This window comes from Copadichromis virginalis, linkage group LG19 (genome assembly GCF_057382275.1).
Source record: "Copadichromis virginalis isolate Kocher_CV1m ecotype Utaka linkage group LG19, C_Virginalis_male_GT1.1, whole genome shotgun sequence".
In the NCBI taxonomy this organism is placed as follows: Eukaryota; Metazoa; Chordata; class Actinopteri; order Cichliformes; family Cichlidae; genus Copadichromis; species Copadichromis virginalis.
The window spans coordinates 7,660,436-7,794,637 of record NC_140636.1 but is presented as its reverse complement, the minus strand read 5'-3'; the positions used below and the strand labels follow the sequence as shown (position 1 = coordinate 7,794,637).

At 39.9% G+C, this 134,202-nt stretch overlaps 3 protein-coding genes across 3 annotated transcripts; 1 reads left to right on the top strand and 2 right to left on the bottom strand.

Annotated features, from left to right (window-relative positions):
- Positions 1-49,300: 49,300 nt before the first annotated feature.
- foxg1a (forkhead box G1a) lies at positions 49,301-52,565 on the bottom strand. Its single transcript, XM_085442216.1, has one exon. The coding sequence runs from the start codon at positions 52,323-52,325 to the stop codon at positions 51,000-51,002; it is 1,326 nt and encodes a 441-aa protein (XP_085298342.1). The 5' UTR covers positions 52,326-52,565; the 3' UTR covers positions 49,301-50,999.
- An 11,768-nt stretch (positions 52,566-64,333) lies between these two features.
- sptbn5 (spectrin, beta, non-erythrocytic 5) lies at positions 64,334-129,743 on the bottom strand. Its single transcript, XM_085441031.1, has 81 exons — positions 129,579-129,743; positions 128,098-128,220; positions 124,157-124,324; positions 123,734-123,850; positions 123,349-123,497; positions 122,974-123,202; positions 121,277-121,363; positions 121,076-121,183; positions 120,916-121,000; positions 120,704-120,837; positions 119,889-120,109; positions 119,630-119,768; positions 119,374-119,508; positions 119,184-119,272; positions 118,845-118,998; positions 116,196-116,399; positions 114,880-115,095; positions 114,436-114,610; positions 113,686-113,822; positions 113,328-113,540; positions 113,030-113,182; positions 112,123-112,253; positions 111,596-111,847; positions 110,917-110,992; positions 110,326-110,537; positions 109,703-109,952; positions 109,388-109,527; positions 108,566-108,665; positions 108,226-108,396; positions 107,898-108,062; positions 107,277-107,366; positions 107,055-107,191; positions 106,468-106,654; positions 106,193-106,302; positions 105,465-105,555; positions 105,145-105,261; positions 104,837-104,994; positions 104,290-104,422; positions 104,044-104,189; positions 103,098-103,212; positions 102,058-102,168; positions 101,496-101,675; positions 101,099-101,302; positions 100,392-100,541; positions 100,202-100,306; positions 99,805-99,993; positions 99,450-99,605; positions 98,644-98,832; positions 98,464-98,559; positions 98,012-98,133; positions 97,579-97,693; positions 96,975-97,088; positions 96,562-96,683; positions 95,419-95,581; positions 95,156-95,344; positions 94,409-94,486; positions 94,157-94,329; positions 93,963-94,053; positions 93,742-93,888; positions 93,380-93,517; positions 93,031-93,198; positions 91,741-91,829; positions 91,351-91,537; positions 90,991-91,059; positions 90,765-90,908; positions 89,747-89,943; positions 89,444-89,648; positions 87,134-87,313; positions 86,891-87,046; positions 86,577-86,794; positions 85,859-86,048; positions 85,602-85,778; positions 85,070-85,177; positions 84,144-84,892; positions 83,871-83,919; positions 83,726-83,794; positions 82,936-83,019; positions 81,864-81,955; positions 80,715-80,831; positions 66,208-66,404; positions 64,334-65,727 (listed from the first exon to the last, which is right to left on the bottom strand). The coding sequence occupies exons 2-81, from the start codon at positions 128,209-128,211 to the stop codon at positions 65,573-65,575; spliced, it is 12,240 nt and encodes a 4,079-aa protein (XP_085297157.1). The 5' UTR covers positions 128,212-128,220; positions 129,579-129,743; the 3' UTR covers positions 64,334-65,572.
- LOC146685493 (transcription factor 7-like 1-C) lies at positions 77,049-78,180 on the top strand. The gene is made up of 6 exons (XM_085442366.1): positions 77,049-77,080; positions 77,178-77,240; positions 77,446-77,602; positions 77,748-77,863; positions 77,972-78,014; positions 78,133-78,180. Exons 1-6 carry the CDS (start codon positions 77,049-77,051, stop codon positions 78,178-78,180), a joined length of 459 nt encoding a protein of 152 aa, XP_085298492.1.
- Positions 129,744-134,202: the final 4,459 nt, after the last annotated feature.

Here is a 134,202-nt window from a genome sequence, read left to right as displayed (position 1 = left end):
GATGAGTGATGGACGATGAGAGAGCAAGAAAAAAAATGAGCTCATGGGGGGAAATGGCAGTCTGTGAAAATTCGCACACATACGAATGACACAAACACACTCACAAATACACAAACACAAACAACAGTGGCAAGATTTAATACGGAGTTGAGGGTATTGAGGGTTTGGAGGTGTGATTTGGGAGGAGTGGGAAACGCCGCGCCTGCCTCCTCTGGTGAATTGGATCATCAACCACATCCCAGGATGCTCACACACACACAGGCGCACACACACACACAGGCGCACACACACACACAGGCGCACACGACACTTATTAGGTGGAGCAGGTACAGCTGGGGCTTGGATTTAAAGACAACACCACCTGGCCTGATGGTAGTCTGACAGTGATTAACACACACGCTCATCACACAAAGACACAGATGCATTTATACACTGCTACTTCACATGCACTAGATGATACACTGAATGCAGATATCACACGTAAAACATACAACATGTTATTTTTCTCCTGTGATGGCACAGATGGTGTTTTATTCTTTGTTTTGACATGTTTTTATGTCCATTTGTGAGTCATAAATGTGACGGACACTAGGATCAGTTCAAAATTGTGTCAGAGCCTCTTGTTCACTGTCACTGTGAAAGCATAGGACATAAAATAGCATGAATTTAAAGAAGCAACAAGCGTGCATACACAAGTAGAAGTATATAGGAATATATATATCCAATTATTGCAGGCCAACACACCAACATCAGGCTTTATGAAAATATAAGTTGTCTCCTAATATTCAGCAGTACTTTTAAACATGATTTGTATGCATGAAATAAAAATTTTCATGTCCAATTTGGTTTACGTATAAATAGCGGCGCTATCCTCAAATGCTGTAAAAAGTTTTTACATTTTCTGTAACATCTCTGATACATAAATGTTGCCCAGAGCCCAAACTGAGCTCATCACATTATTCTCTTTATTTCACCAACAATACAAAACAGACACCGTTTCAGGGGGTGTTGGGTAGTGTTTAGCAGCTCAGTTTAGTATTTTCACATGTTTTTAACCTGGTTTTGTCCATTTCTTTTATTCATGACGCTCACTGTTTCTTTGAATACTGTCACATGGTTTAATATGCTCTGCTGATTCAGCTCCAGTTTGGTCCAGTGTTCACCATTTGAAGGTAGGGGCAGTGGAGTATTTGATTGAAGTGTTTTTGCTAGAAACGCAAGAGCCAACAGAGCTTACAGAACTGATCCATGTCAGTTAAGTAAATGTAAACGTTAAGTTCCCACATGAGTGAAACCTTGCTTGGTTTTGTTGCATTTATACGGAATCACTCATCGCCTTTTACTCAACAGCAAAACTGGAACTCAAACACAGAGTAACGTAATATTACAGCTACAGTCTGCATACTGATGTCTTTGTTCACTAGAGTAACTGGTTAGTGAGGAAGTCATGTCTGTCTTTGGGCCATTCAAAAGCTCTTGTTAAACAGCTTTTCACACTGTTCCGGTAGTTTTACATGGGGGATTGTTTTGACACTTAGACATTCATATTGTTTAACAGTGTAACAAAAGATTTTCAACCAGGTTCATCTTAAGCATGTAACCTCAAAAACCACTCCATTAGTTTGAGCACATTGAGTACATTTTACTAAGACGCACTCCAGGTCTCTGTACTAAAGCTAATGAAAGTTTGTGTTGGGAAAAGTAAATATACACATACACAAAAATGCCAAGTCAATGCTATTTCCTGGGAAAATGCAGAGTCTGGAGCATTAGATACAGGAAAACATGTTGGGTTTGAGCTTGATAAATTGTTATACACCAGAGCATAAATGGCTTATTAATAAGATGCTTAATAAGAAAAAAAAACAGCAGCATCCTTGTTTTATTAATTTTGCTAAATATGTTACCTGTACATGCAGATATATGAAGTTTTTTCTCTGTAGCAGAAACAGCTAAAGTAGGAACCGTAAGTAGGAATAAGTACATTTAGCAGACGTATTCTTTAAGTTGAGGGGAACATTATTATTGGATATTTTAAAGGGAAAGATAGGTGTCAAAGAAAATGATAAAAACGAATGGAGGAAGTCAACAAAGAGACATAGACATAAACAGTGACAGACTGTTGGAGAGTTGCTGAATTCCCCTGATTACCGTCACACAAACACAAAGTTGACACACAAAGAAACAGTGATATGCTGTCTAATGTGAGTAACACACACACACACACACACATACACACACACAGAGAGAGATAAACCCCAGAGACAAGAGAAGCTGAGGGGATTTGTTGCAAAAGTCTTTGTGTCTGTAAACTCAGTGAGGCTGTTGGGAAAACAGAAAGCCCAGAGCTCAGGCTGGCAAACACATACACAGAGTGAGAAAGAGTGTAAAAAAAAAGACTTGGAAAGACAAAATAGAAATACATATGACGAGAATCATAAACCATGCCTTCCAGAACTTTTTTGCTGTTTGTGCTATTTTTTGCCATTATTAGCCTAATTAGCCTATTAGCCAAATTAGCCATTAGCCTAATGCTACATTGCGTTATATTGCAATGGAATGATACAGCATACTGTATTCATACTGCATACAATTAGATCACATGGTACGGTGTCTCAAGTTACTGTACATTTTGTATATTTTGTTTGGTCACATTGTTTTTGTTTGTGTTACATCTTACTAAAAGCAAGTTGCATCACATGATGGAAATATAATGACACACAGTCCATCAAGAAATCAGGCCACTTGACATTCCTTTTGATAATACTTCTGGGCAGTTATTTGGGGCTGATGAGACTAAGCTCCTTTAAATGAATGACAACAAAGCCACAACCTTAATTTTGGTGGTAATAAAAATATCATTTGTCATCAATCAAATCTGATCATCCATGCATTTTCCGAACACTTTATTGATCCTGTGGTCACAGGGGAACTGGAGCAGTTCCCAACTGACACAGCGGAAAAGGAAAGGATTGCTCTGGACAGGTCATCAGGGCCAATACCTGGAAGAAACCCAGGGTGAAAGTTTCCTGCTAACCAGGATGTTCCAACCTAGAACCTTCTTTCTATGCGGCAGCATTCTAAACACTGTGCCTACATATTCTTCCCAGAAATGCACATTAAAAGTTGAGTGAGTTTGTACTAACATAAGGTTTAGAAAGTTGCAAGTTTCAGAACATTTTTCTCCCAACATTTGCCAACAGTTTTTACTACTGCTTTTAAAGCAGGTGATTGGCTCTTTAAAAAGAGAGAGGGGTAGAATAACTCCAAACTGGATTACTGTTTTCCCATAGAGTTTTATTGTCATTGCTTCATATCACAGCGTATTATATTTAAAGTTCCTGCGACCATTTGCTTCGCACTGTGTCACACCACTAGTTGCAATGTTTTTAATGATGAACAGTATTATGTCACTTAATCAAGCCGCAAAATGTTATCAAAGTAGCATGAATTTAACATAATGTCATGCTTTTCTTAACCCATGAAGCATTTTTCTCCCAAACCAAAACCCATAAGAATTTCTCAGTCACAGTGAAAACTTTCTCAATTGACTTTATGATCCATTGGAAGCTCCTTAGCATAAGGCTGGTTCTACGGGCAGTCTCCAAACTAAGCCCAACCTTTATTGGATAAACAAAGGCGGATGAATGAAAACAATAATATTGATTTGAGGAAAGATGTCAGCTCTGAGCGTGATGCTGACAGTGATGCTGCTCTGTTTGTTTCAGCGGAACAAAGCAGAGAGCAGCAGCATCAGCTGGCTGATTAGCATGGAAAACAAAAGCACACACGCTCCAGTCATTCTCTTTATTAACGCACTGTTGTCTTGTTGTAATGACACCTAGATGCAAACAGGAGGACGCTTTCTCACACTGTGACAATGACAGACAGCTACACATACACACACACAGGATTCCACTGATATATGGGGCCAATAACAGGTTTTTGGTTCAGTGAAAGATATCTCAAGAACCTGGCTCACATGAAAGTTAATACCTGAATTCATTTGCTCCAGAGGATGTTTCTTAATGATCTGAACATTTCCATAGTGAGAGAGTGTTGATGCAGGACTTCTTTTGTTTAGTTTTGGTGTGTTTTGGATTTCTAGAACCAACTCTTCAGTCTGGCTTATCCAATGAATCGGGATTTACTCACCCAGGAAGTGACATTTAATGATGTTGTTGTCAGATGCCTCTTACCTAGATAACAGAGAGTCAACATTAGGAGGTTGGTGGGGTGGTAGCGGCAAAAAAAGTTTGTCAGTAAGCTGATGCCTTGATGCACTGGGTTATTGCAAGTGATCTCTAAGTGCACTAAAGGACATGCTGTGGTATAAACGAGCTACTCAAGTTCAAATCTGGAACTTTATGTCATATCTTTTTGTAAAACTCTTTGTTCAGACCAACATGTTAAATTGCATGAAGTACAGCAGGGGCTTTAGATTAAGCTGATGAAGGTTTCTGGTCTTTAAAAAAATTGAGTATATAAAGACAGTTAAAAATGCTTAATGTTCTAGACAGTGAACAAGTGTTTTCTTCTAGTCATCACTTTTCAGAGACTCCCGCTGAGGGCGTGTGTGTGTTTGTGAATGTAGATGACATAGCACCTCCACAACATAAAGACACAACACTTGCACAGACTTTGATTACTGTAGTAAATACACAGCATGGGTGAGGCAATTCACCGCAGTGTGTGTGTGTGTGTGTGTGTGTGTGTGTGTGTGTGTGTGTGTGTGTGTGTGTGTGTGTGTGTGTGTGTGTGTGTGTGTGTGTGTGTGCTTTAACTGAAGGAATGAACAAAGACAAATCTAGCTAAGGGTCTATCAGAGGGATTGTTTGAGTGGATCAGGGCTTTGTGGGTAAACACACTGCTGCTGTTGGAAGTTAAACATATTGTTAAACTCACCATCAGAGCCACTGCTGCAGTCTTCAGTAGCAGACCAGCATAGTCTGTGGTTTTTTTACCCTGCCAACAGCAATTTCATATTACAACCGTGCTGCATTCACTTGCCTTGAAAAGATTGTGCATTTTCCTTTCCGTTCCTTTTCCAGCAAACAATTTCATTGTATTGTCTTTTTAGTGTCTTCTCAGGGCAGCTTCTGTCATTTCCTTTTTTTTTTCTTTTTTTTTTTTTTTGCGAATTCCGTCTGTCATTTCCATTCAGGAACACAAAGTAAGGTTGTAGCAATTTGGAGGTACACAAACTGTTGGATCTATACAACAGATGCTAAAACAATTTAGACATACTGTAATATAGTACAGAGACATTTCAGGGAGTTTTTAAACTGGGGTTTGGGAGTGGAGGTGGGGTTTAAAGGTGAGCTAAAGAAGTTCAAGAAGTTCTTGTTCTTGAAGAACAAACCAGGGAAGAGGCGGGGGTGTGGTTGGGGGAGTGGCTGTAATACGATAATGATAATGATAAAGTAGTGGAAGTTATGTTTTAAATCTGTAAAATAGTAACAGAAGATTACTGGTGACATATGGCTGCAAAGGTTCACTGGTGTAGGTGGGTGCTTCACCATGCAGAGCCCTATGTGAGAAACTTTAACAGAAAAACTGAGATTGTATTTAAATTTAACATTGTTGATAGAAAAAAACGTCACTTATTATGGTTTTGTTTAGCTCTAAGTGTTGTGGGTATATCTGCTCTCTGTCGGCGGGGTCGTGTCGAGGTGTTAATGAATGCAGTTGTAAGAGATAATGTTTCTCTGATTTTTTTTTCTTTTGTGTATTTATGGTTTTATAGGAGCACAGATGTGAAAATGCCATCACATCATAATAATGACTTTATGTTAATATGGTCCTCTGCTGAGATGTGATACATGTAACTAAAACCAGCAGCAGAAGCTGCAGCATGTATTCTTCCCGACATCTTCTCACACCGTTCAAGGACTTCTCTCTCCATTTGATCACAGATGTGAAGAATCTGACGGGACATATTCATCTATATTTCATACATCTGTTTGTTTTTAAGGATATTAAATTGATAATTTCAAAATAATGAAAGCTATTCCTTTCACAGAAGTAAATAAAGATAAATAAAAATATGAAAACATAAGAAATGCTTTACTGATAGCAGGAATGCATTTTTAAGTATTTTTATTTAACAAAAATAAATAAAATGAAAATAGAAGATATAAAACAGTACAAGGTGAATAGCAAAAATGTGATTTTAATAATTTACTAAACATTTGCCTCTCATCAACAATCATGTACTCTTTTGTTAAAATAACCCAATAAAGAGATAGTTTAAATATTTATCAAATATTCTTGTTATTTAAAGGGGGAAAAAATCATGAAAAACAACAATAAAATTAAAACCTGATTTTACCAGAAATATTATAATTAGCGTGCATTTAATAAATTACATCACTTATGCAAAATTACATATTTACATATTAAATTATATGACTTCCTATGTCTTTCTAGTAGCAAGCCTTGCCAGCTGCTTTTGAGCATTTATTTCGGCAGTTATTTGGGGGCACACATTAAAGCTGTATCTATGGAATCGAACGAAATAGAAGGTCCTCTGTACAACTTACAGTATACTACTGCAATTTAAAATGTTTGAGGGCATCTTACAGGACCTACCTTGAAAATCTTTCCTAAATATTTCATCAGAGAAAATGTTTTACAAGTAAAAATACAAATTTTTTCAAGGAATTTGCATTCAAAAGAAAGATGTTTTTGTGTTTTCCGAGTGCTTCTCTGTCCTGTATCTCTTCCTCCCACATGCCCCCCTCCCCGCCTCCTTTCTGTGCTTCTCACCCAGATGAAAAGCTGGAGACAACAACAGCGATGGCAGTACGACACGTTCCCTTGCTGAGCAATAAATCTCTCAGCTGTGTAACACAATTCCTGCAGCGTGATACCTGCTCTGACTAAAATACCTGTTGTTGAGATGAAGACGAAAACAGGAATAATTGGTCCGGACAGCGAAGGGTCATAAGACGGCAAACTGCTGTCGGTGTTTGTGTGAAATTGTTGGCCTGACAAAGCGTTGCTTTAAACGAGGGAGAAAAGTAAGACAAATTATCCGCCACACATTTCACATGAATCAGAGGATAGTTGCAGATTCAGATAATGAAGTCGGTGTTCACTATATCAGGTAGACAAGAACAAGACACAGACAGGAAGCAGATCTGTATTTGGATGCATTGTGTATTTATGGCGGTTTTGTTCCTCTTTGTAGTCATTTTTGTTGCTGTATTGTTTTATTTATATAGTCTTGCCTTTCTTTGAGATACTTTTGAAATCATTGTAGCTGTTTTGGATTTCTTTGTGGATGTTTTGCATCTCATTGTAATCTTTTGCTTCTCTTTCTTTTCCCAATTTCTGCCTCTCTGGTCATTTCAATTTTTTGTAACCAATTTCTATCTCTTTCAAGATCTTTGTGAGGCTGTTTTGCTGTTTGTTGTGTTGTGGGTTTGTCTCTTTGTATTGAATTTGTGTCCCTTTGTACATGTTTTGCATCTCCTTATAGTCTTACAATTCTCCTTGTACTGATTTTGTTAGTTTGTCTTTCATTCTTTGTGCCTTTGTAGTTTTTTGTATCACTTTATTGGTCATTTTGTGTGTCTTTGTATCAGGTTCAGTTCTCTATTTTTCCTTTTTTTTTTAGTTTATACGTCTTTTTAGTTATTTTATCGCGCCAGTAATTTTGCAGTATTTGTCCCCTTTACTGACTGTGATTCTCAGCGGTTGTTTACTTATAAAAAAAACTATTTAAATCACATCCAACAGCGTCTTTCTAATCTATTGGGTTGTATGCTTTGAAGAATGCGACAGAATAGCAGAACAAGTTGTCATAAAATATTTATAATACATTCATAACTGGTTAATAAGACCCTTAAACTGACCTGTTGCCCAATTTTGCATTCTTGATTCTTTGTTTAATGCTTAGTAACTACTCATGTTAATCTCACAGAATAAGAATGTACTGACAAGGTCAGTAATGCCACAGAGGACAACTAAAGCGGATGAATCCTTTCATTGGTTAAGAAATTCAAAGCATACCACATTATCTGTTAAATATGGTGGAGACAATGGTATGGCATGTGTGGTTGCCAATGGAACTGGAGGACTAGTCCCATGGATGATGTGACTGCTGCTAGAATTGGCGGGATGAAATCTGAAGTGTACGGGACTATACTGTGCCATGACTGAAAGGATTGTGCAAAATCAACAAGTTTGTCAAGCTAAAGACAAAGTAGGTGAAGCTAGCAAAGCATGCTTTTAACAGAAACAAAACTAAGAGAGAAGACAAAGGCTCACAAAAAGCATTAACTGAAGACAGCCGCAGTAAAGGCCTGGCAGAGCATCCCATAGGAAGAATCACAGCATTTAGTTTTGGATTGCAAAACTCCAAATATTAAACACAATCTCTTGAGTCTCTGTGGCAGTGTCCACATGCCAAAGCATGCACTGGAGATGTTCACATTAAAAACATCGGTGCATTTGCGTTCTCGGCGATCTGTCAGATAGGGAACAGGACTTGAACTAGTCAAAGAGACATCTTCTTAATCGTGATCTCTTTAGCAGAAAGAGCAGCTAGCTGCTAATGCTAATGCCAGGTGAGTAGGATGGATTTTTAAAAAAGTCTTTCGGAGAACAGAAATGAGAAAAGTAAGAAATGGATTATTTCATTCTTTTCTGTTAACTTCACCACACATAAAACCTGTAACCATGACAACCAAACAAAAACGCATATACTCAACCTCAAAATGTTTATAAGATGTAACAAAAATAAAGCAATCTTTTTTTAAAGGAGAAAACTCGATTAAAGTAACCTACAGGTACCACAGAAATAACAATACTAGTAAAAGGTTAAAGGTACTTGCTAATATTTATGCGTGTGTGTGTGTGTGTGTGTGTGTGTGTGTGTGTGTGTGTGTGTGTGTGTGTGTGTGTGTGTGTGTGAGAGATAATATGTGTGTGGTGTTTGCAGGCTACAGTCATCCAGCAGGGCTAGTTGAAACTAATCTTGATATGTTGAACAAGCAAAGCTGCAACAGCAGCAGCAATCCTCTCTCCACCTCCCTCTCCTTCCTCCTCACCCCTCCCTCACCTACTCTGATAAATAATAAACGACCGTTGAGTGGCTCCAATTTATGAGCCGGTGAGAGCGGGGGCCCGATAATGGACTAATTAGTTGTATCTCACATTAACTGATATCGGACACTCGGCTCCTCAATGCTAACTTTTATGTCTGGGATCTGCCCCAGGGGCCCTGATTTGGGACACCCAAAATGGTGGGGGAGGAGGAGGTGGGAGAAGGGTAAATGGGGTAATTTTCTGTTCCGGTGAGACCAGGGGGTAGGGCGAGGAAGTAAGAGGAGGTATTTGGGAAAAGGATCGCCAACTACTAACAGGTATTTCTGTGTATCAAAGCCTCCACAATCCCCAACGGAAACAAAACCAGAGAGGAAAACGCACAAACTGACAAAGTGGAGGTTTTCAGACTCTGGTCATGCAGCCGCGGCGGTGGAGGTGGTGGTGGTGGAGGAGGAACAAGGTAGGGTGGTGAAAACAGGTGAGGCTTTGTTTGGCTGAGATTCTGAGGTAGATCCATATCAGGAATCCTCTCCCACCTTGCCTTGCACTCTCTCTGAGGTGGATCAGTTTACGGTGTGGAGACTTGCTGTCGCCTCTCTGTCGGTTGACAGACAAGCAGGACGGAAAGGAGGAAGGCATAAAAGAGAAGAGGAAAATAAGGAGAAGAAGATTCTCAGTCATGAAACAACTCCCAAAAAGAAGAAGAATTCAGATGAGATTAGATCAAAGTTTTATGATCCCTCGGGGAAAACTGGGATCACCCAACAGCAGCACCAGAGAACTGGATACTGATAAGACCTAAGAAAAGAGCAAACAGACAGTGGTGAAGATAATACAGTGTGCACAAACAATAATAAACATTATGAAAATAGAGCACGAGCAACAAAAGACCTGCATAAGAATACAAACATGAAACTGGAGATAATGTGGCCCAGAGATTATAAATAAAGCTGCTTCATGACAGAGGAAGATTAATGAATGTCATCAAGGTTTCTGTTCTGCTTTCTGTAATCTGACAACAGTTTAAAGTTCCCATAAGGTCCTGCAAGATTTCCATGAAAAGTTTGCATGAGTTTACTCACACTGGGAATATTTAAAAGCATTTCTTTTTTCCCTTTATTTCAAATAAATGAGGACATAAGAAACCAAACACACTAATCTGAGTTTTTAAGCACACATGAGATCAAAGATGAACAAAAGCAAAAATGTGACCAACGGGGAGCTTTTTAAAATATTTCATTGTTTTCTGCCCTACCAGTCAGAATTCTAGGTCTCACAGTTTGACTGTGAGCCACACTGTAATCAGTCAATTGATCATTCTCTCACCCCAACCGGTTGCAGCAGACGGCCGCCACTTCCTGAGCCTGGTTCTGCCGGAGGTTTCTTCCTGTTAAAAGAGTTTTTCCTTCCCACTGTCGTCAAAGTGCTTGCTCATGGGGGTCGTGTGATTGTTGGGTGTTTCTCTCTATGTATTATTGTAGGGTCTACCTGACAATATAAAGCGCTTTGAGGCAACTGTTGTGGTGATTTGGCGCTATATAAATATATATAAATAAACAGAATCATTCAATTACAGATACTCCTGATTACAACTCATGTGTATAAAGCACACCTGTCCACAGAATCAGATCTTCCACCACAGTCAAGATCAAAGAGCTGTCAAAGGGCATCAGGACCAAGATTTTAGAGCTGCACACGATTGGAGTGAGCTACAAGACCATCAGCAGGAAGCTTGGTAAGAAGGTGACAATTGTTAGTAAAATTATTTAAGTATTATTTACCGCTGTGTTCTGTTTCACCACAGTACTAAGACATGTTTTCCTCAGTGATATTCAAATCATCATCAAAACTTTTATGTAATGTGAGTTTTTTTGTCTCTCTCTATTAAAATTACTACCATAAAAATTAGAGACTGCTCATTTCTTTAGAAGAGAGCAACCAGTCCTATACAAATCAAAGAACTTTAAATGTGACCATCTCTCGTTCCAGCTCATCTCCATCTCAGCAATGTTATGATGACTTTGAACATGACCCAAAATTCATTTAAAGAATCATGCAAGTGATAAGAGCTGGGTCTAAAGCTAGGACTGTGCAATTTTCAGTCAAAGAATCCATGGTTTCCATTCCCAAAGGCAGTGTGTCAGGTAACAAGATTGGGAGCACGCTTGGTCATTCTTACTTTTTAACATTCAAGGGTTCAGCACTATGGATTTTTCCCACAGGGTGAGACTGTAAATGGGTTTTAGGTGTCTGGTGAAAGCACTAAGTTGACACAGTCTAAACTGTCTGTGTATGTTCAAAACACTGACTCCTAGGTGAGGTGTTTCAGGCATGTCCAACTGGGAGGAGACCCCAGAACGCATCCAGGACACGCTGGCGAGATTGTATCTCTGCTGGCTTGGGAAGGCCAGTGTCCTCCCCAATAGAGGTAGTGTCTTTTCTGCTGCCCTGTACCTGGATAAGCAGTAGAAAATGGGTGAATGGATGGACTTTTTTTTAAACTATTTTAATCACATCATTGTGTTCTCTTGTCTACAGACTGGAGAACGGGCAAAGAAGTTAATATTGACTTAACCAGGCTTTAATTTGCATTTTCTTTGAAGAACATCTGCAGAACATTGAATAAAAACACAGGACACACAGAAAAAAGCTGGTATTTGATGTGCAGTTGAACCCCAACATGTTACCTGATTTCTGCCCTGACAGTGAAAGCATGCCACTGCACCATACAAAGAGAGGAGAGAAAAACCGAACAGCAAGTGAGAGGTAAAACAGGTTTGGATAATTAGTCACCTCATTTCCAATTAATTAACACAGAACCACACAGTTCTGTAACCTGGGCTGCAGGTGTGTGTTTTATGTGGCACGTTTTCTCAATTGTTCAGCAAATGACATTTCTGTTCAGACATGTCTCAGCCTCCTCCCCACTGATGGGGAACCCAGCTTCTTCATGAGAATCAATCACATCATTTTACGACACCACACTTAAAAATCACATAACAGTAAAAGCTTAAGGCTTTGACATTTCGAAAATGACATTTACTCTTGTTCATCTTGCTAAGAGTTAAAAAATTCTAATTGAGTCCTCCCGTATATCTTGTTAAGGTTCAAAATATTGGGGATGGAGACAAGAGAAAAACCACAATAACAACACTGGTCCGGTCGGGTTGAGTCAAACGATGATTTAATGATCACACACGTGGGAGATGGACACTGATGCAGACAGCCTCAAATCTCAAAATGGTGGAGCATTGCTCAAACTTTTATAGCCTCTGGTGCCTCCACCTTATCATAAAAAGCCTAAACATTCACATGCTTTCTCTCACACAGCGCCTAAGCTACGACCTTGGCTCCCTGTTTATCTGCTCCTGCTGAAATGGGGCAGAAAACTCCAGCACACTCTGTTCTCTTCTACTCAGACAAATTAGACAATAACCTTCTGCGAACAGTATTTCTTATAACTCAGCAATATAATGCATCATAAAACAATATCATTCATTCACAACAAGTCAGCAGTTTAATGTAATGCAAATCAGTTTAACTAATGTAATAGTTATCAGCTTCTTCTAATTCAGGAGAATAATGCAAACTAAAACTACATAATAATTCACAATCTTTAATTAGGGGTATAACATGGCATAAAATAATATTATAATCTAACAATCTGTACATACAACCCTAAAAAACTCTTAGGAAAGACTCTTGATAAAAATGTCATAATATTTGTTATTTTTCCTGTAACTCTAGACCTACAGATTGTCACATGTTACTAAAATATGATGCAAATTGTATTAGATTAGTTTTTTTTAATGGAGCATCACTAAAAAAATGATTTGCACAATGTTTTGCATTTTCATTTGATATTTTCTATTTAAAATGTTTTGTTTAACCTAAAAGGTACAACACATGCAGCTATATAACAGACACACAACAAGAGAGCTCTCTACACAATACTTTAAGTACTCTGAGCAAATTTGCTTTAATATTCAGTTGAACAAGTATCAACAGCCAACCCATACCTCATATAACTTTGGCTGCTAACTCCTTCAAGGTTGCCTCCTTCTGAAGTGCTGCACAACTCCTGCTCCTTGAAAGGTCAGTTTGGACACTTTCTTTGGTAATACTGGACAAACATTGACCTACATTCCAAATGAAATTATTATCGGTTTGCTCCAATTTATCAAACTTCTTCATTTATGGACAAGGTGACAAGTCTTGCATGTCCTAAATCACATCAATGACAAAGAGACCAGTCACAACCAATCACTAAAAAAAAGACACCAGTAAATGTGGAAAATAACTAGAAATACTGTCTTGTTCATGATTGTTTTGCATGTTCCTGTTGTTGTTTTTTCAACAGCGTTTTAAGGAAATTTTGTTCTTTTTATGGCAGTTTTTGTGATCTGTTCCAGTTTGCCATTATTTTGTCAATCGGTGGTTACATTGCACCTGTTGTCATTTGATTTTCCAACAGTAAATGTCAGCTGTCACTTAAAACTCAATTGCTGGCCTTATCAATGCTAGTTAGGACTGTTTTGTTCTGTACTGCATGTGAAACGTTTTGTCACAATCAATGAAAATGTAAAAAAAAAAGACAAAAAAACAATTGTTCCTACATGATATATTCTAAAATTGCAGCTACTGATGCAGCAAATTAGAGATTTGATCTTAATCGTCATCTTAAAGCTGAGGAAATTATAGGCAGACTGTTAATCAGCAAATGGCCAGCAAACCATTCCTCATGTTTGTTTCATAATCAGCTTTTCTGCTGTTTGAGGACACGTTGGCAGACTACAACTGCACTGATTATCTTTAAAATGACTGATTGAGCTGAAGTGATCTCTTACCTTCCACTGCCAACATCTGAAGTGTCAATAGAAAAGACAACCATGAATCATTCCTTCTCTGTTACTGTACAATAGCACTGCTGTGGAAAGAGACTATCTGAGCTGAGTTTGTCGGTCTTTTCATTTACAACCACATAGAACCATCATTATTCAATATTGTACTAAAATAGATTAGCACTGTCATGAAAGTTAGTCACATTAACCTTATTTTAAATAATTCTGAAGTGAGGTCTATAAACTCTGTTTGTTCCCTCAACTAAAGTCTCACCAACTGTTAGGAAGTAACCTTGTCAGTTTTGGCAAAGGCAGGTGTGCATGCTGAAATCTTCCACCTACTAAAATAAAGCCTATCCTCCGGCGCTGGCTGGCACCCATCCCAGTATGTCAAAGCACAGGGTCCAGACATCAGTCCATTTACCATCAGCTACTTAAGTTCAGTAGTCCAGTTTTATTAGTTTCTGCTATTTTAAATACTCTAGATATGTTCGACCTCTTTGATCCCTTGTAGCTAAGCTTTTGATCATGAACTTTATCCACAATATAAATTCCAGAGGTTCAAGGACAAGAAAAAGAAACAGAAATACACTAATTTTCCCTCAATCTGTGTTTTTCATAAATATCCCCCCTTAAATTTCCAAAATATGCAGCAAAACTCGACGTATTTGGGTACATGTTTAAAGAGTTTATCCAAAGCAAAACAAACAAACAGACAAACAAAAAAACACATTAGATCTTTGTTTATTGACTTTTGTTGTGAGATTAACTTACAGATGCACTGACCCATCCACAGTGTTTCGGACAGGATCTTTGTCTTCTAATGGTTATATTTAATGGACAGAGAAACAGAGAGTGAGAGAGAGAGAGGGATCCCATGATCCCATCTTCTGTGTTAAGTGGAGGTCAAGCAAGGTTCATTTCCAGCTGATCATCTTACAGAGAGAGGGAGGCCCTGGCTGCCCTCAGACTTACCAGTGTGTAAAAGAGCCTTTTGAAGTCAGCACAACAAGCATTTTTAAATTAGTGTGTTATTATTGTTGTCACTGTGACAACACTGTGACAATACTGTAACTGCATCAAGTGAGAAAACAAAGAACAATCTCAAAGAGTGCTGCTTTAAATATAAAGTTAAGATTTTCAGTTCATACTATAACCATTTGCTTATTTTCTGTTTGACTTTGTTAAAACCATAGTTGCTGTTAGGAGCTGTTTTCATAACCAGCAACCAAGTTAGAGCTGATTGATTTTAGAATGAAAATTATAAATTAAATCACGTCAAGGCAAGTGTGATTTTAAAATAGCAGATTCTTTTTTTCCCTTTTAAATCACTCAGCATTCGTGCGAACATGTTGGTGTATTTTATCCGCAGGTTGTGAAACCCAAATCCACCTTCAATAGCACCTGTATGAATTAATGAACGGCGTACATGGCTTTCTTTTCTGCACACGGACGATAGTTAAGTCAATTTTGACAGGCAATTAGGTAAAAGGCCCACAGAAATATTTTTCAAACAAAGGTTTTTGATCGCTTAATGGTTGGTAAATCCAGGCCTCCTGCAGGATTGAGCTGGGTGGGCGGTTCAAGGAGGCAAAACACGGTCATTTGCGGTCATAAACAGACCTCAAGGAGAAGTCAGGACTGGAGATGTAAGCCATACCTGAGCAAACCAAACCAAATGGCTTCACACAGAGAAGGCTTAGGCACAGAACTAATGTCTTAAAATTCTGTTATGGAAAAAAATATTCCTATGCATGTTCAAAAATCACTAACACAAACAGCTGCATTGATAAAAGCTATAACAGGGTATGTATACATAAAGAATGCAAAGAAATAGATTTATTTATTGTGACTATTGTTCCTTTTGCTAGTAGGCTTGACATTCTGTAGATCACACACCTCTCATCAAAACTCTTCATATTTGAACAATTTAGGTATATATTTTAAACTCTTAACATCTACCTGAAGATTACTAACCCATGTAAGGTATAGGGAATAAGGACGAGGCTTGGAGGAGGGATAGCTACCCTTTTTTTATATCATTTTTCCCCGTTTGGAATAGAAACAATTAAAATCTTTTACAGAAAACTATAATGCAAAAATATGAGACTGACATATATGACATATAATATCTTTTAATTTCTGGAAAGTAGGCAAAAATTGCAAAAAATAGGTCATAAGCCTCTCTATTAACAGGTCACCTCATAGTGATGAATTTTATAAATAAGTTTAGTTGTGGAATCGAATGATTCAGAGCTTTATCGATATAAAAGAATCTTTTTAAACTTACCCAGTTGGTGGAAATCCTGGTGCCGCTGTATTCTGAAAGGGATCGTCTCACAAGATAGCAACACAACAGCAGCATTCTTTACTTAGTTTAAAATGCTTTCTCTGTCCACTGTCAGGGTATACACCTGTAGAGGTTAAACTTTCCGTTTGTGTCTTGATCTAAGTTAGAACAGTGCATCTGCAATTCAGTGTATGAAGTTGTTCATGTCCTAAAATCCGTTAAATTGAACTACATCATCTCAATATTTGTCCATCTACTGATATTTTTGTACGCTAACATCCTTTAAAAGTTCCGAACATATCAGTTATTTGCTAATACTGCCCAGAAAGCATTTCCCCAACATTTTGTGCACAGTCCTACAGAAAGGCATTTGTCAGACCACAGATTGCCAGAACAATTTTGGATCATAACTACATGTCCTTAGTGTTCGGAGATGAACCCCAGACATCTCCAAACGACCTTTGGAGAATCTCTCTGCTCCATTCTTTGTATTTTTTGGCTTTTCATCTCGGTTTGACATTTCTGTGTTTGAAATAATTTAAGACAACAAAGAAATACACTGGGAAAAAAAGCCTTTACACTTGTGTGTTTTTTCTTCTTCTTTTCATGTAACATTCTTGTTGATCCCTGAAAATACATTCTCACCTGAAGCCTCCAGAAGCTTTCCAGCAATTGGGAAGGAACATTAAACTGTGACACAACAACCATCATCACTGCAGGGCTGAAATGTGTGCTGTTCGAGTTCAAAAATAGAGTGATGGCAAGTGCATTCAGCCTCAGAAAACTGAAAAAATATGACGCCTCAGACAGCAAGCACCAGCATCAGCTGTTTACGCAAGAAAGAACAGCGAGTCTGTCCTCGGATTTTATCTTTACAATGGAGAGCAAACATCATACAAAAGTCACCAAAGACTTGTTTGGAACCTCTCTGCAAATGCATAGAGAGTCTATGCACAAAAGGCTTCACAGACAGTTAGTTTGATGATAGAAAATGGTTTGTAAAATCTATAATTAAAGGGTAATAATAAAAGACAAACCATGAGCAAAACAACACTACACCAGCCTGTGGTTGGAGCCTGTGTCTTTCCTCAATGTCATTCTTAATCATGTAGGAAAAAACTGCTTTGTTTTGACATCAATATTTTTGAGACTATTTCATGGGGGTTTCAGGCCCAAATAAAGTGAATTGTAGTCCCTATATCTCAATTAGAGAAAAATGGAAGCTCTGTTAAGATGACATGCTTAAAGACACTGCTTTCCTGTTGATATACACCTTTTTGTCGAAGGGGTCCCCTGCACCAGAGAAGCGAAAACATGAAGGAAAGAGACAATGCCACGGGCATCTTAACAAAGTGTCATCCTCTTCCTCCTCACCTCAGATCTCATCTCCTGAATGGTCAGGGCTCTAACACACGAAAAACATCACAAACATGCTTATTTATCCCGATATTGTCACAGCTACTTATTATCACAGATCGTCATGCAACTCTCCCGTCTCTGTACATCTGAAGAGAACACAAGAGCTGGTTATAAGCTAACATTATGCCAGCTATTGTTAGATCGGAGTTTCCTAAAAAGCACACTTTTCCTCTGATAAACAGCTTGATTACATTCTCTCATTTTATCAGAGTTCATTCACTAACTGTCAAAGTCCACCCTTAGATTCACTGCAAAGACTGTTTCACTAACGCTGGCTAACAGCAGCTAGCAGAAGTTTACAGCCTCTGCTAGCTGCCTGTAAACCTTTAGCAAAGGTTTGCAGGCTCTCCTAGAGTAAATTTAGGCGGTGCTTCTCACCTGGGAATGACAGCTAAGATAAAAAGCAGACTGACAGCTGGATTTGGTCTAGAGTCACTTTTCTGTCTGACTACACTCACTACAGATGAGCGGTAGCCAGAGTTTGTGAGGTGACTCTGGAGTAAAAATGTAAAATATTGCAAAAGTTTAAATTGAATTTTAATTGATCATATCAGTTTTTGTTTTCCTGATTTAATGCTGATTAATGTTATTCAAATATCCTAATATGTACTGTGTACAAAAATGTTTTGTTTTATACAGTAGTAGAAACACACCAGCCGGCCATGGCTGTTATGAGGTACAGTCTAATTTTAAAGTTTTTAGCTAATGTTCCAATTTAAATGGATCTGTGGTGTAGTAGTTGACACAATAGTTTTTCTTATTCATCACATATTCATTCACTGTAGTAACCCCTTAGAAAATAGGGGAGCAGCTGAAATTTCTAATCTCAACAAGTTAAGGTTAGGGGTGCAAAGCTTCAGCACTTGCTTTGTTATGCTTATACTGGAGTTTAAATGTTTGCTTAACTTTGGGAAGTTAAAGTTGGTTTAAAAATGAGTTCTGTCTATAAAGTCAAAATTACCATTTCAACTTTAGCTGTAAATGTGGAAAGTTAAAGTTAGAATTTTGAATTTGGCTATGATTGTGCAGTTAATACAAGCACTTAACATTTAGCTTTCACTTTATTATACTTGTGTTAGCATTTAAGAACTTGCTGTAACGTCGGGAAGTTAGAAATTAACCTGTATCTTTGTAGAGTTAGTGGTGCATTTTAACTTTGGCTTTGAAACTTTATAAAGTATTCTGGGGGGAATGACAAGTCTGGACAAGCTACTACTAATCCTGTTTTAAGAAGATTCCCTTTTATTCATATCTGTGCATTAAACTGGTGTGTGCCACAGTGAAGAAACAAACTCCTAGTTTTGTTTTTCAAGTTTTCCTTTCAAAAACAAACAAAATAATCTTGGTTTGAGTCAAATTACAGTGATTTGCACCATTTAAAACACTTTGCAAAGGTAATTATTCCAATAGATGTGTGCAGTGCATTGCTCCTTATCAAGAGAAACTAGTTCACATGGAGAGGAGGCTTTTCTATACATTCAGGGAAAATAAAACTCACATAAAACATAGTATGCCAATACAATATGCTAGTTAGGAAGTGAAGGTCCCGCGAAACTGTAATTATGAGCTCTCATAATTCTTATTAAATAGCCAGAATGATATCCCACTTTTTCTTGTTATTTTGCTCTTTGCATGCCTCAGATTTTCTCATCATCCCAAAAAGCATCGTCTCATCACTCAAGTTTACAGCAACATGATTCTCTCGTGCACACCTTTGTTTCCACCCTGTTAAACTAAATCGGGCACACAAGTTGGAAGAGATTAGCTTTACCCCCTCCAGCAGAGTAAAACGGTTCTTGCAGATACAAAACACATTCTGCCCCAAACAATTCATGTTTAAATCTTATCTAACAACCTTTCCATTATACTTATTTTCCTGGAAATATCCTGGAAACACTTCTGCTTCCACACATGCAATCATTCTGGTCTGTGTATTAACTAGCTAAAAAAAATTATAAAATAAAATTTAAAATTTGTTTTTGCAAGACTTAATACATATAGTAGGTCTATACTAAGTTGGTCAGGGAGTCGATGAGCTCAAATAAAACAAAAGAACTAATCATTTAAACCAATAGTAAGGGTAATAATAAGCAAGCATTGGTCAAAGACAGCTTCATTTAATTGTACCCTTGCTGTGTTGCTGAAATGTTATGTGTAACATTTGGGGGGGGAAACAGTCAACCTTTCAACAGGGTCATGAGTATTTTACTGTTCATTTTGAAACCCACTCTGCTTCCCATCACTTCTGCTGTTTTCATAAATGGAGACTCCTCATCATGTTCTGTCACTTCCATACACTCTGCAGCTTTTCTGGTTCACACTGAGCAGAGAAAGATAAAAATCTGCCCACGACGAACAGAAAGGAGCAGACTTGGGTGTGCTGTCAGCTGCAGTGCGAACAGAGCCCGACTCTGTGGATCCACCGGCAGCCTGATCAGCACTCTAAGCTGTGGAGACGCCTGATGCCAAACAGATCAATGATGGTTCCTGTCTGGCCAGGCGGACACTCCTTCTGGATAACCAAGTCTTCCATCACAACATATTGAGGGCAACAAACCACCACCCATCACCCCTCCTCCTCTCCCACAGAGAGGCAGAAAGACTGCAGACAAAGACTGGCAGAAAAAACATTGCTGCTCATCAGAAAAGACCGGGTTTCAGTTGTGCACAGAGAAGTTAACTGTAACTGGAAAATCCAACCACAAGCAGTTTATCAAGAAAATGACTCAAGTTTCACACAACTAATGCTCAATATAACATTACAGAAGAAGATCCAAAACTAGTTTTATGCTCATGGTACTGAACACCTATACTTTTCATTTGTCAAATCTAGACATTTTAAGGTTCTTTATATTTTATCAGTGAAATGAAAAAAAAATGTCACATTGTTTTTTCATTCATTCTTGAAACCTTAAATGGTAAACAACTGGGAATTAAATTAAATAAAAAATAGGAAAAGGTAGACTTATACATTCTAAAATTATGTTTTTTTCTGTAATTGGATGAAGTGATACAAACTTCTAGCCCCAATAAAGCAGAACAGTCCACATATGTCACCAATCTATTCTATATGGAAGATTTACAAAATATATATATATGCAAAAATATTTTGGAGATATATAAGGGCTATAATGTTGAGATATAGGTGATGTTTATGTTCTGTTTCACTTGAGAGAAGCTTGTTTTATATACGTATTATAAGTGCACCATATGTCAGATTTTGTATGGTATTTTTAAGAAGATCAGAGATGAGTTATTATACATCTCTTTTGCTTTATTTAACTTGTATATCTAAAGTGTTTTTATGTGACGGAAACTGATTTCATTTTGTCTTGATGTCAAAAACTTCATTATATGCAAAGGGCAATAGTTTACACAGAAAACACTCAAAGGGGATTCCAAACTAATATTACACTGTAGGCTACCTACACCCCACTCTGATCTCCAGTGGGCTGAACCAGTGAAATGCAATTTCAACAATACATCTCAGTTTTTCTACATGAGAAAGTAATGCTGCTTGGTGCCTAAATTGTAAGAAACAAATGTGTCAAATTAAAGAAAAGTTAATATTAGGTGATTGTGCAGACCATCCTGCAATTATAAAACTGAAAATCCATTAACAAAAAAATAGTTTTTGTTAACTGACAGAATATCCTCTTTTTGTTTTGTTTTTTAAAGTGAACTCTCGGTTAAAGAAAACGTTTCTATCATTGATAGAAAATAACAGAAATGTCTGTATTTTTTTATCAGTAGGAAAAGCTAAAAACAGAAACACACATACACACACGCACACACACATACATACATATGCAATTATAGTTCAGCTAACCACTCCAACATCTGACTTTCCTCAATCATGACATTCTGTGTTTGTGTCTGGAAAAAAATGTTTTGGGGTTTTTTTTGTTTTTAAACAAGTGTCATTTTTAGCTTTCTCTGCGGTTGTTTTTGTCATTATGCACAGCAGCTGCGACTCACATAGTTTATACTCACTCCATCACTGCTGACACAATATTATTATCTGGTCAGTGTGATGATTTTTCAGCTTCACCACAGAGGAAAAAATTGACTTTTAATTAATTGTTGCTTGACTTTTCATTACAGATTTGGGTTGCATATTAAACAAAAGGATTCTGCAGGAATCAGACCTCAAACTCTGAGATTTTTCAACCACAAAGCAGATTTATTTTCACTCTTCATACCAATATCAGCCACAAATTAAGGTTTAGACTTCAAGTGATGGAGTCTAACTACATTTGTTAATAATTTAGGGCACTACAGTATTTTCTTTATACTTTACATTTAGTTATACAGTTAGTTTTTACATTAGCTAAACATTAACAACTTCAAAATAATCGCTGCTTTACAGATGTATGAATTATTTTTAAAAGTATATATACAGATATAGAGGAAAACATTGACAGATTGTTTTAGAGATTAAAAACATAAATACATTTTCATTATTTGTTTTAAATCCATCTCTCAGTACATTACTACAGTCTCTTAGAAAACACCAAAATATATGTTTTACATTACAGTTGACTGGTTATAGTTAATAGTTGGTTTAGTAATTTGTTTACCAAACACAAATCAACTCACTTGCAAATCTCAGGATTGGTTTGATTTTCTGCATTCTTGGTGGTGTATCCGCAACATTGTTATCAATGCTACCATGCCATAACTGACTGAAGATGACTGAGGCCAGGCTATTAGCATGCTGCATGCTGCCACATATGCCCACACTGTTGCTGCAGCCTTGTCCATGAGAGCAGTTTCTGATCTGATTGTTCCAGGAAAGCTAAACTAGACAGAGGTGCTGAGATGAAGTGTTGCAACCTGTTCTTGCAGGAACGCTCTGGCCTCCCCAACACTGCCAGAGTAGCAGCCTTTGGTTATCAGGACCATGTCCAGACACTTCCTTGGCCACCATTTAGTCCCAAATGTCTCGTACTAAATGGGCCTGAAGACATGCTGCACAACATGTTCATAAGAGGCAGCCACAACCACTGACCACTGCACAGCTGGAAGATCTTCTCATCCAGGAAGAAAGTAATTCTTCAACAACAGATCCAGAAAGTTGTGCAGTCCACACAGAGAGGCTGACTGTTTGCATCATGTCCACAGAACACTATACCTAGTATGAAACATATAGACTGGTATATATTAATGGAAACTCATTTTTGGAAATCTGAATGAAAAAAAAAGTTTTTTATTTGTTGTTTTCAGTTGTTTTTTGTTTTCCTAATACAATCCATTTTTCTGTATTAAGTCCCGTTTTGTCTTGGTGGGTCTGCGTCATGACATAAATAGTCAGTTTGCCCAAGTCAGTAAAATGTTCATGTGAAATGCCCTTCCTCAAAATCTCTGACTGTACAGACTATACACTGTGAGCACAGTAACTGTAAGGGCTTGAGGAAGATATGATGAATCCTTGGTTCAAGGAGAAGATATGACAGGAATTACACCTTTTTAGTTCTGCTGGCCTTTGTAGCTACTTTGATTAGCAAATGCTTCCCATAACCCAAATAAAGATGTAAGTTCAAAATTCTCTAACAAAAATCTATATTAGCTCGGGTATTGGAAATGGGCACAAACAAACTCCACTTGCACGCTATTTTATAGCATCAGGCACACCTCAGGAATAATGGCTGAAGTGGTACTACAGCTCAGTCTGTAACTAGCTGCCTTACCTCCCTGCAAGAACTTGAATTTTTGAGGACCAGTGGGATACATCTGTGGAGCAGAACAATGTCTTCTTTAAAACTTGTAATAAAAATGTGTAGTATGATCCAAAATTAATCTGAATTCTTCCCTCACCAATAGCTACAGTATAGGTCTAACTGTTGATCTGAAAATGACCAAATAACCCAGATGATGCTGACCAAAACATGAAGTCGGTAAAAAAATAATGTGTGCAGCATCCTGATGATTCCCACGTGAATATTGTTCAGTTATAATATTAGTTAAGTACATCTGAAACTGGAATTTATGCTTTTGTAATATGTGAAAATTATACATGCTTATATCACATTAATTCATCACATCCCACAAAATGTTTTACACAGGAAGCTGTTTTATGCATATTAAATTTGAAAAAATATACAAATCCCTGCTGTTTGTTTAAATGCATCAAATCTAACTAATATATTTTATTAATATTATATTAATATAATGCCACAAATTGTGGTTTTGTTTGTTTGTTTGTTTGTTTGTTTGTTTGTTTGTTTGTTTGTTTGTTTGTTTGTTTGTTTGTTTGTTTGTTTGTTTGTTTGTTTGTAGTATACAGTGCTATATCACAGTTGCTTCAAGGCACTTTATATTGTAAGGTAAAGACCCTGCATTAATACAGAGAAAACAGAGAAAATCCCAACAATCAGATGCCCCCTGTGAGCAACCACTTTAGTGACAGTGAGAAGGAAAAACTCCCTTTTAACAGGATCAAACTGGTTTTTGTTGTTATAATTGGCAAAAAAAAAAAAAAAAAAAAAAAAAGGGAAACCTGCATTTACAAAAAAATAGGTACATAGTGTGAAAGCACAGGTTCAGGCTAGCTTAAGGTCATCATGATTGAGGACTTTCTTAGCCTGTAAAGAAAAACTTGACCTTTCCATTTGAGCAAAAAACAATAATATCTAAAGTTGAAGATAATTTTCACAAGGGAGCAAAATACATGTGCAGGAACATTTTGGTTTTAAGACAGGGCCATGCATAAATAACAGCTCAAACATTCTGGAAACTCCTCAAATAAATGCAGTGTGTTGGTATTTGTGTATGTATTTTCTGTACTGCAGTGTGTACTCCCAACATATTGGTCATAGGATACACACTAAGGCCTGTTTAGCTAAAAATACACAGCAGGCCTTGTTTAGCCATACAGTCGGCAAACACAACGTCAACACAGAGACACGGATACAGACCAAACATGCAGTGAGCCAGTATAAAGCAGGCAGAGGCTGCTGGTGTGTGCTGACAGATTTATATTGCACCTCATTATATTTGTGGTTCCTTTCTGTGTCACATTGACCGCCCATTTGCTGCTGATCCTTAGTCTGACTTTTCTGTTTGAAAACTCTCAGCAAGCTTTTGACGCTAATCTAATGAGCCTTTTTTACCAGAGGGGTTTTGATTATTTAACCAACAAAGCTAAACCAGCTTTTCACCTGTTTACCTCCATATGCCTGTCTTCTTTGATCCTTTAATATTGTATTTGCTAATCCTACCATAATTGTGATATTGTCTCTGTTAAGGTGGAGGTTTAGCTGTTTCAGGCAGAATGATTGAATACAAAAGTATTCATTCTGTATTAGCTGCAGTCAATTCTTCTCTTTTTATGTGGCCTAGTAAATCAGTGTGTAACTCTTGTGTCTTGTCTATCAATAATTATATGTACAAATTATGTATGCAGCACACGGTGTTATTCATATCTTTACAGATAGCATGGAGTATAATGAAGGTGCCCCTAAATTATGTCTTGACTCGTTCCTCTATCAGATTGGCATCTAGTGACTAAGAGAGTTGCAAAAGTCGCAACAGAGGATTCAAATCAAATCCTTTTTCTACAGCTGTCTTCTATACAGTGTGCCGTGTGCCATGCAGAAACTATGGCTAAAATGTATTTCATGGTTTTCTGCTACCTTTATTATATTATGGCATTATGGGAATTTAAAAAGATGTTAATTAGATCACTTAAGATAAAAGTAGCCAAATGAAATTTAATTGAAGAAAGTCAAATTTCAGTGTAACCTGACTGAAAGACAAATAAAAGCATTGCATTAAGTTTTTGTAAAAGCATCACCAGACAGTTGTTTTTTCCAGGAGCTTTCAGACAAATCTTACCATCTGGGAGTCAGTATGATTTGTTTATGCATACAGGTTGCACACACACCCACAAATGGAGCTGTGCATTAACCAGTTCTGACTGTTGAAAGTACTGTAGAAATCTATAGTGGACCTCTAACTTTTTATACTAAAAGTGTACTCTTAATTCCAAATTGGTAAATCTATTCTAAGATTATAACAGCCTCAAAATATTTAGAAACTCATTCAGCACATTATAGGTCACAAAAATGGACCTGACCCAAAAACTTTGCTTCCACAAACCACATTTCGCTATACACTGTAAAACTATAACACGTGCAGAGATAAAGATAGCTGTGAGCTGCTGAAAAGAAGAAACGGTGCGGTGAGCAGATAAAAAGGAAGTGCTCGCTGCTGAGCCATCCCTGTTGATGCTCCATTGACAAAGAGCAGCGGAGCGCACCAAGATCAGCGGGCTTTTTAAAACAACAAAACCAAAGATCACACCGGGTTTAAGAAAATATTATTATGTCTTGTAATTGGCATGACTGAACCAGGCAAGGGTGGGGAGGTGGGGGGAGTGGGTCGGCCAAAGGAAGCCAGAAGGAAACGGGGGGGGTGAAACGACACCACTTTTCATTTTGACAATCGGATTTAGAGAGTTTGTTTAACCCGACAGGCCCTCACTGAGCCGCCTGCTTTTACACACTCATTAAAACGATTATTCACGACCCGTCGAGTGTTTTCTTGCTCGCTCACATGAACTACCACCACCGACCACCACCACCCCTCCCAAAACACACCAAAGCACACAGTATTACATTTCAGCTTAGTTAATTCAAACCTGGACAGCTTTTACTGTTATCTTTATTTAAACTGAGGTATATTGTGTGCATACTGTATCACATATGCTTCACTTCTCCTATAACATCAATTTATAATAATGTGAGCTGAAACAATTGGGCGACAAAAGCGTAAAAAGTATATTTGATGATGTTTGGATTGAATGGTGATTTTTTTGTGTTGTTTTGTTTTTTTACCTGTTTTCCAATCAGTTAATTTATCATGATCATTAACTATATTATCATTAACAGCAAGTAATGACAACATCACTGAACACAACTTGGGCATGGGTACACAGCAGAACTGATTAAGAGATGACTTTAACAAGGTGGGAGAGCTGGAAAAAGAAAACATTTGTCACATTTGATTTTTACCTTTAAAGGACTTTTCAGTGCTTGTGTTCTTTACTTTTTAGTTTAATGCTGTTTTACTCTTACAGAAAAGATTTGATTACAATAGTATCTAAAATTGTCATGCTATTTGCCAAAAACACAGACATCAAAATGATCAAGTTTCTGCTGTAATTCCTTATGATTCTTATTCTTTATCATTTCAAAGAAAGTCAGCTGTTTGTTTTTGAGTGTCATACAGCAATGATGCCTAAGCAGGAATCCTGGAAGCCACGTTTTAACTAATAAAGTCTCATAAACGTAATCAGAAGTCTTATAACACTTGAAAAAATATAACATCAATGCCATATGACTGTTGTTGCAATTGGGAAACGCTTTCCCTCAGACGTTTGATTAACATTGTGGAAAAACTATATTTTAGCCCAGCTTATGGTACTTTCTTCAATCTTTTTCCAAACTAAATAGCAAAAATAAATAAATAAATAAAAATGAAACAGTAAAATAAAAGTCTAGCAATAGTCATCAAAGATGGGGTACAAACCTTTCTGTTCTGTTTGAATACATCCTGATATTATTACTATTATATTACTATTATACAATATTATATTATTAATATTATACTTTATTGACGTAAAGTATATACTTTACGTCAATAAAGTATATTGACGTAAAGTATACTTGGTATAAATGGAGATTTACTGAGAAATCTCCATTTTTCAGTAAATGGTTGCATAATGCACCAATCCACTATAATATTATGACCACCTGCCTAACACAGTGTTGGCCCCCCTTTTGCTGGCTAAACAGCACACAAATCCAGTCTTTAAGTGATGACATGATGAACCCTGCTTCAGGGCCCAAACTACCCTGCATTTAATAAGGCTTTTGTGTTTTTAACATGTTTTAATGCTTCATGTCTTGTTCTAATTAATCTCAAAAAGCATCTAAAAAACAGTCAGCGATCACTGTTGGCCTCTCTCGGTTTTTATTACCATTATTCGTTTTAAAGCTCAGTTTTTAAAACCTTACTATGCAACTACAGCCCAGCCCATACAGAAGTATATTAATGACTAACCTCATATTGTGGATGGATTACCTGTTGTTTTCCTCGTTGAAGTTTGGTCTGTTTACAGCATTCCGGAATACAGTTACGTTTGTCCCTGACCATCGGAAACTTTTATCGAGTGGAAAAAAGTTAGCGTTCTTCCTCCAGCGTCACCATTTGTGTTATGCTAACATAGCTGTGTCGCTAGCGATCACGCAGCACATGGTTTTATACCAGCCTTTGTCTGGCAGTAACCCTACAAAACGTCACTGCTGTTTACTTCCCTGTGTTCATTTATGTCGGAAGTGATAGCAGAGCTGTACGTCTTAATTTGTTTCAGAAATCTCTCAGTCAGAACATGATATATTGTATTTAGATGGAAATTAGTGAGCTAACTCCTTGCTAACTTCTAACTCTGTTAGTGATCGTTTGACTTAGCAACCTGCAGCGGAGCTTGGGCCCAGACACAGCTAATGACGTCAGACCGGATATGATGCACAGTGTGTTCTGACACCTTTCTATCAGAACCAACGTTAACTTTTTCAGAAATCTGAGTAGCTCGTCTTTTGGATCAGACCACACAGGCCAGCCTTTGCTCATCACACACATTTCAATTCAATTCAGTTTTTACAATTTCAATTTATACAGCGCCAAATCACAACAACAGTCACCTCAAGGCACTTTATATTGTAAGGTAAAAACCCAACAATCATATGACCCCCTATGAGCAAGCACTTTGGCGACAGTGGGAAGGAAAAAAACCCTTTAACAGGAAGAAACCTCCGGCAGAACCAGGCTCAGGGAGGGGCGGGGCCATCTGCCACAACCGGTTGGGGTGAGAGAAGGAAGACAGAATAAAAAAAAACATGCTGTGGAAGAGAGACAGAGATTAATAACAAGTATGATTCAATGCAGAGAGGTTTATTAACACATAGTGAGTGAGAAAGCGGACTGAAGAAGAAATGCTCAATGCATCATGGGAATCCCCCAGCAGCCTATGCCTATTGCAGAATAACTAAGCGAGGATTCAGGGTCACCAGATCCAGCCCTAACTATATGCTTTAGCAAAAATGAGTTTTAAATCTACTCTTAAAAGTAAAGATAGTGTTTGTCTCCTGAATCCAAACTGGAAGCTGGTTCCACAGAAGAGGGGCCTGAAAACTGAAGGCTCTGCCTCCCATTCTACTTTTAAATACTCTAGGAACAACAAGTAGGCCTGCAGTGTGAGAGCGAAGTGCTCTAATGGGGTGATATGGTACTACAAGGTCATTAAGATAGAATGGGGTCTGATTATTAAAGACCCCAATCACACATCAGTGAGCTTTGAGTGCCCATGACTCTGTCGCTGGTTCACCACTTTCTACCTTGGAGAACTTTTGACAAATATCATTCACAGCAGATCAGAAACACTCTACAAAAGCTGCCTTTATGGAGCTGTTCTGATCATCACTATTTGGCCTTTGTCAAACTTGCTCAAATCCTTTTTTAACTTTACACTTACATGTTTTTCCCACTTCTAGCACATCAACGTTGAGGCGAAAATGTTCGCTTGCTAACCATATAAGGTCATAAGCAGTGTGGAGAAACCAAAATATTTTTACAAAAATGTTTTTTTTTCTTGAAACAATAAAGACAGTATTTTGGTTTGTTATTTGTTTGTGGATTTGCTCAGATGAACTACTTACACCTACACATTGTCCTCATTTAAAAAATGAAATTGTGTTGTTATCTGTTTATAGCGTCACCCTGACTCAATAGTGAATATTGATAAACAATCCTAGATGTATGGTATCTGAAGTCAGAGACATACTGTAGGTGATGTAAGTCTGTCCTGGATTATTGACTGTCTGCTGAGCTTATGCCAGAAAAAAAAACACCAGGCACTTGTTTTGATCTCCGTATATATTTCATGATGTCTCTGCTATGCTTTCTGTTGAACGGTTGCTCACTGTTTACTCTTTTTGAGTTGTCTAATAAAATGCAAACAAAATAGCTCTTGTTCTTCCTTTTAGAAGAGTATAATTGGTTTGTGTGGGGAACACAAACCAGAGACAAATATGGTCGAATTGTCAAGTGCATGAGACATTTAAGCCCTTTACACACACGTTTGAAAGTCCACATCTCTGTAAGCACTGCATAAAGGAATAGGTCATAGCACTAAGGTTAAACACAGTGTTCACTGACTACATTTATATAAAAAAGGGAAAAGGGAATCGAGTTCACAAGTGCCTTTAAACCTAATGGTCTACAGGGGGCGATATCACTGGTTACAAAATAATTTGAATTATATAGAGGGCTATGGGAAAATGAGCTCCCTATAATCCCAGTAAACACTTTCCTGCTGAGGATATGGTCTCAATCACTAGTTTATGATTGAGAAGCCCTGACCTCCTGAACAGAAAGTGTCTCTCAGTATCCGCCCCTCATTCAGCTCAAGCCTTAAAAAGTACACAGACCCCTTATATCCATCCATCCTTCTTCTTCGGCTTACCCAGTTCAAGGTCATGGGGGGCGCTGTAGACTACCCCAGCTGTAATAGTATGAGAGGCAGGGTATGCCCTGGACTGGTTGCCAATTTGTTCCAGTACTAACACATATAGACAGACCCACATTCACAGCTAAAGTCAATTGACAGTCTCCAACTAATCTAAGAGAGAGAATCTATACAGGCAACGTTGGCTGTAACAGGTTATTGTATAATCACATTGCATTTTTCAGTTATGCTGTAATTTAACGCATAACTGTACTAAAGTCAGTGGAGTGATCTACAGCCTTTGCGGAATAGAGAAAAGGGTTGGTGAAATTCAACAACAACATAACGCTGCTAATACTGCTAACACAAGCAAGCATCTGCTAACACAAAGCTAGCCAAGAATGCAGAATAATGTTAAGACTGACCGCATACAGACCCCAGCCCAGCAGCAAGACCATGAACTTCAACAAATAACAAAGGCAGTGATTAGCAGTCGACTTACAGCATTGGTGCAGCCTCCATTTCCACCTGCGCATGTTTCAACAGTAGGATCACTGTGCTAATCAATTTAAAGTCTCTATAGGCGTCTTTGTTTTATGTTATGGCTTTTGTGTACATACACAAAAACTCAAATATGTTACAGTGAGTTTCAGGTCATTTTATGGAGTAACATGAAAGTAATGTAGTGAGTAATGTAACAAATTACTTGCTCTGGTGAGTAATGAAACAATACACCGCATTCGTTTTAAGAAAAGTCATTTGAAATATATTACTTTGAGTAACGACGCCAACACTGGATGCGGGAAGAACATGCAAATTCCACACAGAAAGCCCAGGGCTGGATTTAAACCCAGTAACTTCTTATTGTGAGGCTTTTTTTTTTTTTTTACAGTTTTGAAGCTACTTTTAGAGGCTCTGATTCTCAGACAGTAGAGTTGGAGTGTTGTCTTAGGTTGTGATAATAACAGCTAGTAAGATAGGTTGCCTAAACATGCAAATAGGTCATTCTTTAGAGTGCTTTACAACAAACAAATCACTTGACTCCAGCCTACTATGTGGCGTTGCTGTATTCATATAAGTCTGGACTTTTGTTTTACGAGACTCAAAAAAATGTGTAGTATTTGCAGTGATTTAAGCAACAAGAATGTTAACTGAACATTCTGAGCGCCTGTTGTGTGTGTGTCTGTCTGTGTGTCTGTGTGTCTGTGTGTGTGTGTGTGTGTGTGTGTGTGTGTGTGTCTGTGTGTCTGTGTGTCTGTGTGTCTGTGTGTGTGTGTGTGTGTCTGTGTGTCTGTGTGTCCAGGCCTCATCTGTACCAATCAAATCCAGATTAACCATTTAACGCAGAAAGAAAAACAGCGCATTGACATTCCCAAATCTTAATCGTCGTTGATTGGCAGCCGGCCATATGTGGCTGAAAGAAATAATGGAGTGGGTTCTGAGACACACGCAAACACACACACGCAAACACATATTTCCACTGTATCCACACAAAACCATACTTGGTCTCACTACATGATAATTCTAATTATCGTTTGGTATTTATATCTCTCTTGCCCTCAGATCATCTTTTTTTCTACCCTGAGGTCACATGGCACCTGCAGGCTAACCTGATCACTAAAACCAATAAAAAACCAGTAAGCATGAAAGAGCTAACTGTGACCATGGTTACAGAGACAGAAAAGGTGCCATGTAACCTCCTTGCAAAAGAAAAACTAGCAATAGCAAAAGGAAACAGGAATCGGGAAAAACAAACAATCATTAATGTGTCGTCGATTATGTTTTGGTTTTTTATTCTTTCATGTGCACAGTTTATAGGTCTTTTATTCATCACTTATGTCTGTTTATTGATCCTTTCTCTGTGTTTATGCATCTGTTACCTTGATTATTAAGTTTAAGATTATTATTTTTTCATTTCCCTTCATTCAGTGGTGGTTTTTCTTCAGTTTGTTGTTACAAAGCAGGAAACTATCCATAGAGGCTACAGCTGTTTTGTACCAGGCTCTAAACATGCTTTTAGTGTTGTAGAATTGGACATTTGATCACAGGAGTCTATGGGAACGGACTCCTTTTTGAAGCCAGTCTCAAAGGGCCTCTGCAGTTTTTTGGCACATTTGCCTTGGCTTCATTTTTCAGGTACAATGACTAAAGCTTGATATGTTTATGCAATTACTTTTTTCTTTTTTTTTTTCTAGTGCATGACGCCTTGGTGTCTCTATAGTCACTGGTGTAAACAAAGTGCAAAGTGTAATCTCTAGAAGACAGTTTTGGCTCAATTGGGCCCGTCTATCACAGAAAATTTTCCTTGCAGTGTTTCCTGTTTGTTCAAATTCAAAACAAGAAGAAGAATTTGAGCATAACCTGCTAAACATACAGAAGCATAGACTGCATCTGAACTCGAGGGTACCCTCACAGTTTGACAGATAAATGCTCTCTGGGGAGATCGATCAGTCACACGGTCCGTTCCAAGAAAAAGCTGCAGAACATCTGGAACAAAACACTGCATATCAAAATGTATACATTTGCAGGTTTAAAGTTTTTACAATCACAGCAATATTAATAAACTACTTGTGGTACATAAATATTTCATAGAACAGTATTTTGTATCTAAGCAACATTGCTGTTTCCTTAAAGTGCCAGTAACTTTTTAACTAAAGTTACACTGTGCTGCTTCTAAGTCTACGTACATCTTTAAATAAAATACAACATGCTTTAAGTATTTCATTTGAATCTATGAAAAGGATATTTAACATTAAGCATTTCACTGCAGCTCCTTTTGGAGCTAGAACAGGTGTAAAGACAATTTACACTCACACACAAAAAAAGATTCTTTACACTGAAACAATAATTTTGAGTAAAATAAAACTGAAATATATAAAATTAAGGGTTTATTTAGTCAAATAAATCCTCATTAAGGAAAATGTGATTGATACAAAGTGAATGTACAGCAGTCAAGTACATTTAATTTGTCCAGATTCTGGTACATTTGTGTTTATGCAACAAAATTACATTGAATTAAATGGGTAGATTTTTTTATTTAAACTGAACTGTGGCCAAGAATTTTTTATATATTTTATTTTTGGCTTTTTACTGCCTTTATTAGACAGTGCAGTGAAGACAGACAGGAAAGTTGGGAGGAGAAAGACGGGAACCGGCCGCTCCCCACCATGGTCGCCCGCTCGTCCCAGTGATCCAAACTGTGGCCCTTTTGTCTTTTTAACAAAGGCAAAAAATCAAAAAATCAGCTTGGAAAGAAGGAATGAAAGAAACGAGCCAACAAATAAACAAACAGAAAGCATAAATCCAGACAACAGCTCAGACCATTTCTATGTAATTATTATAAAAAGAATTAGCCATGAATGAAAGACATTAGCTAAGTTTTGGTTTTATCTGGACATGATGAACCCAGATTGCTTGTATGTTCATATGTCACATGTGAACCTATACCTTTTTTTAGAGTCAAACTGGGATGTAGTAGTTTAAACTTTTTTACTGCAGTGCTGTCAATCCTATGAAACTGCTGCTTCACTGAGTGAGTGGGTTAAATGCAGAGAGGAATTTCCCCATGGGGATCAATAAAGTATACTTCATTTATTTATTTATTTATTTATTTAAACAGCTTCAGTTTACAGTAAAAATGTGCAGGTATGTACAGAGCCTGAAAACACTTCTGAATTTAGCCTGCTGTCCCAAATATCTGTAAATTAGATCAAAACAGCTGGAGGAAAGAAGGAAACGCTGAACATTTGATTCCTACAGTTATGGGATGTGGGGGCTCTGTTGTGCTGTGAGATACATTTTCTGCAATGTTTTGTGTCCACTTGTCCCCTTAGAGGAAAGGGTGACTGCAGCTCAACCAAATTCTGATCTGAGTGACCGCCTTTATCATGCGTTGATCATATACAGATGCCACATCCAAGAGGCATGAGTACACTGCCCAGTTGATCACTTATGGAAGGTTTTGGACCAGTGTGCTAAACAACACTCTCTATAATCATCCAATAATCATCCTTAATCATCCTTAGGTTTTTTGTCATTGTTTCCCTTTTAAACCCAGAATTGAATTTAGATCTCACATACAAACTCCAGCTTGATCCTGGCCTCATCGTGTCTCATAGTATCATATACCATATAGACAAACGTACACCTACAGGACCTGCTTTGAACCCATGCCATGAAGCTCATAGTTCTTGTGCTGCTGTTAACACCAGATGAGGCTTGGAAATCCAGCCTTAGCTGACTGGAGTTTAAGCATTAAGCATCCTACCACTTCACTACCTTACCACTTGACTCATTTGCTGTGATTCCTAAACACTTCCACTTTGCAATAATACCTCCTACAGTATTGTAGCGTGTATGTGGAATATATGACCAATGAAATTTCACAAACTGACTTACTTACTTACTTACTTACTTACTTACTTACTTACTTACTTACTTACTTACTTACTTACTTACTTACTATGACAGTACCATTCTATGACCTACTGTAGTTGCAGCTCATGACCCTGAGCCAACTCCTATCCTTCATCATATAATGAAACATACAAACTTGAGTTTTTAAGGTTTTGGGCAGGCAATTTAACATCAAAAAGCCTGTTGTTGTTTTGTGCCTAATGTGTGTTTCATAGCAGTCTCTAGGAGTCTTCATTTATTCAGAAGAAGAGGGGGAGATGTTGTCCAAATGAGTGCATAATTGGCAGGGTTATATGGCTCAAACCTATAAGTGAAGTGCCAAAACTTTCACTCAGTCGTATCCCTCTTTACTCAGGTCTCGCTCATAGTGTTTAGAGCTGAGCTGCACTCATTCCTGCTCAGGGAAAATCCTTGGATTTATTGAAACAGAGCTGAACTCAACTTAACAAAGCTTGGAAGTAAGGAAGCGTTTTCCTTTTAACAGTATTCCAGTGTGTTGTGCTTTAAGCCACTTTTCTACTCTGAGATCACTACAACAATTTCAACATCTCTTCCTGCCTATTCTCAGCAGCGCACACACAGAGTAACCTTCATGTTTCTTTGTTTCTTTTACTTCTCTAAAAAGGTACTGTTACAAATGTCAGTCAAAGTGTAGCTATCAGTGAGACTGTTAGTGTTTCAGCTTAATGTCAGAGTGTTCCAATATATTAGGATTAGCATTAATTAAATTAATATTCGCAATATTCCCAGTCTCAGTCTTTTCTCTTCAGATACTTGCAATCAAATGCAGCAGCACAAACATCTGCCAGAATTAAATCCCTTGTCAACTTCCAACTATTTGACCAGCTGTTCAAGTTAAGTTTAATATTTAATATGAAAAGAATGCCAACATTCTTGTTTTATAGCACCATGGACAGCAAGTTCTAACTAAAATTGGCACAGTGAATAATGGTCAGGTTAGTGTTGATTTTTTCACTCAGGAGTGGGGCTGCTTCTCTTTATCAGCACAGCACTGCGCTGCACCATCAGTTGCAAAGCCAACAAACTGCCCATAACATTTCTTCAGAGACGCCCTCATAGCAAATTCTAACTGCAGGCTGTGTGACAGCAACTCTGTTAAATAACTTCAATTCAGGTTCACACAGCACTAAAAAACACAGAGATTGGTGTATTTATGCACGCAGCACAAGACAGCATCGTCATTAAAACAGGGAAGGCAGTAAATAATGGTTTCTGTTCACTTACACATCATACATATTAGCTGGTATATACAATTTTGGGGTTTATATGGAGGAATCTTTGTAATAAAGCAAAACGCTATAAACCCTGTACTAAATCTCTGTTCTAATTCAGTCTGCAGTCTACATCAATACATCTAAGACAGAGGTCTCAAACTTGCAGCCCATGTCACCCCTACTTTGCAGCCATATATTGACATGAAGAGATATAGCGCAATTTGGCCTTTGAAGTTACTTTTTTGTTAGGGAGGATTTCTATGTTGTTGAGTGCAATGTTAAAATAAGTTATTTTAAAAGCAAAAAATGATTTAGTATCAAGGCAATGTGAGCAGAGAGCACAAACATGTGGAGGGATTGGCTGTGTTAGTTCAGTGAGAAAGTCAAAGCCTAATGTGTACACTTAGGTCTGCATTTTTATTTTGTTAAATGCAAACAAAATGATTGCAGAAGTGCTGCCACGTGTCTGGCCAGAAAGAGAGGATCAATTTGTTTATTTGGTAGTTCAATGAAAGGCTTCAGTTAAGAGTTCTGTTTTGTCTTGTTATAAAATATTTGGAATTTTTAAAAAAAAAACAGGACATTTTCAGACATATTTATGGGTGTTTTCTTGTTTGTTTGTTTCTTTGGGGGTGGGGGGGGGTGTACTACTTGAACACTAAAGTGGCCCTCCAATGAGATGATAGTGTCAGCAGTGGCCCACAGCTCATTTAAGTTTGAGACCCCTGATTTAAGAGAAGAGCTCTATTATAAAGATATTGATTCTTCTTCGTCGCCTCTCATTTGTCTGGACGAAAAATTACCATAAATGTATGAAACTACATGCAACAGATTTACAACACAGTGCAATATATTTGAGAACAAGATTGCACAATTGATTGCGATATTACAAACCAACTCCATGTGAGTGCTGGCTTGACCCAGTTTAATTGAAAACTGAGAGCAGACTGCTTCAGTCTTATAGCAGTTTTATCTGCGTTTTATCACCACCTTGATGCACCTGATCGTCAGTGGTCTCAGACCTGGTTCCAGCCTTTAAAGTAACCACGTCAAGTTGATTGTACGGTTGTAATGTTTGGTTGCGTAGCTTCTCCGTCCACTGCACAGCTAAAGCCTTGCTTACTTACTGCCGTACTGCCATAGGTTTAGGCTGCTGGGAGACTTCCTGTGATGGACAGAGCATTTCTTGTCTTCCCTCTTTTCACTCCCCAGTGCGTTTTACTGCTACATGCCATAAATATTTGTCATCTCTGTCCCATAGTTTGTGTTTGTTCTTGCCTCTCTGCGCTCGCTTTTTTTCTCTTCTCTTTCCAATCACTCCCAGAGCAGATTCCTGTCCCCTCCCGCGTGGGTTCTGCTGCATTAAAAGGGAGCTCTTCCCTCCCGCTGTCGCCAAGTGCTGCTCATATAGCCCCTGATTTATTTATTTATTTTGTTTGTTTGTTGGTTTTGGTTTTTTCTTTTCCTTTTATTTGTTTTTCTTTGCTTGCTTTTGTCTCATATTGTACGACGGTTACTTTACAACACAAAACACCTCTTCTTAAAAGTTTTAGTGAAAATAAAAAGAATTGAATAACTGCAGAAAATTAACTCGTATGTATTTGCATAGCGCTTTACTTAGTCCCTAAGGACCCCAACGCGCTTTACACTACATTCAGTCATTCACACACTGGTGACAGCAAGCTACATTGTAGCCACAGCTGCCCTGGGGCGCACTGACAGAGGCGTAAGTAAATGGAAGTACTCATCGTCTGGTGGTCCTCCTCAGGGAACTTTTCAGGATCAGATATTTTACGCCCGGCATTCACGTGACTTTTATGTTTAATACATATGGGGGTTTTTTTGTTGGTTTTTTGTCTTTATTTGTTAATGTAAACATTGACCGAAAATGTTTCCTCCCCCTAAGTCGTAAGTGTCGTACATCTGATTAATAACTCATAAATTATGAAAAGACTATACAAGAAAATGACAAATGAGCTCGTCCTCTAGCTATGAGTTATGAAGATTACGGGAACCTTTATTGGAAGACAGAAGGCTGTTGAGTAAGTGTGAGACAGAGAATCTTAAAATATGTTTTAAAAAATACATCAGCGAACGAGAGAACAATACAGAAAGCGCTATGGCAAGTTTTATTATGAGCTAGTTGGCTCCATGCAAAGAAAATATTTTATTTTTTATTTGTGTAATCGCTTCATCACCTCCTCGGTAAACATGACTGCAAACACACACAGTGGACTGATTCACGGAGTTTCGGTGGTGCGTATAAAATCGCTCTGAGGATTTGAAAAAAAATGCTGTGAATTTATCTGACGCTCACGTCACACGCCTCCTCTCTGCGTTCAGGTGCAACCGATGAACATATGGTCACGTGGTGGTCGAGTCACCAAAGCAGAATATATATTTGGGTAGAAAATGAGAGAAAGACGAAAACAAGAAAGCAAAGCGTGTAAACAGCTTCACAAATTAAGAAAAAGAAGAAGAGGCTTCATTTTAAACACACACACACGGGGAGAGAGAGAGAGAGAGAGAGAGAGAGAGAGAGAGAGAGAGAGAGAGAGAGAGACCATCGCGTCACCTTCTGAAGCACACACACTCATTAACCTGTTATTTATTTGCCTAAGTGTTTTGGAACACTTTTTGTATTCATTATTGTTTCTGTTTCTGCTCATATGCCATACATTTGATTAAAAAATGCCAATTAGCAAACTATTATTAAAAACGCATATGTTCTGTAAAATGTTGTCAAATGTTACTGGTTTTAAAAACTAAATAGCTGTTACTGAAAATAGTAAAATTCTAATGATTATGTGCGCTGTGGTTTTTATATTTTTCCAAAAAATGTGGAAACAGCAGAAATCAGCCTGGAATATTGGGTGTGTTTTAATAAAAGTCATAATGTCAATAAAACAAGCAACAACAACAAAAACTTTGTTGTTTCATTTATATCAGGTTTTAATACACAGTGTGTTGCTGATGCCATGTTTGGAATATTCGCTAAACTATAGGCCCCAAAGAAATTGAGAATTCCTCTGTTTTCTATATTTACTTTGAATTGACCTTTTTCGTGACTGGTTTCTGTCTACAATTATAAAGTACAGAAATATAATTTATCATCTCCATTAAGCGTCTTGATTAACATCTGCGTGGTACCTCTTAGCTGTTTAAAATGTAGTTCTTTATATTCAAACTACCACAACGAATATCATACCACAGCTGCTGTGTGACCGCGTGTTTTATACACTGTAAAATAAAAAGGGGGGGGGGGGGTGCAGGACGCACTACGATCTGTTTTATTAAGTTAATGCAACTTCAAAATGCCTCGGTGTCTTCACGTATTCCACAGAGGATATGAGAAAGGCTTCTTGTTTTTCTTTATTATTAGATTGTCAAAAGTGTTGGCCATTGATTTCCTTCGTGGATTTGCCTAAACAAAGTCAGTTCTAACACTTCTCCAGTTGGGTCCACTATTTATCTCAGCTCTATATCGGGGTAAAGGCACCATATCCGGCTCTTGGTTTGTTGGGGAGTCAAAAGGAGACATGACACTTGACGCTAATGGTAAGGACAAAGCTGCTCCAGGAAGGAGCTTCTCCCCTGACATACAGAGATGGTGAATGGGCACAGCAGCGTGGGCGTCATGGGCGGGCCTCGGGGGTCCAGGCCATCCTACTGGTATATTTCAACTACAACATACATTAATTCATGTAGTTTGTTCATTAAACAACAACAACAACAACAACAACAATAATAATAATAATAATAATAATAATAATAATAATAATAATAATAATAATAATAATAATAATAAATTCCCCCAAAAACGCACAGATCTCCGATTCCAGTTCACAGTCGAGCTTCTGCAGTAATCGCTCAGATTTTGGGAAGCAGCCCTCATGTCACTATGAAGCTAAAAAAGGGGTCATTCATCAGCCAGTGCAGTTCTGAAGCATGATCCTATCGAAAATGGGAAAACAAATGGAAATGTGTTGACTGCACTCACAGGAAACTGTCCCGGTGTGTGCTGAGTTCATTGATCTCCTTCCGCATGCGCCCAGAGAAAAGGTCTCTCCTGTTCGTTTCCTGCCTGCGCAATCTAAGACACGTGATTCTGCACTTCTCTGACTGTAACCACTTTTATCAGTGAGCCTACTACGCGTAAAGAGTTATTATGTATACCTGTTCATGATTTGTGGTTTCCCTGTGAAGGTGGCCCGATGACTCCCGTAGTATTCTGTAAAATGTATATTAACGGGTATTGCTGCATTTTGGTTTGTAACCTCTGGGCACAGAGTGTGTGAGCGAAAGCACGTTTATTTTATTTTATTTTATTTTATTGTAAATGGCAAAGTGACGTAAGCCAAATGCCTTCTGTCAAAGGTGGCTGGCCATGCACTTCATATGCTCTGGTGCCGACCCTGGGGCACAGTCAGCTGACCTTTTCGCCCTGAGAATTTAATCCTGTGCGCCCTCCAAGAGCCAATCCCTGCAGTCTGAACCATTCAGATCCATGGAGAGGAGGATCACACACACCAGTAAAGTCAGGCTATTTCTAAAATTAAGCTCCTCGTCTTTAGGATCTATTTCAGGATAACTAGAGAAGAATAAACCTAACATTGTTTGCTTATCTATAACAGGTGGTGAGTGTCGGTGAATTTATAGCAGTCGCAGAAACTGGTTTGAACTAATGGGAACTTTTTGGGCGGATACAAAATAAATAAACAGATAGATAAAACATCTCTGCATTTCCACACAAGCGGTCTACTGAACACGAGTAAAAACTGCTGTCATATGGTCTACTGACATACAATCCGTTTTATTTCATTTTATTGTATCCGTTTTACCTTATTATTTGAATTTTCTGTTTGTCGCCAATATTTGCCAGTTATCTGTGGTATCTTTACAAACTGCAGTCAAACGTGTCCCGCTGTGTCTTTACTGTTTTCGTCTGTGATGCCAAATGTTACGTCAGTGTTTTGGGTTTAGTTTCGTTTGTGTATTTCTTTTAAGTTCTTTTAGAGACACCGATAAAAAAATAAGATTAAGCCTAATCTAAAGCAGGGAGGAAAGACTGGAGAGGAAGACAAAAAATACAAGAAGGAAAATGGCAAAATAGGGAGGAAAGGGAAGGAAGGAAGTCGAGTGAAAGGGTGGAAGTAAGGGAAGAGATAAAAAGAGGAAAGAGGATAGGTAGGAAAGACGGGGGAAAGAACAAGGGGAGGAATGAAGAAAATCAAGAGGGGGGTGGAAGGAGAGATAAAAGGGAAAGAGGGTAACCTAGAAAGGAAGGCCGAATGGTGTGAGAAGGAAATAAGGAATAAAATCAAGGAAGGAAAGAAGGAAAATAGGAGAAGATAGAAAGGAAAAGAAGGAAGAGAACGGAATGGAATGGAAGAAAGAGGGAAAGTTTATCTTCACTTCCTCCCCCTCCTCCCCTGTGTCCTTCTGTTGCTTCTTTTGTCTTTTGACTGCTGGTCACCCCATTTAACATGGGACAGATAGCATCAGCCTGACAGATATTGGGTTCCCTGGCAGCTCCATTGTTGGGGGGTGAGGAGGGGTGAGGGGGGACGGGTTAGTTCTTGCGTTACAGTGGGACTCGTTTAACTCGCAGCCCTCTTTTAGGAAACGAACAAATTGCCGCTGAAAGTCCGCCTTTGTTGTTATGGTGGGCTGATCTGAGAGCAGCCGAGGCTCAAACACCAAACAGCCTGCAGAGAACAGCAGCGCTTGGATCAGACCACGACACACCGAGACACCGACCGTCTGCTGCTGCTGCTCCACAAACGTTCACTTTTTTAAAAATTATTATTTTTTTAGATCGTTTGATCAGACATGGGGTTTTTTCAAGGCCAGTGTCTTTCATGTGTCTTTTCGGTTTTCCTATTTGTGATGTTTTGAAGGCCCATGCTGATATTCTGAGGCATGTATTTACCAATAACCTGCTGTTCTTTTTAACATTTTCCAGCAAGTTTACAAGATTGTTTTAATGATTTGGAGGATTATGGGCCATTAAAAATCTCCGCTGACATATTTATTTGGACAATTTTGTTTTTCAATCATAAACTCCGGTGCCAGGAAGATGCTCACGAAATAAGATTTGGAGTGTTATTTTACACTAAAAAGCCTGCTACTGCATCCCAAACATATTTTTGAATAACACTCACCGATAACGTGCAGTTAAATGTTCAAAGATTTCTGGCTTTGAAGAAGCTGTGAATCAAGCTTTCGAGTGTTATGGGACTAAAAAACTCAAACCTTGATTTGAGTTAAAGAGGTTCACACTGGTTTCTTTAAGGTAGTACGGTGCACTTGGTGTGTGTTCTAATCTGCTTCCAAACATCCAGGGTGTTGGTCACATATACACTCAGTCTCTAAATCACCCCCCTCCCATTGGATTTATTTATTTATTTTATTGTATTTTTCAGAAATGTCATAACTTGGTACAAAAGAGCTCCTGAAATGGATTTTAGAGCACAAAAAACTTTTATTCTGTAGTCACCAAGAACACCCAGTTACTTTATTAGTATATCAAACTTGGTGCCTAATATACAAGCTTTTGAGGGGGTAAAAAAAAACTGAATCCAGTTTTGAAGTGATTTGAGTTTCAGATACTGATGTTTGGACCTTAACTATTTCCTAATGTAAGATATCTGCTATGTTTCTATATAATTAACATGGAGCAGAACATTTGAAACCTTGATTTGAGATTTAATGACCCACATTTTACAGAGAACTCCTTAGTATTTAGTTGTTTGAGCAGACCTGTGGTGTGGGTTTTAAAAGTCCTGATCTGTGATAACTCAAGTTATTTCTTTCACAAAGTAGCAAACTCACTTTTTACAATCTAAGCTCTTAAGATTTCTATAAATCAGCCTTTAGAGAGAACAGTGGGAAAATAAAAATCTCAAATAAAACAATCATGTGGGTGCTTTTTTATTTTTTCTAAAAAATAAATATCCTTGGAGATCAGAATTATAGTGTTTCAGTGATTCTGTTTTCTATTTGCTAATTTGGTTCCAGACCATGTCTGTGAGTGTGGATTTACAACATTGTTCTGCATTGTGTTGTTCTGCACCACCATAAAATAGTAATGAAATGTTGGTCCAGGATCGACATTGCAACTAACCAATCATACTGTTGTGATGTCATAGCTTATTTGTGTGGAAATTAATGTGTCGAGTTAGGTTTGCTGGCAGCCAAATTTAGATCATTCATGTTGGTTTACTAATGATCTTTTTAAGCATTAGCTAGCTTCTTGGCTATTGATTCACTGACCAGCTGCAATGGTGATCAGCATTATTATGATGATGCAGGAATAACATCAATACAGCTAAGGGAAAAGGATGGGGGAAAAGGCACGGTCAGGATCCTGTTTCTTGACTTTTCCAGTGCCTTTAATACCATCCGGCCCTGTATGCTTCAAGAAAAACTGAACAGGATGGAGGTGGACCCCTGCCTGGTGGCTTGGATCTCCGACTACCTCACCGACAGACCACAGTACGTCAGGCTGAAGGACATCACGTCTGACACAGTGGTCAGCAGCACAGGAGCACCACAGGGAACTGTGCTGTCCCCTCTTCTCTTCACCCTGTACACCTCTGACTTCTGCTACAACTCTGAATTATGCCACATTCAGAAGTTTGCAGACGACACAGCCATCATGGGGTGTATCTGGGATGATCAGGAAGAGGAGTACAGAAGTCTGGTGAGGAACTTTGTCGCATGGAGTCACACAAACCACCTGCAACTCAACACCTCAAAGACTAAGGAACTGGTTGTGGACTTCGGGAGGTCCAGAGAAGGTCCACTGCCGGTTCAGATAGAGGGGGAGGAGGTGGAGGTGGTCAACAAGTACAAGTACCTCGGGCTGTGGGTGGACAATAAACTGGACTGGTCATGCAACACAGAGCACCTGTATAAAAAAGCCCAAAGCCGACTGTACTTCCTCAGGAGGCTGAGGTCTTTTAACATCTGCAGGAAGCTCCTGAGGATGTTTTACCAGTCGGTGGTTGCTGGAGTACTTTTCTATGCTGTGGTGTGCTGGGGGAGCAGCACAGCAAAGAAGGACTCATCCAGGCTGGAGAAACTGATCAGGAGGGCTAGCTCTGTGGTCGGCATGAAGCTGGACACTCTGGTGACAGTGGCAGAGAAAAGGACATTAAAGAAACTGATGGACATTATGGACAATGCCAGACATCCTCTGCACACGGCCATTAACAACCAGAAGAGTCTGTTCAGTGACAGGTTGCTTCTCCCCAAGACAAGAACTAACAGACTTAAAAACTCCTTTGTCCCACACGCCATCAGACTGTTTAACTCCTCCCTGGAGGGGAGAGGGAGGGGAGACAGGAGGACAAAGGAGGGGGGAACAACTAAGCTGTAGTGCCTCTTCACCTCACTGTGCAATACCTTTTGTGCAATACTTTTGTAAATAGTCAACAGTGCAATAGACTCAATACTTGAAATGTGCAATTCACTTGTATTTTTATTTTTATTCCTATTTATTCTATTTATCCCCTTCGTATATTTTATTTATATTGTCTCTGTATTTATATATATATATGTGTGTGTGTGTGTGTGTGTGTATTATATATATATATATATAATATTCTGTAACTCTGTAACTTCTGTCGGTGCTGTGCTTTTTGGAAATCGAATTTCCCAGAGGAACCCACCCGAGGGATTAATAAAGTTCTATCTCTAATCTAATATCAGATTATGCAAGAAATCTGGGATTTTAAAGCCTGATGGGGGTTTTTTCGGGGGGGGGGGGGGTTGGGGGGGGGGGGGGGTTGGCAAGCTTTGTGTTTTTCTATTTAATGCCAAACTACCAAGATACTCTGAATTTTATTCCTACTTTTCAGACTGTAAAAATCTCCTAACCACCAGATCTAGTTTCTCAAAATATTTCCCATTTTCGTTCATGATAAAGCTAAATCTTACAATTAAATCCTGGATTATGAGATCACATGTTTAATCCTTACAAATTAATGTTGTTATTTTTGCTATTTTGAAGACACCTACTGGGAATGTTCATTTATCCTTTAAATCTCTAATATAAAATAATAAAATATTTCGTTGTCCTCATGGACTTTACTGCCCCTCAGAGTCCACACTGAAATGACTCTTTCTGTTTTTTAATCAGATGTTTTGATGGCAACAGGCCGACACTGTTCAGCGCCTTAACTGCGTTTCATTTCAGTGCCAAAGGAATTAGAGTTTTAAAAACCTACATTTCAAAGTGTTTGATTTTGTTGCGTTTTATCACTGACAATGAGATTCTCGTGAAATGGTCCAATCTGTTTAGTCAAATTCAAACATTTAGGGCTTTCTTCATATGTTATCCTCTTGTTGGTGATGGAAAACTCTGATTTGATGCCCAGATGTAATGTAAATCGTTGTCACAAATTAAACCAAATTCAGAGTAGTGTGTGTGACAGGAATTATTTTTTACTGCAATTTTCTTTCAGAAGCTTTATTCTTCTCATAAAAACATGTAAGCTCTATACCTGTTGACTAAATGTGCTCAGAACTTCACATAATTGAGATTTTTCTGATTAGAAGAAGAGCTACTGTGTAACAAACTTTCTCCATTAAAGGACTGATTTGCGGTTTAGAGGCCAGACTGACTGATTGTCCAATAATCACATTTTTTTTTAAAAATTTCAATTCATTCTCTTTTCTTTTCCTCTTCTTCTCAAGGCAAAAAATCCCTCAAAAGTCATTATTGTGCCTTTAAAATGCCATGCTGAACACTTTAAAGTGAGTCTTTTCTGATCTGAAGAAATAAGTAAATGAATGTCTCCTATAACTTAAATCATAATCATTATCAAGACATAAAAAAATAAGTTGATAAATAAATAGAAAACCCAGGAGCCCTTCTGGATGAAATGTGTTCACCAGGCAGCCGAAACAAGCATGCATAAGGCCTCTGACAGAGTAGCAAAACACCGGCTATCGATCCGCAAAATAAACCCTGAAGCTGTAGAATGAAAGATCACACTTGATCCACTGAGCACTAAAGCCGCAGCAGCAAACAGCACAAACAGCCGAAGGTTTTCAGCGACTCCAAACGACAGATCTGTGCGCGATAAAAAGGCGGAGGAGATCCTGAGCCATCTGCACTCAGACTGAAGCTAGCAGCCACTGCGGTGATGCACAGAAAAAATAAATGATTATCAAATAAAAGCAGAAAGACACAACTATTAGCGTCATTGCATCTTCATTCTTTTGTTCCACTTTCTGCTACTTTGATTGCAGGTTCAACACAAGCACTACACGTCTGCTACACATGGGTCGCACTTGCGTCCTGTGGAAGCTGCAGGCAGTCTGAAGGTTTGACCTTTGACCTCCTGCTTTAGTTACTGCAGGTGCAGCAGTGAAATATTTCATGATCCAAAATCTCTTAATAGGACACGAATTTTGTTTAAAAAGCAAAAACATTCAATAATAATAATGAACTCTGTTTTGTTTCTTTTGGGATTTTTGTTTTTGTTTTTTGGAATAATTTCCACTGAAAGAAATGAAGAGATTTTAAGATGGTTGCTATTTTAACACATATTAAGAAAAGTACAAAAAAGGATGGAGGTTTAACCTTTGACCTGTGGGCAGCAGACAGGCATGAGGGCAATAATCCTTATTCTGTCATTGTCATTATTTGAAATAATTGCACTACCTGTTGTTGTTGTTGTTGTTGTTGTTGTTGTGAGGTTTCTTTATGAGTTTGTTTTAACTAAATAAGATAAATATCACATTTTTCTCACACTGACTCTATTAGAAACTCAGTGTTTGCTTTGCAGGCTTATTGTATGAGCAGAATACTCTCACATCTGCATGGATTATGAATTATCTTTCCACCAAACGACAGGGAAGACGGGAAACAACATTCTGCAACAACACCAAGACCTGTTGTTTCTGAGACAGAAAATTGGAGCTTTAAGATGGATGGAGGGGACCTATAGACCTACTATACTCCACTATAGGACAAATCACGTGATAGCGTTTATCCAAAACCGAACAGAGACTCATTCAGGTTAGAACGTGTTGTCAGGTGAGGAAGGACGATCCTCACATCGAAACAGCTTTTTTTGTTTTGTTTTTTGTTTTGTTTTTTTTCCTTCAATTGAGCAAACATTATTCGAATTTAGCAACAACACTGCAAGAAAACGGGCTTCAGAAAGCATGAGGCACCAACTAAAGTGGACTCTAGAGAATTTAAACTCCTGAAAGTGGAGAAAGAAAAAATGTATATGGGTGTGCAGCCTGTGCTGAAATGTTAAAACACGAAGAATAAGCTGGAAGGCCTGCAGCGCCTCAGACAGAGAGGCTCAGTTTACGGCTTTACGCCACAAACCTGCAGAAAAAAATGTGAGGTGGCGATTGTGCACCAGCATAGAGAGAGAGCGAGAGAGAGAGGAAGAAAAGCTGCAGGCCGCGGATCAAAATCACACCAGCTGCAACAACAAACATCCACGCGATCACAGCGACATCTGAACACACTGTGAGTCTTTAGGCGTTGCTCATAAGCGCTGAGGAGGAGGACGCAAACACATCTCTACATCCAGATCTCACTTTTCTTTTTCAGGGCTGAAAGTAGAATTCTGATTTCAGGTTGAGTTCGGAATCACGACAACTGCACAAAAAGCGATCAGAGCACCTCAAAGAAGACACTGAAGCTGATCCCGGCAGCAGCAGAAAGCACAACACAAACGCACACGCTCAGCTTTGAATCAGACTTCCTGAATGAAACACACAAACACCCCCAAAAAGCGAAAGAACAAAACAGAAAGTGGCACATAAGCTGCAGCCACACAGAATTAAACGCAGAGCATCAGGTAACAAAGAGAGAAAATCTCCAAATGTGAGACTTCACGACCAGCACGTGCATCCCTGCTGGATTTAATTCATGTTTCTTCTCCACAGAAGCGCAAAAATACTGAAAACCGATATGTGAACCTGTTTACTGAAGAACCGAATTAACACAATCTGAAATGTAAGGTGTGTGTGTGTGTGTGTGTGTGTGTGTGTGTGTGTGTGTGTGTGTGTGTGTGTGTGTGTGTGTGTGTGTGTGTGTGTGTGTGTGTGTGTGTGTTTATTTGGAGAGATTTAAAAACCAAACCAAGCATCTGCGACCTATACATGAAGCATACATGTGGATCTCAGACCGATCGTTGCATAGTACAAATATGACACCACAAAAATAAATAATTAACTTCACACAACATTAAATAGTTCCAAACTTAAGAAGTAAATTTTCAACCTTGTTTAAGTTTCAGCTGTAAAATAGCTTCAAGAAGGCGCAAACCCGGCCACCAGCATCTGAAATACTCAAAATCTAAACCACAGTAGCGCCAAGGGGAAGAAGAAAGAAAGTCTCCTGACGGTGGAAATATCAGAAATTGTAGTGGAAAAAACGCGCCATCACCATTTGGCCCCTGACCAAGAAAAAAATGCACAAATCTCTAAATTTAAGGGGGAAAAAATCATCTTTTTCTGATTCTTAAAAAGAAAAAAAATCAGATGAGGCAGAATGATTAAAAAACAGAGAAGAAGAGTCATCTCACCATCAAAGTCATCACCTGTTAACACATAAAAAGCCACAGACAGACGAAAACACTGCACAGCGCCAAAGAAAGAACACCAGTGACCACAATTAGCCTGCAAAAGCTGACTCTTGTTTAGGAAAGATGTCAAATCTGAAAATGCAAAGGGGAAAATATCCAGAAAGTTTCTGCTCTGGGGCTTAAAAAAACAAACAGAACTGAGCAAAGTGAGCAAGAAAAGCCGCATTTAAAACATTAAAACGCATCAGTGACACAGCGCTCAAATCTGCTCTCACATCCTGACTTTTCTTTGGAAAAAAAGACTGAAAAAACTGGAGCTCCTTACAACTAGTGTACGGTGGTTTGAGCTGTGAGCAGTTTAAACCAAACAGACATATGATGATAAAACAGTGCAAAGATGACATTATTAGGGAGGGGGGGTGGAGGGGGCTGCACACAAACCCAGAGGCCACAGCCTCCAGCGCCTCAGATTTCACTGCTCAGAAGGAGAAAATGTCACAACCTGAAACACCAAAGACCCTCACACAGTCAGTCAGGCTTCAGCAGCCTTAACGCGACCTCCGGTTGCATCATTTGACAGTTTTTTCACCGAGACGCGCATAAATCTGCACGTGTAAAAGCTGTAACGCACAGGTTGAATTTTTTTTTAATCCCAGATGTGTGCGTAAACAAGAACAACTAAAACTCCAGGAAAACATAAACGGAAACACTCGTGTGGATGAGGTGGGATATCGACCTTAGCCCACAAATGAATCAAATGATGTTTGCTCTCCATAAAACCATAATTCAGAATCTGATTAAGAAAATCCAAAATTTAAGTTAAAATCTAGAAGAAGAAAAAAGGTGGTTTTGCTGTTAAAAAAAAAAAAAGAACAATAATAATCCTAAATTGATTTTTGTGCTTTTCAGTGAAATCAGTGAAAACACGGACGGCAGGAATAAAAAAAGACAAAAGGATTTTCATTAGTTATGAATGTAACCTATTCTTTTATTTTTATTTTTTATGATTATTTTTTTCTTTTTTTGTTCTTTTTTTAAACTTTTGTAAGCGACAAACACGGGAATAAGAATAAGACCACAATAGTATCACAACCATGAAAATTTTTTTAGAGACGACAATTAAAGGACAATCATTCCAAGTAGTATTAGATAATGAGGCATTTTTTTTCTTGTCAAACAAACGGGTTTTTACATCGTTCCTCCTTTTATAGAAAAACAGAAAAGCAAAGGCCCACATTCAACTTACAAATAGACATTTCTCTCTCGCTCGCTTTTTTTTTTTTACTAATAATACAAAAAGTAAATAAAAGGAAAAGAAGCGTGAACGTCCGTTTTTATCGGCGATCACGTTTACAGTCAAAGAAAGCACATCACAGGTTGCACTGCGGAAAATATCCATCAGCAAAACGAGAAATTTGTGCTCAATATTCAGCCTTGAAATCTGAATTTTCTATAGCACGAGCAGTTAAATTCAAAAGGTTTAAAAAAAAACAGGCAACAGGAGGCAAAAAAAATCTCTCCAGCAGCACTAACAATCCTTCGCTGATGACGCTGAAAAAAATCGGCGCCACCAAACTCCATTTACGTTTCAGCTAATTTAAAAAGACTGCAAAAAAGCAATATAAATCTCGTTTAAATGGATATTTTCTGCAGTGAGGGAGGCATCATTCACTCCGTCATCCACACCTTCTCCCATCCATTCATTCAGTCCTTAATTCTTTCCACATTAGGCCTGTAGTGTTATGCAGCTGAATACTGACTCTAAAAATCCTAAAAAACCGATTCTTTGGTCTATAGAAAGTACATTAGCAGTTTTCAACTGGGAAATTAAACGAGTGGAGAAACAGTCTCGGGACTTTAAACTGCGGGAGGCAGAGTCGCTAGAAACAAAAAAATAAAAAAAATATATAAAAAATGTGTTTCAATTTTGTAAAATAAAATCACTCTCCGCCGCTTTTCTTCAACCCCGCATGATACTTATAATACTGCAAAAATGCGGGCAAAACAGGCTATCAGAGATATTATTATTATTTTACCTTTTTAAATCTTAAAATTAGACGAAACTATTTTAAATACATATTCTATAAAAGTAATACCTCCTCGAATAATAATAACAGAAAAAAACAGCCTGCAGCTCTCCTCGCGCTCTCTGTTTTTTGTGTTTTTGTTTGTTTTGTTTTGTTTTTTTATCTCAGATCACATTGCACGTCGCTGACTGACAGTACTATACAGAGACAAACCCCGGACACTTATAGGAACAGACATTATGTACACAAAAATTAAAACTGCTGGAGAAGATGGAGCAGAAGAAGAAGCAATAATAATAATAATAACAATAATAATAATAATAATAATAACAATTAAGATAATAATAATAATAATAATAATAAAAAATACCTGGAAACTTCAGGGCTGCTTTCTGTTAGTTTCTCAGTGCTGCTCTTTTTTGTTTTGCAGTTTTAAGCCTCTTCTCTTTTTTCTATAGTAGGTAGTTTATAATAATTTTGTCATTTTTTGTACAATGTAAATGTTCAGTGTAAAATGTTCAACTTACAGTTCCAGTCACTTAAAGATTCTCACTCCTTCAGGGCAGAATGAGGGGATGGATGCATGGATGGAGAGGTGAGGTGGGATAAAGTGGAGGGGTGAGGCTGGGGGTGAGGGTTTGGGGTGTTAGTGTATAAGCGGGTTGGAGGTTGAACTCTGGTTCTGATGCGTAAAATAGTCAGACAACCCCCCGGAAAGTCCTGAGGAGAAGGCCGGCAGAGAGCCGGACAGAGCGGGCCTAAGAGAGTCACAGGGCAGCGAGGAGGAGGACGGAGCCTGCGGGGAATTGGAGGCCGAAGCCCGGGCGGCCTGCAAGGTGCCGCCGCTGCCGCCGGACTGCGTGGTCATGGACGGGTGTGGGACATGAGGGAAAAAGTAACTGGTCTGTCCGGCCAGTAGATTCACCGAGCAGGGGTTCAGGGAGTAAGTGGCCCCGGAGCAAGGCACGGAGAGGCCGCAGGGTACCGCCGAGGCCGCCAGGGCCGCCGCTGTCAGGTGGTGCGTCGCGTAGGGGAGATCCCCCCCGACCAGCCGGTCCATGCTGAGCCCGTTGGAGGATGGGAATGACGAGTGGTTGTTGCTCATGTTCTGGGTGAGCATGGTGCTGTAGGACATGGGATGACCCGGGTATCCCGATGAGGTCCCGTTGTAGCCGAGGGCGCCGCCTGCCCGCGGGTGGTGTAGAGAGAGGAAGGGGGACATGGGCCAGTACAAGGAGCCGGCTCGGTCCATGAAGGTCAGCCCAGAGGTCAGCCGAGCACCCCGCTTGAAGGCCAGCTTGGCTCGGGACGTGGTGGACCTCCGTCGGAGTTTCCCGGTAGTGCCGCCGATGAAAACGTCGTCGCTGCTAGGGTCCAGCATCCAGTAGTTCCCCTTGCCCGGGTCGTCGTAGTGCCGCGGCACCTTGACGAAGCATTTATTGAGGCTGAGATTGTGTCGGATGGAATTCTGCCAGCCCTGTTTGTTCTCCCGGTAGTACGGGAAGTTTTTCATGATGAATTCATAAATGCCGTTCAGAGTGAGCCGCTTCTCCGGACTCTGTCTGATGGCCATCATTATCAAAGCGTTATAACTAAAAGGAGGTTTTTCATACTTGCCGCTTTTCTTCTCTCCGTCCTTCCCTCCAGCGCCGCCGTCTCCGTCCTTTGCGTCCTTTTTCTCTTCCTGCTTCTCCTTCTCGTCCGGGCAGCTCTCCTGTCTCGAGGAGTCACTTTTAGAGTCCGCCTTAACGTCCGGCTGCGCGACGGGAAGAGGAGCTTTCTGCTCGGCTTCGTCCGCGGCGCCGGGCCGGTGGTGGTGGTTCTGGTGGTGGTGGTGAAGGTGGTTTTGGTGGTGATGCTGGTTCTGGTGATTGTTGTTGTCGCTTTGAACGGCCTCGGGCACCAAACTGTTTATACTAAACGACGATTTAGGAATCATTTTCACCTCTTTGCGCTCTCCCATATCCAACATCACCGGGCAATAAGGGGGGAAAATGGCAACGACCAAAAGCGACGATCACAGCTGGGTTTCAATCTGTCCTGTCTCTGCCTGCGAACCAGGACGGGAAGGAAGGAAGGGGGGATAGATAGGAAGAAAGAAAGTATAGCCCAACAAACTATTTCATGTTCGGTTTGGGGAGAAAAAAGGAAACACACACACAACACACATGTACACACACATCGATAGGAGACAGATAGCTGCAATTAATTAGGGAGCCACAGCCACTAAAGCAAGTAAAAAAACATTGGTTGGACCTTTCCAGTCCTCAGCCAACCAGGGGAACATTAGTATTAAATATTAAGGCGTCCTCTGCGCTTTCAGCCAATCATGACGCACAGGGAAACACACACATCCACCAATGCCTTGCACGCTGCAAAAAATGCCCACCTTCCCGATACATTTCATGGTTTCTGTCCTAACGAATCGAAATTTGATCAAAATGAACATCGAACTGCGACAGGAACTAGTCTGTTTTTATGGTTTCCAAAGCGAATCGTTTGCTTCGAAATTTTCGTTGGATGTTAGACTATTTTTCTTCAAACTCGTGCTCCCTGTCCTCGTATTAATCTCATCTGCGAAATCATACCCTTGAACTGTAAACGGATTAAACTCGAATAAAAAAATTGAGATTTTTTAAAACCCACTCGTTTATTCACCTGACATTTTTTTTATAGAGAAAATGAAACTTTAGAGCCTTTTTACGCCGCCAAATCGGACACTTTTTACAGCGTAGAAAACACACTCACCCTTATCAACATTCGTGTGCCTTCCCCTCATCCCTCCCCTCTCACACTCTCTCCCCCACCTAAACCAAAAAACCATAGCTGGAAAACACACACCGTGCATGCGTAAACCCAAATCCCCGCCGCTCCTCATATTTACACTCCTCCGATTCAAATATTTGCCCCTTCGGCGTCTCCAAAACTGTTTACATCCCGGGAAAATAAACAGAGGAGAGGGGATCCGGAGGGCACGCGGACACGGTCAGGACAGGCTGAGGTGATTTATGTGTCAGATCGCAGCAGACTGCGCTGCGCAGAAAGGCTGCGGGGCTGCTTCTCCAAAAGCCGCTTCTCCGTGCGTAAAATGTGTGCCGGGCATAAACACGGTGTCATTTCAATCTGCCACTTTAAGGAAGGTTTCAGTAGTCACTTACTTTCCTCCCAGCGGAGGAGAATTTAACAACAGCACGAAGTGAACCGGAGGCAGGAAGAGACTCGGAGTGTGGGAAAGGGTGGAGAGCCGAGGGCCGCCGAGAGCTAGAACCAAGCCGCATTCACAGATTTATTTTTTATTTTTATTTTAAACCGCCATCGACAGAAAAATGTGAAATAATTTAACACAACATTTCAAATAGGGATTTATGTAATTTTTTTTCCTTCGAAGAAATAAAACAAAATAAAATAAGATACGTTGCAATTATACGCATATACTGTGACTGGTACGGCACCCCTGCTCCTTCATTTACTGCTGCTCTAACGGCACTGAGGGATGTAGGCAATGAAGTCCACAATATCTGCCTTATCTGCCTCCGCTTTAACGTTCATAAAATTAAAGACGGGGACGCTGTTTATGGGTTGATGTGTTTACATTTATAACAGAATTTGGTTGCCAGCCCGCGAAGAAATGATTGCGAAAAGGAAATGAAAAAAGTTCAAAGTGTCACAGTGGAGAGGAAATTAGTGAATAGATACCGCTGTTGTTCTTACATTGTTAAATGTTTACATTATTATCGTATGTTAATAGTAAACCGCTAAGAACACATATGGCTTTACAGATACTACACGAATTGGACTGTGCAGTAATATTTACGCACTTTGTTGTTGTTGCTGTTGTTTGAGTCAGATATTGTTTCTGGTCTCACTGGAGTTCATTTAATTCATGCATAAACTGCAACTACTGCTAAGTGTTCCCACAACAACTACACGACTATCCACTCAAATACGCCTGTAGTACTTCCAGCCGTATGCAGCTGCTTCAGCCCCTGAAACTACACAACTACCTCTTGTTAGTAGCACTGCTGGGGTTTTTTTATTGATTCACTGTCATTATTGACGAAATGAGTACAGCTACACCGCTGTTATTAGCACAGTAATAGTAATATTTCCATGCAGATATCACAAGTATTGTTGCTACTACAATGAAGTTTTTCTCTCCATATGAGCGCAAAAAATAAATATATTATGTTCCCCCTCAACAACACCCTCACGTGTTGTCTGGAACAGATAATTACAAAAGGAAAAAAAACTGTTAAGTCTACAAAATAAAAGCCTTTCAGAATGTAATTCCACCTTAAATAGTTTAATGGGAGACACACTCAGCCAAATCTGTCAGTCTGTAAAGTGCACAACAGTTGATTTAACACGTTTAAGGTGGTATGAGGATCTTGATGTCAGTGTGTGCGAGGGGAAGACAACCGAAATTGTAAGCCTCCCCACACACACACACATTTTTTTGACATCATTGGAGCATCGAGGTGTCCAAAACGAAACCACATAAAGCTAATTGAACATTTTTCCATATTTTTTATTTTACTTTGAATTTCTTAACTTTACGTGAATCATGTGGAAATCTGCCAACAACTCACAGTTTTCATCCAAAGTGGAGACTTTTCGGCAGAAATGTGACTCAGCTTGCTGACACACAGAAAACCTACAATTTAAGAGGAGAAAGCTCATTTATTAACAAAGAGCGACTTTTAAGAGAGTCGCGCTGGATTAAATACACCTGACGTAATTCTTTGTGTAGTTCTAATAAAAAATGAACCAGCTGCTCGGACACGCTCCGCTGTTTTTACGCATGAAACACTGAATTGTCACGGAAGCGTTTGCGCTTCTCAGACAACCACAAATATGAATTTATTTTCTGTGAAAAGGTGAAGCAGTCTGTCAGTGACGGGCGCTCATCACTGAAGCAAGGCAGGAGAAGACTTGTAGCAAAGTGAGCGGGTTTATTTCGGGCTGGAAGGTTTTTAACGCACAAAGAAGAAACTGAGCACTGAACACATTCTCAGAAACTACAAGTCTGAATAAACTCCATCAGTTTGTCAGAATCTCCTTTTTTTTGTTTTTAATTATTTTGTTATATAAACCATTAAGGTTCATCACCGGTCATGTTATTATTATGGTATTTCCCGTCTGTGAAGCTTTATATTTTGTTTTTGTTTTATCTGTTTTGCTAAAAATAAATCATTTTTAAATTCGAATTTAATTTTTTATATGAACATTTCATATATGTATGATTTAATGCCATATTATTATTATTGACTGGTCTTTTACAACAGAACCAAAAAGAACAATTTGCTGGATGAAAACGTTCATGGAAAGGTTCTGTAATTTTTTTATTTTTTTATTTTCTTCATTTGGATCTTTCATTCACTTACCATAGTTTTTATAATACAGGATAGATTCAGCTTCATGTAATGCTTTTTTTTCCCTTCAAATAATAATACCAATGATGAGACGATTCAGGGTGTTGGTCAAGTGCAAGCAGGTGCCAAAAACTGATACTCATTCTTCCCACTAGTTTTATTCGTGCGTAAAAACGCGCGCATAAAGGAAATGTATTTAGAGGGACATTCTTTTCTCCATTATGCTTTTATTTTGACAGCGTAATCTAACTCGGTGCTGTTTGTTTATGAGCTTGTCTGTTAACTGAACATACTGGCTGTTTGCTCAGAGAAGCTCAGGATGTGAGCGGACTGTTCGGCTCAGCTTGCATGTTTTCTGCAGCGCTTCCGTGTTGTCGCTGTATTTCCTTGTTGTGTCTGTATGTGTTGAGGTAAATTCCTGATTGTGTCTGTCGGGCTGTGAGACTCTGCAGCATCCAAACAGACCTGAGGAGGAGGAGGAGGGGAAGGTTGTGGAGGAGGAGGAGCCGCAGAGAAAACCCTCCATCCAGTCTCAGAAGGACAAAAACAGGGATGAATAAAAATTGGTGCTCTCTGGTGTTAGTTTGTCCAAAAGCATCTCAGCAAAGCGCCTGTTTCAGAAATTTAAGGACACGTTTTGTCCCTTGAAACAAAAGCAGCAGGTGGATTCGTCGGAGAGAGGCCAGGAGGGGTAGTTTCTGCGGTTCCAGATGTAAATCTGTTTGTTTTAATAAAAAATAAATTCACGTAACAACAGCTTCTTTCTAATTTTTCTCGACTTTTAGATGCTAATTCTAACATTTGCTTGGGCGGGTAACAGCTGGTGTTTAAATTAAAAAGCTGGGGCATTCACATGAAACCAGGATCCAGTTATTGTCCTTGTAATTTAAAATGCCAAAAATAAGCATTGAAGAAAGTGGCAACAAGTAAAACTCCAAATAAAACCATATGAGCGTTACTATTTGGAGAATCCAGAGGTCGTGGAAAAACGGCTGATTAACAAGGGGGACTGAAAACGAAATTGAGTTCTTTTATGGGGGCAAACGCCCTCATGAAGGATAAGATACAGTAAAACTTGACCTCAGCAACTTGGGAAACACTTTAAACAACGTGAAAAAATTTTTATTTTTTTTTAAAGTATAACAAATAAAAAAGAACCATCAAAGTACACTCAGTGCTAAGTTCTGAATATAGAAACTCAAAATAAACTTTTTTGAAATTTTCCGGCAAAATAGGAGCGTCAGAAACTTTCTTATGCAAGAGATTAAAGTGAATCTTCTTTGTTTTTATTTAATTCTGTTGGGAACAAGTTTCCATTTACATCCTTAAATCGTTTACGAATATGAAACATTAAATAAACCTTGTTAGAAGACTGAAATATTTTTATTATGACCTTTTTGCGCATCGCTCTACTTTTCATGATATATCAGTTTAAAAAAAAACAAGCATATTTACAGCGAAAAAAACGCAAAAGAGACTTCCGACCTCCAGCTGTCTGATCATAATTAGGATTTCAGCCATCACTAAAAGAAAAAGATTATATTCTTATAGATTATATTTTCAGCATTTGTTTTATTAATTTTAAGTGTTTCTGGTTGAATTGAAAGGGAGAGGCAACAAATAATAAAATACTTCTGACCTTGCAAAGCATTAAGGTGCTTTGGTAGTCTCTGAGGGCATCCTCGGGGACTCAGTGGGATCTGAAAGTTTTAAGGTTCTTTTGCTGCTTACTGTAGAAGTGGGTTCAATTATGAGGGTCTCAAGAGTTGTTATTTGGGATCCAAGAGCTTCTTAAGGAGGGGAATGGTGATCATTGGCGCTCAAGAGTTTAAGGGGAGGTTAATAAAGGTCAAGACCTTCTTAAAGTTGCTAAATACCAACCGAAAGAGGACAGTAAAGAAGAAAAAGCTCAGACCAAGAAAAGCATGAAGGGGGTTCCTGAAGTTCCATAGTTCAGTCCAGGAATGTGACTAAGGAACTTCTGGTTCCATATCAGGAATCTGGAAATTCTTGTGGGGTTGCTAAGCAGAATATAAAGAGATGGTTAAAGGGGGTTTTGGGGCTGCTTCTTGGGGAAAGACTGTTTATTTGGGCACTGAGTGATTCAATAAAGAGTTTTTTAGGTGGTTCGATTTTTTTTTTCAGTAAGCGCTGACGGCTTTCAGATTTTCTTAAGTTAAACCTGGTGTTTTAATAAAGTCTGGGAGCTTGTTAATGGTGTCTATGGGGTGGATGGGGCATTCTGTCAATAAAGGGTTCCTTGGGTTCTTGTAAAGGCTTTTGGTTATCAAAAGGAGTCATAAGTGAGTTCTAGGGGGTCTTACTGTGGTTTCAGGGATTTGTTGCAGCTCTATAAGAAGGAGCAGAGGATATCAGAGATACATTTTAGTTCACAAGTCTATTTAGATAATGATAATAAGTATTTCTTTTTCCTTTGGGGAACAAAGTAATTTTCCCAAAGTGTTTTTTTTAAACACGGGCATTTGATTTTTGTCCCCTATAGTATGCCTTGTTGGGGGAGGGGGGGGGGGGATCGACCAAAATAATCGGTGTTCCCTTAAATCCTACACAAAGACGATGGAGCTAATCTGCAGAATTTACTGCCTTAGAGTGTGAATGTTTGAACACATGACGCTGTGTGATTTCTTAACATCAGTATTGCCATTGATTGGCTTTAGAGCTCAAAGAAGGAGAGATGATGCCACCCTGCAGTGGAAAGTGGAACTGCACCGAGACAAATGCCACTCTTCCTGTTGGCATTCATATTGAGCCTCAGTTTATCGTGCGCAGTCTTATAACGTCGTTATTTTTTCAAGCAGTAGTGTGATTAAAAGTTCGTGTCTGGAAAACATAAAAATGAGACTGTGATGGCAAAAAGCAAACACCTGAAACTTTCTCTGGTAAATGTTGAAAATTCCAAATTGTTTGAAACGACAAACTTGCTTGCGTCTGCTCACATATAAGTTCTAACAGCAGGCGATAATATGCAATAAAATATTTAAATCATGTCAGTGTATCCCATAAATACTCAAGCGAGAGTGAAACTGATTAAAACGTCCCTGCGGAAAGTGTGGCAAAGGAGAGAAAGTAACTTAAATATCGCTTTATTTTTAAAGTGAGTCAATAAAATCCTGACATCACCGCGCGCTGGGTTTTAATAGTATACCGCCCTCTTTTTTCACACACCAATCTTGCTACTTTTGTTACATTAACACGGAGATCTGGTGTCATGTTGATGTTACAGCTGTAATGATCTTACAGTAATCCCGTTTAAACTGCTGGGAAGTCTCTTTTTATAGTAAGCCGAGTTCAAGAGTTTTTAACAGGAATAAAAGGTTTATTTGGATCAGGCCTATTGTGAACAAGATATACTTTTACAAACACGATTTTTTCATCACCTGGAATATAGAGAACAACCTCCACATAGAGCGACCAGCAGCAGAGACTGTGGGGTTACGATGCTGCAGAGGTGGTTGAACTGCTCACATGCAACTATACAGGCTACACATTTATTTCATTCACTGTTTCATTTCATACATTTTTTTTCCAAATAGCTCACAAACAGTATGCACTGCAACATTATGCGTGTTTGTTTGTTTTTAATAATTTGATGATATTCTCTTTGTACATCAGTGTATTTTGTTTTTCACAGTAGCGGCACCGCTGTTATATCCGCTGTTTGGATGCGTCCGCTGATCTGTGGATTTCTTTTTGAGCCACACGTTTCTTGTGAGATTGACTGCTGACTTTAGTAAACTACAGCCAATCAAAATGTGGGACATCGTATGTGGAAAAGGGGGAGGAGGAGAGATTGGTCAAGGTGATGAAAATGCTGTGCAGTCCCACATAAAGTGAAGCACTTGGTCACCCTAACCTTGCTTTTTGCCGTCTAAACATTTGACCTGGAATAATATCAGATTCAATATTTAAATGTGCAAACCTAGCCGGGTATAATGCACAGTTCAAATACGGACGGACCTTTAACCTCCTGTATTTTATATATATATATATATATATATATATATATATATATATATATATATATATATATATATATATATATATATATATATATATAATTTCTCGTGTATATTAATATATTTATTCAGTTATCTATGAGGGAAATTGAATTAGAATTCTTGATTACTTTGGAAAAGGTGAAAGGAAATAAACCTTTAAAACCAGCAAGCAGCTTCAGTGTGAAAAGCAATAGTCCACTCACAGAGGTAAGACCTGCGCTCTTTTTAAACAATAAATTTAAAAAAGCAGGTTGATGCATTTCTTTCTTCTTTAGAACACCCTCTAATAGCTGAATGACAGTAAACTTTACTATAGCCCAAAGCACCTTTAACGTATAAAAAGTAGAGCACCTATGACGCGCAGTCAAAAGCAACATTAGAGCCGAACACAGAAACACAATGAAGTTTAAATGAGAGACCTAAAATGCCATCGTCAGTATCTGGTTTCTGGATAAGTTCAACTTGTTTCTGCACACTGTTCCTGTCCTTGGGCTCCTGCTGTTTCTGCTCTCTGCTGGTTTCTCTTGTCTTTCTGTCGCGCCGTGAGCTGAATGCTGAAGGGGGAATCAGACGGAGGCCTGGAGGGACACAAATAGGTCCAACACCACCAAAAATGGACGGTAACAGTAAAGCCCGATGGTCGGTCACATACTTCTATACTAGCAGTACAATCCAACAGCACGAAGCCCATCTAAAAACAATTTAATCGTGGACTGGCTGAATGTTTCGAAGCCCCACAAATAAAGCCGAATATAGGCTTTCAAAAAATGTACAGATTTAAAGAAAACGTCACACCTTTAAAGCCATTCAACTGATAAAATGCCCTCTTTTTCGTTTATTAAGGAATAAATATGAGCTCGATCACGTTAATTTGGCTGTTTAACATATAAATTGCGTTTTAAGTTTTTTCATTAAGTGATCATGAGCGCATTCCTCATTTTTGGGCAACCTTTAAATGAAAAATCTGTGCAATTAAAATCAATTCAAATACAACAGATATATGATGCACACAAGTTCACGATTTGTTTCCATATTTTTGGAGTCTGCTCAGTGACTGTTTATATCTATTTTAAACGCGCTTCGCGCTTTATTCAAGGAAGGTTTTCGTTGTGGACGAACACCACGTGTTGGTGCGGAGGACTTCAAAATGATATAATGGTTCAATCGATGACAAACGCTGAAAACAGACTTCAAAAGAATACAACCAGATGACTGGAGGCCGCATGTTCACGCCACGAGGACGACAGACACGGTGTGAGGCTCATTCCTGCACCGACAGCGACACCAAGAGGACGTTTCGGTTAGAGGAGCTTCACACAAGTGAGAGTTTCTGCAGACAGGAAGACATGACCCGTCTGTTCATCTGCTCTTATCCAACCATAAGGTCATGTTGGGACTGGAGTCTGACCAAGCTCACAGGGCGAGAGTTGCGATGCACAGCAGACAGGTAGCAGGGTCAACACAGAGACACAGACAAAAACACACACTCACATCCTGTGGTTCATTTAGAATCACCAACTAACCCAACATGCATCTCTTTGAATTGCAAGAGGACCAGAGCACCTGACGGTAACCCATCTGAGCTGAGGAAGAACACGCAAACTTCACACAGAAAAAGCCTCAGCCAGCCAGGAGGTAGAAACCAGGAAGCATCCTGCTATGAGACCAGCTGTGCTACCATCACACAATAACAACATGAAAGAGAAACTGTTATAACATTACCAGGAAAGGAGGGTTTTTTTCCTCCCCCAAAATGTCATGCCTTTTTTGCATTGTTGACCTGCTCAGTTGCCCAGAGTATACAGAAGGTTTTGAAATAATTTAGAATTAATTTAAAAAAGTATAAAAGAAAAGGTTTTTGGTTACACTCTGACTCTCAGATCTGGAACAGAGCTGACTGCAAGGGGAGGCAGGAAAGTAAGTGGGCTCTGTTTTTGTGCTGATATTAAGACCAAGCAAGAAGAAGACAGAACTGTGGCTGATTTGTGATTAGTAGGTGACCTGCTCTGAGCAACCACCCCACAATTTGTCAGTGCAAACTTTACAAGGGACTGGCATGATCAGTTTAGCCATTCCACTTCATATTACTGCCACTGTAGGAAGAGTATTGTCACAGCAGATGACACTCATGGGATAGTTCACAACATGTAGATCTAAATTTAGAAGAATCACTGAAGGGAAGTTTTCCTTCCCACTGTTGCCAAAGTGCTTGCTCATAGGGGGTCATATGATTGTTGGGTTTTTCTCTGTATCTTTTTTTTTTTTTTTTTTTGCCTGTCCCATTTGGTTCTTTAGCCGTCAGAATTGTTGTCTGAAGACCAACAAGGATACCCAATAGATTTATTTTGCCAAATGGATCATCGTGGCATTGCCGCATTGGTCCATTTGATCGACCTTTGTTTTTATTATTTATTTTATTTTATTTTCAGTTGTTACAGACGGGACAGACATGAGTGAGGGATAGGAAAGGGAGAAAGAAAGAGGAAGGAAAAGAAAAACAGAAGGGGAGAGGGACAGTGAGAAAGGGGAAAAAATAAATAAATTAAAAAAAAATAAAATAAAATCTCCTGGATCACCTGTTGAGAGAGAAAGAATAGAAAACAAGCAAAAAAAAAACCAAAGCAACATACTAAACACAACACCATCGCATTAATCTAGCTAAGTGTAAACAGCAGTAAATACTAAATATTCAGTGTTGTTGTGCAGCACGCAGGACAGACAGCGCACAATGTGCTTTGAAGTAGCAGCCAAGAAAGGTGTAATTTAAGTCTACGAATAGTGAACACCCGTGTGCACACCTGTGTGGATCAGCGCGCTTGTATTCAAATGGTTTCCACATGTAATGGTCTGCAAGAGGATGTAGAGAGCCATAGCCCTGTCCCCCAGGGCATGAAGCAGGCATGGAGGAGATCCAGGCCCCAGACATCCAGAGTGCGAGAGCCCAAGGAGGACCACCGGAGGGGCATCCGTGCCACCCTCATGGGAAGGGCTGAGGATCCCCAGACGAGGCGTCACCCAGTAGCCACCGAGCAGAAGCTAGAGGGGGCTGCACCGGCGTGCCCGCCGGCTCTGCCGGCAGCCAGCTGTGCCAGAGTGAACCGGGTTTTTCTCTGTATCTATGAAGCGCCTTGAGGCGACTTTTGTTGTGATTTGGCGCTATATAAATAAAATTGAATTGAATTGAATTGAAACGATCATTTCACCTACTTCTAGGAAAAAAGCACAAACTTTTAGTTTTGGCAAATAAAGTACTGCTACTACTGATTTTGTCATATTTTATCAAAAATGTGGTGGAAATACTTGATGAAAAATGTTTAACCTAAAATGTACATTTTGGGACTACATTCATATGTGACTTGACATATAAAGGCTTCAGCTTCTCAGTTAATGTTTTACCTGCTGTCAGTTTTTTGAAGCCAATAGGAACTAAATTTAAATGATATTATCAACTAATGTGCTCCGAATAACTCATAACAGATGTTGGCTATTTAGTAACATATCTAAAATAACAGAATTCAGAAAAACGTAAGCAAGTTTTTGCTCGTCTGTCTTCACATGCATAGGAACTTGAGGGACATTTCACTCTTAATCTATTGGGGTTTAATATGATGTCAGCCACCTTTGCAGCTACAACAACTTCAACTCTTCCACACCAAACTCGCTCATCCATGTCTTTATGGACCTGGCTTTGTGCACTGGTGCACAGTTATGTTGGAACAGGAAGGGGCCATCCCAAAACCATCACCACAAAGTTGGGAGCATGAAGTTGTCCAAAGTGTTTTGGTATGCAAGGGGCTAAGCCCAGCTCAAACACCCATACCACCACCTCCACAAACATCACACAGGGCACTATGCAGTCAGACATGTGCAGTTCTTCTGGCAACCGCCATCCTAGATTCGTCCATCCGATTGCCAGACAGAGAAGCGTGATTCGTCACTCCACAGACCACGTCTCCACTGCTCTAGAGTCCAGTGGCAGTTTGCTTTACACTACTTCATCTGACTCTTTGCATAATGCTTGGTTGCAGCGGAAATACATTTCACGAAGCTCTTTATACACTGTTCTTGAGCTAATCTGAAGGCTACATGAAGTTTGGAGGTCTGTAGTGATCACATTTTCAGAACATTGGCAATTTTGAAGAATTAATTTGCTTCAGCATGCTCATGCTCTGTGGTTTTACTCTGGCAACCACTTTGTGGCTGAGATGTTGTCATTCCCACTGCTTTTGGAGACAGCCTCAAACAGCCAGTGGAGATTTTGGCACATCATCAATAGCTTAATTCTCAGTCCCAAAGGTTGGTGCATGACATTTAGCAATAATCATTTTCTTTTTAGATATTTAAGTATTTGGATATTTAAAATGGTGTTCAGTAAAGTCAAATTGCCTCCTTTAACACCAAAATCCAGTGCCACAGAGTTCAAATCTAAGATGAGGATGGTCAAATGTTCTCTGCGTGACCCTTGAAGTCCAGGCAGATGACCTTTGAACATGTGAACATACTGGTGCTGTGAGTCAACACACTGATGAAGTTTTAACATGTGGCCAATCGTTACCATAGTTCCAGTGAGAGAAAGAGCTCAATAATGGTTGATAATGAAACATGGATACATTTTATTAAAGCAATTCAAACACATCAATAAACAATCTTAGAGCAATCAAACAAATACAGAAAAAGATAAGTAACATTGTCGAAGTCTGATCTGCAGAAACAGATACAGATAAATGATGAAGTTACATCACGTTTTTGATTCAGTTTTATTGAATGACTCTCACTTTAACACTTCAACTGAGTTTAATTTCTTTTGCCAAATGATTTCTTCAAGTTTCAATCTGACTCATTATTTTTATTGATTCACTTATTGATCTGATTGAATGGAGGAGAAAATGAGACTGGAGATGTTTGGATTTGTTGCTCATTAATAAATAAATGGAGTTGAATCATTAGCCAAAGTTCTTTGTGTGAAAATGCAGAGCGTCATCTCTGCTGAACGATATCTTCGCGAATCTTTTCTCCAGTTAAATGTGACAAATTTGCTTGAATTGATTTGCTGTCAATCATTCTGTATGAGAGCAAGTGTCAATTTTGATAAAGTAGTGATCATGTCGTGCAGTCAAAGTCTTCACATGGAGTCACTTTAAACTGTTTGGGATCAGGCCGAGAGCAGATTCTCATTAGAGGTGATGTAAACACATCATTAACATCTGTCTGTAGAACTGCTGACCTGCTGGCTGCTTCAAATCCTTCCTTACTGTGGCCATGGCATAAAGTGCTTCTCCAAAAATCTCTTAAGGAGTTTTTTTTTTTTTTTTGCTGGGGTTTTTTTTGTACTTGATTGCTACTTTAGTTAGAACTTCTATAGTAAAAGAAGATTATGGTATTTTCATTTGCAGTTATTTACGTTACCTTTCCATGTGTATACACAGAATGACAGAGACAGGGAGAACAGCAGTAAGACCCAGTACAGTACAGAGAAGCACAGATTAAGTCAGACAATATGAAAAAGAGGAGCTGGGCTGGAGGTGGGTTGCACAGCTGCTAGCAGATAATCAGCAAATATGGAAAATAAGCAGCCAATCACAAATCTAGTAGTGGTATGAGCCGTTACTTTATCATTTCGTCTGTGCTGGGCATAACCTCCTTTCATTTGCTGGAGGTACTTGTAAAAGAAAATCTGTATTTGGTATATGATGTGATTTCTATGAAACTTCATGCAGAGTCATGTCAAGACTTTGTATCCTTATTGTTGATGGTAACAAAAATATTCCAAATCTGAAACGAGACTGAGATGGACAGCATCACAAGATTTATGGATGGAAACCAAAGTGTTACTTCTTAGAAAAAAACTTTCTGAAGACGTTCATTTTTGGCTTGTCTTTGTTCACAGGGTCCTCTATTACTTGGGGGCTCACAGCTGGCGGGTCCTGGGGGTCAGGAGAAGCAGGAGGAGGCACTGACGGCTGGCTTTGGAGACTCTGTGGATCTGCAGTGCATCAAGTCACAATCAGGCCAATTATTGACATAGAAGTCATCTAAGCGCTGTTCAGTGCTTCGTTAAAAACTATAGTAATGCATGGATTACAAATCCAAATGATTGACAAAATGAAAAAAAGGAGTTTGCGTTGATAAAATCTTCAGCAACTCTGACTCCAAGGTTGCATTTCCATTTGAAACCTGTAATATGCGTGCATTAACAATATCTGGAAATGAACTCCATCCTTGAAACAGTGTGTAACCATGTGGAACAAACGTTAAGGTATGTTTTCTGCAGTGATGTGCAAATAAATCCTGTGAAAGTCAGTGTGCACATAAGCTGGCACTGGTGTAACACTTGCCTAACATAACATGGTTCTAAATGCACATTTTACAGCAGTCTATCCTTTTTCTTGGCCCTCATGGGACAGAAGCTGAAACTTGACTGAGACAAGTTTGAAAACCAGTTAAATTTGCTGTGACGTCTCACCTGCCGTCCTGACCTCCCCTCCATCAGGATAGTTATGTCTGCTGTAGTAGGTATGGGGAGGTTTGGGTGGAGGTTGGCCCTCTGAGGATAACTGTCTCTCCAGGCTCTCAGCTCTCCTGCTGAGAGGTTTGGTTGATGAGGAATCATCTGGAGACTCAGCCAGCTTCTCCAAACTGAGGTTGACAGATGACGCTCTCCTGAGTAGCAACAAGTCATCTTTAATTTTAGTGTATCTATTATACCCCTTCCATGCGACTCTGAGTAACTGTTTTACATGATTCTCAAACTAGTCTTTGGCAACATTCAGGGGGAGATCTGAGATACAAGCTTTCTACTTAAAGGGCTAACTATTACAGTCATTTCTGTCTCTACTTGCGAGGCCACTCAAAAAAAAAATACTGGTGGCCACCAGTGCTACCCCTCAGCCTCATATATGGTAAAAATGTACAATTCCTAGGTGATGTCTTGAGTTATTGCATTCATAAAAACTTTTAGACAATCTTGCTAGAGGATATTTAAACTCATGCAAGCTTTTCAGTAGCAGTTTGACAATCCTAGGTGGCGTTACCTTGTTCACAAGATTTTCCGAAACCTTGACATATGACTTTCAGGTCAAGTTTTTGAGGTCAGGTGGAGGTTTTTTCTTGACTCACATTTTTTTTCACTCACTATGTGTTTAGAAGTCACTCTGCATTTAATCATTAGTTATTAATAATCTCTGGCTCTCTTCCACAGCATGCCTCTTGTCCTGTCTCCTTCCCATCACCCCCCAACTGGTCACAGCAGATGGCTGCTTCTCCCTGAGCCGGGTTCTGCCAGAGGTTTCTTCCTGTTAAATTTTTCTTAACACCATCACCACACGCTTGCTCACAGGGGTCATTGATTGTTGGGCTTTTCTCTGTATTATGGTAGGGTACATATAAAAGTGACTGTTATTGTGATTTGGTGCTAGATTTTTAAAAAAACCCAACTCAAATAAATTGAAGGTCAGACTTTGAGTAGATGCACCTATGATAAGTTGAAAATCCTATATCACGTCATTCTTGAATTATCCACACCTCTCGCCTATAGCTGCCTGGCCGCCCAGCAGGGTACGAACAATATCCCCATAAGCCTTTCAGGCTGACAGGTAAAAAAAAATCCTTACTTCCTTATTTATCATTGACTAGCCCTACAGTCAGCCCCTGGTTCATCCTCTGAAACAACCTGTCTCTTTAAGGCTTCGCTCCCTTAGAAGACTCAATTCCTTCTTCTCTTTCCACCTGACTAACTTCTGAAAGCCTGCTGAGAGGCGCCAGCCAGTGCTTGTGCTTGTACTGCCTATACTTTGAGTATGTTATGCCTCAATTATATACTATATAATGCATTACATTTTTATTACATCTAGTTTTGGAATCCTGTGAATGCTCTAGAAATCCTGTGAATTTTTGGCTGACAGGACTAGGATATTACATGGTCACTCTAGCTTAACACAAAGCCTTGAAGCAGGCAAATACTAGGAAAACAAATCAGCATTAACAAAAACCCAAGTTTATTTAATTTAAAAGCTATATCTTGTTATCCAGCAAGCACACAGTTTCCATGCCACAATCCTTCCTTTGTGGACTACCATTATGAAGCCTCAAGTCTGGCATTTGGGCTGTTACTATCATGTTTTTTGGGGAAAGACGTGGCCATATTAGAAAAGAGGATAAGGCTGGAAAGGAGTAAGCAGATGGATCTCAGAACACGAGGACAATATCTACAGATATTGAATTGTAAAGAATTGTTATTCAATAGGATTTACGATCTAGACCAAAGACTACATCCAGATCTTTTAAAATAGTCTTTGGTTAGTCCACAGTTCAAAACAACAATCCCAGTCTGAGCTCAGGACTTTAGCATTCAGTTCCTCAACAAATAACCCCACCACTAACTGCTGTGAAAACCACAGCATTTCCTTTTTACATGTCAATTTCTGTACCTGTTAAATAAACGTACTCAATCTGTCCCACAGAAATCCCTTCGTCAGTGTATTTTGTGACTGCTGTAGTCATGCAGTCACTGCAGTGCTCCATATTTCATCACCATGCAGCAAACGAAAGCAGATGCAATGCATGACGGCTGAATAGAGCCATAGCTGTGTCCTGTGCCACCGTGTGTTTTTCCACTATTGTGTGCCCGCTGAATGTAATTCACCTTGTCCAAGTATCTCATTAAAGAAAAATCCTGTTGGTGGGGAGTTTCATTTCTTTGGCCTCTCACCCATCTCAGAGGTGCCCAGTGTCCCCACAGTGCACAGTGTGAATAGGTAGATGTGAAAGTCAAAGTCAAATTATCTTACACAGTTTGAAGGAAACCATTCCAGCCTGAAACTCCATCAAACACGTGTGACTGACAACCGTCCTCTCTGACCCCAAAAACCATGCCTGTAATGCTTTGTATTAGGGACTCTGTCCATTCCAGCAACTTAATTTAATAACAGAATTCACAGGACCAAAGCAGAAATGTTATGGCTGCTTACACAGCTAAAATAAATAGTTTTTAAATAATACTTTGTTAATTTTAAATAAATGTACCTCAAACTATTATGAGGCACAGCTTTCCTTTTAATATCAGAGAGAAAATCCTATTTATTCAACAGAACACTGTAATAAGCTCATAGCAGGATAACTACGGGATGATTTAATGTCATCTGAATGAAGACTTTGTTGTTTCATATGTTTGTTAATATTATCATTATCTTGATGTATATACTTTAATTAAGACAGTTTATTCACTATTACAACTATTTGAATCCTTAGCTGGTCACATCACTACTTACTCATGCCACTGCATGTCCTGGCTGAAAATACCTCGCTATTAAGGCAGGTGACATTTACTATATTGCCAAAAGTAATCACTCATCTGCCTTTACACGCATATTCAATTTCATTTCAATTTAATTCAGTTTTATTTATATATCCCCAAATCATATGTACATAGTAGTACATATGAACTTGTGTGATCCATAGGGTTTCATATGATGTCAGGTCACACTTTGCAGCTGTGAACTCTGCTGTGAAGGCTTTCCACGAGGTTGAGGAAAGGTCACACACGGCAAAATGCTGTCAGACATGTGCAGTTCTTCCGGCTCACACTGTCATACCAGACAGAGAAGAGATCAGGTATTCCACTGCTTCAGAGACCGATAGAGGTGCTTTACACCAGTGCATCTGACACTTTGTGTTGTGCTTGGTGCTCGCCTCTGTCAGTGCGCCCCAGGGTGGCTGTGGCTACATTGTAGCTTGCCATCACCAGTGTGTGAATGTGTGTGTGAATGGGTGGATGATTGCGTATAGTGTAAAGCGCTTTGGGGTCCTTAGGACCAAGTAAAGCGCTATACAAATACAGACCATTTTACCATGTAAGGTTTGGATAAAGCTGCTTGGCCATGGAAGCATATTAGGTGAAGCTCGCTACATACTTGAGCCAACCTGAAGATCACAAGAGGTTTGGAGGTCTGTAATAACTGAATCTTTGCCCTGTCAAATCTAAAAATAGACTTCAATAAAAATGTACCAAAGTAAAGCGATCTCTCTCCTTTCAGCTCAGACAGCACTGTCATAAAGTTCCTTGCATGTTCATTAATATGTGCACCTAGCATTTACATTACTACCATCTTGTGGCCACAGTTGGCTATTGTCGCTGAAAGCTGCTTTTAATTAAGTGCCATAGGAAAGTGCTATTGTCTCTGACAGGGTGTCCATCTGGAGCTGGACAAGTTATATTTTTAATTTACTTTATGAAAAATGAAGAAGTACACCAGCACTTTGGAGCTCATGAACTGATTTTTTTCAGCAATACCTGGTCCTCAACACAAACAGACATTTAGCACAAACCTGTGATTTACAGAATATAGAATCTATAGAATCTCAGATATCTATTATCAAGTATATTAGAGGTAATATTTTACTGTTCTCAAGCCAGGAAGGTGGACAGATAGCACAAAGAGTATGTTTTAGTCTGATCAATTTAGTCTTTAGTCCTGTCTTCCAATGCTCACTCCCAACCCATGAAATTGCCACCCCTCCTTGAGCCCGGTGCTCCTGGAGGTTTCTCCCTGTTAAAAGGGAGAACTGTTGCCAAGTGCTTGCTTACAGGGCATTGTCCCTCTATTATCGTAGAGGCTTTACCTTAGAATATAAAGCTGTTGTTGTGACTTGGTGCTATATAATTAAAATTGAACTGAATTGAAATAGTTTCCCTGTCATCGTCTTGATGCATTCTCAATCATTCAGGTAAGTAAATCTCCAAAAGTTGATTCTGTTCATCTGGACGTAGCGTTTTCAGTGGGAGAAACGTTTCGTCACTCATCCAGGTGACTTTTTCAGTCTCAGCTGACTGCAGGTTTCCCCAATCTTATAAACAGTACATTTGCATATTATTTAGATTATTATTTAAATTTAACATGACAGCTAACTATGTTTTACAGTTGCCTCTACTGAAGACTTTAAAGGGTTTCAGGCAAAGTTACACTAACTCTAGTTTTAGCCTCAGACCATCCTGACTGGCTAACAAATGCTAATGTTAGCCTGTGATTTAGGCTGCTAACATAAAAACTTTTAGCTAGCTGACCAGCATAGACTAATTTGATAGTTAACAGCAGGGGCGATTGAATCAAAGCACCCCCAAAGATGTCTTACTTTTTTGACAATATTTGCTGTTTGTGTGACACACTACTAAAAATATAAAAAGCATACAGAACTTTGTTGTTACAGCTCGTTTTTCCCCTGCTCTGGCTCTAGCACCCTTTCTGCCAGAGCGATGGTGGCTGAGACGCAGCGGAGCGGAGGGGTAAGTGCCTGGCTTAAAACAGGACATATTAGCTGCATTTAACCCTAAGTTACTTTTTATATAGTTAGGTAGGAGTCAGGCCATGTTTCTTTTTAGCTGAAAAACATTACACCAGGTAACCTGCAGTGTTGAAAACGTGTTTTCCAATGATGTTTGCTACCCTATAATCCGTCCTGCTCTGTAGTAAAATCAGCGACATTTGACCGTCCTGTTGCTCCCATTGAAAATTTATACAGCTTATTTAAAATCTAAAACTTATAATTGAATGCAGCCTACTGTTGTTACCACTGTCCTGTTTGAAATGGATACTAACTAGCTAACTGACTGAATGCCCATTAACCTTATAACTCCTGTTGTGTGTGTGTGTGTGTGTGTGTGTACAGAGACAGCCAAGTTCATAATGGATATAAGGAAGTTTTTTCAAAAAAAGGAGCCACATTCAGGTACAAGTGTAAAATCAAATGATCCGTTAATCAAGAATAATGTTGGATCAGTGTTTTAATGTTTATATCTTTTATTAGATGTTCATGTGGTTTGGTTATTTGCCTTTCGGTTGAAAGTACACTGAGAGAGGACTTTTTATTAGTGATCTTAATAGTTTTTTTTATATAATAATGTAATTTTTGCATCTAATTGAATACAATCTATTTGTGTATGATTGTCAGTCCAAAGAGAAGAAAGAGGGGAACGTGAAGAGAAAGTACAAGGCCAGGAAGAACCAGGTAAGAAAACAGACAGGGAACAGTGACGGGCACAACAGAAACTGTTAAACTGACAAAGAGAAAAAACCTGATTTTACTCACACAATCTGGAAGTTGTGTCCTCCCTAGGCAAGGCAAGGCAAGTTTATTTGTATAGCACAATTCAACAACAAGGTGATTCAAAGCGCTTTACAGAGACATTAGAAACAAAAACAAATAAAAAGCATGATTTAAAATTGATTAAAACAAGCAAACAAACTAACTAACTAATTAACAAACAAACAAACAAAACAGTATATAAAATCAAAACAGATAAAATCAGAACAGTAGATAAAATCAGTAGTTAAAATGTTAGTTTTGAAATTTAAGCTTAAAAGTGTGGATTTGGTGCTTTATTCAAATGCAGCTGAGAACAGGTGAGTCTTCAACCTGGATTTAAATAAACTGAGTGTTTCAGCTGATCTGAGGCTTTCTGGGAGTTTGTTCCAGATATAAGGAGCATAAAAGCTGAATGCAGCTTCTCCGTGTCTGGTTCTGACTCTGGGAACTGATAAAAGACCAGATCCAGATGACCTGAGGGATCTGGAAGGTTCATACTGGGTCAGGAGGTCACTGATGTATTTTGGTTCTATATTAAAGCTGCTGTACAGAATCTGCAAAACAAACTGGGTTGAAACATTTTTGACCCTCTTTAACAACATTCCGACATAACATTGTAATGGATTGGGGAGATTAAAATTAATGATATATTTTTATGTGGTTCAGCCAAAACTCTACTAAAACCTCAGCCAGTAATAGGTCGGCCAACTTTTGGACCGTCCAGTTGTCTGTATGACTGCCGCAATACGTACATCACATTTGCACACTATCAGAAAGAGCCAAACAGCCCTGGTGGAGTGAGGAGCTGCAAAGAGAAGCAGATGCTCTGTTTATATTCTAAAAATGTTTTAAGCTTGTTTCAAAGATTCTGTACAGCAGCTTTAAATGTTTTCCAAAAGCACACATACACTTCTCCAAAAGTCGATTCTGTTCATCTGGACGTAGTGTTTTGTGGGAGAAACGTTTCGTCACCCATCCAAGTGACTTCTTCAGTCTCAGCTGACTGCAGGTTTCCCCAACCTTATAAACAGTACATTAGCATAATGACTGAAACCAGCCCACTGACGGAATAATGGGCTGGGAGGTCAGTTCCTTAATCTTAATCACACATACAGTGTTTCTCAAACGTTTTACAGTGTGTACCACCTGATAAAAAAGTCAAGCTCTCTCAAGTACCAAAGCATGAAATCTTACAACACAAAATTAGTATCTGCAGTAAAGATTTTTTCATACATTGTATACATTCTACCACAGGCAAAGTTGCCTCCATTTTTATAGGTTTTTATTAATATTTTGTAATAATGTATTTGTAAGAATTTATTCTGTTTCGGGAGTGTTTTTTATGTATCTGTATTATATTATACAAACACATTAAAAGTTAATCTCTGTCCAAAAAATGCACTCAGTTTACTTCTTACTCACTATGAGCATCATTCATTATTCTCCCGCAGTAATTAAGGTTAGGATATGTATTTTTTTTTATTCCAATCCATTCTTCTTTTGCAGCATTTAAATAACCTTTATCAGATTTGATGGTTTTGTTGTAGACTTTTCAAAAAAGTGTTTTGCTTTTCTTTCACAAATGTGGGATTCAATTGTGTTAAAATGTACAAAACAGTGATGTCATGTTTTGTGACGAGGACCCAGGCACAGAGAGACTTGATGAATTTAAGAATCTTATGATTTAATAAAGAAATTTGCAGACTTGCACAGAGAGGGTAAAACTGTGATGACTGATAAAGGAGACGAAGACAACAGACGATGAGGACAGGGAGGATGCAGGGACCGAAAGAGACAGGGAAGAAGTCTCATTGTGACGAGTAAAGTGTATCTTGGCTGGCTGGGCAGCTCTCTGGGTGCTCAGCACCCCCAAAGCTCTGATCCTAGAATCGCCCCTGGTTAACAAACTATAGTGGTGATATTATTGAAAGTTTAGTTTCACCTCAGCACATTTATCATTATGTCCATTTTGTAGCACATAAAATGTTTAGTTAATATTTGTAGACAGACACATTTTTCCTGTAAACACATTTTTACTCCAACTTCTCTTGAAAATGTAATTTTTGTAATGCTGAGTAGATCATTTCAAGTATGTGGGAAATTTTTGTGACCCCATTGAGCTAATTGTAGTTAAATTATAACTATATGTTGACTAAAGTATAATATAGGCGCAGTGCTGGTCTGCAGGGGTGTTATATGCCATGTGGGGATGCTGCTGACATATTGTAAATTGTTATGTCTATATCAAGCTAATAATAAGCAGGGACATTTGTGTCTTTCTTAAAAATTCAGATCCTTAGAGATTATTTGAAAAGTGGATCAACAGCTATCACTAAATGAAACACTCTAAACCTGCAATGGAAAAATATCCCTTATTTCACCTGTGATCACACACTTGCACGTGCAGAGCCAACAAAAGGAAACACTTTACTGAGTGAAAAAGGAAGATATAAGATGCTGATGGTGCAGTGCAGCTGGTCTCAGGAGAGGATCAAAAAGCCTGATCACCTTGTCTACAAAAACAAGGTGAGTTTAATGTTGTGATTGATTTAGTTTGTGAAGGTTTGCGTGTTACTTTAATTATAAACTGCTTATATTGCAACGGAATGCTGTTATGTGTTTGCAACTCTACATTTATTTTAGGAAAATTAATAATGATAATCCACAGCAGATCTAAACAAAACCAAAACTCTGTTCTTTCTTGCTGGCTTTCAATGGTAGGTGTACAAGTTCAGTTTATTTCAAGTCATTTTCCACCTAATACTAAACTTTGTATTTTTATTCCTTTTTTTAATCTTAAATGTAAACAATAGCAACAAAAAATGAACATCTTAAAACTTCTTTTCTTTTCTTTTTTTCCTCAGAATAAATTGATCTTTAAAGCTCAGATGGAATTTAATGGACTACCACGCTACATTCAGGACTTTATCACACAGGTAAATGAAGGTATCACTAGAAAGTGTGCACACAATTTCTCACTTCATGCTTGCTCTTCACCAACCTCCGGTGTCATTTTGTAGTCACTTGTCTTATTATTGTCTAATTTGTTGCGATTTAGGGTTTGTGAGCACAAGCAGAGGTTTTTGCTTGGGAAGTAACTGTGCCCTCTTTTTGAGAGAACATGTAATGGCTGTGAAATATGTCAAACTTTTCTCCTCTACTTTAACAGCTAAGAGCATTTTGAACACAGGGGACAAAAGGTGTGGATTGAGGATTTTGAACTATGGCATTTAAGTGTTGTCAATGCTGAGGGTTCATGGACACAAATCCTTATTCACTTAGCTGCTGTTGACAGTTTAAAAGTCTTCATCAGAACAAGCAATATAAAATAAAATAAAAGAATATTTAGCATTAAATGTACCAATGTTGTTGTGTACTACTTGTGCACAGATCATTTTAAGAAGTTTTAATTTACAAGCAAATGGTGTATAATGGTGTAATTGTATAGAAATGTATGGTTAAGGATATAAAAACGTACATTTAATGGGTTAAAGTTAAAAGAAGTGACTGTAAATAGTAATAGAAACAGAATTTTCAGTTTTTCTATTCACAGAAAAAATCCATTAATGACACAGAAAATATATTGTGACTAAGAATAAGACGATTTTTCCGTTGTACCATTTACAGGAAAGTCTTTCAACTTCCGTTAAAAAAAAAAACACACATTACTGTTTTTGTACAGAATTCTTTTTTACAGTGTAAAGCAACATCCGACAGCTGTTTCCTTCAATAACTTCAAAAGTCCGATTTGATCAAAAAATCGGAATTGAGCATTAAGACCTGCAGTGTGAACGTAGCCTAAGTAATTCACATCGTGTAAAAAAAAAAAAAAAAACAAGTATCGAATTAAAATTTAAATGAAAACTGCAATGGTATTATCAGAAAAATGTACTTTAAAATATATCTGCAGTATTTAAATAAACCTGTAGGCAGTAACTGCCTTCATACAGCACATTCTTGTTACATTTTAATCAAACTTTGGGGTGAATTCATCTCAACAATGCATCATATTGTATTAATTCATAACACGAATGCCTGTAAAACTTGAATCTGCAGAGCAACTTGTTTCTACAGTTTTTTTTATTTCCTTCTGCAGTACAGGTCAGCTTAATCAGGTTTTAAATCAGAAAAGTCATTATTTTAATGTTGTAACTGGCTAAGCTGATGCAAAATTAAAACCCGTCAGTCAGCAAATGTATTTTTTAAAAATCTAATTCCAAGTCCTCATGTACCTTGTTAGTGTTGTTGAATTGCAGATTCTTGTATATACATATATATGATATTTACATTTTTTTGGTAAACAACTGAAACCTGTTCATTATATTATATATAACTGTAATTGTGAAACAGTGCATTATCTTTTTAAACTGTTTGTTACAAAGTAAGAACAATTGCTGTTATATAAATGCAGCGAAGTAATGAGAGTTAACAAAGTTTGAGGTTAGCATCGTTTGAAGTATTAATTAGTTTGTTAGTTTTTTTGTATTTCTCAGTTTGGTTTGAATTATTTTACAAATATAACACTTAAATATAACACTTTTATGAATGTGTGCCACAGGATCCCGGAGAGAAGAAGTTGTCATTCTTCTGAGCGACCCCCTCAACCCGTCTGTCTCTAAAATGGACCTCAGGGACGAAAACAATCATATTTCAGAGACAATGCAGTCAGAAGAAGCGCCTTCCACTCCTGAAGTTGGCATTCTGGGGCAAACATCCTACCCTCTGGGACACCTGCTCCCCCTCAGCCAGCATCAGATCCTCAGACTGGAGGATTCTTTAGCAACATCCTCCCAGAACCAGCTCCTCCTGTGACTCAGCAGCTGGTTCCACTCATGGTCTCAGCACCAGCTCACCTCTACAGTCAGCCAGGGACAGCTGAGACACCCAGAGGTAGTGACAGGTCTCATTGAAGTTTTATTGATAAAGATGTTTAAAAGTGTTGGACTCATCACTCTGCTCTCAGCTTCCTTGTATTTCACCTTTGTATAAATGTGGTGTGAAGCTTTGCTGAACAGTAAACTTAGTCGCTGCCAGTGAAACATAATTCCAAAGAATAACGCAGGAGATCAAAGTCCAGCTATATATGAACGTAGTTTTATGCACATCTTCTCCTCCCACTGATCACTTCCTACACCGAGTGGATAGATCATAGCATTCCAGCTTTTCTCATCATCTGTTGTGTGTTTTGTGTGTTTCAAGCGTAATGTGCTCGGGATTCCAGAAAACATGATCCAGTACCTGCATCCTGCTGGAGAACTGTACGTAAAACACACAAACACACCAGTGTACACAGCTGCTGAACATCTGTATCTTCATAAACTCTGCTATCTCGTATCCGTCTCTGCATCTGTGTAGGCACGGTGTTCCAGTCTGGGATTTTGTCCGTCCTGCTCCCCCATCCAACACCTCCACTCCAAAGTAAGTTTCTGTGGTGCTTTGTGTCAGTTATCTCCAGATATCAGTCTTTTTTCTGCAGATGTTTGCTTGCATTACTGTAATCAACTTCCTTTAATGGTGCCTCCTTACATTCAGTTTCACAGCTTTACTCATGTTTTTAAACTACTTTGCTCACAGCTGTACACAATGCTAACATGTGCACTGACTCTGTGTTTTATTCCTGTAGAAAAAGGAAATGTGAAGCCCAACAGGATGCGGACCGGCTGTACATAAAGAAGCCACCAAACGCCTTCATGCTTTACCTGAAGGAGCAGAGGCCAAAGGTGATGGTGGAACTGAATATAACTGCCAGTGCAGCCGTAAATGCAGCTGTGGCAAAGAGGGTAAGTGTGTAACTCTGCATGTATTTATGCATCTGTTAATGCTTTATGCTCATGTTTGTGCATGTGTGCCAGCTGCCCTGTAGTAACAGTGTAGCTGAGTATTTATCTATGCTGACAGTGGGTTCTCATGATTGTCTGTCTTCAGTGGAGGTCTCTCTCAAAAGAACAAGCGAAATATTTTGATCAGGCTGAAAGCGAGAGATGCCGTCACGCCACAGAGCATCCAGACTGGTCCACCAAAGAAAACTACGTATGTCCAAAGTGCTAACATGCAGTTCATACATGTGCCCATCACTGCACTGAATTATGAAACAACCAGTGCACAGAGTTTGGATCAACTGATGAAAATTCGCATATTTTTGTTTTTAGGGCAAAAAGAGGAAGAGAACACGAAATCGCACCTCGAGCACAGGTGAGAGGAGATTTCTGGGAATTACGACGTTTTTTCATGTGAAATGTGATGAAAAGAAGACGGAAATCTGTTAACGAAAGAAGACTTACTGTGTTTTTGTTTGTGTTTGTTTGTGCAGCATCTGAACCTAAACAGGAAGATCAACAGGCCAAGAGGCTTTGTGTGACGCCAGCTCAGACACAGCCATCTTCTTCCTATTCAGTTACAAAGGAGCCTCTTGAGCAGCCAGCTGTTACCAACCTTCCTGATCAGCAGTCAGCGTGTGTGCAGCTGCAGAACACACAGACAGCAGCTGATGCGCCTGTGTGTCAAGTAAATCCGGTCCTCCCAGCTTCTCATATGGATTTCAATTCAATTGAAACAAAAGGCGCTTCATAGGTACAGAGAAAAACCCAACAATCATATGACCCCCTATGAGCATGCACTTTGGCGACAGTGGGAAGGAAAAACTCCCTTTTAACAGGAAGAAACCTCCGGCAGAACCAGGCTCAGGGAGGGGCGGCCATCTGCTGCGACCGGTTGGGGTGCCTCATCTGCATCACTGGTCTCCTCTGCTGCACCCGTTCAGCTCCAGAAAGAGGCCACTTTTGTCAGTGACACTGATGAAGCACTGCTGTCAGTGGTGGAACAGCTTGACTCCATCCCAGCAGCCCTCCTCTCCACTCACTGGTCCTCAGTTAAATCAGACCAACCCTGCTTCTCCTGTATATACTTCTCTATCCACATTATGTGCCTCCCCTGACACATTCTTTAAAAACCAAAAAGAGCCTATTGGTTTCACTGACAGGATGACATGTGGTCAATCCTCCCTGTCACTCCACAGCCTGATACACTCTCCTGTTCTAATACTCCTAAATATAGTCCGAACAGCCCTGCTTCTCTGGAGAACTCCTCTCCATCTAAATTGCTGGACTCCTCTGTTGCACCCACTGAATGCCAACCAACGCCTCCCTTCTTCAGCCAAACTGTAAAAAATATGATGTCGCTACTTAACGACCTCCAACCTGGGCCCTTTGCACAGCCTCTACAGCCCTCCTCTCCTCAAGCAGACTGGTCCTCACCAGAATCAGATCAGTCCTGCACCCCCCAAACCACGGCTACCTTCATACACTCTATTGAAGAAGGTCTTAGCTCACTGCTTAATTAGCTTGACGTTCCACCCTTTTCTGCAGAGCCTCAACAGCCCTGCAGCTCTCATACGACAAAAACCCTTCCTCTACCATTTCAGTCTTTCCTCTGTTTCACAACTGCTTGCCAGAGATCTCTCCACAGGCGTGTGTTTGTGTGTATGTGTGCACGTGTGTACTGATAGTCCTTGTTTTGGTGCCTGATCAAAAAGTCAGCTCTTGAGTCTGCTTTTGGGTCAACCTCTCATATGAACCCTCTGGGTTTGTCACATATAAACCCTTTTAAATGGAACAGATAAGGCTGCCATTCCCTGGTGGTATGTGGTCTCACACACTGAGGCAAGGAGAGACCTTTGGTACTTTATGCTAGGGAAATGGCCTCCAAAATCCAGTGGCAGTGTATCTGTTTATGTAAAGCTTTATACCTGGCTGTCAGCAAAGCAGACAAACATCCTGAATCTGTTTAATGAAACTATGTGGCACATCACAGGACACAGAGACTTCACAGGGCTGCTGCATTCCATTTGTAAAAGAGCACTGGAAAGAGAAAACACACCTACACTTGCCATTCATAGGCACACACACACCCCTTGTAGATTAAGCCCTCACAGTTTTGATCATTGCCACCATAGTTGAAAGCAAACCTTTAACTGAGCTGCCCTCTCAAGAGGCAAGAGAGAATGAATGTTGCACCATAACAACAGAGAGCGAGGCAGCTTTAACAGGGGATGGGAGCATGTCCTGACCTGCATGTTTATGCAAGAAACCACTGTTGTAACACCGGTGCTGACCAGGACATGCTGGACCAGAACAGGACAAAAGGGCTCGAGAGGTATAAAAGCAGGTAGCAGCTCCAAATACATGATGTACATCTTGCACTGGGGGCCAACCCCTCTCATCGATGTGCAACCACATAGAGTTCCCCAGCCACTTAGTGGCATACATCACAAGACTGATCCTGAAAGCCTCGTTTGTGTCATGTTTTCTTCACGGCTCACGCTTGTTCTCTGTTTTTTGTTTTTGTTTTGCTCTCTTATCAACAAGCTTAATTTTAAAGTGTTATCAAAACAAAAATAGAAACAGACAGGCCTTCTATGTTACTCTGATTTTAAACAACCTGTTATTGTTATTAAAGTGATTGGACTTTCCAAAGTATGACAACAGATCCAAGAGGAGGTGAAGCACCCTAGCTTGTCCTAGGACCATCTGAGTAGGAATACACTGAACAATTCGTATAAAGGTTTGTGTAATAACACCAAAAATATGTTGTTATCACCAGCTTTTATTGATATTGAGTGATAGTGATTTTAGGTTATATCACTAGTCTTGTTTCAGTAGATGATGAGGTTACATGTTTGACATTAACACTTGTGTCTTTCCTTTTAATTCTTTCAGTTCTCATTTGCAACCTTGAGATACACAACTTTTATTTTATTTTATTTTATTTTTTTTTTTTGCTTAAGCTCAAATATTTCACATTCTCCAGTTGAACTGAGTAATCACTTATGATCCAAAAGAGAGAGAGCTTTGTCTTAGGTCTATTAAAATTGATCAACCATGAGTGAGCGCTCACCCAGAGTCGTCAGAGTCACTGCTGGCAGATTCTGGACAGTTCTGGAGCTTTTTCATCCAGATGAGCTGGAGCTCCTTGCTTGATGCTGTAAATACATACTGACTGCCATCCTCCAGTCTGAGAGAGAGAAAGCACAACACAAGTACAGAAAAATAAGTCTTCCTAAGAATGTTTTGCATAAGAAAATACGGCATATAATGATGTAAAGAAATGCATAATTGAGACCAAAGTATGGCACGGGCAGAATTTATTTGAAAGATCAGTGGTGAGCCACAAATTTTCAAAATTATAATATAGTTTCACAGTGCTAAGAAACAAATACCGTATTTTTCAGACCATAAGGCGCACTGTCAATGATCTGGTCTGCTTTTATACATAAGGCGCAATAAGTGAAACAAAGCAGTCAGATAAGTCAAACTTTACTCATTTCATTCTTCTTGCTTCCTCCACTTCCGTACCATTGATTCATTAACGTTGAATTCTCTCACAGCTGCTCTGTTCCCATGTTGTTGCAGTATATTAATGACTAACCTCATAGTGTGGATGGATTATCTCAGTTCTCCTGACTGAAGTTTGAGGTTTCCGTTTACAGCATCCTGCCATGCAACTGCATTTGTCTCTAACCATCAGGAACCCTCACCTTAACTTTTATCGAGTGGAAAAAAGTTAGCGTTCATCCTCCAGCTTCACTGTGTTTATGTTATGCTAACATAGCTGTGTCACTACCGATCATGTAGCACATCATTATATACCAGCTAGTCCAACTTCAGTAACCCTACAAAAGTCACTGCTGTTTAGTATTCTGTATTCATTTATGTTGGAAGGGATCCTCGAGGCTCCTGATTACGGTAGCCGCAATGCTTTAACAATCAACCATCAACTTCATACATATGGCGCACCAGATTATAAGCTGCACTGTCGATTTTTGAGAAAATTAAAGGATTTTAAGTGCGCCTTTAGTCCAAAAAATATAGTAGCCAATTTTAAGTGTAAATATGAAGTTTCAGAATGTCCTATACATCAGACAGTCATACAGCATAGAGAAGCTGTGATTTCTAACTTTAGCAACAACATTAAAGTCAACTTTCCAATGCTCCAATGTTGTGTTGTGCTTGTGTTTACACTGTTCATGAAGCGTGCAGCTCTTACATTAGTCTGAAAGTGTTCTCCTTGCTTCTGTAGTAGCGATTCTCCCTGCAAACTGCTCCAACTACGTTGATAGGAGGCCACCTAGATGTCCTCTGTGAAAGCACAACAGAGTTAAACAGTGTAACCTCACTGAGATTATTAGTGAACGTGCAGAGGCAGATGGAGAACACTGTGGTTATAATCCTTCCTGTAGAAAAATAAGCTGCAATATTTTCCTTTTCGTAACACACTGAGTATGCATTAGACACGACCTACGCTCAACTGCGAGTAATTATTCTGTGTCTGAAGAACACAAAAACAGCAGCCTTGGCAGCAAGTTCCTTTGAATTTTGGAATATTTTGAGTTTGACTCCAACAGACATTTCATTTCATTGCATAAACATAATTGTTTGAAAGCAACTTGAAGTTAAGGAAGTTGAATTTAATATATGAAAATGTTTCCAATAAAGATGATCATGCTAAAAACACTTTGAAAGAAAAAATAAAAATCTCCAGATTTGGATAAAAGTCAAAAACCCTTGTTCAAGTTACCAAAATATTTTGAAAACCTTTAAAGTTAGCTTCTGCATTGATTATGGTGGCGTCTATTCAGAGCATGAAGAGATTTTCAAATTCTAAATGAGGACTGAATTAGAAAAAAAGAGAATCATGACTGCCATCTCTATTAATCTCTATTAATGGAAGGCCTTATTTGCTTCATTGTTGAATACGTTAGAAAAAGAAATGTGTGAATTTATTATTTTTTTTATTTTTTTTAATGTTTTCTTTAAACAAATAAATGCTGTTTTTTGTTGAGTTTCTTTTTCCCGTCATTTCTCAGGATACACTCACACATTCATCTTAAAAGAAAGAAAGATCCTCAGTTTGATTTTGGGAGAAGATACAAACCCAGCCTCAGGGGAGCCTAGGTAAATGGGATCACTGTGTCAAGGACACATGATACCATCAAACATGTCCATCTGCTATGGTGCTAAACGCACTCAGGACAGGACTTAATTGTTTTTACCCAAACTGCTGTCATGTCATGTAGGCAGTGCTGTCAGTGATGCAGTGGCTTTTTAATGTTCTCTACCTGTGCAGCAGCTGCTGTGTCTTTAAACAGGCTGAGAGTCTCTCCCTGCAGAACAGCAAAGACCTCCTCCCAGTGCTCCAGACCCTGCAACAAAAGAGGAGCCTCAGCCAATGCTTCAACAGTGGGCACAACAAACAGGCTGCCATAACCCAAAAAGGTTCTCGGGAATAAAAGGAAATAAAAGGAGCACCACTGGTGTCTCTCAAACCACCGGTGCTAATGGAAGGGTAGAGTGGCAAAAAGAAAACTGGCATAAATCATCCAGGTACTCAAAGTAGGTTTCAAAAAGTAATAAAAGACCTTCATTTTACTGGCTAATGGCATTAAAAATACACCAATGTGTATCAGCTTCTGCAGTCTTCAGGGTGTGGATGTACGAGGAAAACAACAGAGCAATTCACTCTGCTTATCTCCTCTCACTTTAAGTGGGCAACACTATAATGTTACATTATTTTCTTTAGCCTTTAGAAACAATCCTGAGTACAGCATCTTCCTCCGTTAAGCAGCTACTCAGTACAGCAACAAAATCACAACTGGATACCTTATAAAGAGCATGATTTCATACTGTGTTAGCAACCACCAAGACATAAAAATTGGAAAATCCAACTGGGAAGCCGAATAGCTCCTTTTCCATCAGGTTGTCCATCCAGTTTGATAGAGATGTGTAAATAAAATTAAAAATGTATCAAACAAAGAAGCACGTTGAGTTCATGCCCAATATGAAATTTCGTTTTTAGATATCTTTATAAAGATCATATCATCAGTTACAGATGTGTAACATGTCTCTCACCTTGTTTCCTCCTTGTTTCAGCTTAATCTCCAACACGCCCTCCATTCTGATTGGCTCCCCAGGTGTGACCTGGCAGTAAGTATGACAGGTGTGAGAACATGTGGTTGATGATGCTTATTAATTTAATGAATAAGACAGTTTATACCTCAGGTTCGGGTTGCCCCTCTGCTAGATCTAAAGACTTTTGTTGAGGTCTAGGAGAGGGGGGAATAAGGTCAACCATGAGTTAACTTACTTTTTAATGTTTTTTGTATAATTATGTGTGTGCAATTTCTTTAGCGCAGCATACTGATCCCATGGATGATTAATATATATTTTCTTGCTATGAGCTGAAACCACTGCAGTAACATTTTTTTTTTTTTTAAGTTGAGGAATCAGCCAGTCGATGTCAAAGCAGCAGGAAACGGGGCATGCTCACGTCTTATCCTCCTTTGTGATTGGTGCAGCCGTCGGGGCGTTGGGTGGTGTAATGTGATCAGCAGCAGGTGGAGCAGGAGAGCCAGGCACATCGGGCTGCCTTGATGTTGGTGATTTAGGGCGAATACATCTTTCTTTCACAGGTGGAGGTGGTGGCGGTTCAGTGGGGGCAACAAGTCGTCTGATTGCTGAAGGTGAGTTTGGTGGAGTGGTGGGTTTCTCTGGAAGGTTCGGAGAATCAGAGCGGCAGCCAAACGCCTGCTCTGAAAAGGAAATTCTGGGCTTTGGAGCCACAGGTGGTTTGGACCTAGGCCGAGTCTCTTTTAGTGAATGGGACTGAGGAGGCGGTTGTGAAGAGGAATCCGCTGATTCTCCAAGGGGAGTGTTAGAATTTAGGTGTGAATTTTTGATTTGCCTTCTCCCGGCGTTAACTGTCGGGCTGGGACTGGACTCATCGGACTCATCAGAGCTGTCAGCCGATTCTGCTTTTTTAATAATCTTTGAATCTGATCCAGGTCCTAGTGGTGGGCTGAGAAGAGGGCTAGGAGAACTAGAGACAGCTTCTGCTTTCTTCTCCAGTACGGATGGTCTGATTGTTCTGTCTGTCTGCCTGCCATGAACGTCTCTAGAGGAGATCCGTGGGGTCTTTAGTTCTGATGGTTTACTTCTCAGGGAGGAAACTCTAGCTGGAGGCTGTCTGTACTGGAGGTCCTTCTCCTCATTTCCATGAAGACCCAGTCTGTTTTCCCTCTGCAATAAAAAAGAAAGTGTTTTTAACAGGGTTCATGCACTACAAAAATCTAAATAAATGGTTTTAAGACATTTTTAAGATCTCAGTACCTAATAAAGAAAGAGAAAACCAGTGTTTGGGGAAAAAGCCTTTGATTTAGTCTATGAAACTCTATTCTTTCCTGTTGTTAATGTTACCTGTGTTTTCTTTTTCTGAAGTGCAATGAAACGGTCACTCTGGGCCTGGATCATGGCCTCCAAGTCCTCCTGCCTCTTAAGGAGCTCCATAACGTCAGACACAGAATCCTGGAGGAACCACAGAAGATGTTCTGGTTAAGAGACGTTTTAATGCCACGAGTTCTGAGTGACGTCTTGGGGACTCCATCCTCTGAAATCTTCCTTCAAAAATAATTTCAGTTTATTTCAAACAGGTGTATTGAGTCTATTATTATAACAGGTATAACATGGCCTTCCTTCAGGGGTAAAATAAAAACGCATCCATATTGAACGATGGACAACAAGGAGCAAATCATTTTATGTTAGATATCTTTTTTCCTCCTACCTCTGCATTTATCTGCATTACTAACACACTACAGGCAAAAATATACCCTGATACAGGGCAACAATTTCCATGAATCGCTACAAAAGAGTTGAAAAGTGAAAAGTGTGCTTGACCCATAGAGACATCTGTCCATTTCACTTTTCTGTCCAATTCTCAGCATTCGCATACCCCGTATTCCTCAGCCATCAGAGTGCTTTCATAGGAGCTCAGCCAGCGCTCAGCCTGCTCCAGCTCTCTCTGCAGAAGGACAATCTCCAGATCCTCCTGATACAGCAGCCTGGTTTCCTCCCAAACCTTCTCCACCCGCATCTCCAGCTCCTCTAGTTCACAGATACGCTGCTCCACCTGAGAGGAGGAATATACAGAGGGATATCAGCCATTCGGAGTCATTTCTATTGTTGTTGATGTTTGATGTGCCAAACTACCTTCTCAGACATGAAGTTTCCGTCCTCAATCAGACGACTTCCTTTCTGTTTGACGGCCTGTGATTTGATTAGTTGTCTGTCAATCTGGACGCGATACTCATCATGCTTTTTAATGAGCTGTTCCAGGTCACTTCCCTCACCACTCTGAGGCTCCCCTCTCACCAGAGACAGCATCTCCTTCAGCCACGCCCTGGAACACAAGACAATGTGCAATCTTTAAAATACTGCTTCTTTGAAAGAGAAAGCTGGTAATCTGCTGGTAGGAACAAAGAGGTTGTTATTTTCATTTGTGCTTATATCTGGCAGAGTAGCTTTCTGGCACCTGCACACTCTTCTGTGCACATACATGGAAAGTGGAGTTGGGCACATGACCCCAGAACAGAGCGGGTGACAACAACTGACAACTGATATGAAACTGATGTCGTCAAACATCACATGAAAGGAAGACCTGGGGTGTAAAGCCGCTTGCAGATAAAAATTCTAAAGCAGTTTAATCCAATGTCAATGAGCTTTACCAACTGGACTCCACAGTGTAGTGATTTACACATTTGGCTAACACATGAAAGGTCCCTGGTTTGAGACCAGGCTGAAACACAAATACTTTGGGGGTTTGTATAGAAAAATAAAGCTAAACTTAATAATTACTTAATACTATTTGTAGTGTTTTTGAATTTTGGGTAGTGTGTGAATAATTTTTTTTTCCATTGACAGAACCTACATGAGTTCAGTCCACTGGGAAAGGTATTTCTGCACATCTTCTGCCTGGCCCAGTCTGGCCCGTCGTAGGGAGGCCTTGTCCTGGATACTGGTCCAGCAGTCCTCTAGGTCATCCAGCCGCTGAGTCACAGAGGACCTGGCCTGAGGCTGGGATTTGCTCAGTGTGCGACCTACTTCTCTACTCCTGGTTACTTCCTCAGAGATTCGAACCAGGTCCCTCTGATGGAAAAGACAGACAACGAGGCAGGAACATTCATTCAGCTGTCATGCATCCACCACTTAGCTTTGATGCAGTGTTTGGTGGACATTTCCTACCTCCAATGCTTCATGTTGACTCATCAGAGTCTGGATGGAATGCAGGTCGTGGCCCAGGTCCTCTGAGTCCAGTACTGCTTCCTTCTCAGCCATCCAGCCCTTCAGTTCTTCCACATCGTGGTTAAACTGATGAATCTCCCTTGCTGCCTGCAGATTCTGAAGGACACAGGACAGACCATCATTCTCACAACCTCTAACCCAGATCAACTCATCCAAAGGTAGCTTGATCTATCAGATCTATACCTGTTCTCTGGTCCTTATGCTACTGTTGAGCTCATCCCACAGCCTGCTGAGTGCATCATCCCTCCTGCGAGCCTGATCGTCTTGTTGCAGCCCTCGGCCAAGCTGCTGTACTGAGGTCAGTCGGCTGCGACCCAAACCGGAAACTTCTGAAACCAGAACCTCCAGCTTCTTCTGAAGGACCTATAGATGGAGAGAAGGGACAAAAAGCTAAGAAATGAATAAAGAGGGAGATATTAGCAGTTTGAGACCTAAGAGTTTCAGAAGATATACACCCTGGTAGAACATTGGTTTAATATTTACTACAAACTGACCATTTTCTCTATTTGTGTGCCAGTAAAGTCTCTTCCTTTTTAAGATTTTTTCAAGCCAAAAACTGATATGCTACAATAAATAAATATGAAACTAAACCCAAACAAATGCAATCAATATAACTTGGAGCCTCTGTTTTCATAAGTTTGAACAAACTTCCTGCTACCCTGAATTGGATAATAATAATAATAATGGATTGCATTTATATAGCGCTTTTCTAGGCACCCAAGGCGCTTTACAATTCCACTATTCATTCATTCTCACATTCACACACTGGTGCAGGCAAACCACGGTCGCCCAAGATAAGAAGATGGACAGATTTTTTAAAGTCCCGTCACTGATTCTACAGTTAGAAAAACTAGTTCAATAGGTGCTGTTATAGCTCATCTGGGTTTGAATCTACCACAGACCTTTCTCTGTGTCACATTATCCCTCTCCCAAATCACTCCCTGCTTACCTGTCTACTCTCTATACTTCTTAAAGCCCAAAACATAAAAAAAGAAATCACGAAAAAAGAAAACAAAATTTCAAATACAAAAAAATCCAATAATGGTTTTCCCATTAGTGGCTTCCCCCCCCCCCCCCCCCCCCCCCCCCCCCAAAAAAAGGGCCCTCCATAAAACTAATATTTATCACTGATTGAAGAAAACAGGAACAACCCCAGCTTTCCGGACTGTAGCCGGAGTGACAGAGAGTTCTGTTGAGCCGAGTACTCATTTAACGTTAACTAGCAATGACTTTATGAATTTCTACACAAATAAAAATTGGAGACATCATACAGATGCCCCACAATCCAACTCTTGGCATTTCAGCCACCTCCATTTTACTCAGCAGAGTATCAGGGCTTTAACACCTTGTGCCCCTCGGGGACCTTGGGGACATATTTGGAAAAAACAGCTGTAGTCAGAGAAATCAGATGAGCTGTTTATTTCCTGACAACCTGAGCATTACTGGAGCTTAGCTTCAGCTGGGCGCAGTCCAGAAGAGGGCTGCATGTTCATCCAGAATCACCTGATGTTTTGCTGGAATTGCCTGGGTAAGAGAGGTCAACTAAGGCAGATCAAGTCTTGTTCGGTGGGCTCACAAAACTCTTTCCAAACTCTTTTGGTTCAGCTCCTGACAGAGCCATAATCCGCTTGGCCTGTCAATATCTATCAGCCACAGTCCCACAAGCTAATAAAGCTGAATACGTCCACTGTCAGACACGGCTTATGCACCCTCACTACACATCTGGGGGGCCAGGTCTGTCCATTCCAGTGTCCTCAGTGGTCACTAGATGGTGAGCAACTAACAGCTCTGCTCCTGTCTCTGGACCGTTTCCCCGACCTGAAGGTGCAGAAAAGCAATGCTCTTGTGCACTGGTGAACCAACATACAGGCAACAAGCCAGAGTGATAAAAGTATACCCACCCCTGCCCGCTACCTCTCACTAAGGGAAACTAGAGTCCAGGCTTATTCCTGGACACTGGTTCCTAAACCCAAGCTGTGAATTGAGGCAAGCCTGACTATATCTATGGCGCACTAGCACAGGCTAGTTATTTATTTAACACCAGTTCACAACGACAGTCACCAACAACAGTCATTTTAAGTTGATCCCCTAAGAGCATCACTTGGCAAGAGTGGGAATGACAAACTCCTTTTTCACAGGAAGAGACTTCCAGCAGAAAAAGGCCAACCAGCTGCCATGACTGGTTAGTAGGTGAAGGGAAAGAGAAAAGCTAATGCCATGCAGTAGTGGTGTATAAACACATGAGGAGTGAAAATAAATGAGTACAGAACAAATTCTCAGTGTATGATGGGAAGTCACCCGGCAGACTGAGCTTATAACAGGATAACTAAGGGCTGGTTTAGGATCAACTGATCCAGCCCTGACTATAAGCATCATCAAAAAGAAAGTTGGAAATCTAATCTTACAACCCAAACTGGGAGCTAGTTTCACAGGAGCAGCAATTGATAGCTATGAAGCACAAGAAACCCATGATTATTTTTCTACGTGACTCACTTCCACATTCTCCAGATCTTGTCCACAGTCGGTGGACTCTACCATCGTTCTCTTGGAGGTCAGCCATGTTTGGAGTTCTTTAGCCTCTCTCTCATACACATAGAGACGGAGCTGATCTTCCAGAGCGGCACGACGGGATGCAGAAAGTCTGAGGAGCATCTCAAAACATTCAACGACAGCTGGGAGAGACTCACTGACCAGGTGGCTGAAAAACAGAAACATTCTTTTCTTTTAAGTTTCAAAATGTAAAAAAAAAAACCCAAGCAGAATGATGATACTGCATCGTACTACACACCGCTTTACCTCTTGGGGTGTCTAAGGTGTTGCAACGATGCACCGTTCTCCTGCAGCTTCTCCACTGTCCTCCTCTGGTTGTCCAGTTCTACAGCCACAGAGTCCAATTTCCTCAGCATAGCTTCCGTCACCTCCTCACTCCTCCCGCAGTCTCGAGACTCTAAACCCACCTGCTGCTCCTCTAACCACAGTTGGAGCTCTGAAACCTTCAAACACACAAAAATAGGCACATAACAGGTAAAGTTTTTTTTTTCTTTTACAGTTTTTTTTGTTGTGATTATATACATAACATAAAATAATGTCTTAAACCAGTCCAACTGTCCAAAAAAGGCTTGTTAGATTAGTTGTTGATTCTAAATTGACCGTGAGAGTACATGGTGTTCTGTCTCTTCCTGTGATAGTGACCTGCTCAGAGGGTAATTTGTACAATTGTATGACTTAAATCTTTTATATACAGTCAGCTACAGTGTTGCTAGTAATGAGCGGTTATACATAGGACTGGGTATTGTCACAGATTTCTAAAATGGATTTGATTTTCATCCACGAGGTTCTGATTCAATTCAATTTTGATTCAGACAGTCAGAAATATATTATTAAAGGTATTTCTGGCAAAATACATTTCTATTTAAATATCAATTCAGGATTTAACCGGTCACGGCTGATGACCGCGACCCCTCCCTGAGCCTAGTTCTGCCGGAGGTTTCTTCCTGTTAAAAGGGAGTTATGTTTGCTCATAGGGGGTCATATGATTGTTGGGTTTTTGTTTGTATGTAAAATTATAGGGTCTACCTTGCAATATAAAGCGCCTTGAGGCGAAGGCGCCACTTTTATTTTTTGAACAAGAGCAGCATAGCATGTTGATGGAGTCACAGTCGGTAACATTGCGGCATGGTCTGAGGATGTGAGTGATTACAGTCTGTGGTTTATGATACTTGAAACAAAACTTATTTTTCAGATATTTTATAATATATCTAAAAAGGGGGACCTTTATACGTTAAATCTCAGTTTTATGTCATGTGTCTGTTACCTCTGTGAGGAAGGCATGTATGCTGACTGCCTCCTGCAGTAGTTTCACTTTCTTCTCACCCTCTACCGTCAGCTTCTCATGCAGACTCTTTAAGTCCTCCAGACGCTCCCGGATATCGTGAGATGCAAAGTGTCGGCCCCTGACCTGAGAGAAGAACACATAAGGTTCCCGGATCATTTCTTAAACATTCCAGCTATAACAATGCCGAAATCAAAGAGATCCTTACCAGACTATGCCCCGCCTCCTGAACTGCTTGGACCAATGGCATGCGTCCAGAGATCTCCTGCATCAAGGTCTTTAAAAAATGATTTGCAAATTATTTTTTTCAATAAACACAACAAAAGTAACCCAAAACCTGGAACAATTTGAACCATAGATGCTATTTAATAACCTATGACCAGACCACTAAACAAGTAATCAAAGATGTCCTTAACTATAAAAACAATTGCAATTTGGAGCTACAAATAAAGTCCAGGAGGTTATAAATGTCTTATTAAAATTATGATGTCTGTAATAATGTGAATATTAATTAATTTAGATATGTTTTCTTCCTTCCTCACTGTCAGTAAACTCTGCAAGTGGTCACCTGGTGCTTGTGGAGCAGCTGCTGGCTACTGCTGAGGGAGCTGCCCAAGTCTTTGGCAGTGATGGAGGGCAGTCTGTCATTCAGCCAGGCCGTTTCCTCCTCCACATTTCTGTAGAACTGGAACAGGACTTGCCAGGCCTCCAAGTTCTCCTTACGTCTCTGCAGGGGCTGCGCCAGACTGTTGTACCTGTCAGAGTAAAGACCAACACCGGTGAAATACATTTCAAACATTTTTTTCTCATTTAGTGATATTTTAATTTTTATCACAGTTGTTATACCCTTGGAAGAGCATCAACCTCTTCCAAGTTTATAAAGAGACATGAGGAAGTCGGCTACATTATGTATACAACCAGATTTCTTCACAGTGCAAATGATCTACTGTTTACAAACCTGTTGATGGTGTGTGCCACTCTGGTCTGAATCTCCTCAGCCAGGAAGTTACCCTGAGAGTGGAAGCTCTTTGCTGTGTCCACCAGACCCTGATATATAAAATATATACATTTACATATACTTCATATATGCAGTGGATTTACAAAGCAAGCCGACATTTGTCACACTTTAGTGAATCTACAATGCTCTTTTTCCATGATGGTGGCAGGCAACTCTAGTGTGGCATGCCAGTTTGGAAACCAAAGAAGTATAAGTAAGGTTATTTTTCCCTTTAGACTTAAAACTGAGTTAAACATATAGTCATTAACATGAATAATGTGTCTCCACTAACATTTAGCTGATGTTAACAATATGGTGGGGTTTTTAAAATAAATTTCACATTAATGTTTGTTGTGAAGTAGGGTGGGCAATTGTCATGAGTGTGCTGTGTGGCAGGCAGGAGCTGCCACAAAGGTGATGAACTAAAAGAGGCAGCTTTATTTTGCTGTAAACACTGAGATACGGGATATATGTAAACATAACTTAAAACTGGAAACAAAGAACTATGAAGCTAGAAAACTAGGAACAGAGAAACTAGACTAGAACCACTAGGAGAAACGAGGACCATGGGAGAGACACGCAGCAATGTGGAATGACGCGACAACAGGCAGAGGACAACAGGGGACTAAATACACAAGGGATGGGAAACATAGCTGGAAGCTAACTGGCATAATGGGACAGGGAGGAAGCAAAAATGAATATACTAGACACAGGACACGGGAAACCCACAGACAGAGACTCAAGACGCAGCAATTGGGGAGACAGGAATAAACACAGAGACAAGACTGACTGACAGGAGAAGATTAGACTCAGAGGCAGGGAAAACTATGATCACTAAGAACCTTTTCGTCTGTTTTTTCTTTTAAATGCCTTGGTATTTCTTTGTGAAGCACTTTGTGATCTTTGTCTTGAAAGGTGGTATATAAATAAAATTTTACTTGCTTACTTACTAAGAGCTAGAAACTAAACAGAAACTAAATGATCGAATGAGAACTCAGAATTACAAGAAAACCGAACATGAAACAATCAGAGAATCTAGCCTAACTTAGAATATCATTTTAACCCGATTCACACAATCCATAGCATAAACCCTGGGACAAAGACCCAGGACCATGACGGCTATAATATCATTATAGAAGTAATCTAGTATGTAGCTTAGATATAATTAGTAATGAAAAAAAATCAAACTAAAAACTCAAAATTATGAGGATTTAAAACAACTAAGCATTATGTCCACCCTCGCGCTTGCACCTGGATTCGGTCTTGGTGTCCATCCATCTCCTCTTCCACCCCCTGCAGTTCCTTCAGCAGTCTGTTCACAGAGGGTAGGTCACTGCCACAGTCCTCATTGGCCAGCTCCCTCTCCACTGACGCCACGAACTGCTCCATGTCATCCAATGAACGCTGGAACTGCAATGCCTAAACACACAAAGGGCATTCAGAGAACTTTATGTGCCTCCCTACAATTCCAGGGCAATGAGCATGAAAGAAATCTTTAATGTTTTCTATGAAGATTTAGTTAAGGATTAAAGTTGAGTAGGTTTAAGTTGAAATTAAGTTATAGTTTTAAGGGCAACATTAAACATGACTGGGCAAGTACCTGGTAGGCCTCCTGCAGTCTAGTTTTCTTCTCCTTGCCGTTGTGGATCAGAGTATCCCAGCTGTCAGTCAGCTCTCTGAGTCGAGGTCGAACCTTTCCTTCAGCAGACAGAGACTCAGACAGCAGCTTCTCTCCTTCCTGGAAAGCACCCAATAGGCAACATTTTATATTCCCAATGGTGTAAACAAACAATAAAGTCTGAAATGTTAGCAAAATCTAAGAGAAGGTCTAAATAGGACAAAAATTCTGATGGGATAATCTTTTTGACACTTCTCAGGAATAAACCGTTAACTGTCCAGCCCAAGACATCTTGCAGCTAGAGCTGTAATCAGGGAAATACACAGACACTTAAGAAAATCCACCTTAGTGAGGGTTTCCACCCTGTAGCGGTTGCCGAGGATCTCTGCTTCAAAGCTCTGATGTTTTAACAGCTTTGCCTGAAGGTTGTTTGGTTCCCTCCAGTTTTCATCCAGTGCTATGGCGTTACGCTCATTCAGCCACACACATACCTGGAAAACACAAATTTGCTATAGACCCCTGAAGAACAATACAAATTAGGCTTCAGCAGAGTTCAGAAAGTTACCTGGTAGCTGCTGGACAAGAACTGCTGCAGCTGGAGGGATTGATCCAGAGCTTTGTAACGAGATCTACTCTGCCGCTGCAACTGACTCCGCCTGCGCAAACACAGCAGGTGAGCAAGCAGGAGTCAAAACATTATTTCCAGCTACAGTACTTGCTTTAATTGGAAAGTGTGTGGCTGAGATGTCTGATGACTACCTGGTGGTCAGTGCTTTGCTCTTTGCTCTGATGTTGTTGGCATCATAGTGCTTTTGTTGGATCATCTCCTGGGCCAGCTTCTCTACCTGGTCCAGCTGGTCTCCCTGAGCCTCCAGGGCTTCCTCAAACTGAATCTGCTTCCTCTGCAGTGTTTCTACCTCTGTCACTGAGCTCTGCAAAAAGAATAGGTTGCTTTCACAGCATAAGAGTACTTTCCTATATATGTATGATTCTGAAGCAAATCATCCGTACCCCGAGGTCCTGATTAGACAGGAAGGCTTCACTGTTGTTGAGCCAGCTCTCACATTGTTCTACAGAGGTCAGAAAGATCTGAAGGATACAGAGAAGAGCTCAGCAAAAGCTAATCTGACTGCTAAAGCTGTGTCTCATAGTTGTCTTATGTCTAACTACAAGAAGACACAAAATCCACCTTGCTAAGGTAGCTGAAACTTTTCAGTTATGTAAAGTAGCTCAATCATATGTGTCAATTGTGGTAAATGGACTGATTCTTATATAGCACTTTTCTACTCTCCCAGAGTACTCAAAGCACTCTACACAACATGCCACATTCATCCAATCACACAAGCACTGTCTGCTAAGGTTCTTAGTGCTTCCTAACTACCATTCATAGCAAATGTAGCATCGGGGAGAGCAATCTGGGGTTAGTATCTTGCCCAAGGATACTTGGCATGCAGACTGAAGGAGGATCAGTAGATGACCTGCCCTACCGCCTGAGCTGCAGTCACAGAACAGCCATACCACCCTGAGAACGCCCGATCTTGTCTGATCTCGTCAATTATATTAAGGATTATTCAGTGTAATGCTAAGAGGACCAGGTTAACTTACAATACATGAAATATATTTATTTTAATTAAATCTGAGATTTATTCAGCAAATTAATTTTGCAAATATACTTATAAATATGAATGAGACTATATTAATTCATTATTCACATCAAAAAGTCATATTAAATTATTTTGGGGGCCGCTGCTGTGTCACCTGTAGTGTACGGGCCTGCTCCAAGGTTATGTTACGGTTCAACCAGGCTCGGTCCAGTCCAGCTTTAGCTTCCTCTAGCTGGTTCAAAGCCTTTTGGATCTCTGACTTAGAGCTGTGACCAGACCGGATGAGACCCAGACCAAAGTCCCTGACAGAGTCGATGCGTTCAGCACGAGCGTCAATCTCCGTCTAAAAACAGCAACGTTTAAAATTGGCATTTACTTCATTAAGGTAGTAAAGTTTAAGTAAGCCACAGTGCTCACCCTCCAGTCCTGATGCTCCACAATGAGCCGGTCAGCCTCTGTTCTGGTCTTGGGAAGTCCCTTTTCTGCCATCTCACTGCTTTGTTTGAGACTCCACTCCAGCAGGAGGCGCTGGTTAGCCTTGAAAAGCTGCAACTGGTGAGCCTCCTGCAGCTTTTCTTTTCTGAAAAAGACCATTTCTTCTTGATTTTTTCCTGAGGGAGTTCTTCTGATCACTATCCATATTTTTGATTTTTACTAATGTAAAACACTGTTGGGCCTCTAAAAGTCCAGTGGTTAACATGTTGCATGCTTAGTGAGAGGGAAAAAAAGCCTTTAGCAGGTGTGTGGGCTTGTAGAAAGTTTGAGGGATACCTCGATGGCCTAGCTAGTTTAGACAGACCGAGCTTCAGCTAGTCCAGTACCTCTCATTACATACCACACCTGGAACAGTGTGCAACTACAGTCCCAACATGTTCCCATGATTTTAGACATGAGAATCCAGTATAGGAGTATGCTAAAGTGAAAACGCTTATCACAACCTGTCACCTAGCCCTCTGGCTAACACTCAGTGCGATGTGGCATGCTGTGTGGCTAGTGTTGGACGGGATTCCTGCACCCACCAGCAAAATGGATGAAACGATAAAACAACAGCTGCCTACACAGAGCTGCACCGAAAGACGAGCACAGGTAAAGACGGTGCTCTACCTGTGTGCTATGAATTGAAAAGTCAACCAAAAGAACCTCTCATATCTAAACTAACTAAACTAAACTCAATATCCAAGCTGCTCCCAGAACAACCCTGGAAAAAGTTGCTATGGATCAATGTGAGGGTAAGCACCAACACAACCTGATAATCACAGATTGCTACTCCGTGGTTTTGGAAATACCACACTTTCCATCAACAACAATCACACAGATAATTCAAAAGCTGCTCGGTAGCCTAGATAAAGTGGTGAGTGACAATCCTGCGAGGAATTCAAGGAATTTGCCAGACTGCTTGATTTTAGACAAGGTATAGAGATGGCAAAGAAAACATTGGCAAACTTCATTGGTGCCTACATAGTTATTTCACTGTTAATTACTAGATGCTCTGACCTTTGAAACTTTCAGCAATTAAAATAATTGAAATCACCGTTGCTTCTAATAGTAGATTAAAGTTACCTGTGTTTGAGTTCCTTGTCCAAAGTTTTCAGAGTCTTCTGGACTTCTTTCTGTTTGGTCTTCAGCTTGTCGCTCATCACTGACTGAGCACTCACATCACCCAACAAGCCTTCTTCCAGAGACTGATGAGACAGAAGTAAGTCAGTCATTTTAGTCATAGAGGTGGTAATTTGGCAAATGAGCTGGACTTATAAAACTGCATTTAGTTTTTTGATGAAAGATTAGACAAGATTAGATTCATCTGATTTTTGTTTCCATCTGTCAAGGTTTGCTTTTTTGTCTTGTTTTTAAATCTATTTAACATCTACTTGTGACCATCTTTGTGAACAGGTACCAAGCTTACATGCAAGCTTTCCAGTTACAATTCCTAAAGTCAAGAATGAACGTGTCAGTTGCAGCCTTGGGTGCCTCACCTTTGCTCTATCTTGGATAACTCCAGCCTCTCTCTCTATTTCCTCGTGGCGTCTAATCAGGTTTTCTACACTGTCCACATCGCAGCCACAATCCTGATCCTGCAGCAGCAGCATCTAAAGAGAGCGAGGAGGAACCTTTTCAAAATACCAACCAAGTTCCAAAAAAGTTGCAATGCTGGGTCAAATGTAAATAAAACAGAATGCAATGACTGGCAAATCTCATTAGCCCATATTTTATTCACAATAAAAAATAGAAAAGATGTTAAGATTCTGACTGGGAGTGACGAAGGACGGACAGGATTAAAGGTGAGTACATCAGCTCAGGTCCAGCATTTCAACACAGTTAGAACATTGCAATGTTTACCACTGTGCAGCATCCTGACTTCTTTTAACTACAGTCCATCTGGCAGCTGAGGAGACCATTTGCTGGAGTTTTAGATGAATGTTGTTTTCATGTTCCTTTGTGAATACTGTATGAGTTTGAGATTTTCAAATCACTGCATTCTGTTTTTGCTGACATTTTTCACAGTGTGCAATTTTTTACAGTGTAATAATTTTGTGTTTTAGAAGTGCAGCATCAAGGTTAAAAAAACAGTTGCCTGACCTTTTCATTAGCTCTGTCTCTGACCTCCTCCAGTTCTCTGATGAGACTGTGGACCACCAGAGCTTCTTCGAGCTGGTTCTTGTAATTATTCAGATCAACGTGAAATTTGCTCCACCTGGAGGAGAAGAACCACTTTGATGCATTATTTTGTTTGTGCGCTGGTCAACACTGTTGCCTCACAGCAAGAAAGTTCTGGGTTGAAATCCACCAGTCAGCTGGGGCCTTCTGTGAATGTTCTCCCTATAATTGCATGGGTACCCATGTAGGCACTTGTGTTAGCCTGTGACTGTGACAGACTTGTGACCTGTCCAGGATATGCCCTTCCTCTTGTGGAGCAGCTGGAATTAGCTCCAGCCCCACTGTGACCCTGATCTGGATGAGTGGGAAAAAAACACATGAGTGGAAGCGAGTGGAAGATCTTCAGACACGTTACCTTTCATTGAGCTGCTGCCTCCTCTTTGTCACAGTCACCAGTTCCTCAGCACTCTGTCTTTTTTCTAGTTTGGCTGCCAGTTTGTTGATGGCTTTGATATGAGCATCATCCACTGTCACGTCCTGCAGATTACAGATTTGGCTGTCACTTTTCAGACATATTAAAACAGTGTGGCTTGTGGTCAGTTTGAGCTATTCCTTCTATAATATCAGTAATGTTAGTCATGTTAAGCTCTTCATATCCTGTTTGAGGAGAACACTAGAGAGCAAAGCATTTAAAAGCAGTGTTCTTCATCTTCTCCCTGTTTGTGGTATATAGAGGCCCTGTCCGACTTTGCCATCAAAAGGTTGAGTCATCAAACACTGAGCTCTGTGTCTTGTGTAACTATCATTGCAGCCTAGCATAGCTGTAGTTTCTCGCAGCTCACGTTGGAACAACATAAGTTTACTTACCTTATCTTCACTTCCCCTGAACTCACTGAGCTTCTTCAGCAGCTGGACTCCATGTTCATAGTCCTTTCCAACATCTCCAACATTAATCATAACCTCCTGAAACACAGAGTCACAGACGTAAAGTAACAAATGTCCCCATGTTAACAGCAATGCACTTCCATCCATTTATCTGTGCTCTACCTTTTGTCTGATCCAGGCCTCCACCTCCTCCACCTTCTGGAGGTACTCCAGGAAGGCTCTGTTATCTTCCAGAGCTTTGCCACGGATGGCCACAGCCTTCTTCAGCTCTTCCCAGTGAAGCTCGAGTGTGGCTGCACTCTTCTTTACCTCTTTGGACCTCAGGTGAAGAGATACAAGTTCTTCCCCAGCCTAGAAGCAAAGAACAAAGCAGGCTGCATGTAGATGTTTGACACAAAGGCACAAAGCTGAAGACGCAATCTAACCAACACTGACAGGTTCACTAAATCATGTCTGTAAGTGGTAATTCTGAAAGGTAAATTAAAAAAAAGATCCATATTAACATTTCATCTTATCATCTCACCTCTTTGTGTCCAATCACGTCAAACAATCCTAAACCTAAAGTTAAGTGGCATTACTGCTATACATGTTTTCCACTTTTTTCCACTTGGAGTCAGATTTACTATTAGCTACATGGCAATATTAATTGTGTCTTTATTCAGCAATGTGCACACACAGTACTGTGCAACATGACCAGCTCTTGTGTTGTTGTTTTTTTGTTTTGTTTTGTTTTGTTTTGGGGGGGGGGGGGGGGGGGGGGGGGTTGTGTTCACAAAGCTATTCTTTTAGCAGATTACTTACACCTTCAGCAGGTCTGTTCATGTTAGTTATTACTGAAATGAAATCTGCTCATATGTTTGCACGTTTTTAGTAGATCACTCCCAGATCTTTTCACTCCCGCTGAATCTTTTCTGTTATTGTGGTTTCATATTAATTTGCCCTACTGCTGGCCCTCGAGCTGTTCTTACCAAAAGTACATTACTGATGATCTCATGGTGAGACAGGATTTCAGCCTCAAACACCTGATGTTTCTGCAGGAGTTTCATCTTGGTTTGCAGGTTGCTGAGGTCAGCTTTACTGTCCTCTGCCATCTTCTGCATCCGCTCAGACACCCACTCCTCTGCCTGACGCACAGAAACAGAAGTAGATGGACGGTTAAACAGTGTTATAAACAGAGAATTGAACTGGAAATCAGACCTGAGTTTTTTCATTTGTCAGTTATCGTCAATCACACCTTATTTTTTAACACTGTAAAAACCTTAAAGATATTTGGGGATCCAGCTACCAAACATTGCCCAGTGTTCTGACTGGTTAGCAAGTTACCTCTGCGACATCTCGGTTGAAAATGCACAGACGCCTGGAAAGCTCCAGCTCTTCCCCACGTTTGGCAGAAAGCTCTTTAATTTTCTCTCGTCTCTGGAGGAGAGCTTTAAGTCTGGTTTTGACTTGTCCGCTCTTCTTTTTGCTCAGCTGTTTCCTCAGACGTTCAGCCAACTCCTTCAGAGATGACAGCTGGAACAGAGAGCGGGAAGTGTAGATTTAAATGAGCAGGGGCTCAACCAAGGTAGAAAGTGGTAATTACTATAAAATGTAGAGTATTATCATTCACTCTACCTCAGCATGTCACTAAATGGTTTAGTTTTTCCAATTGACTTTAAAGAAGCTGTGCATTTTGTTTTAACTGTAGGGGAAAGGACCAACCCTCAGAAGGAGTACAGACCTTGTCCTCCTGCGAGCTGAGCAGCTTCTCAAAAGCTTCATGGCGTTTGATCAAACCTTCTGTCTCATCCACAGTATTTCCCAGAGTGCTGTTCTTCAGCAGGATCTGTGGAGACATGACAGAAGTTTTCACCATCAATGGTATCATTATTTTGCAGGGTTTTTTTCTTGAACAAATACAGCAGGTGTACCTCCTGTGAGTTGGACATCTTCTCCATGCTGTTGACGTCTCTGTAGAAGATCTGCTCCAGGTGAACAGTTTCTAACCAGCTCTGTTTCTTCTTCCAGTTCTCCTCCAGTTTTTCTCTCTCTGACTGGAGAGCGTCCATCTTCTCCAACACCTAAGAGAATCATCACCCAACAAAAAGTCTAATTTCTCTGACTAGACTGTGTCAATGTCTACCTTACAACAGTGGGGAAAAAAAATTCAGATTCATCTCATCTTAAGGTTAAGCTCTTTTTTAAAGAGCTGTTATCCCTTGTTATCCCAGGACCCGAACCCCCTCCTCACCCTGGGATAACAAACTCTTTCTATACTTATCAAACATGGACTTCATTAATAGGTAAATGGTAACCGTAACTTTATGATTATTTCTGAAATCAATCAGAATATGACTCTAGGCCACAACAGATGAGCTTAATGATTAAAGCCAAGCTGATCTCCAGAGATGAGTTTGCTTCAGCATCCTAAATCCTTTCATGCACACAATGTGTTTTGGACAGTGCTTGAAGGGTACAATGAAGTTGTGATTTTCTGTATTTTGCAGCTGTATTTTTTAATCTGCTTTCTGGTCTTGCAGACTTTTCTTTCTTTTATTTTCTGTTTGTATTCCATAAAATGAGAAAAGTGCCATATAGCTATCCCCAGAGTCTCCAAAATCTTACTTCTCCTCCTTACCTCCTTCTGGTTGCTTTTGTCCTGTGTCTGCAGCTCTTCTCCCATGTCCAGAGCTTGCTGGTAGGTCTCCTGTCTTGCCTCCATCTCAGCCCATAACTGCTGATGTTGAGCCAGCTGGAGGTCAGCGGTAGCCACATCACTGATGCTTTCCTCAACTGCCATTGCACTGATCAGCTGGCTGCACCACAGGAAGTAGTCTTGCACCTGAAGAAGAAGAGTGGGGAAGATGACAGAAGTAAGCTCATTGTTGGGGACAAAATCCAAATGGATAAAATTCCCCTTATACCTAAATACACTTGAAAAACCTCCACAAAAAGATGCAAAACATCTACTGAACAACTCAAGGAAGTACTACTTTAGACTTTCAGACCTGCATCCTGTATCTATCTGTCCTCACCATGCTAAGGAATTGATATCGCTGGGAAGCCCGCTTGAGCTCCTCTTCTCTCTTCTCAGCAAGAAGTCGCAGCTCCTCCCACCGTTCCACCACCTCGTCCTGCACTTTCTGTAGGCGAACACTCAGTTCGGGCGTGCAAAGCTCCAGGACAGAGTCAACAGAGTCCAGCTGCTCTTGAAACTATAGAAATGAAAGAGATAAGATACATTAAGATGTCTCATTCCAGCCAATGGCACTTTGTCATTTTGTCAGACAGCATCTTCCACTCTGTCTTATTGAGCTCATCATCAGTGAGTATTGAACAGATTTTCCTTCTGCTACATTTCTATAGTAATGATGTCAGAAATGCCGCCCTTCAGAGTGATTTTATGTATCACTGGGCAGAAAAATACATTCTGTAGGTTAGACTGACTGTAAACCACTTTAGAAATGCTCCCTAGCCTGTTAACAACCCATAAGAGACTGTTTCCATGGTGATCTTTTCATTTAAGCTGAATCAGATGTTAAACATCTTTTCTTAACTATATGATGTCCTTGGTCAACAAATTTAGCACTTTATCACCTGTTCCTCTGTGGTGGCAAGCTCAAGGAGCAGGGCCTCATGTTTCCTCAGCTGTGACGTCACTCCATGCAAATCCTTTGCCACATCGTCAGGGATGCTTTTGTGTCGCTCCTACAGAGAGAGACAGGAACAGAAGTTTTAAGTGTTGCACAGGGGACCATCAATAACATAATCGATAAAAAAAACATTATCCCATAAAGTAGAAAATGACAGATGTGTAGTGTAACTGTGAAATAGGATTCAGCTGTGTCGAGTGGTTTTTAGTCTGTTAGCTACTAATAATCAACAGACACTGTATGTCTATCCTTGTGTTGCAACCATACCATTTATTGATGTAGATTGATAACCAGACTTACTTGATGCTCACATTTCATGTATAGTCTATGATCTGGACTTTTAATCTTCCTTCTGTTCTTTGTACTTCAGATACAATGACAAATAGATGAAGTGAAATTCTTTACAGCTGTGTCTATGTTGCTGGATGGGGTTTAGTTTTTGTACACCATAGCGTTTCTATAAATGCAATCTCTTTTGCACCTTTCAAACTTTTACAGCTCCAGCTGTCAGCTCCCTCCCACCTCCATGTTTCTTGGCCTGTTCTCATTGTGGTTTACTGAGGCGGGGCTGGTTAGGTTCGTGCCAAACAAGCTAAACGCTTTATATTTGTGTGATCTGAATGATATCTCAAAGTTTAGCACTGCAGTGTTTTCCTTCTTTGGTTCCATCTATAGATGTACACTTTATCTCCCATCTTTCACAGATAATCCTAAAACCAAATCAGAATGTCTTATTTTCTATAATAATTTAGGGGAGGACAGCCAGTCCCCTTCCTCTTTTTAACAGTTCTTCATTCTTCTGAACTGAACTGAACTGAATGAGCGTGCTTCTGATGGGTGTGCTGTCTTCCATCTTCCATTTTATATTTCCATATTTCAATGCCATAATCCATTCATGGGATCTGATGTCTTCAAAGTAATTAGATCTAAACCCAGCTGACATGTCTAGGAGTCAGACAGCAGTTTCTACATGAACATAGCTACCTGGATGAGAGTTAGCGCATCACTCAGGTCTTGGTAAAAGCGGTGACATTCCTCAGCTTTCTGTAGCTGATCCTGACGCTCCTTGGCCAAGCTTTTCAAATCTTCCCAGGATGCACTGCAGAAACATAAATATCAAAACTAACATAAGGTGGACAAAGAGCGATTCAAAGGACCCCTATGAGTGGAAGATCGAGGGAACAGTTCACCCTTCCCGGGATAGGGTTACCAGGGCCCCGCCTTAGAACCAGACAAGGGCAGGGTGCCCGAGGGCAAGTGTCTTAGCCCTGGCCTGGCCAGGAAAAAGGGATATGGGCCCACCACCCGCCAGAGGCACCGTAGGGTCGGGTGCAAATGTGTGTTGGGTGGCGGCCAGGAGCAGAGGCCCTGGTGGACCGATCCCAGTCTACCGAGACTAGCGATTGGGACATGGCATGTCACCTCTCTGGTGGGGAAGGAGCCTGAGTTATGTGTGAGATACCAGCTAGATATAGTCGGGCTCATCCCAACACACAGCTTGGGCCCTGGCCAAGGTCAGTGATTGATTTTGTAAACGTATCATCAGACCTGCAGTCATATTTTCTGGACACAAGAGAGGGGCTGAGCTGTCAACTGACCACCAACTGGTGGTGAGTTGGATCAGGTGGCGGGGGAGGATTATGGACAGACCTGGCACACCTAAATATATAGTGAGGGTCTGCTGAGAACGCCTTAGGCCCCAGTCCACGAGATCTTCAACTCACACCTCCGGCAGAGCTTCAACAGCATTCAGAGAGATACTGGGGACAACCCCAGATAAGCGGAAGAAGATGAATGGATGGACGGACACAGATAAAAACTGCTTACTGAAACGCAAAACCAACAATTTCAGCATTTAAGACAAACAAGAAAAGGAATAGGATGCCTCACAGATAAAATAACTGACTCACTACTGTGGCTGTGTGATTACCTAAGCTGCTGCAGAGTGTCTTTGATTGCAGAGCTCTGTGGGTGTTTGTTGTGGATCAGCTGAACAGCCAGGTTTCTGCAGTTCTGTAGTCTCTCCTCGCCAACCTCCAGCTTCTTCAGGAAGCCTTCAAACTTCCCTCGAACCAACTGCAAGCATAATCCACAGACACACAACTCTACAGCTACCTTCAGCCTCCAAAAACACACTAGAATTAATATTTACAATCATTGTGCAATGAAATGTAACCTGAACATGCTGATAATCATTGCCCAGGTCCTGAGACTCAGCTGTTTGTCTCTGCTGGTTCATCCAGTCCTCCAGCTCTGAAGACTCTCGCCTGAATTCATGGAGCTGAAGGACCTCCTTCAGCTTCTGACCCCTAACAGGAGACATTAGGGTGGTCAGTCACACAAGTACACAGACACAATAAAAAAGCCAACAATAAAACCGCTAAGTCAGAGACAGATCATCTGAACTAATATCATTTTGTTTGGAGAAAAATGATATAAATCACCTAGAAGCAGGTCAAGATATTAAAGATCAGCACTTTACTGTATAAGTCTTTCTCTCTGTCACATACGTATGTTCTTTCTACATTTTTTGTAATTAACAACTGCCTTATGTAAATATTGCACTTTTTCCAAACAAAAAAAAGGAAAAAAAGAAGAAAAAAACACAGTAAATAGATAAACAAACAACGATTAGGAAAAATATCACGAAAGAGAGAGACTCAAAAAACAATCTGTGAGAGAAAAGCAGAGAAAGTAATCCAACAATATGAGTGTGTGCTCACCTGAGTCCAGCCTGGTGCTGCAGCTGCTGGTTCAGGCTGCTGATTCGACTGTAGGGTCTGCTGAGCTCCTCCAGGCTCCAGTTCTGAATGGCCTGCTCTACCTGGTCTCCTAATGCCTCTACTTCAGCTTCCAACACCTCCAGTTGTCCTTCCAGCACCTGCACGAACACAAGGACACTGTTTACTGATTCTGTTGTTGTACAATCTGCACGCTGTTCTTTGATTTCTTCGTCAGGAATCGATAGGGGAATCATATGAGGTCCTTTTCCGACTAAGCAAAGTGTACACAGTGAGAGTGTGTGATATACCTGGTGTTTAGTAATGAGGCTTTGTGTGGCCAGCTGGTTTTTGCCATAGTCGTCGATGTTCACCAGACTGAGCATCTCTGCGAGTCTGGACTCCAGCTCTGAGCAGTCCAACAGCAGCTAGAGATGAGGCACACACAGAAAATGTAGCAGTTTATGTTTTGTTTTGGTTGGGTTTAGCATAAAATACTTCAAAATTTAACTCTAAATGACCAGTTAGACAGCTGCAGAACTAAGTGTCTTACTTAAAAGTATTTTGATGATGGAGTGTCAGTATCAGACTTTCACTTCCCTCCAATATATAATATCCTTGTCCATCTCACCTGTTCTCTGGTAATAGCCTTGCTGAGGTGAGCTGCTCTCTTTTTGCAGGCATCCTCAAGCTCCTCCCACTCTGTATTGAGGTGGTCGCACCTGCAAAACAGCAGAAATTTACACTGCTCCACAAAGCCAGAACACATTTGGTCCAAACTGAAACCGTACTTATTACAGATCACTTGAACTGTACAGACAAATACCTTCTCAAAGTTGTGTCAAGTGCCCAGCTATATAACATAACCCCTCCCAAAAATTATGAAACATTTGCATACATTGGAGCCAATGGCATCTTTGCAGTCTAAAAATCCAAAATCCTACATTTAGAGAAAGGACCAGTTTCTCTCATGGAATTGGTCGTTTTAATGTCATTAAATTTAAATTTATTCCTTCAGATCAGTGTGCTGGGTTTTGAAAACAATCCCATCTTTGCATCAGTGTTAGGCCTCAAAGACAGGAGTGATTACCAAGCTATTTGGACAAGATCATTCAATGGTGTCTATTTTGTTCTCATTATTTGGTGGACTAAGGTAATGTGTTTGATAATGTTTTATCAATTTTATTATATTATAACTTATTCTTTAACATACCATTTTCCTTGTCTAATTAAATGCTTATTTTGTGATGGTTTCTAGTTTTAATGCATTTTATAAGCAATGTCAGCGTAAGATAGATTCACTACAATGCACCAATGCACATGAAACTTTTTTTTGATGACAAAAAAAAACAACCACACCTCTGCAGCACCGCCTCTCTTTCTGACTTGTTGGATTTGGCTAGGCTGCGCCCTTTCTTCAGAATGTGGTTCAGGTGTTTTCTATGTGCATTCACTTCGGCCTGCAGCTCCTGGGTTAACACACGAGTACATGAGCAAATGTTAAGTAAAACACAGCCCTGTGAATGTGTCAAATCACTTGAGTCCATTGTAATTCCAACTGAGCTCTCAGCTCAGTTAACAAATGAAGGAAAAGGGGAGGTTTTATAGATAAAGAACTGCAACCCAGCTCGTGCCTTGTGTTTCTGCATGAGGCTGAGGGCCCCAGCCAGAGATTTGTCATATCCTGTAGATCCAGAGGCAGGAACATGCTCAGAGATCCAGTTGAGCTCAAGATCCACATCATGATAAAATCCAAACAACGACACAGATGCCTCCAGTTGTGCTCGACGCTCGTCCAGAGGTTTCTGCAGGGACTTGAATCTGCCACACAGAGGTTATAAAGTCAAGATGATGATAACCTAAAGTGAGCACTGGACTATATTTATGTTATTACTTTTTAATTACACACAGAATAAAATACCCCAAAGGAGACAATGACAGATAAAACCTGAAGTGACATAGGAAATTGTATTCTATGTATCTGTGTCTTTCAGATTTTGTCTCCGTGTGAGCGTCCTTGTCATCCACTTTTATTTTTGTTGTTATTTTGCCTTTTGTCGTTTTACTTCAACAGATCGTTTTCTTAGCTGAGACACCCTGACCTGATCTTGTTTGTACTCCTTTCTTTTCTTCACCATGCACTTGGTTTTATATGCACTGAAGTTACTCTAAATGCAATAAATGCAAATATCTATTTGTTTGAAGATTCAAAGTAACTTACAAAGTGAGATAGGCGTCTGTCTCCTGGAGGATCCTTTGAGAGTCAAAGTGGTTGGAAGCGAGGTGTTTGGCCCTGCTCACAATAGAGTTGATCTTCTCTGCCAGTTCCTTGGCCTCCTGCTCCAGCTGCTGATGCTCCTGCATGAGCACACACACACAAAGTACTCACTGATGTCTAACTGTAAAACCCAGTGTCATTAAATCAATGCAGGCCTGTCCTCACCTTCAGCAACTGTCGACTGGAGCGCAGGTCGTGACCTTTGGCAGCATTGTTTAGCATCCACTGGATGGCCTCAATCTTCAGCTTGGCATCCTGTGGAGGAAAAGTACAAGATTTTTCTGAGAATGAAGCTCTGTTTGGACAGCAATTACTTCTCCTGGGAAGGATGGTCTTTAATTTTTTACTCCAGTTGACCTCTAAAATTAGTGTAAATTTAAATTTGGCCAGAAACTATGAACTGTATATAAAAGACAGGGGTCAGTTATAGTGTCACCTAAAGGCTTGTGAAGTCTCAAAGTTAAGCTGTGTTCTTCTTGCTTTTTTGGGAGCCAGTGGTGAGCATATTTGAGGCATACAAGAGGCTGGGGTGTAAAGTTATCAATTAATGCAGGTAGGCTAGGTTGGCAAAGTGCATTCATACATATATTAGTGCTAATTAACTGATTACCTAGCATTAATAAATGCTACAATCTCACAAATCAAGACTGAAGTACAAACTTCTTGGATGGGCTACACAGACAGCATTATTTGTCTGGTAATTTCCTCAAAAAGCCATAAAAGGCACCAACATCACTGAACTGGACCACACAAACGTCTTATCCAGTTTCTCCATCAGTAGTTTACCTGCAAAAGCTCCATCAGCTGCTCCTGCTGCCCCGCCTGTCTCAGCCTGTCCCCCCTGTCAGCCATCTTGTCTTGTAGTCTTTTCCACCGACTCGTGAGCTGAGAAGACTTCCTGCTGATGCTCTGACTGTTGTAGTGCTCTTCAGCAATCATCTCCTCTCCCAGCTTATCACAAACACACACATATGTACTGAAAGTGACATCTCACCAAAGTGCAAGTCGTCTTTTCAATATGCAACTGTGCATGTGTTGCCAGAGTCACTGTCAAACACTTGTTGTTTCCTCTACAGAAGTCATCATGCTGGGTGAAAAGTTAGAGGTGTTTTACCTGAACAAGTCTATCCAACCAGACTTGGTTGGCCTGCATCTCCTTCTCAGCCGCTTCATGTTTCTTCAGCTTCCAGAGGATGTTTGTGGGGTCTCGGTAGGACTCGTCTTCTGCCACCTTAAACTTCTCCTCCATCCACAACAGCAGCTCATCCGCATCTCTTTGGAACTCCTGCCACACGAAACACCAGGCAAATTCACCCTTATAATTATTATTAAAGAACTTATAACATTCATCTGAGCGCTCTCCTGTAGATATTATGATCAGTGCAGGTACTCGACACAATAAACAACATAAAGTAAAGTATGTTTTCTTGTTTTTAGCATTTTGACAATAGTACTTGGTATTTCTTGGAGTCCAGCAGTAGGTTCCTCCTCTTCCTGCAGCTCTCTTTCAGCCTCCTGTTGGCTTTTTGGATGCTCCTGCTCCGTTCCTTAATGCTGTAAGAAAAACATTGAGGTTTTAAAGATTGGTGACGCAGTTTATTTTAAGGTTATTGACTTGAACATATTGGTTGTTAGAGGGACAATTTAACTAATAATATAAACAGTTCCCCGCCATCTGCCTGAGAAGATGATTGGCATGACCCCTCACAAGCCATTTAATCAAAGTAGCAGAGATGGTATACATGTGGTGTAATTTATTTGACAGCTAGATGGCACGGTTTCATGTCGTATGGAAAAGAAACAGCCTTGGTGCTCTGCAAACTGTGTGCATACTGCATCAAAGCTTTCCTGTTAGGTTGAAGTAGCAAGCAGATGAGCTTAGATTTGCATTATGCTAATTTTGCAGTGATGTGTGTTCTACTTGTAGAACGATTTACAAACAGAGTGATAGTACCCAATTCATAGAACCAATTCTATTTATCCCTAACTTCTTCTACTCTTATTTCTTTAGTCCCACCCACCCTGTTAAAACCTTCTGTATGCTGGGAACAGTCCATGAGAAGAAAGTTGGCATAAAGGGAACTAAATCAGCTTGTTTACATGGATGAATGTCGGGACTATGCCATGGCTCAGTATATGATAAATAGGTTTAAGATTAGACAAAGAAGGATTTTAAAAAAAAGCAAAATATGCAAAGTTACTCCAGTACAGCATAAGAATTAAATTATGGAGTTGACAGCCCACTTTATGGAACAATTTCTGCTGTGTTTTCTTACTGTATTGAAGCAAAGTGCTGCTGGTCGATAAGCTCCTTGCTGCGCTCAGCGAATTTATCCACTCTTTGATCCAAAGCCATAAGAAGACTTTCAAGTTCATCTTGTCGCCCCAGTAGACTGTGCACACTGTCTACCGAGTCCTGCATCAATAAATGTAATCATTATTTTGACATTTTTATGATAGAACATCCTATTTATAATCTTTACTTATAGCAATTTCACAGATTTCTATAAATACTTATTTAGGATTCAAATTTAAGGGTAACATTTCAAGGAGCTGGACCATGTAAAAAGGTGAGAAATGAGCACCCTCACCCCAAGATCTTGGACTTTTAGTCGGGCTTCATGTCCAGACAATGCTGCTTCAATCCGGTCTCCCTCTTGGTTCAGCCTCTGGAGCTCCACACCCTGCTCCAAATGCTTCTTTCTACTAGCCCACAGCGTCTCCAGCCTACTCCTTTCAGCACTGAGATTATCAAGGATTTGTTGGATGTCAACACCGCCTATTTTCCCATTGGATGATCCCTGCAGCAGAGATTTCCCTAAGTTCTCCATCTCCTTCAGCCTGGCAAAAACACACACAGTGGGAGAGACACAGTCCACTTAAATGATGATGTCCATGAGCCAATCTTCTCAATCCCTTTGTCAGAAGGGGATAGAAATGGCTTTCATTATGGACAAGCGTTATGGTAGTTAAAAAAAATACGTGCACAGGATTAATGATTTGAACATTCTTTAGCATAATTTTTAATCATAATAATTTTCATCATAATTTTTTTAAATTCCTATTAACCACTGCTAAAACACTTTGCATTTAAATTTACTGATGCTGCAGATTTAATTTATTTCGAATTAAATAGAATTAAATGAATGCAATTCAATGAATGGAACAACAACACACTAAGCACTGAATGCTGTGCACAGTTTCTGCTATTTACCTGCTCCTCTGTGTCTCCATTTCTAGTTGCAGCTCCTGGTGTTGCTCCAGCAGCGTGACAGCCGAGGCCACATCGCTCGCTGTCTCCTCCTGCAGGAGCCGTTCCTGAACTGAACCCCCCCAGCGCTCTAGCTCCTTGGCCTCCTGCTGGAAACTTTGCAGCCTGCGGGCCTCCTCCAGTTGGTGCTGTCTGTCTGATGCTTGACATTTCACCTGTACAAAAATGTATTTTTTTTTAGTTTGTAGTTTTATTTTAGATTTTTTTACTCAAAACATTTAATAATAATATAACAATAATAAAACAGTAACAGCCTCTGAGTCTGTGTTCATCAGAATATCAAACCTAATTATAATGACCCAAACGCTGTACCTTTTCAGTCTTATACCAGCTGCTTTGTACATACAAAAAATAAGAGATCTTCACTTTTATTAATAAAATAATGATGTCGAGTATGTCAGTGTCAATGCAAATCAACACGAAATGTTGCAAGCACAAAAGAGATGTTCTGTAGGAACACAGACTGAAGTTTGAACACCTTCACTCTTGGCTACTACACTCCAGTCAGTCTAAAACAAAGAAGGAAAATGTCACCTGATCCAGCAGAGCCTCCAAACCTCGAACCTCCTCCATAATGGCCGCACTCTCTGCCGGACTGCAGTCCTGCTTCCTGTAACACAGGATGTGAGCAAATTGAGTGGAGATGAATGGAGATGTACTCCACCGTGAAGTTTCTTTAGAAAAAACACTTTTAGCTAGAAGTTCATGTAAAGTGTTTTAACTTTGAAACCTTTCAGACTAATGCAGCTCTGTGTTATTCGTAATGTAAATTAAGATACCATTATCATCTGTAATAGATATTTGGAGAGCGGTGAACACATGAACACATCAAAGCCCATGTACCAAGGTACAGACCAGTGTAGGCCAATCCATGAGCCCATTCATGTGAAAGTAATTCACAAAACTATTCTCAGGAAAACTGCAGCTACCTTCAGTGTCACGTCTATGGCTCTTTTAATTTCCTTTATATACATATATCACATCACTGATGAATCATTATGAACATCAAATACAAAACAACAATGACTTATTTCTATCAAATTACAACACACATTTCTAAAATTATTATTATTGATTGTTTGATTGATTGATTGGTTGGTTGCTTAACATATTTGTAACCATCAATTACTTTTAAAGTGTTTTTGATTAAATTAAGTACTACTGAGACAACTGCAGAACACCTCAAAATCCCACAGACTATATCAGACCATACATCTTTGCAACGCTTTTCAGGTAAGCAATCTTCCCCTCAAGCATCTTGATGTCTCTAAGGGCCCGAATCTGGTTCTTCTCCTCAGCAAGCAGAGTGAAGGGGGTGCAGCCCACGTCCACTTCGTCAAGCTGGGACAGCTCACCCTGCAGCTGAGCCTTAGCCTCCTCGCAGCTATGCAGGAAGGACTGCACATCTGCCGTACTCAGCAGCTCCTTTCCTTTGTCATCCTTCAGCTGCTGAATCCGATCCCACCTGCAACACACCCAGAACCCAGAACTATCACACAGTTGTCACACAGTCATCAGGAGCTTCTGGCGCCCCAAAACTGTCCAAAATGCTGTCCTGTACTCAACCTACAGCCCAGGCACTTTATTATAGCATGTTGCTATAATAGCAAGCCGTTGTTACTGGGTCCTTCACTGTTGTCATTTTAATAACAGTAACAATGAGACATCACTTTTTCACAGGATCTAGTTTGTGTATCTGGGTCCTTGTGCTGATTTGAGTGATTTGGACTTTTTTTGCACCTTTTGGAAACACTCCTCTTTCTGGATTGGATTTCTTTCTGTTTACTGTGCTGGCTCTTCACCAGCTCGTCTGCCATTTTGATGATATCGTCCAGCTGACCTCGTCCGCTCGCTAACTCAGTCAGAAAGTTCTAAAACAGAAAGTCAAGGGTGAGTCAAAGTATTCAGATATTTTATGAATCTGAGTTTGTCTGAGTTTATTCTGAAGAAGTGAAAATAAAAAAAATCAGGCCTCTTAAATATGTCCAAAAGTCAGAAAAAATCTCAAATTAATCATTTAAAAAAGCAACAAAAAAAAGTTGTTGTTTGGGTGAAAATCACTGAAACGAAAGATTGATGCTACAGAAGAAAATCAGTGAAAACTCAGTGGCACTTAATATGAACTGCTGCCTTATCAGATGTATTCTACCTAAAGCCACATTTTTTCATTTCTGATTAACCTACAGAAGTGACAATTGGAAGCCAGTATTTACCCTGTGATTTTCTGGCTTTAGAGGTTAAAAGTTTCTCCTTCCCAATAAATAATATGATTTATGAGCTTAACTTAAGGTTGATCTTCATCTACAAATCTGTTGGTATCAGAATCCATCTAGCCAGCTTCGACAACACCATGTGCTATTATTTACTCATTTATAAGTAAACCCACAAGGCTAAATTTCCCACCATCAGCAAAAGGAAACACCTGACTGCTGTTACAGTTTATGCTGAGATCTTAACTGAACAAAATGATGGGCTGTGACGTAGTCTTAATATTTTTTAAGAGATGCATTTAAGGATTAAACAAATTAGAAAAATCATGAGGTATTGGGACATTTGTTTCACCCAGATGAGTTGATCCCCTGTTTTCAGTTTGTAGGATAAGTCTTGTACGATATGTTTGGAAATATTTTTCTGGAGAAGTCTTCACCTCATATTTGGCCTGAACCACTGCTAGATTGTCACCATCAGTGCTGAAGGTGTTGAGGATGTTCTCCTTATCCTCCATCCATGACTCAAACTCATGGCAGCTGTTGTAAAATCGATGAAGACGCAGTATCTCCTCCAGGCTCTTTGTCTTTGTCTGAAAACCAATATAAATATAAATCTGATTTTAGAATACAGCTACTCTGAATGTCCTTTTCTGTATAATAATCTGTCATCTTAATACAACCTCCCACATAACTAAGTAAACAGTTTATATTCTGTATACTGCTCCTTTCTCTCACCTTCACCAGGTTGTACAAGAAATTGTACTCTTGGTCCAACCTGCCCTGTGTGCTCTCCACAGTATCTCTCTGGTACTCGGGGTCTGGCAGTAATGTGGTTTGGATCTCAGCTGTGCCGCGACGCATAGAGCGTTTTCGCCTTGGACGACTCAGTTTCTTGCTTGAGCTTTCTGGCATATCATTGGCTGAGGCAGGTGGAGTGGGTGGAGGAACCTGAAGAGGGTGTGATAAAGTTATTGACACTTTAAAAAAATACATAATAATTTATTTTCACACTGCCCACTAACAAAGCATGTCCACTAACGAGATGTGATATTTTCATAATCTGACCAAAGAACTGGTTCAGTATTGATCATACACTGGATGGCAGCATATTCAGGTAGGTTTTGGGAATGGACTGCTGGTTTCCTCCACTGTCTCTGGCCACAACTCTGTCTCCATCCGGCTCACTGCTGACGATGGTCACAATCTCATTGCGGTCCCACGGAAACTGACCTGAAATCAGATTAGTTTATACTTTACATTTCAATAAAGTATCTACTATGTGTTTTTCTGTTGTGTGATTTCAGATATAGCCCATGTCTGTTCATCACAACACACTTGGCTACATTTTAGAAATGCAAAAATGAAAACAGTTACAATTTACATAATCTGCTTTTCCTTATTTTCTGTCATCATTTTTTTTAGCACAGATTACTGCTCTTCATAGTAAACCACAGAGTAAACCTGTGTTAACCTGGCCTGTGTTACAGAAAATAGCGAATTGGAGTAAAGCCACTTTCAGACATGGTTAATAGAGAAGGACATAATGCATGATATTTTTCCTCTTAAATTGGCCTGTTATCTGGTCCTCTCTGTAAACAAGAGCATCTCTATAAATTTGCCTAAATATTTAATGAATATTTTTTATGTGACTTGGTCTGACCTGAGTAAGATTTCTGTTTTAAGAGAAAAATGGGCATTCTGTATCAAAATGAGAAATGAAATAACACAGTGTAGTGCTGGCAGATTATTTAGTGCAGAATATAGGCTTGTGTTTTCATGTATGAGTAGCAGTCACTCCTTATCATGCTATGCAACACAACAGTGACACTAAGTACTCCAGTACCTCTGCTGTATCTGAAGCGGACTTTGGCCTTGATTTCCTCTTTCTGAGGGGGGATGCTTACAGGGCCCTTCCCACCTCTGGTACTGGATAGTGAGGTTCGTGCTCCTTGCCACTCCTTCTCCTCTTCCCCAGAGGAATCGCTATATTGGATCATCTTGCCTTGCTGAGGCTCTGCCTACAAGGGATGAGGAAATATTGCCTATAGCTTTGCATCTACTATCACAGTCAGTGTTGTAGAGCCAATATTAGCTATTTGTCAGTTTATTGATATCACAGTTTATAACAGCCAATAAATGAAGATTAAAAAAGTAAGGAACACATAGGAGAAACATCTTTCAACTATGTTATATTATTTTAGTAAGGACTCATTAATAACTACACATAAGAAATGTTAGGAAAATCTATCTGACAGAAACAATATCTGAATAAGGCATGCAGAATGACCTGCTGTGCAGTCAGCGCCGTCAGCTGTGCTGCAGTTTTTGACTGTTCTGACAGTCTCTTTATCTCTGAGGCATACGCTGCCATCTCCTTCTCCAAACGAAGGTGGCGCTGAAGAAGCAATGCTGTGCTGGAATCGTCCTTCCCATGATCCTCGCTTATCAGCAGTGGCTTCCTGTCACCTAGCCAGGAGTTAGCCTCCTCCACATCTGCAAAATACTGGTCAGAGAAATAAAGGTTACTGTCTTAGAGCATGTCTATAGAGATCAAGAGCAGGTTCCAAAAGACCACACAAGAAAATAAAACATGACATACGTGACAGGATGGTTAGAACCTACACAATAACAGCAGCACACAGGTAAAAATCTGACTGCAAAATAATTAGACTAACTGTAAAAAAACAGTAATACCTCAAAAATGTGTTTGTTGTGAGCAGAGATAGGAGTTTACAGACAAAAAGAAGCTACACTAAACAAAAACAGCTTTTTTTCAATCTTCTCTTCTTCTTCTCTGCCTTTAATGACACATTATTCACTAGTGTTGGGATTTCCGGCTCTTTTTAGAGAACCGGCTCTTTCGGCTCCGAACCGGCTCTTCAGGTTGTTTTGTTGATTTAATTAATTTATTATTAACAATAATATAAAATTATGCACAAAAGGAATTACTAATGTAAAAAAAAAGTGGTTTTATTTATATATAAATATAAATATATACAGTGGCCCCTAGAGAAAAAGCACGTACAAACTCCAAAACACATTTCTAGCGTTAACTGAACTTCAAAACAGAGCTACCTAAATATACTTTTATTTATTCACTCCACATAAAATGTAATAAATAAATCATATAAAACAAAAACAACTATTCACATTTCAACTTTAACTATTTAAATTTTCAGCTTTTTCCTTTTAAACAAATTTAAAGTGAAACAACACAAAACACTGCAAACCACAACACAATTAAATATAAATAAGAAAAAATATGAAAACAAAAAGAAGATGCACATTCTCTGTCATATGGGCCTGCATGAATAAACTTTCTGAATCCTTTATCATCCGCAACTGAAAATAGTTGTGGATGATTACTATACCTTTCTAATGTGACGTTGTTGTCCCTGGCTCTCTTTCTCTCTCTCTCCCTCCCGCTCTGTTCCTGTGCTACTGCGAGTGTAACTACCGCCCCTCCCCCCTCTGCCCAGCGCAAAGCACAAGGCTCGTGTACGGAGTGAAGCGGGAAAAAAGTGTGTGTGAGAGAGAGGGTGAGAGAAAGGGGAAAAAAACCCACGGCTTGCGATAAGGAGCCGGCTCGCCACTATTATTCACCTGCTTTATGGTAGCGGCAGCCTGCAGTCTGTCGCGGTGTCCCGTCACCTCGTCAGTCAGGTGGCTCCACTGCTTCTTGAGAGTCCTGATCCACTTCTGAACAGCTTGCTGATTCTCCTGACTCTGTTTGGAGAGCAGATCCTGACCTCGACCCAGGACACCTTTATACAAAGACTCCTGGGCCTGGACCTCTGCCTCCAGCACCTATCAAATTATGATTTATTTGAAGTGGCATTTAGAGTCAAGATAGATTTAAATTGCCTTTATTCTCAAGGTGGGGTCATGTTCAGCCTAAAAACAGTCAGATTAACCAGATTACATGACTTAAACCAGAATTTAAATGTTATTATTTGTCTGTTTTGTTTAGATGCACTTCTGTTCTTTGCATTGCTGTTTCTTGTTTATGTTATTTTCATTTCATTTAAAACTTGGCAAATATTGTTTCGTGGTCTTGGGCTTTGGACTTTTTTCAGCTTGTGTATTTTTGAATTCTTAAGTCTTAGTTTGATTGGTTATTCCCGATGACTTAATCCTTTGTTTCACTTATTTCGGTTTGTTTGTTTGTTAGAGTCATTGTGTTGGTGTTTTGTTACTTCCTGTTTTATTTTTATAGTCTTTTGTCACTTGTGCTTTGTTTTTATTCCTACTTCGCTTGTCTCAAGATTAGTTTCAATTGTCACATGACGAACATTTACCTCGTTACCTCTTGTATTGTCTCTGTCGTCCTTGATGCCAAGTGTCCCTTGATGTTTTGGATTTCCTGCTTTTTGTATTCAGCTTCTGGATTTTGGCTTGGTTTACTCTCTGGGTTATCACCATTAAAACTTGCTTAGAGTTTAGTCACTGTTTCCTGCATCCTGGTTTTAGGTCCATAATCCCTCAACAATCCACACAGCATGCAACCTATTGTAGGTCCAACTCTATATTGTCAGGGCCGTGAGTCGGAGCTCAGGATTTATGTTTTCTTCTTTTTAAGATTATGTTTTACACAATATTCTACATTCTTGTGGTTAATATTATTCATGGTTCTGTGCTTGGCCTCCCCTGTGTCCTTGTTGCTTGTGTAGTCTATCATGTCTCTCGCGCATGTTAAATTTTCTCTCCGTGTTGATTCATCGGGCGACCGTGGCTCAGGGGGTTGGGAATCGCATCTGTAACCGGAAGGTCGCCGGTTCGATCCCTGGGCTCTCTGTCCTGGTCGTTGTGTCCCTGGGCAAGACACTTTACCCTACTTGCCTACTGGTGTTGGGCCGATGGCGCGGTATTGTAAAGCGCTTTGGGTGCCTTGAAAAGCGCTATATAAATCCAATCCATTATTATCTGTCTCCCCTTCATGACCCTCGCTCCCCCCGTTTCCTGTGTTTACATCTTAATGTGTGTCTCTTGTTTCCTGTGTTATTTTGATAGTCCTTTGTCCTGTATTCAGTGTATTTAGTTTTGCTTCCTCCCTGTCTTCTCAGGTTTGATTAGTCCTAGCTGTGTTCCCGCCTGTTTCCATCCCCTTGTTATCCTTCATCTGTATTTAAGTGTTTAGTCTCACTCTGTTCATTGTCGTGTTCTCCATGTAAGCTGTGTTCTGGTGTTAGTTCCATGTTGTCAAGTCTAGTCCAGTTCAGTTGTTAGTTCTAGTTTATCTTTTGTTTGTGTAGTGTTTGTCATGGTGCCTGCCCGGCTGGCCCTGTGTGGCTACATGTGTGTTGCTTTTGTCTCGCTCTCTCTCTCCTCTCTCTCTCCTCTCTCTCTCTACTTGCTGCCTGGGTGGAGTTCATTGTGGGCTCCCGCCCCTGGCCATCACCACCTGCAAGCAATCACCTGTGGCTCCTCACCTTGTTTGCTCTCGCTACTTAAGGCAGTGACTGAGAGCACCTCGCTGCTGGACTATTGAGTAACGCTCGTCAGTGCTACTTTAGCCTAAGCCAGTTTTGAGCTCTCTTCGTGACAGTTTTCCGTGTTAATTCCTGATCTCTGTATACAGATTCTTCGTGCTCGGTTTGGAAGTTTGGACACCGAAGCCTGTTCGTGAGTGCCGCAGTGAGAGTGGCGTGTGTGAGGAAAGGACCTTTCCAAGTGCATTGTTCTGTTCGTGTGGAGCGGAGCAAGAGAGGACACTTTTCCTGATTCTTCCCTGTACCCCTGGGAACCTTGGCCCCCTTCTCCTTCACCTGTGTATAGTGAACCGGGAGTGTGTAAATAAAATTCAGTTTTCTGTGATTTCAGTCTGCGCCGAGTGACAGTGTTCATGTATTTTGGTTTTAGTTTTCACAGCAAATAAAAGCTGCCTCTTTAAGTTAATCTTTTGACTTAGAGTCCTGTCTTGCTTTAGTTTAAGGCATTTAAAAAAAAAACAGAAACATGTATCTGCTTTATAAGCTTTTGTTATTCTTTTTTTAATAAAGAATAACAATGTAACATTTCTAAAGTTTTGACAATCTGTAAAATAATATGAATCCTGTGTTTTTCACAAGAGGCACAAAAAAGTTGACTTTTCATCACATAATTCAGAGTTAACACATTCACAAAGAACACCCTTAAACCACTGTAACACATGTGCCTGTGTAAAAAAGCAAACAAAACTTCTTCACAGTGTCAAAGTCCAAAGCATGGAACCTTATGGGCTCAAGTGTCCGTATACACAGCTTTCTGGCTCACCTTGTGCTTGTGTTCGGCCACCTGGATGTGGTTGAGGTCTCTTCCAAGTCCAGCCGTCTGCAGCTTTAACCAGCGCTCATAGATCCAGGCCTCCAACTCCTCACAGTCATAGAGGAACTCAAACAACCTCAACTGAGCCTCCAACTGCCTCCTCCTGACACAGCAAAGGAAAGATGTGAGGCAAGATGAGCACAGGTGAGAGATGTAGCAACAGAATATCAGACTAATTAGACTTTCTATTCCACCATTTTGGACATACAAAGAAATGTTACACGTTTAGACCTGTTGCTTGATAAATGATTTTTCCCTCATGCTGTAAATGAGAAAACTAAAGCAAACCTGCTGCTGCTGAGAGACACCAGCGATTTGTACTGAGTGTCAAGAGCTCTCACTCTGCTCTGAATCTGCTGCCCATCCCTTACTTTTGCCTGAGTGAGAGAAAGGAGGTGGGTCAGTCTGACAGAAATCACCCTTACAAATTCCCCAAACAGTGACCTAATAGGACATGAGATGCCAATTATTAGCGTACCTTCAGAGCTCTGCTACTGATTGCAGTGATGGTTTCACCATGAGTTGAGATCTGAGCTTCCAGGAGATCTTGTTTCTGAAGAAGAGACTCCACCTCCGTCAGCTGCTTCCCCAGTTCAGAGGAACTGGCTTGGGACTAAGATGGGATAAGGGAGGGGACAGTCAGTAATATTAAAGTCACCCCACTTCTCTCACAGTACAATCTAAGTAAAACTCCAGTGTCGTCATTATAACTAAATTTCGAATAATAAGCTCACTTGTAGCTCTTTCAGTTCCTGGGAGACAAGCTCAATGTCCCGCAGGATGCTCAGAGTTTCAACTACATTTCCCAAAAGCATCCTCTGTTCTTGGAGCTGCTGCAGCAGGTCCTTCCATCGATGGCTAATGTTCTCCTCCCTTAGAAACAAATATATTATTATGTAGAGTACAAGTTTTTTTTTTTTAATTAATGTCACTTCTTGGTTCTTCTCCCTTCAAAAAGAGTGTTACACAAAGTCATTGTTTTCATCCTCCCACCTCCCAATGACCTGCTCCTTGCTGTGGTAGTTTCCTTTCTCGATGGATTTTGCCATGTCTCTGAGGGCCGTGAAGCGTGGCTCCCTGGCCAGTGCATCGGTAGCCAAGGCCTCCAGACGCCGGCCAGCTGCCTGAGCCTCCTCCAGTGTGGACAGACCTCGGATGTCCTGCCTCCGGATCAGACGCAGTGTGTCCTCAAGATAGCCCTCCCTCAGAGCTGCCTGAGAAGACAAAAAGGAAGGATTTTGCAGTCTATTGGGGATTTTTTAAGGAGCCATAAAAACAGGCAGAAAGTTGAATATCAGATCCAGGGTTTTGAATGCTGTTTGTCTGCATAGATTAACCTTTCTGATGCCAAAAAGTGGTTTCCATTTTAAGTTAACATTACACAAACAAATTCACAAAATCCCAGCAACACGTTTGTCCCCATTTCCCAGCTTTAAGTAAAGGGTATTCCATTCTGAACAGATTCCAAACTGATATACCTATTTTAATAAAAAAAAGTTTAAAATTAAATCAAAATTATACTTTTTTGTTGTGTTGTGTGTATCTACTTTTCTGTGGGGTTGTTAATAACAAATAACAAGATCTTGCATATATGTCCAGTGGAACAAGAGTGGTCAAAAGGTCGCATCCATTTTAAGGTTAACATTACCAAAACTCACTGAAATTTGTTTCTACGCACAACACAGTGATTTGTAATCACAAAGTTGTTTTTATAATTTACTCAGGAATATGTCAGGCAACTCCATAACATTACGATCAAAACTGGGAGACTTGTAACAAAGACATTCATATGAGTAGAGTGGCGTTACCTTCCTGGCAAACTTCTGTGCAAGTTGCTCCAGGCTTTCCAGGCGTAGCAGCGTTTCCTGTAGGGCTCGCTCTCGTTCATGTTCCGCCCTCTCCAGCATAGCCCAGCTCTTCTCGATGTCATTCAGAGTTTTACCTTTACAAATACACAACAGCATGAGCGATCTTTGTCATAGCAGCCCTTATATTATAATTGACTGTTAGTGTTCTGTACCTTCGGGAGGATTATAAGCCCATTGGTTGTTGGCTGCCAGTTGAGTCCTCAGACTGAACAAGTGGGCCTCAATTGCCCCACGCTCCTGGAAAAACAAGACTTAACTTTAAGGAGATGAACAAAGGAGGACGCTGAATTTAAAATGTGAGGGTCATCTGACCTGGTATTTGGGAGGTTTCTCCACAGTTCTGTAGGTCTTAAAAGCGCTCATCAGTTTCTGCATCTCCCTCAAAGAGTTTGGGAATCTTCTGTCATTCAGCTGCACCATCTTCAGTCAAAAAATAATCACCAAATTTAATTCATTAATTGTTTTGTTTTTTTGTCTTATATTCCTGTGTTTTTTCTGGGATTGACCTGTTACCTTAGTTTTGATCCAGCGAAGCAGATCTGAGACCATTCTTTCATACTGGATCTTCATGCCATCCAGCTCCATGAGCATCCCAACAATCTGTGGAGAAAAGAATGAAGTCCTACTTTTGTGTTCTGGATGTTTTGGTTTGATATGTTAAAATGGAATCTGGACTGGCAAATCAAAGACAAAAATATTGTTCGTAACCAAAGAATTAGCAACCAAGAAAAGTTGCTCATTTAAATTAATCCTTAAATTACCTATCTTGCCTTCTTAATGATTTCATTGTTAATAGGCTATCCCCATTGTTGCTGGTTGACTCTAATTCTGCAAACTGTAATTCTGCATCCTGCACCTGCCCCTCTTGATGTCCCCTCAACCCCACTGGGGTAAAAAAGTGTCCATCTGAAACTGCTCAATCTTATTGCAAAAGGCTGCTGTCAGTCACTTCCTGGCATTCTGAAAATGCTGGTCACTGCACCTGAGCACTATCACTATCACAAGCTATATGAGCCAATGTTGATTTTAAAATGCATGGCTGTTATATTACATCACATGATTGGCTTGCTTAATTTTTGATTTATAGTTGCCTACCTATCAATGCAAAAATACTAATAAATATAAAAGTGGCTTCTAACATAATTTTCAAAGCTGTAGTTATCACTTCCATTGTGTACGCGACTTAAGATGAGAAATTAAGCATATTAGTTTCACCTCCCATTAACTAATGTGGTTGTTATTTAAGAATGAGAAGCAATACAGCAGCATCAGTGTTCAGTCACAGCACTTTCACTCCTGCAACCATAACCCTCAGTCCAAATAAACAAAATGCAAACCTTAAAAAAACATCTGACAACACTCAGCCCCAAAACAGTTTAACTCAGTTTAACTTGGTTATTATCATGTACAGCAGAAGGAACATGTGTGAAGCAGATAAAGGCTTGTAGCTTCGGTGTGTTAAAGGTGTGAGGTTCTCTGAATGAGTTCCTGCTGCTGCCTCCAGCAGCATCTCATTGTATGTGATCTGATGTGATTCTTAACATCCACAGCCCCTCTTTTATGAAAGGTTCTCCTTTGAGCTACTAATACCTTCTTATCTACCAAAATAAAAATCCCACCAGCTGTGTTTTGTGTTTTGTGTGAGCAGCAGCTTGTCATTGTAGCAGTAATCTATACTATTTAGAGCAGGTTACAATACCACATGGGGCAGAGCAGTCCACACTATAAATGGTATGACAGACATTATGTCAAGCAACACATTATTTAAAGAAAAAAATGACCCACAATCTGAGTTTAGGGACAAATAAACCTGCCTTATAGATTAGATTTTCCATTGTAACCAGCCTCGGTTTTTGCTAATCAACATCAAGTTACAAGAGCCGACTGAGTCTGAAAAGATGGACTGACAGACTGATACAGACTCTTTCTCTGCCCCATTGCTTCTCTTTTTTATTTTTACTGCACGTTTAGTTAAACAGAAACAATTCTGCCTTATATTAGAAATATGTCACCTTTAATATCTATAACATGTGCATGTCTGTATGTGTCGTATATATTTATATGCACTCATCTATACACAAATTTAGAATCACTTGGGCTTCAATTAATATTATGTATTATGCTATTATGGTCATATTATTTATTATCTGACTGATCTTTTTTTCTGTTGTATGCAATGCTGCTGTGTTTATGTTTGTGCTGAATCCAACCCTGGCAAGTCTCTTCTGGATGGTCTGCCCCTGCTTCATCCTGGAAAAGTAGTGGTAGTACAGAGACACGTAGGTCATGATGGACTTTTCATCAGGATGAGCGACCATGATGTCATCCACCTCCAGAAGCTGCATGATACTGAACTCCCGCTCTGCCAGAGTGAACGCATGCTCCAGATTACGCTGGGGGTTATCACCATGGAAACGGTGGTAGTCAAAAAGGTCAGGTCTGGGATGGACAGACACATGTATGTTTACTCTGTGAGAAGCGATTTGAGTTTCCATTTGAGTTTTTGACTTTTGAGGATATTTTAGGAAATATTTTATGAGGGACCTCACAAATACAACAAAAATGCGTGTGCACAAGTATGCTACCGGTGGGCGTGGATAAGAGCATTGAAGGCAAGTCCATCCCTCCAGCTGGAGGAAAAGTCCTGCACGTCAACACCATTGTAGCCTGATGTTTTCCTCTGACACCAGATCAGCAGAGCCTCCTTGGCTGAGCGATGAGCTACGCTGTTCCCCTGAGAAGGAGGAGGGGGGAAGGGGGTGAGATGAAATGAGAACAAGGCAAAAATGGAAAAAATTTAAAAGACAAGAAGATGGAAAGACAAAAGTAAAAATGTGGAGGAGCAAGGGAAAGGAAAGGGAAAAGGAAAATACCCCAAAAAAGAGGGAAAATGTTAAATATGTTAAATTCATAAATAAATTGTTTAAATTAAAGGAGATAACTAATTCTGCTGTAGTTTTAATTCGATACCTCTTCCAGGTTAATATGTCCAATCTGAAACCTGAGGATGATGATCCACAGCAGCCCCAGGATCAGTGTACGATCCCCATCCACCACATTTTCTGGACCAATTAAATCCACCCGAATCTAACAGTAGAGCATAGAGCAGTGTGAAGCTGTCGTTCGTGAGACTGCTATGAAGTTCAACATTTTACAGCTGCCAGTAAGAACTGAAAGTCATTACCTTGACATTTAGGATAATCTGATTGGCTTTTTAGAACTAACATTTAATCAAGATTAAAATATACTGAGAAAAGACCGTTCTCCTCATGAGGAATAATACTATAACCATATACACTTGTACACTGAGGTTTGTGTGTATAAGATTAATTTTGTATATTTGTAAATTTGGTGGATCACTTTCAGGACACCAAAAAGCAAAAAGTAGGTTACTTTGGTTTTGAGGAAATTGATGGCAATGCTGTTGTTCTCCAGAAAGTGGACTCTCATCTTGCCTCGGCTCCGCGATGGCAACTTCTCGTTGGCGATGAACTCCAGCAGACGGATCAGAACTTCTCCGGTTTTAAGTTCAGTATAGACGTCAGTCAGCTCCAATTTCTCCTGCAGGAGATCCGGACAGTTTCAGTTACAAGCCAAACCTGACATAGAAGCTCCCCGTTACTGTACCAGATTTTTGATGTTCACGTTGTTCAAGCTTGCAAATCAGAAATATTACTAAACCTTGCAGTTATTTGGTAACCTTAGTCTAAGTGTGTGGGTGCCATTCTTTTATCTACTTGCTAGACCAAACAAACGCCTACAGGTGGTGTGATTTATTCTCAAATGGTTTGAGAATTCAGTTTAAGATCAGTTACTTTTCAATCCTTCCTCTCCACTTAAACATTTAAGTATTTGATGATACTGCATTTCCTGTGTATGTTGTAACCTCTAATTTAGATTTCTTTCTCTATCCATTACCAACTCCTGGAATTCCCTCTACACTATTATGTGTCTTCTGTGTAGCTGCTGTGAATCAACTTGTACCGTAATTCTGTCTTTGGATATTTTTTTTTTGTAACATTGTAACAAGTTTGGAACAAAATCAGTGAAGCAAGTCCTTCACTAAAGTAAAAGTACTAATACCACAATGCACTTTCTACTGCGTAACAGAGGTAAGGAAATGTACTCAAATGATCAAAAAGTGTGTATTAAAGAATAAGAATTGTGTATTAAACTGCTATATACAGTATCATATGTTATCACCCTGCAGTATTTTTGAATATTTTGCACATTACTGCAGTGATTAACTTTTTTTAAATAAAAAAATCTTTAAGTCAAAATGTTGGGACTGCAGAATGTTTGTTTTTTTATGTTTTTAATATCTTTAATAGATATGAAATGATTTTTGGCTCTACTATTAATAATCATGACAGTAATTTAAGGGCCTATATTTTAGAAAACGTTAATCGTGTGAAGGTAAGATTTTGCATGGCTTCAAACGTTATCATTTCATTTTAAAAAGTGCTGACTGTGAGTATAACTTTATCACTGTGATGTATATGGACTGGCCCGCCTATCTGTCTTTGGATTCTGTCCATAAATAAATTGCTTTTACTTACCACTAAATAGCAGCCATCTCTGTCTGTGTTTTCCTCTTTTTTGGTTTAAGGACTGAACCTGCTAACCAACCTAGCATTTGTTAGTTTCCAACTTCACACTTTGCTCTAAGATGACAGCTAGTTGGCCAACATAGAGGCCTCAAAAATATTTGATAACCTTGCAGTGGGTAAGAAGAAAGTGTAAGCATGTAAGGATAAAATGCACAAATGCTGTTGAGATTGTAAAGTCAAATCTAATATAGTAATAAAGTGTAGTTAGTGTGTGAACACACACAAAATAATAATCAAAGGTCCTTAGCTTTTATGACCCTTCTTATGAAGAGGCTAATTGTAATAAAAAAAGAAATCTCCAGCACCTGGATTAAAGACACTTTAATTCCTTCCTTAATTCCTTATTTGCTTAAGTTGAAAAAGATAAGACTCTTTCTCAGGTGCAACCATAATCTTGCCCCTCCTAATCTCTGTGATTTGTTTCATATCACCACTGTTTCCCGCTCTCTCAGATCTTTATCTGGCGCTCATCTTGTTGTTCTTCCTGCTCGTCTTATCACTATGGGGAGCAGAGCTTTCAGCCGCTCTGCTCCTCGGCTCTGGAATTCCCTTCCTTCGGTCTTAAGAAATGGTAAATGGCCTGTATTTATATAGCGCTTTACATATCCAGTCATCCACCCATTCACACACACATTCACACACTGGTGATGGCAGCTACATTGTAGCCACAGCCACCCTGGGGCGCACTGACAGAGGCGAGGCTGCCGGACACTGGCGCCACCGGGCCCTCTGACCACCACCAGTAGGCAACGGGTGAAGTGTCTTGCCCAAGGACACAACGACCAAGACTGTCCAAGCCGGGGCTCGAACCGGCAACCTTCCGATTATAAGGCGAACTCTCAACTCTTGAGCCACGATCGTATCATTTAACGTTGGCTTGAAAATTTGGTTGTTTACATTGAAAAGAACTAAGAGATAATATTTACTGCACCCATCGCTTTGTAACTGTCACATCCTCATAATACAAACATCCTGATTATGTCTCGTACAGTTACGACTATGTGTAACAACCTTTAGTCAAATGTGCTGGAACATGTATGCAAGTTAAATAAATTCATTTACAGTGGGGCAAAAAAGTATTTAGTCAGCCACCGATTGTGCAAGTTCCCCCACTTAAAATGATGACAGAGGTCAGTAATTTGCACCAGAGGTACACTTCAACTGTGAGAGACAGAATGTGAAAAAAAAATCCATGAATTCACATGGTAGGATCTGTAAAGAATTTATTCGTAAATCAGGGTGGAAAATAAGTATTTGGTCACCTCAAACAAGGAAAATCTCTGTCTCTCACAGACCTGTAACGTCTTCTGTAAGAAGCTTTTCTGTCCCCCACTCGTTACCTGTATGAATGGCACCTGTTTGAACTCATCATCTGTATAAAAGACACCTGTCCACAGCCTCAAACAGTCAGACTCCAAACTCCGCCATGGCCAAGACCAAAGAGCTTTCTAAGGACACCAGGAAAAGTATTGTAGACCTGCACCAGACTGGGAAGAGTGAATCTACAATAGGCAAGCAGCTTGGTGTGAAAAAATCAACTGTGGGAGCAATCATCAGAAAATGGAAGACATACAAGACCACTGATAATCTCCCTCGATCTGGGGCTCCACGCAAGATCTCATCCCGTGGGGTCAAAATGATCATGAGAACGGTGAGCAAAGATCCCAGAACCACACGGGGGGACCTGGTGAATGACCTGCAGAGAGCTGGGACCAAAGTAACAAAGGTCACCATCAGTAACACACTACAACGGCAGGGAATCAAATCCCGCAGTGCCAGACGTGTTCCGCTGCTGAAGCCAGTGCATGTCCAGGCCCGTCTGAAGTTTGCCAGAGAGCACATGGATGATACAGCAGAGGATTGGGAGAATGTCATGTGGTCAGATGAAACCAAAGTAGAACTTTTTGGTATAAACTCAACTCGTCGTGTTTGGAGGAAGAAGAATACTGAGTTGCATCCCAAGAACACCATACCTACTGTGAAGCATGGGGGTGGAAACATCATGCTATGGGGCTGTTTTTCTGCCAAGGGGACAGGACGACTGATCCGTGTTAAGGACAGAATGAATGGGGCCATGTATCGTGAGATTTTGAGCCAAAACCTCCTTCCATCAGTGAGAACTTTGAAGATGAAACGAGGCTGGGTCTTCCAACATGACAATGATCCAAAACACACCGCCCGGGCAACAAAGGAGTGGCTCCGTAAGAAGCATTTGAAAGTCCTGGAGTGGCCTAGCCAGTCTCCAGACCTCAACCCCATAGAAAATCTGTGGCGGGAGTTGAAAGTCCGTGTTGCTCGGCGACAGCCCCAAAACATCACTGCTCTCGAGAAGATCTGCATGGAGGAATGGGCCAAAATACCAGCTACTGTGTGTGCAAACCTGGTAAAGACCTATAGTAAACGTTTGACCTCTGTTATTGCCAACAAAGATTATGTTACAAAGTACTGAGTTGTATTTTTGTTATTGACCAAATACTTATTTTCCACCCTGATTTACGAATAAATTCTTTACAAATCCTACCATGTGGATTCATGGATTTTTTTTTTCACATTCTGTCTCTCACAGTTGAAGTGTACCTCTGGTGCAAATTACTGACCTCTGTCATCATTTTAGGTGGGGGAACTTGCACAATCGGTGGCTGACTAAATACTTTTTTGCCCCACTGTAACTTACATATGCAATGCATAATTATTTCTTAGAATTATTTCTTCTTCCCATCTCACCCCATTCTTGTGGAAGACACTGTTCATCCACTTGGTGAACGTTTTCTTTTGAACTCCCATCCGCTGCTCCTGCAGCTGTCGGACTCTCCCAGCCCCATCCTCCTCTGTCGCCATCCTGATGGGCTGAACATGAAAAACATTAAAAGTCACAAACACACGCAGTTTTCAGATCTTGACCTTTTCTTGCTTTAACTTTATACAGCTTTAAACAAGTAAAAAACACATTTTCATGAGAGATCTAGTTTGGACAACAGCAACACATCAGAGAGCGTAATATCAGACAGACACATCCGTGGCACACAGGAGTGTCAGTTAATGCTTTTAACATTTCAGTCTGCAGGTTAAAGGCAAAAAAAATGCAAACTGAAAGACTTTAGTTGTTACTGTTGAAAGTGTCATAGTTCTGTTTATGCATCCTTGTGTTCTTGTGCCTCTTGGTTATTAGAGCCTCTGTCGCACTACACTGGTTCTTTGACACATTGCGATTGACTTGTCGAAGTCACTGATTTTTAAGCAATGCTTAAAATAAGCATAACATGCATGATAGTCAAATAACAGAGACGGACACAAAGTGATTGCATGGCCTAAGTTAAAAAGAGCCTTAGAGCAAGAGGAGAAACAGAATAGGGGCAATAAACCAGACTGAAATAAAGCAGAATGATCCTTTAAGTATTTAAGCCTCACTCATCATTTGCCCTTTGGTAGGATTAATCAGCTGACTAGGCAAATTAAACTGAGTTGTCAGTTCACTTGCTTGAGTCAACGGTTAAATTGGACACATTTTATTTTCTTCCATGCTGACAACAGCAGTTACACCTAAATGTAATGTAGCTGTAAAAATTCCTAAGCTTTAATAACCTAACTCACTGACTCATTGCTTTGTGCCATTAATGTGTGTGTATGCACACTTCTTTTTTTATAACTGTCAAACCTAAGTTGATCTTTGATTTTGTGGAGTGATGCCAAGACATTCAGGCACAGATAGAAAGGTAGATAACCTCATGTGTTGTCCTATTATCCTTCACTTATTCTCTTGTTTAAAAATTTTACAAATATTGCAAAACACAATTTATTGCAATGCATCATCTTGAAAGTGAAATCTTAATTTTGCTAAATGTATAGCAACCAGATGGATGTACTAAAAAGTTTAAACAGGATATTTAAACTTTGTTCCAAGCTAAGCTAACCTCAGTCTAAAGATAAAGATCAGTCTAAAATCCATACTGCTGTCAAAATCTCCTTCTTTATCTCTGCTTTCCAATTTAGCAATACACTGTAAAATGACCAATTCAAATATGGCCCACGAAGCCTAAAAATGTCCACATAAACAGGAAACACTTTTGTGCAGCAATGTGGTCACTTTTAAGTATCCTGGTGCTAAGATAACCTGCAGAAGAACTTAGAAAGAACCAAACTACAGGAACAGGAAGAGAAGCTATATACAGCACGCAAGCACACAGACAGAGGAAACATGCTCTTACCTTTCAGTCCTGTGCAGCCCAAAGCTCTTTATGATTTATTTTGTTTTCAACTTTGGAATCTCAGGGGAAAAGACATCCGTTTCAGAAGAAATAATGCCCTTCTGATCCAGTGAAGAGTGACACCCTGTTGATCTGATTTTATTGTCTGCACCAAATGTTGCCATAAAAGAGGTGTGTGAATTCCTGTGATGTGTGTGTACAAGTATTGCCCATGTTGTGGGGACATAAATGTGTTTACACAGCTAATTTGCAGAGATTCAAAGTAAATTAATAAAATTTAGGGTGAATACTTGATTTAAGGTTAGGCAAGAGGTTATTGGTGTGGCTATGGTAATTCTACAAGAACTGAATAAAAGCCAATATCATGTCTCGTCTTTTTTGAAGAGGTTGAAGTGTGTGTGTGTGTGTGTGTGTGTGTGTGTGTGTGTGTGTGTGTGTGTGTGTGTGTGAACTTTGGAACCATTGGATTTACGGCTTGAGCAGATCCACTCACCTGACAGCAAAAGAGTCAAAGTTCAACGTGACAGTAACTCAAAACACAAACGCACAGACACGCTTCGAATGCATTATCTTTCTTTCTAAATCTTTCCAGCATATATTCATGTATAAAAGCTACAATGTAAATAAATGACGCACCCAAATGCAAGTGTCCTGAAGAAGAACCAGGATTAAGATCCAGTTTAACAAAATGCACACTGAGTCCTAATCTGAAACCTTTTGGTATAAAAAAAAAAAAACCTGGAGAGGAAAAGATAAGAGAGGAGACAGTTCAATATCCAGTAAAAGTAAACTGTACAGTGTGTGTTTCCTGGATTATAATTAATAATGCATAACCGTCCCTCATCCTGCCAAAACCACCTGACTGCAGCTCTGCAAGGAAACATTATGTAATAATTACCATTTTTCACTGGAGAGGGTTTGAATGTCTTCCTAAAGGTCCTTTCCAGTAGCAAGACCAATTAATTTAAGCATAGGGTGTGTCTTTAAATACAGCCTCAAAGTTTCAAACAGTTTCATAACTGCACATTCCCACTAGGAAAGCAGTGACTGTGGTCTCTCCTATGTTATTCATAAGGTAGCTTATGGGAATTCCTCTGTCCCTATGAGAAAGCACAGTCCTATTTAGTACTTCTGCTGCAGCATTCTGCATTAACTGAAGACTTTTCAGCATCATTCTGAGACAGGATGTTTCTATCATTTTAGTTTTATTTGTGCAAACGCAAGAAAGTAGTCCTAGACATATTTGTTTAATGTGTGTATTGAAAGACATATACTGGTCAAAAATGAATTACAGTGTTACAAGGTAATGTGCAATGAACTATGTCTGAATTTAGAAGTGAGAAATTAGAGGTCATCCAGGCTTTCAAGTCTTTCAAATATGTCTGCAGTTTAACAGTTGATTTGAAGAAAGCATAGGAATGACAGTGTTTTCTATCTATTCCTATATGTAAAACGAATTGGTCCCAGCACAGAACCCTGTTGAACCCTGTTGAACTCTGTGAACTTTTATGTGTGAAACCTTTTCTATTTATATGCACTAATTGAAATCAATCAGATAGATATACCAAATGTGTGCTCTAATCTCTGTACTGTTTTAGTCAACAGTATTATATGCTGCACTAACATTTAGCAGGACGAGCACAAAGGGACGTCCACTGCATAAGAATCTGCCCTAGTCCTTTTTCTGTGCTATAGTGCACTCTAAATCCTAAGCAAACAGTACAGCACTTGGTATTCCCAGGTAGTCCTCCATCCCAGTATTAACCAGACTTGACTCGACTTACCTTCTGACAGCTGGTGTGCTAAGGGTGGTATGGGCATAAGCTTGATTCCTTTCTCTTAGAAGACTTGTGGTTTTTTCAAGATGCAACTTTGGAAACCTTAGCCTTAGTGCCATATTCTGTTTAGCAAGAAGAGGTTTTCCTCTGGCAACTATTCCAAGCAGGCCATACTTGTTCAGTCTTATAATTACACTGTTATGACCTTTAACATTTAAGATGCTAAATGAGTCCTAAATCTTTCACTGTAGAAGAATGAACTTCAAATTATTTGGAAGAGGACATTCCCAGACTGTTGGACAGGAACAATTGCTTCCCTAAGATCACTGCTAATGTCTTTTCTCTTGGGCATTATATAGTAGAGATGGACCGATCCGATATTACGTATCGGTATCGGTCCGATACTGACCTAAATTACTGGATCGGATATCGGAGAAAAATAAAAAATGTAATCCGATCCATTAAATATCACGAAAGCACCTCACAAAACTTGCAACAGGCTGTAACTCACCTCAGAACGTTAGCACGTCGGAGCAGTATGCATCACGTGATAGAGCACCGCGGTAAAGTGAGCCGTCATTTGTGAGCCGCGGTCAAGCCAGCCGCCTCTTATCCGCCGCATAAATTTCCTTGCGCTTTTACACCAGTCTTTACGGTAGCGCCTTTTCGCTTTATGTGCCGATTGAAAGCCTATACCCGCGCACACGTGCGCGCGCGAACAGTCGCACGCACATGCGCGCACACAAATTACAATGAAACAGCCCGATACAGTCAATACAATTATGGAAATGTCAGAAATTCATTAAAAATCATCCTGAGTAGTTGAGGTCCAACTTTCAACACATTCCTCCTCCGGGACACCTACTGTACCTGTGTGCCAAGTTTCATCCAGATTTACTGTAGAATTCCTCAGAAATTAAAGGAAACTTATATTCAATTCAATACAGTCAATACAATAGAATTATGTCAATTTTCAAAAATTCATTAAAAATCACCCTGAGTAGTTGAGGTCCAACTTTCAACACATCCCTCCTCTGGGACACCTACTGTACCTGTGTGCCACGTTTCATCAAGATTTACTGTAGAATTCCTCAGAAATTAAAGGAAACATTTATTCAATCTAATACAGCCAATACAATAGAATTATGTCAATTTTCAAAAATTCATTAAAAATCATCCTGAGTAGTTGAGGTCCAACTTTCAACAGATTCCTTCTCTGGGACACCTATGTGTGCCAAGTTTCATCCAGATTTACTGTAGAATTCCTCAGAAATTAATGGAAACGTCTATTCAATCCAATACAGTCAATACACTACAATTATGTCAATTTTCAAAAATTCATTAAAAATCATCCTGAGTAGTTGAGGTCCAACTTTCAACACATCCCTCCTCTGGGACACCTACTGTACCTGTGTGCCAAGTTTCATCCAGATTTACTGTAAAATTACTCAGAAATTAAAGGACATTTATATGCAATTCAATACAGCCAATACACTACAATTATGGAAATTTCAAAAATTCATTAAAAATCATCCATAATAGTTGAGGTCCAACTTTCAACACTTTCTTACTCTGGGCGTCCTACCGTACCTCTGGGCCAAGTTACATCTCAATTCACTGTAATCTTTATCAAAAATTGAAAGAACAATTATATGTCAATGCTGGATGTGTGTCCTTTCAAAGTGACACTAAATAACAGAACTCAGGCACATCAGGGAATAATCCAAAAGGCGGATTTATTAAACAAAAACAACATACAAAATATCTCTAACCCATACTACATAACCTAAAAAGAAACAAAGGGACACTTAGAAGCACAAGGAAACAATACTGAAAGGGCAAGAGACACAGCCCAAACATAATCCACAACTAAAACGCCAAAAGAACAAGTCATCCCACAAAGCAGACGGGTCTTGCCTGGATCTGGTGTCAAGCCGGCACTGCTGGATGACTTCTGGCATGGTAAGATGGCACTGTTTATGTGATGGCATGCCAACATTTGGCCTGATTGGGTGAATGTGACATGTTGTATAGAGCACTTTAAGTAATATGGGTGAGTAAAAAAGTGCTGTATAAGAATCAGTCCATTCACTGTCTGAACAGAGTTTCGTCATGTTACTTTTGCACTATTATGTTCCAGCACATGTTGTTATTACATGGCTTACATGGCTAAGGTACACATTAGGCTGACATCTGGGGCCAGAGCTGAAACTGTTCTGGGCCAGCACAGGGCCAGCAGTGTGTCTGCAACTGGCCTTGTGCTGGCTCATGTGTGGGCCACCTCTGGTAAACCAGATCTGGGCCACCATAGGGCCGTCATTCTTTGCGGTACGCAGGCCATGTGTAAGCACATTGTGTAGGACAGATCCAGGCCATACCAATTTTGCTATGTGGGAGGAATTATGTAAAAATAGAAACATCATAAAAATGAAAATGAACATAAAGTAAAATGTACTGAAAAGAACATCAGTATGGCCATCATTATTTGCTTGGAAAGTCTAAAGTTCCATGGCTTTGAACAGCCAGAGAACGCAATGCCCAGCTTAGAGTGACTAAAAGTAACTTCTTTTAACATTCTGTCATTCTGCCTCCATATCAAACATCCACTAAAAATAGTCATTTGAAAAAAAATATTCGCCACTTTTCATCAGATTGGGTTCCTCTGTTTATAGCAATTTTTAGAAAAGAACCCAATACCTTTGTCACTATACAGTTGTACAGTGAGATACAGAGCATCTCCTACTCATTGCAAACATGCTGGGAGGGTGGCTCTATCCGCCTTAGTGCAGCTGCTGTACCATACTGTGATGCAGTAAGTTAGTAGGCTCTCAATGGGCGAGTGGTGG

Coding starts and splice junctions, on each gene's coding strand:
- foxg1a (XM_085442216.1), bottom strand. CDS start 52,325: ATGTTGGATATGGGAGAGCGCAAAGAGGTGAAAATGATTCCTAAATCG.
- LOC146685493 (XM_085442366.1), top strand. CDS start 77,049: ATGATCCAGTACCTGCATCCTGCTGGAGAACT. Junction 77,603..77,747: donor ATGCAGCTGTGGCAAAGAGG/GTAAGTGTGTAA, acceptor GTCTGTCTTCAG/TGGAGGTCTCTCTCAAAAGA. Junction 78,015..78,132: donor AAATCGCACCTCGAGCACAG/GTGAGAGGAGAT, acceptor TTGTTTGTGCAG/CATCTGAACCTAAACAGGAA.
- sptbn5 (XM_085441031.1), bottom strand. CDS start 128,211: ATGGCGACAGAGGAGGATGGGGCTGGGAGAGTCCGACAGCTGCAGGAG. Junction 119,509..119,629: donor AGGAACTGAAAGAGCTACAA/GTGAGCTTATTA, acceptor ATCCCATCTTAG/TCCCAAGCCAGTTCCTCTGA. Junction 94,054..94,156: donor AGCAAAGCACTGACCACCAG/GTAGTCATCAGA, acceptor GTGTTTGCGCAG/GCGGAGTCAGTTGCAGCGGC.